Source organism: Schistocerca americana, chromosome 6 (genome assembly GCF_021461395.2).
Source record: "Schistocerca americana isolate TAMUIC-IGC-003095 chromosome 6, iqSchAmer2.1, whole genome shotgun sequence".
NCBI lineage: Eukaryota > Metazoa > Arthropoda > Insecta > Orthoptera > Acrididae > Schistocerca > Schistocerca americana.
Window position 1 is genome coordinate 17,840,822 of NC_060124.1, and position 144,179 is coordinate 17,985,000.

Sequence of the window (144,179 nt, forward strand, 5' to 3'; positions counted from 1 at the left end):
AAAGTTTTAAGAGAGTGGAAAACACAGGAAGAAAAAATGTTAATAATTGTCTGAAGCTGGATGGACTGAAAGAAGGAATAAATTGTCTGGCTTTTGCAGACGATCTCGTAATTAAAGACGGAACTTTGGAAAATGCAAAGAAAAGACTTGAATTTCTGAATAAGACAGCTGAAAAGGCAGGTCAAAAAGCCTTTTGCAAAATCAAAATACAGGAAACATAAAAATTACTCACCAGAAATTTTAGAAATCAGGTATGTCAACATCAAGAAAACAAACAGATTTGAATATTTGGGAGAAAATATAAAAGCATGCAAAATCTCCAGGAGACTGACTGAAGAAGGAAGCGACACTTTCAACAGCTCGAGCCTTTATTTGGCCCAAGCAATTTATGGAGGGTCGTGAGCAACGTGAGAATGAAGGCCACTGTCACCGACCCCGTAGCAGCCCGTGCCGCGCGGGATTAGCCGAGCGGTCTTAGGCGCTGCAGTCGTGGCCTGTGCGGCTGGTCCCGGCGGAGGTTTGAGTCCTCCCTCGGGCATGGCTGTGTGTGTTTGTCCTTAGGATAATTTAGGTTAAGTAGTGTGTAAGCTTAGGGACTCATGACCTTAGCAGTTAAGTCCAATAAGATTTTAAAAAAAAAACATTCACCGTGTTCAACAACCTCCTTAGGGCGACAGGCGCTTCACGTTGCCAAAACATTAGCCATTTTCATAGCCGTGCTAGTGTTTGGGAAAGACTGCACCAGGTGGGTTTCTCGCGTTTCGATAACTGATCAAAAATCGAGTAGTTAGTGGTGTGTGAGTTTGGAGGAAGACTCGTTTCTCACTGACATTACCATCCGTAATGAACCATTGGTGCATCATTAACTCCTGACTCAAGAGAAGCAAACAGATAGTGGAGAAAAAAGGGGGAGCCCGGCCCTGTGGAAGCCAAGTCACGGTTGTCAGTTAGCAAAGCCATAGCAGCTGTTTTCTTCGGCGTGCATATATGCGCGTTCTTTTCGCACGAACACTGGACAATGAACACTGCTTGCTACTGCGAGGTTTTGAGAGACATTAGAGAGACATGTGGCGGGAAACGACGGGAGCTATTGATGATAGAAGTGATTTTTCCAGAAGACAACCGACGTCTCAGTACAGCAGCTTGACAAAACAAAAATTGGAGCAACTCGGATGGGAAGCACTTGAATAGACTCCCTAAAGCCCAGCCCAGGTCTCCCTGCGACTGCCATGTCTTTGGTCCAGTCAGATATGTTTCGAGAGGACAAAGGCTCAACAATGACTCTGGGGTTGAGGCCTCCAATGTCTCTTCAAAAGTATGGGTGGGGATGGATTTGGTGGAGGAGACCATACAGCTGGGTCATCGGTCTCATCGGAGTAGGGAAGGACTGGGAAGGAAGTCGGCCGTGCCCTTTCAAAGGAACCATTCCGGCATTTGCCTGAACTGATTTAGGGAAATCACGAAAAACCTAAAGCAGGATGGCCGGGCGCGGGATTGAACCGTCGTCCTCCCGAATGCGAGTCCAGTGTGCTCCACCTCGCTCGAACCTATATAATGCGGAATTGACCACTAGCGCCGGCCGAAGTGGCCGTTGGTTCTAGGCGCTACAGTCTGGAACCGTGCGGCCGCTACGGTCGCAGGTTCGAATCCTGCCTCGGGCATGGATGTGTGCGATGTCCTTAGGTTAGTTAATTCAAGTAGTTCTAAGTTCTAGGGGACTGATGACGTCAGCAGTTGAGTCCCATAGAGCCATTTGATGACCACTAGCTAGCCCTAGGTATAAAAGGAGGCGGGAGCTGTCAATAGAGAAGGAGTGATAGCACAATGGGTCGGTCAGGATGACTGGATGTCAACTGTGTAACAAATCTATCAAGAACATTTCCACCTTTCTAAAGCTGCCCAAATCGACTTTTTTGGTGGGATTGTAAGGTGGAAACGCGAAGGAATAACAACAGCTAAGCCAAGTACGTCCAGAATTGTGGGGTGTGGTTGTGAAAAAATCTCATAATATCAGCGGAAGATATCGCTCATGAATTGCAAAGTGCTATCAGTAGTCCAGTTAGCACAATAACTGTGCGTAGGGAGTTAAAACGAATTGGGTACGATGATCGAGTAGCCCTTCTTAAGTCACACATTTCTGTAGTCGATGCTAAGTGACCCCTTGGGTTGTACAAAAAGTGACGCTACTGGTCAGTACCCCCCCCCCCCCCCCCCCCCATGAACCATGGACCTTGCCGTTGGTGGGGAGGCTTGCGTGCCTCAGCGATACAGATAGCCGTACCGTAGGTACAACCACAACGGAGGGGTATCTGTTGAGAGGCCAGACAAACGTGTGGTTCCTGAAGAGGGGCAGCAGCCTTTTCAGTAGTTTCAAGGGCAACAGTCTGGATGATTGACTGATCTGGCCTTGTAACAATAACCAAAACGGCCTTGCTGTGCTGGTACTGCGAACGGCTGAAAGCAAGGGGAAACTACGGCCGTAATTTTTCCCGAGGGCATGCAGCTTTACTGTATGATTAAATGATGATGGCGTCCTCTTGGGTAAAATATTCCGGAGGTAAAATAGTCCCCCATTCGGATCTCCGGGCGGGGACTACTCAAGAGGATGTCGTAATCAGGAGAAAGAAAACTGGCGTCCTACGGATCGGAGCGTGGAATGTCAGATCCCTTAATCGGGCAGGTAGGTTAGAAAATTTAAAAAGGGAAATGGATAGGTTAAAGTTAGATATAGTGGGAATTAGTGAAGTTCGGTGGCAGGAGGAACAAGACTTTTGGTCAGGTGATTACAGGGTTATAAATACAAAATCAAATAGGGGTAATGCAGGAGTAGGTTTAATAATGAATAGGAAAATAGGAATGCGGGTAAGCTACTACAAACAGCATAGTGAACGCATTATTGTGGCCAAGATAGATACGAAGCCCACACCTACAACAGTAGTACAAGTTTATATGCCAACTAGCTCTGCAGATGACAAACAAAATTGAAGAAATGTATGATGAAATAAAAGAAATTATTCAGATAGCGAAGGGAGACGAAAATTTAATAGTCATGGGTGACTGGAATTCGAGTGTAGGAAAAGGGAGAGAAGGAAACGTAGTAGGTGAATATGGATTGGGGCTAAGAAATGAAAGAGGAAGCCGCCTCATAGAATTTTGCACAGAGCACAATTTAATCATAGCTAACACTTGGTTTAAGAATCATGATAGAAGGTTGTATACATGGAAGAACCCTGGAGATACTAAAAGGTATCAGATAGATTATATAATGGTAAGACAGAGATTTAGGAACCAGGTTTTAAATTGTAAGACATTTCCAGGGGCAGATGTGGACTCTGACCACAATCTATTGCTTATGACCTGTAGATTAAAACTGAAGAAACTGCAAAAAGGTGGGAATTTAAGGAGATGGGACCTGATAAACTGAAAGAACCAGAGGTTGTACAGAGTTTCGGGGAGAGCAGAAGGGAACAATTGAAAGGAATGGGGGAAAGAAATACAGTAGAAGAAGAATGGGTAGCTCTGAGGGATGAAGTAGTGAAGGCAGCAGACGATCAAGTAGGTAAAAAGAAGAGGGTTAGTAGAAATCCTTGGGTAACAGAAGAAATATTGAATTTAATTGATGACAGGAGAAAATATAAAAATGCAGTAAATGAAGCAGGCAAAAACGAATACAAACGTCTCAAAAATGAGATCGACAGGAAGTGCAAAATGGCTAAGCAGGGATGGCTAGAGAACAAACGTAAGGATGTAGAGGCTTATCTCACTAGGGGTAAGATAGATACTGCCTACAGGAAAATTAAAGAGACCTTTGGAGATAAGAGAACCACATGTATGAACATCAAGAGCTCAGATGGAAACCCAGTTCTAAGCAAAGAAGGGAAAGCAGAAAGGCGGAAGGAGTATATAGAGGGTCTATACAAGGGCGATGAACTTGAGGACAATATTATGGAAATGGAAGAGGATGTAGACGAAGATGAAATGGGAGATACGATACTGCGTGGAGAGTTTGACAGAGCACTGAAGGACCTGAGTCGAAACAAGGCCCCCGGAGTAGACAAAATTCCATTGGAACTACTGACGGCCTTGGGAGAGCCAGTCCTGACAAAACTCTACCATCTGGTGAGCAAGATGTATGAAACAGGCGAAATACCCTCAGACTTCAAGAAGAATATAATAATTCCAATCCCAAAGAAAGCAGGTGTTGACAGATGTGAAAATTACCGAACAATCAGTTTAATAAGCCACAGCTGCAAAGTACTAACACGAATTCTTTACAGACGAATGGAAAAACTAGTAGAAGCTGACCTCGGGGAAGATCAGTTTGGATTCCGTAGAAATACTGGAACACGTGAGGCAATACTGACCTTACGACTTATCTTAGAAGAAAGATTAAGGAAAGGCAAACCTAACGTTTCTAGCATTTGTAGACTTAGAGAAAGCTTTTGACAATGTTGACTGGAATACTCTCTTTCAAATTCTAAAGGTGGCAGGGGTAAAATACAGGGAGCGAAAGGCTATTTACAACTTGTACAGAAACCAGATGGCAGTTATAAGAGTTGAGGGACATGAAAGGGAAGCAGTGGTTGGGAAAGGAGTAAGACAGGGCTGTAGCCTCTCTCCGATGTTATTCAATCTCTATGTTGAGCAAGCAGTAAAGGAAACAAAAGAAAAATTCGGAGTAGGTATTAAAATCCATGGAGAAGAAATAAAAACTTTGAGGTTCGCCGATGACATTGTAATTCTGTCAGAGACAGCAAAGGACTTGGAAGAGCAGTTGAACGGAATGGATGGTGTCTTGAAGGGAGGATATAAGATGAACATCAACAAAAGCAAAACGAGGATAATGGAATGTAGTCGAGTTAAGTCGGGTGATGCTGAGGGTAATTAGATTAGGAAATGAGACACTTAAAGTAGTAAAGGAGATTTGCTATTTGGGGAGCAAAATAACTGATGATGGACGAAGTAGAGAGGATATAAAATGTAGACTGGCAATGGCAAGGAAGCGTTTCTGAAGAAGAGAAATTTGTTAACATCGAGTATAGATTTAAGTGTCAAGAAGTTATTTCTGAAAGTATTTGTATGGAGTGTAGCCATGTATGGAAGTGAAACATGGACGGTAAATAGTTTGGACAAGAAGAGAATAGAAGCATTTGAAATGTGGTGCTACAGAAGAATGCTGAAGATTAGATGGGTAGATCACATAACTAATGAGGAAGTATTGAATAGGATTGGGGAGAAGAGAAGTTTGTGGCACAACTTGACCAGAAGAAGGAATCGGTTGGTAGGACATGTTCAGAGGCATCAAGGGATCACCAATTTAGTATTGGAGGGCAGCGTGGAGGGTAAAAATCATAGGGGGAGACCAAGAGATGAATACACTAAGCAGATTCAGAAGGATGTAGGTTGCAGTAGGTACTGGGAGATGAAGAAGCTTGCACAGGATAGAGTAGCATGGAGAGCTGCATCAGACCAGTCTCAGGACTGAAGACCACCACAACAACAACAACAACTGGTCAGTAGATTGGAAACGAATGATTTGGAGTGATGAATCAAGCTATAACCTGTGGTAATCCGAGGGAAGGATTTTGATTTGGCAAATGCCTGCAGAACATTACCTGCCGTCATGTGTAATGCCTACAGTGAAGAGCAGAAGAAGCTGGAGTTACGGTGTAATCCCTTTCTTGCGTTTAAGAAAACATTAAATGCGGAAGGATATGCATACATTTTGTAAGATGGTGTCTCGGTCCGGCACACACTTTTAATCTGCCAGGTAGTTTCTTATCAGCGCACACTCCTGTGCAGAGTGAAAGTCTCATTCTGGCAATAATTGAATTTTAGAAGATCCAACGGAGAGCAGCGCGCTTCGTTGCAGGATCATTTAGTAACCGCGAAAGCGTTACGGATTTGATAAATAAACTACAGTGGAAAGCTCTGCAGGAGAAACGCTCAATAGCTCGGTACGGCATTTTGCTGAAGTTTCGAGAACATACCTTCACCGAGGAGTCAAGTAGTATATTGCTCTCTCCTACGTATATCTCGCGAAGAGACCGCGAGGATAAAATCACAGAGATTAGAGCCCACACAGAGGCATACCGACAATCTTTCTTTCCTCGAACAATACGAGACTGGAATAGAAGGGAGAACCGATAGAGGTGCTCAAGGTACCCTCCGCCATATACCGTCAGGTGGCTTGCGGAATATGGATGTAGATGTAAATCGTGTACTGCATAATGTAGAGGAACAATTCGTAGACAATGACTGAATCAGCGATACAGTTATAGAGCAGCATCCGTGAGGCAATGGTTTGTGAACATTCCTGAAATTGTTTAGTTTGCGTGGATTCCCTGCCTGAAGCCAATGGAACACCTTTGAGATAAGTTAGATCCTCGTCTCCGCTCCAGCGTCCCTGATCACTAGTTTCTCTAGTTTCGGCTCTTGAGGAGGAATGGGCTGCCACTTCTAACAACCCTACCACAACAAAGGTCAAAATTTAATGATTGTGGTGTTGCTCACGCTGCTAAATACTGCATTTTCGGGCAACAACAGTCATATTACGTGGCAGGTGTCATTAGAGCACAGTTAATTAAGTCATTTCATGTAATAATGAATAAACTGGGCACTCATCTTTTTGTGTTTCCCACGCTGGTCTCGTCGTAAATCATGGCTCCGTTGAAAATCTAGGTGGTTATGATTCCAAGCTCGGATGCAAAGAGGCCTAGGTTTTATTCTGCTATATTCAAAAGTTTTGTAGATGCGCTTCTGAAACCATTCTTGGAGATTAAACCTTTCAAAGTTAGCACAATGGTCATGTAAAAAAATAATCAGCACTCCGAATTTAAGTTACACTTCCTTTTAACTGCTTTTATTGCAATATCACGTGACACACAAACATCACTTCACAATACAAAACATACTTGAAAACATCTTCCTCACATTTTATAAGCCAACTACAATATGCATCTTTCCAACATGACATCCAAGACTTGACTTTCTCAAGGTCCGATTCTCTAACAAGTTCACAACTAACTAACAATCGCTTACGCGCCCAAAAATCAGAGTTACAACTACGTCAAAGATCATAGTGACAAAAGAAATAATACACATAAGAATAATATCATTGCAATATAAACATATCGATGTATCACAAATGAAATCAAATCTGAATGTTGTTTCAGAAATATGCTAAGTAGTTAACAGAAACACAGTAGGATATTACTGGTATCGAGAGGTTCAGATGAGGTGCCGTAATGGTTGCGTAATTCAAGTACCATTACACACTCCTCCGCAGACCTGCAGACACCTCGTTGAAATGTCCTCAGTAGTGTTCACCATAAAGGCTCTGTGTCATACACAACTAATATCGGTTAGCGCTGACAGATGTGCGCACACTTTTGATCAGATAACGTGTTTGCGCAACAGGCAACTTCATTCTACGAGAACGAGATATGGAAGTTACCAATTCGCTCGGGAAAATGTGTTTCGAAAGCAGGAAGCTATGTAGAGAAACGACCTGCACTTCCCGTGCTTTTTATTGGAAAATAAAAAAATCAGAAGAACGATGCTCGTTTATATTGCGGTACCCACCTTACAGTCTCTAGTGGCAGGAGGTGTGCTATTAATTCGCCACGTCGGCCGGCGAGCGGCGAGCCCTGTGCGTTCGCACGTGCAGCGGTGCGGGGCCGGAGCCCGTGGTGGAGCCCTCAGCCGTGGCCGAGCCGGCGGCGTCGTTGCGAGTCGCGTGTGGGACCCGCGGCGTGATGGACTGCGGCGGACCGCGGGGGTCCCCGGCGGCGGCCGCCACATCCTTCTTTCTGTCGCCGCGCTCCCTAAGCGCCGGCCAGCTCTTGCTCCTTTTCTGCCGGAGCCGCCGCGGCCCGTTCGATTACAAGATAACACGGAAAGGAGCACTGCTTTAAAAACAACACGCGGAACCGTGCCGCGTCCCAACAAGTCGTTTCCTAATTTGGATGTGGCAGCGAACGGAGAAAATACGAGTAATAAGCTCGGCGAACAAAATACTACCCGTACCCTTGAAAGAGCAAACTGGTCGCTTTTGAGAGCTGGAGATGCTGCAGAACTGGTCATGTGAGCGTCCACCCCGGCCGTCAGAAATGGGGTAATGTGGTCCGTATTTGCCAAGCGTTTTATGGAATCATCAGCACAGCAAGATGAGTCAGCGTGGAGACGTTACAGAATGGCAAAAATGATGTGTCGAGTTTGTAGACTGCCCGACAAAAAAAATGCAACGCCCTCAAGCGCAAGATCATTTCGTTGACAAGTGAGGTGACAGGTAGCTCAGCTTGATAAATTCAGACCAAACGAAAAACCATTTAGGCTTTCGTAAACATCGCAACACAGCATCGGCTTTAAAAAATGTAACAGATGACCTGAACCTTGCCACAGATGCACAAGAGAAAGCGTTTCGCTGTAGACTTCGACATTTTGCTTGCCAAACTTAGCAGTCTAAATTTCGCGCCAAGTGCAGTGCAATGATTTCGCCTAAACTTGACGTCTTTCCAGCAATGCGTCACGTCCAGCGTCATAAAGTCACAATAAAGGTAGATAAAATGACACTTCCCCCAGGGTTCAGTATTAGGTCCTGTACTTTCACTGTACGTAAACCATGTCTCACCAGTTTAGTCCCACGGCAAATATCACATTTACGTTGATGACCTCCAGTTGTATCTAGTTGCAAAAACAATAAACCTGAAGACAGCTATCGAGAATCTCAATACCGACCTGTGTGCACTATCACTGTGAGAGCAGGTTGGGTTGGGCTGTTTGGGGCGAGGAGACCAGACAGCGAGGTCATCGGTCTCATCGGATTAGGGAAGGACAGAGAAGGAAGTCGGCCATGCCGTTTCAAAGGAACCATCCCGGCATTTGCCTGGAGCGATTTAGGGAAATCACGGAAAACCTAAATCAGGATGGACGGACGCGGGATTGAACCGTCGTCCTCCCGAATGCGAGTCCAGTGTGCTAGCCACTGCGCCAACTCGCTCGGTGTGAGAGCAGAAATAGGGCTAAAACTCAACCCGTCCAAAACGCAAGCGGTACTGGTTGGTCACTCTAGGCTCATCAGCCCGAAATATCGAAATCCCGACCGTCTTTAACTCTTAAGTGGGACCAGCATCAACTTCAGAAAATAGTCTAGGATTGATAATAGATGAAAATCTAAATTGGAGTGAGCACCTTACTGCAGTGTTCAAGAAGGCATCAGCATCTCTCCATGCCTTACAAAAACATAAAAAGCTCTTCCCTCTTGACCTAAAAAGAAGAAGCTCGTACAAACACTAATACTTCTAATTATTGATTACAGCGATGTTATCCTGCAAAGTTTTTCTCAGGAAAACCCACGGTTCCTGTAACTGGTTATGAATGCCTGTGTTCGTCATACCTGTGCTGTTCGACTCTTTGATCACATTTCATCATATGCACACGCATCTTGGCTGCATGCGGACAAGCGCAGAGATTTCAATACCCTCTGTTCTCTTTACTGTCTTATTAATGAACACTGTTCCTCATAAATCTCCCTGACCTTAACTATCTTTCCTCAACAACACGGCAGAAATACCCGTTCGCATCAGAGCAAAATCCTTTCTGTCTCACTTCATCGTTCAGGCACTTTCTTAAATCCTTCTCAGTAGGAAGAACACGACTCTGGAATAACCTCCTGCATTGTATTAGAGCACTGAATTAATCTCCAGCTTCAGAATAGAGTTAAATAAAATTTCGTGTGACTAGGGCCTCCCGTCGGATAGACCGTTCGCCGAGTGCAAGTCTTTCGATTTGACGCCACTTTGCCGACTTTCGCGTCGATGGGCATGAAATGATGATTATTAGGACAACACTACACTCTATCCCTGAGCGGAGAACATCTTCCACCCAGCCGGGAATCGAACCCGGGCTCTTAGGATTGACATTCTGTCGCGCTGACCACTCAGCTACCGAGGGCGGACAGAATAGAATTAGTAATATATCTACTAAAGCAACAATAATGGTTACCATTGTCTCTGTACGCACTCGTTGGCATTGTACATCCCTCTTTCCAACCCTTCTTTCCAACTTCTCTTCCTCATTTTCCAGCATTCTTAGCCGATGCGGTCTCTTCATCTTTCTTTTCCCCAGGACTCGTTACATCCAATATTACAAGTACTGCCAGTATTATCTTTAATATCACAGACACTTATAATTTACTCACACTGCCACTTCAGACAATGAAATCACTTAAATAGTGTAATCTCTGAATTAACTATGATACAGACTGACTTGACGTTTGTCTGTACTAGGCCCACTTGCGGAACCTGGTCTACGTATGTGGAAATGTTTCACTGATCACTGTTGAAAGTAGCACCATACCGCCGATACTTTGTGCCCAACATGTGCAGCAGTCTGTCGATACGTACAGGCCTACAACGTTCAGATCGATGAAGCTGACCAGCTGGAGTACATACTCGTTGGTGGGGCGTGGTTGTACCCTAGAATGAATGTGGCAAACACAGTTCACTTCTGCAATCAGCATTGTTACTGCCTGAAGGGTCAAGTCTGAGTGTGCAAAGACAGGCCTGAGTGCCGATGACCGTGACAAATGACTCATCGACATTGCAGCCCCTCAGTATGAGCATATTATACAATGGTGCTGGTGAACACAGCTCTTGAAGGTATAGCATTGTTTTGTCGGCAGTGTCTGTGCCCATGATTACACAGTAAATGAAGTTGCTTTATTTGATGGGGTTAGCATCGCGGACTGTATGTCTACAAGTGTAACGTATTTCCCGGTCACCCGTATGGGCTAGCCCCATTCCGCCTAGTCGCCACGGCTAACTCCGCTTGCTGGGGAACGGGCTTTTTGTTCCGCTGAAGATGATGAGCTGGGCTTTCTCCAACTCTCCTGAATGGCTAATGGTCGTGTACGACTAAGTTCGTTTCAAAGAAGAGCGTTACCCTCGACCATCGTTGCAGAAAATTTTGATAAAGTTCTACCAGGATGCAGCACCTTACTGCAGCGCTTTCAGAAGGAGCATGAAATGGCGAATAAAAATGTCTACATTCTGCTCTTGATTCTAACTGGCTGAAAGGCCTATAACAGGGTGATTCCGAGGTGGTGCTGCAAACTTTCATGGGTGATGGGGAAGGGTAAAGGTATCAATCTGAGGTAAGGGACCCTGATCCGGCAACGATTGAGTCGAAATCTGTAGGCTAAAATCGTTCTGATACGTCTGACAGTTGCATACACGTACCGGTATTATTGTTGCTACGACTGTAGGGTAGGCAACTTCCAGAGGTGATAGTATGGACCAAAACAAGAAAAAAAGAATAGGTAGCTAACATGGGCTCTAAAATGCATACATTAAGAGCTGTGAGCACTTATTCACCTTCAATAATATGAAACACATGTCGTCTACTGCAACCTCTTTGGTTTCCGTATTTGGAGGCGGTATTGTGAGCCAAAACAAGAAACATCCAGTAAGCATGGGCTCTAAAATGCATGCCTTGAGAGCTATAGGCACTTGCTCAGTACTGGAGATGTTTCACAGTAGCGAAGATGAATAAGTACTCATAGCTTCTAAGGTATGCAGTATAGAGCCCACACTTTCTCGACATTTTATTCTTATGTTGGTCCATATAACCTCCTCAAAAAATGTGGGCCCGCATCTCGTGGTCGTGCGGTAGCGTTCTCGCTTCCCACGCCCGGGTTCCCGGGTTCGATTCCCGGCGCGGTCAGGGATTTTCTCTGCCTCGTGATGGCTGGGTGTTGTGTGCTGTCCTTAGGTTAGTTAGGTTTAAGTAGTTCTAAGTTCTAGGGGACTTATGACCACAGCAGTTGAGTCCCATAGTGCTCGGAGCCATTTGAACCATTTGAAAAAATGTGGAATCCAAAGAACGTACAGTAGAGGACATGTGTTTCACAGTATCGAAGATGGACAAGTGCTCATAGCTCTTAATGTATGCACATTTTCTTCTTGTTTTGGTCCATACCACCTCCTCAGAAATGTGGAAACCATAGAACTTGCAGTAGAAGACATGTGTTTCACAATATGGAAGGTGAATAAGTGCTCATGCCTCTTAATGTGTGCATTTCACAACCCATGTGTACTGGAAACTTTTTTCTTGTTTTGGTCGATACTACCACCTCAGAAAGGTGCCTGCCCTAGCAACAACGGTACTGGAAAACGTATTTCACTGTCAGATGTTGTAGAACGATTTCGGCTTATAACTATCGACTCGGTTGTTTCCTGTCCAAAGTCCCTGACCTCAAACTGAAACACTTACCTTCTTCATCATCGCTGAAAGTTAGTAACATCAGCATGGAACCATCCTGTATGAAGAACTTAACGCCTTCCTAACGGAAACAGTCAGAGAAAGGTGAGCTAACTGACCTAAATCAAGGAATCTTGTGTAATCCCAGCTTATTTCACTTTCTTTCGTCTGTGTTTCTTCATCATTATATTGCGTGCCTGGCAGATACACAACTTACAGGTTTAAATGACAGAAAACTGCATAAACTAATACCGCTAGATAAATCTGTTTTGTTATAGTGTGTCTATGCCAGTCTTACTTATCAGAGCGACTGATTGTATGGAATGTGCTAAAGGGCCAATAAAAAAAACCCATCGGGTGTTATGATACCTGTTTCACAGAGACTTCCCACCAGGATAAAAATGTCGCTTAATTGGTGCATTTGTGAGAAGGCGCACATCTGCTGAGACTGTCTATACTCTGTTCACCATAAGAATAAACCTGATGTAAACAAACACAAGCGCGATGGTTGGTCAGAAGCCGTAGCACACATACACTAGTGTTGTTACGCTCTTGGAAGTAGGTCCTACTTATGTATTAGATATATCGTACTACTAAGTTACATTAAATGAAACTTTAAGATATTCTAATGCAGTAACAGCCATCAATGTTTTTCTCAATCACGCTTTAGTTATGTAGTTCTTATTTCAAAAATCGTGTACAGTCGCAGTCTCTGTACTATTGTGGTCTAATTGTCGCGCTGATAATTTGCAGTATGCAAATGGCTGGGCTGCTTCCTGCCCCGTAGTGAAACATGCGTGTGGAATACGGTTAAAATGTGCCGAGAAATATGTTGTTCTTGATGACTTTCGTAAATCTACAGATCAACATCGGCTGTGAAGTTTCCCGAGGCACTATATTTACTACAGTTGACACGTAAATACAAATCGGATATATAGCGTAATCGATAGCAGCCGGCACGGTAGCTCAGCGTGTTCGGAAAAATTTGAGTGAAAGGTTCAATAGCTAACTTCAACGGATGTCATATGACGTTCGCTAAAAAAAAAAAAAAAAAAAAAAAAAAAAAAAAAAAAAAAAAAAAAAAAAAAAAAAAGCGTAGTAAACTGATAAGTTCAATTTGAAATACCTTCATCTCGTAATTGTAAAACTCATTATAATCTTTTATGAATAATGCAAGTCTTCTTGTTTTTAATTGCAAGGTGATCAGAAAGTCAGTATAAATTTGAAAACTTAATAAACCACGGAATAGATAGAGAGGTAAAAATTGACACACATGCTTGGAATGACATGGGGTTTTATTAGAACCAAAAAACAAAAACAAAGTTCACAAAATGTCCGATAGATGGCGCGTGAAAGATCTCTTGCGCGTCGCAGGTTCGAATCCTGCCTCGGGCATGGATGTTTGTGATGTCCTTAGGTTAGTTCGGTTTAACTAGTTCTAAGTTCTAGGGGACTAATGACCTCAGCAGTTGAGTCCCATAGTGCTCAGAGCCATTTGAACCATCTCTTGCGCGCGTCGTTTGGTGATGATCGTGTGCTCAGCTGCCACTTTCGTCATGCTTGGCCTCCCAGGTCCCCAAACCTCAGTCCGTGCGATTATTGGCTTTGGGGTTACCTGAAGTCGCAAGTGTGTAGTGGTCAACCGACATCTCTAGGGATGCTGAAAGACAACATCCGACGCCAATACTTCACCATAACTCAGGACATGCTTTACAGTGCTGTTCACAACATTATTCCTCGACTACAGCTATTGTTGAGGAATGATGGTGGACATATTGAGCATTTCCTGTAAAGAACATCATCTTTGCTTTGCCTTACTTTGTTAAGCTAATTATTGCTATTCTGATCAGATGAAGCGCCATCTGTCGGACATTTTTTGAACTTTTATATTTTTTCGGTTCTAATAAAACCCCATGTCATTCCAAGCATGTGTGTCAATTTGTACCTCTCTATCTACATTATTCCGTGATTTATTCAGTTTTCAAATTTATACTGACTTTTTGATCACCCAGTACATATTGCACGCGGAATTCCCTTTTTGATTTCCAATATAAATTCTTGATTATCGATATGTTATGAAAGATTGTTAATAAAGATTCCTTAAATTAAAAAAAAAACATAACAATTCAGTTTTTTGGACAAAAATAGAAAACCAAATACTCTTTATTTGGACTATGTGCATTGTTTTATGCCACAGATGTAATCTGGTCGTAGGAACATGAAAAACAATAATTTTCACGCAATCGAGAACAAACCTGGATTTTTATATTTGTCGCTGAACCATTACAATATGAACCCAACAGAAGTGTGCCAGACGCACTGCAACCAACGCACGCAGCCTTTCCACATTCCACTGCCGAACGAAGGCGGGATGCAGAAGAGGAGAAAATGCGGCGCCTGGTTAGCTTCGTGGATTCTGTTGTTGATCGACTCGTTATCAATGTAGCCAGACGAAAGTTCAAGAAATGAAATGTATTTATCGGATTCGGATAGGGAAGGATTAAGAGATTACCAGTCAGTGGCTTCAGTATTCAACAACACGGTGAATTGCCTGCTGTATGCTCAGAAAAATTACCTTGTGTTTAGGAATTTTCATCTCTCTTGTTTGTAATTAGAATAGTTCGGTGAGAACGAGAGCATTTTACGCTTTCCGTCTGGTCACCTAAGAAGTGCTGGAGTTTTGCCGAATATTATTTCACTCTCTTTAAAAATTAAATGACATTAGAAGCTGTATTGTTGCTCTGCTCGTCTCTTTTTACGCCTGAACTACAGCTCCATACATCACTACTGGTTAGTTGGACCAGCTGGCTGGCCCGTGTAGTCCATGTTATAGGCCCCGGCAAATCTGTCATCCCGCACTATCGCTCCGTCTACGTGCGTGTAACACAGCGTAAAACTTATCCTTATTACTGTACTTGACTGTACTGAACACAGCTTGCCTTCCGCTCCAAGTGAAACGAATTCCAATGAGATTCAAGCATATGGGGAAGAATACATGATGTAATGTTTGCATATGGTTTATTCCTATGATGAACAGAGTATAGTACTAACTTTCGTCTTCTTGATGTATTGTAAAAAATGGAATAATAATGTGGCATTACTGGGTGGGAGCCTCCGTCTGGGATTTTCCGCCACCCTGGTGCAAGTCTGTCAACTTGACGCCACATCGGCATTTGTGCATCGACGAGGATGAGATGAAACGATGAGGACAGCATAGGCGAAGACATTATCCGGCCCTCCTGGAATCGAACCCCGAATCCGGCGGTCTAGTGACAGCGATGCTAACAACTAGACCACCGCCTGCGGACAGAGGAGTGTTATTTCGCCTCATTAAGTATTTGAACATTTTTTTTAAATGTAGTGCGCCTGGAACGTATTGCGAATTAAGACATTGTTGCCGGAGCTAGTCCGTGTTGCCAGCGCGACCGGGAGCCACTAACCTACTGAGAGTCTGGTAGTGTTAGGGAGACACCGGCGGATAAAAATGTGAAACGCTTTAAGCGGAATAATTACAAAGTATGGCCATCTGCTATGACAATGTGTGTCCTGATCAAAAACCGTTATCCAGCATTATTGATAAACTTCATCAAAATTAACAAACCGAATTTAGCCTCCGATGGAGAGACATGTTAACTGATAGTACGTCTGCCGTATTTCTGAACTGTATTTCGGTACTGGATGGATAAACATTTAGAATTTACTTGTTCAATAATGAATGATAAGCAATCCGCCCTCAGAATATAAATTACTGGATTTCAGGCCCATCTGCTATGCAAATAACTGTTATTTATCAAACCCCAAACATGTTTCGGTATCTTTGTGCCATCTTCAGTGGGTACTTTTGTTTACTTCTGTAGAACGTAAACATGTTTTAAGTAATAATTGTTGTAACGAAATTAGGCATAGAACAGTTTGCCTGTCGTAGTTATTACTTTATTTTTCTACAATATTGGATGCAGTAGGACTCTCTTTACTTTTCTTTACATTGGTAGCTTGCAACCGCAAATAAACGATGTTACTATGAGTTTGGTTGGCGAGTTTGCAAATCGCTTTAGCTATGAAACGTGACTATTGTGTGAATATGTTTCGTGATTGTATTTTGCGATTACTTACAGTCAGTATTGAAGTTAAATTCTTCGTTTGTTTGCCCATAGTGTCCGTAGTTGCTTTATTATTCGTGAGGGTATTTTTGTTCTGTCGTTGCAAGTACAAAAATGCGTGATTTTTTTCATCAGACGCGTTTTACTTTATACAAGTAAAGCATCATCAGTGGTCTGTAATTAAGTTATTTACATTTTGATTTGCGTTTTTTGATCGAAAACAGTTCGTTAAGAATTAATAAGATGGTTTCAACTGTTTTATACAAATTAACATGAATCTTCGAAAACTGGTAATAGAGGCTAACTGGAAATGCTTCAGAAGGCGACATTAAATTCTTCCTTTGTTTGGCCATAGTGTCCGTAGTTGCTTTATAATTCTTGAGGATATAACTGTTTTTCGATCTAAAAATCAAATCAAAATGTAAATAATTTAATTACAGACGCTTTTCCTCAATTAAGCGAAACGCGTCTGGTGAAAAAAAAAATCACGTATTTTTGTAGTTGCAACTATAGAACAAAAATACCCTCAAGAAGTATCGAAATTACTTACAGTCAGTATTGGAATATCCGCTCCCAATTACATTTCAATTGTTGCGGAAATGCACCCCCGCCCCCACACACATGACACATGCTTTTGCGGAACTCCATTTATTAATTATATTTTTTGACTTCATCAAACACAGTACTTATATCTCTGCTCAGTCTCTAGTTGTTGCTGTGTGTCCAGTCCCTGTTGACTTTCACTTCTTATCGTTTGAGTTTGGTGCCAAATTTGAACTTTGTCTTCCTTCTTTCTCCTGTGTGTGTGTGTGTGTGTGTGTGTGTGTGTGTGTGTGTGTGTGTGTGTGTGTGTGTTTGTATTTGCGTGTTTGCACTCCAGCGCCTCTACGTGTTTTCTCTGCTACACTTCACAGATGAAGCTATTTGCTAGCTCACCAACCGAAGTCACTGTAACATCATTTAGTTGCAGATGATAGGTTATCAATATACGGTAATACATACATCAAAAAAAGTTTTGCATCACCCCCGCTCCCAGAACTCCTGAAGACAGACGTTCACAGTGAATATTGTATCACAGACACACTCCCTTTGAGTGTTCAGAGATGTCACTAAACTCGCTCAAAGATGTAAACCGTGCATGAGCAGCGCCTATTAGACGGAGGGGGTCCGACAGCCGATCATTTCCAATCATTCTACCAGGAAGAAGGTACACACACAGCTCGTGTTGTCTGTAGTTCAACCATGCCTAGACTGTCAATACGGCGATTCGATCGCGTCCCCATTGTTACTTTGTGCCAGCAAAATCTCTCAACAAGGGAAGTGTCCAGTCGTCTGGGAGTGACCCAAAGCGATGTTGTTCGGACATGGAGGAGATACAGAAAGACAGGAACTGTCGATGACATACATCCCTCAGGCCGCCCAAGGGCTACTACTGCAGTGGATGACCGCTACCTATGGATTATGGCAATGCAATGTGTGGTTTTCATGAGCAATAAAAAGAGCGGAAATGATGTTTATGTTGATCTCTATTCCAATCTCCTGTACAGGTTCCGGAACTCTCGGCACCGAGGTGATGCAAAACTTTTTCTGGTGTGAGTATAAAGAGGGTCCCACAGAACACAACAATAGAAACATAAGGTAATAACCAAAACAGACATAAACTGTTATCAAGTATAATGTCGTTAGAATAAACATTAATTAAAACATGCTTACATTTTACAGAGCTGAACAAAAGCACACACTGACTATGGTGCACAGGTGCTGAAGGCGTTTGGGCATATATAAATACAACAGTGGTTTGTATAATAGGTGGACTTGAATTCGCATAGTTGTACATACACAGCTACTGATAGAGCTTCAAAACAAAATGATGCACAATGTTGAAATATACTCGAGTACCTTTATGAACTTGTGGAACATTATTGGAAAGATTGCCATACTGAATGTACGTTTCTGGCAATTAAAACTTCAACATCTGGAAGGGTTGCAAATGAATTTATTTATTGCTCGTATGTAGTATAACGAATAAATTATTGAGTTTGTAGGTGATTAGGGCGTTATATAGCTTGAGTCTTTTCAGCCAAGTCCTAGCAAACTGGATGTGAGGCTGAAGGGTCCCAAATTGGGAATACTTTGGAGGTGATTACATGTACTGGGAATGCTCCAAAAAACCATGGGCGGAATTGGAACTATAGCTGGTTATGTTTGTCCTAGACAAAAATATGATGGATAAGTGTTCGTACGTGCATTTGTTAGTGAGTATTACAGTGTGAAGTTGCTGTCCCGTTCGTCACTTAACGAGACAGACTTCCCATTACAGTATTGATCGGCATATAATTTGATCTTGACTTTTAGTTCATTTATAGTTGTTATGACCTGAGTGAGTATCTTTAATGTTTTCAGCTTGATATCTCATTGCTCCCCACCTGAACCATGGACCTTGCCGTTGGTGGGGAGGTTTGCGTCTCTTAGCGGTACAGATAGCCGTGCTGCAGGTGCAACCAAAACAGAGGGGTATCTGTTGAGAGGACAGGCAAACGTGTGGTTCCTGAAGAGGGGCAGCAGCCTTTTCAGTAGTTGCAGAGGCAACAGTCTGGATGATTGACTGATCTGGCCTTGTAACATTAACCAAAACGGCCTTGCTGTGATGGTACAGCGGACGGCTGAAAGCAAGGGGATACCGCAGCCGTAATTTTTCCCGAAGGGGTGCAGCTTTACTGTATGGTTAAATGATGATGGCGTCCTTATGGTTAAAATATTCCGGAGGTAAAATAGTCCCCCATTCGGATCTCCGGGCGGGGACTACTCAGGAGGACGTTGTTATCAGGAGAAACAAAACTGGCGTCCTACGGATCGGAGTGTGGAATGGCAGATCCATTAATCGAGTAGGTAGGTTAGAAATTTTAAAAGGGGAATGGATTCAAATGGTTCAAATGGCTCTGAGCACTATGGGACTTAACATCTGAGGTCATCAGTTCCCTAGAACTTAGAACTACTTAAACCTAACTAACCAACTAACCTCAGGACATCACACACATCCATGCCCGAGGCAGGATTCGAACCAGCGACCGTAGCGGTCGCGCGGTTCCAGACTGAAGCGCGGGAAATGGATTGGTTAAAGTTAGATATAGCGGGAATTAGTGAAGTTCGGTTGCAGGAGGAACACGACTTCTGGCCAAGTGAATACAGGGTTATCAACACAAAATCAAAGAGGGGTAATGCAGGAGCAGGTTTAATAATGAAATTAAAAAAATAGGAGCGCAGGTTAGCTACTAAGAACAGCGTAGTGAAGGCATTATTGTAGCCAAGATAGACCAGGAGAAATTTGCAGAGAGTTTCATAGAGAGCTTTAAGGAACGATTGACAAGAACTGGGGAAAGAAATACATTAGAAGAAGAATGGATAGCTTTGAGAGATGAAATAGTGAAGGTAGCAGAGGATCGATTTGGTAAAAAGAAGGAGGCTATCAGAAATCCTTGGATAACAGAAGAGATACTGAATTTAACAGATGAAAGGAGAGCCAGCCCTGACAAAACTCTACCATCTGGTGAAAAAGATGTATGCGACAGGTGAAATACCATCAGACTTCAAGAAGACTATGCTAATTCCATTCCCAAAGAAGGCAGGTGTTGACAGTTGAGAAACCATCAGTTTAATAAGTCACAGCTGCAAAATACTAACACGAATTCTTTACAGACGAATGGAAAAACTGGTAGAAGCCGACCTCGGGGAAGATCAGTTTCTATTCCGTAGAAATCTCGGGACACGTGAGGCAATACTGACCCTACGATTTATCTTAGAATATAGAGTAAGGAAAGACAAACCTACGTTTCTAGCATTTGTAGACTTAGAGAAAGCTTTTGGGGCCAACAGCCTTGCGGCAGTGGTAACACCGCTTCCCATCAGATCTCCGAAGTTAAGCGCTGTCGTGCTGGGCCAGCACTTGGATGGGTGACTATCCGGTCTCCCGAGCGCTTTTGGCAAGCGGGGTGCACTCAGCCCTTGTGAGGCAAACTGAGGAGCTCCTTGATTGAGAAGTAGCGGCTCCAGTCTCGTAAACTGACATACGGTCGGGAGAGCGGTGTGCTGCCCACATGCCCCTCCGTATCCGCATCCAGTGAAGCCTGTGGGGTGAGGGTGACACGGCGGCCGGTCGATACCGTTGGGCCTTCAAATGCCTCGTCAGACAGAGAGAGAAAGAAAGCTTTTAACAATGATGACTGGAATACTCTCTTTCAAATTCTGAAGCTGGCAGGGGTAAAACACAGGGAGCTAAAGGCTACTTACAACTTGTACTGAAACAAAATGGAACGGGCATGAAACTAAAGCAGTGGTTGGGGAGTGAATGTCTTTCAATGTTTAAACTGAGCAAGCAGTAAAGGAAACAAAAGAAAAATTTGGAGTAGCAATTAAAATCCATGAAGAAGAAATAAAAACTCTGCGTTTACCGATGACACTGTTATTCAGTCAGATACAGCAAAGGACCTGGAAGAGCAGTTGAATGGAATTGATAGTGTCTTGAATGGAGGATATAAGGTGAACACCATCAAAAGCAAAATGAGGATAATGGAATGTAGTCGAATTCAAACAGGTGATGCTGAGGGAATTAGATTAGGAAATGAGACACTTAAAGTAGTAGATGAGCTTCGCTATTTGGGGAGCAAAATAACTGGTGAAGATCGAAGTAGAGAGGATATAAAATGTAGACTGCCTATGACAAGGAAAGCGTTTCTGAAGAAGAGAATTTTGTTAATATCGAGTATAGATTTAAGTATCAGGAAGTCTTTTTTGGAAGTATTTGTATGGAGTGTAGCCATGTATGGAAGTGAAACATGGACGATAAATAGTTTAGACAAGAAGAGAATAGAGGCTTTCGAAATGTGGTGCTACAGAAGAATGCTGAAGATTAGATGGGTAGAGCACGTAACGAATGAGGATGTACTGAACAGAATTGGACAGAAGAGCAATTTTTTGGCACAACTTGACTAGAAGAAGGGATTGGTTGGTAGGACATGTTCTGAGGCATCAAGGGATCACCAATTTAGTATTGGAGGACAGCGTGGAGGGTCAAAATCGTAGAGGGAGACCAAGAGATGAAAACACTAAGCAAATTCAGAAGGATGTAGGTTGCAGTAGGTACTAGGAGTTGAAGAAGCTTGCACGGGATAGAGTAGCAGTAGGTACTGGGAGATGATGAAGCTTGCACAGGATAGAGTAGAGCAGCTTCCCATTTTCAATAATTTTGCTTTTACCTCATTTTAGTACGTTCCAAAGAACGAAATAGGTAATGATTACATGGGAAACTAGCTGTCTTTTGCCGCGCTTTTCATATTCTGAATGCAACAAGGCACCGGTTACTGATGTATGTCCCACAGAATCATTGAAGACGGTATGAGTAATTGTGAATACAGACCACCGTGACGTGACGTGGGAATACGCGGACTAACGTCATAAAGCACGTGATATAAAAATGCAATCAGGGTTTTGTGCGCACATGTTTATATTGAGATGACGTGACGTGAGAATGCGTAGGAAGAATATCAAGATATCTAGACTTTTCGTCAGTAGTGGGAAGGCGTCAAAAAAGTCAAGTGGTTTCTCCTGTATCATTTCCAGTTATTATTTGAAGATGGATGAAATGTTGATTGGGTACGTTCGGTCAAGTCCGGTTTGTATGATCCTACAATCCGGGAAAATCGTAACCAACATTCACGGAAAGAGGTTTAGAACGAAATAGGAGAAGAACTCAGCATTGAAGGTTAGTGAAAACAGTTATTTTTTCCATATATTTTATTAGTTTGTTCTTTTTTTGCTATTTATAATATCTCAATAGACTTTATATTTGATAGTGATAGGAAAAAAAAGTATCAATCAATATAAAATAAAACCAGATATGAATATAACAGATATTTATTGTATAAATTAGGCGCTACAGTCTGGAACCGAGCGACCGCTACGTCGCAGGTTCAAATCCTGCCTCGGGCATGGATGTGTGTGATGTCCTTAGGTTAGTTAGGTTTAATTAGTTGTAAGTTCTAGGCGACTGATAACCTCAGAAGTTGAGTCCCATTGTGCTCAGATACATATAAATTAGGTTATATGAATTTATAACTAAAAATAACACCCAAAATTGAAACTGAAACTAGGTTACATTGAACTTAAAACGATCAGTTATAACGAATGCGCCTATTAAATAAATAACACTGGATGTATCACGGAGCAAATCTACCCTTTCGAATGGAGTGCCATTGCCAAGGACAACTGGTTGAACCATAATGAGAAACGAAGTACTTTTTGAACTTATCTCTGGTAAAGACCGCTTGTCTTACGAAATTTCTACGAATAGGTTCGAGGTTGGCTAGGTTGGCTACACCATGAATGTGTTCACTTCCCATCCGAATTTTTTCTCGAAAGAGGAAATATTGGTTGTTGTATTCCGAAGCATGTTGTGTAGACAGGTAGAAGGTAAACTATTACATCGGCAGTTTCTGGTTTAGTTTCAATAGGCTTTAGAAATAGTCTCCAGCGCCCAGCTAGAATTCCGAATGCATTTCCTACAGTCCGTCTAGCTCTTGAATGGCTGTAGTTGTTTACCTTCTCTTCGTCACTTTTAATGGCTGCTTTACTGTATGGACACATCTAATAGGTTTAAAGAGGGAAGGCTTCATCTGCAAAAATTACATAAAGAAACTTCTCCATTGTTGGTAGTAGCTCTTTGTCTTGTGGAAGGGGTATTTGTTGCTTTCAGATGTTTTCCCCATCTCAGATCGCTCAAAAGTTCCTCCATTGCTACTTTTGCCGTAAGCTCCAACGTCAACAGCGTGAATTTATAATTTGCATCTACGAAAGCCAATAAAACAATGGAATATGTGCCTCTGTAGTTATAGTACAACGAATCAGCACCAGCTGGACATTGGATTTAAACGTGCTTGCCGACCACAGTTTCCATGCAGCGTGGATAATTCCACTTCTCATCATAACCGTTGGCGATCTGTTTCCATTCGTCTTTCTTTGGTTCTGATCTGTAAATCGGCTTAGAGTTTTCCAAATTACTTCGCAACGGTCTTTAACTATTTCTCAAATAGTTGAAAATCCAATGCGAAATTAAAAACCTACTGTTCTGTAAAAATTTCCAAGTATCAAGTACCCGTGAACAGCGAAAAAATGCCCAATTATTGAAGTACAGGGTGAGTACAAAGTATTGCCCTGATTTTAAAACTTTATTACAGAATAACCGTTTGACATAATAAGTTACATTTGATGCCGTTACATACGTTAGTATGTAATGTCTGGAGAGGGGAGTAATGTCCGATTCGGTGGATTCGAAGGAACGGTCCAAGCTGTCCACCCCAATCTCTAGACATTACGCCCCTTGACTGTTTTTTCGGGGGCTATATCAAGGACAGAGTCTTCGTCATACCAGTTGTTGACGTCGACGAACTGAGGACTACGATACAAGCTACTGTGGTTACTGTGACAGAACACATGTTACGAAACACCTGGCGGGAACTGGAATACCGCCTCGACATTCTCCGAGCTACCAAGGGAGCACACGTTGATGTTTACTAACGTAAGTGGCCTTAAGAAAAACTAGTAACACCAGCCTATGTAACGGCACCAAATGTAACTTATTATGTCAAACGGTTATCCTGTTATAAATTTTTATAACCAGGGTAAGACTTTGCGCTCACCCTGTATTACTCTTTACCTTGTTCTTCGGGATTTAGGCATCTTTTACTGTATTTGGGCGCCAACGGAGAATAAATGAATAACTAATAGATAACTAAAGACTAACCTAGAATTCTAAACTAATTTCACTGTTCTAAGTAATGAATGTAAAGACAATTGAAATAAACTACGGAAAGTGTACATCCAGGCTAAACACCGTAGATCCACAAAATCAGGTCAGGCAGCAAAGAGGTTGAGCAAATGGAAATTTGAAGATGAATTGGCTTTTTTGAATCCAACTTTCGTAACAAGAAAAACCCGTAAGGCCTTATGTTGGGAAAAAAAACGTTTGCTGTCATCCGTACAAGAAATGGCTAGAATTATGAAAGACAATCAAAGCTTCTTCAAAGTGCACCCAGTGAGTCAAGTAGCATCGTAGACGACGAATGCGAATTTTTTTTCCTCAGCATGGTGAAAAATGTGAAAACATTGCATCCTGGTGAGCAAATCAGAGTGAAGATGGAAGTGAGCAACATTGTTTTGGGGGCAGCGTCGTAAGCTGCATGTGGGAGCTCATTTCAGGTGAACCCTGGTTACCACAATACTCTTAATGCAAATCCATCATCATTCCATCAACCCTTCTCAACACCATCTCCTCAGCAATCTGAACACAGCTTGGATTGCTCAACGGACTCAACGTTCTCCTACACTTGGCAAGAGAAACAGCGAGAAAACTTTACTAATTTGTAATTACCTGTCTGATGTATAACAAAAACGCACTCTGTGAAAAGGAATTCAATAAAAATTCCAAAATGCCACTGAGATAATTTTTTTCCCTCCCAGATAAATAACTAAATAATGGGTTAGCACTTACCTGAAGCAAATTGCAAGTCGTATCTCTATTATCTGACCAACCCACCTCAGGAGATGATAGAATTTTGTCATTCTGTAATAGCACTTAAACCGCTCTTCATCTGCTATTAGTTGAGGCTTTAAATTTTGGAACTCCCCGAATTCATCTCGCTCTATATTGATAGAATGCATCCATTCCCTAGACGAGCAAATGGATGCAATACCAGAGCAGTTATTTCTTCTTCTTCTTGTTCTACCAGCACGTGAAAAACACGGAGTACATTCATTGTTGCAGGTTCTAAACTAACTGTCGGGAAACGCAATGCACACGAAGTAGTTGTTTCATATTGCTACACGTCAGGCCGACGTGAACACCGCTTCATGTCTGACGTGGTCCCACGGTGCCTGACGTGACGTGGGAACACGTCACGTAAGAGTAGTCTGTATTTACTCTAAGGTACTGTCATCACTTTACAGAGTGGATGCATGTTCCATAAAATCGCACAACATACCACCCCTGATTACGAATTTTAACCTTTCTCATACAGTCATCCGAACACTATCAGCTCTGAGGGAAAAGTTTTATTGTGAATAAAGCAGATACCTCAACAGTCTCTTGGACAACGTTTGAAAGAATAAACACAGCTTTATTTTTCACCGCTGAATGTCAAGCAAATTTGAAAGATTTTTAAATTCATAATTAAATATAGGAGATCGACATAGAGTAGGTGAGAGATGATCGTTTGGAGCAAAGTACGTAAGTGACGAGGGAGAACTACCAGCGAATTTTCGAGAATTAAGTCTGGACAACTTTTATGAAGGTGCTCCGTAATTTCCAGAATGAAAATGTTTAATCTGAATTTTTTACTTTTTAATTTGTTTATAGCCTCTATCCACACATGGAGATACCCAAATATTGATATCAGTATACTGTGTTCATTATCACAAGAGGCTGGCGCAAAAGATGTAATTATCAGACACTCAAAACTTGTTACTGTCCATCTGTTGCTACGCCCAATATATAAGTCTTGAGGGGGTAGTGTCAGGCAGAAACTGAGGCAGACGACAGCGGGTCAATATTCCGAAGGAGCTGTCAACGAAGACCCCCCAAGCAGCACGGGAGTCAGTACGGGAAAAAACTGTCCTGCAATGAAAGCACAAGGTCCCAGATGCATCGCTTGAATATCTCCTCAGCACACTGGTGTTTCTTTTTTAACAGTTTAAGAAAGCGTTTCCGGCTACGGTGGAAGTAACTGATTACATAGTCTTCATGCATTTCGTGTAGTACATAACATTAACAGAGTCACTGCTTGTGATAAATACTGCGAATCTTAATTTTCTGTCTCTGTCCAGAGACTTATTTGCAAATTTTATGAAACTGGCGATATTAGCACTTCATCAAGCTAGAATTGTTCTGTCTTACGTATTTATACTACGACTCGTTTTACGACCCTCAGTACCAGGGTCTAGAGAAGTCAGTGACTATATTAACAGACGATAGCCTCGCCTGAACTTTATGTTTTGTCATTGTGTGGACGCGGAGCTTAGCCAATAAGTCAGTCACCACGTTACTTTATTGCCGGTGTTAAAGCTCTCGGTGAAAAGTTATTGCCTGGAATCCCACACAGGTTCCAACTTAGGAGTGTGTCGAATGCACGATGATGTTTCGTTTTCTTCTTGGTTGTGTTTTGAAGTCCTAATGACCCTACATACACTACGTCTCCCTAGAGATATAAAATGAGATACGGGAAAAAAATATTTACGAAGGAATTCCGTGTCCTGTGCAGGAGGCCGCAGCTGGGGCTGGGGACATGTGTAAAGGCAGAGCACGTCGTTTCGCTTGTCTGCGAAGGAACCACAGGCGACAAGACGTAAACAAGGAGAAAGGGAAGCTGAAGACGAAGAGGAGCTCAGGAAAGAACAGGTGGTACGGCATTTACACGTGCTGTTAACAGGCGCTCTCCATGCGCAACTACGATGTCTAGGAACGCTTGTTGATGACCAGCTACGGATGTCAAGTCTGCAACCCTAACTGGTTAAGTGATGTTCACAGACGAAGTAGGTGTATCAGGAGACTGACAGATCGCCTTTGCGCGTATCACATATTGCTGAGAACAATTACTGACGTCTGGCTGCAAAGAAGGCCCTCCCCAACCGTTACCCTCTATACAGATGTACCGCTTTCACACACGCACACAGAACACAGACACACATAAGCACACAGACACTCTGATGGTTGGGTGTTAAAGGGTCACTTTCAATCCATCGACATTATTAAAATATGTGTATGTTCCACATGTACACCTAAACTACTTGATCGGTTTGAACCGAACTTGGTAGACATATCACTTACTATCTGCAAAGAAACGATGTGGGGATAACAAAAACCTACCTGGCAAAGGAGTGCCGATAGGGATGAAAAAAGAAATGTAACTCACGACGCCCACACACCCGGACTATATTGATCCAGTTTTTGAAAATGACAGCACTCAGTCACTTGCAACAAACTTTACACATGATTTCAAGCCTTTAAGAAACTTTTTCTCGCTGACATTCCTCATAAAATACTGAAAGGAAAAAGTTTAAAGATGACTAAATTTTCGCTGTTTATGCAGAAATACTGTCGCATCAGACACAACGTTTTAATTCCCTACTTCTTTACTAGTAAGTCTATCCGAGACACCTTTTACACACAGTATTCGCATATATCATTGAAAGTATCTGCAAAATTATATCATTTTACGACACGTGGTTCAGGAGATATGACGTCTTTAGCATTGAGCTCGCTGAAGTTTATGAGACTAGTCGCAAAGAACCACTGCGCAAAGAAGTGAGATATGACAGTAATAAGGAATGAGGTGATACGCTTGAATTTTCTGCGGTTGTAGACACTGCGATAATGCATAGCTCAGTAGGCACCTCATATGAAGAGGAGTGGACAGCAACCACAGAAGTTGGAAAGAAAAACGTAGTTACAAGGAAGGTAACTACGAAGAAACCATGGAAAACAGAAGAGATACTTCGGTTGATTGACGAAATAAGGAAGAAAAAAACGTGCAGGGAAATTCAGAAATAAAGAAATATGTCACTTACGGACGAACAAAATTGGAAGTGCAGAGAAGCTAAGACGAAATGCCTGCATGAAAACTGTTAAGAAATCGAAAAAGAAATGATTATTGGTAAGACTGACTCAGCATATAGAAAAGTCAAAAGCAATTCTTCTTCTCACATCCTTACAAATTTCTCTTCAACATTTGGATCACATATTCTCAATATTTCCATTTCTCTTCTTTTTCTTGATTTAGATGGAAACTGCTCCATTTTCCCACCTGTACAATATAATACAAAAAATGCTAGGACTTGTAACTTAACAGAACGTCTCAAAGAAAAAGAAATTAGCGCCACGTAGTTCTACTCACCGAAAGTAAAAGCATAAATTTTGGAAATACGTGTCTAATAAACACGCAACAGAACTTGCATTACTGGAAATACGTGTCTCGCAAACACTGTGGTATTTGGGAAAACAACAATTACTTCACTTACGAACGTCACCATCAACAATCGATCACACCACAAGGCTGACAAAGAAGTTGTGTGAAGCAACAGAGGCATTCCCATTGTTGCCAATCTAACAAAATATTCCTTTTAAGGGTTAAAGAGTTGTTACCTAATATTTTAAAACAGGTTGTACATTTCATAGGTTTGTTCGTGTAATAAGAAAATCTTTGCGCATTATGAGAACAAATTGTTCTCAGAAAAGGTAAAACACGTTATTAATAATGTGTTACAGATAAAATTAGCAAAATATAAGCGCAAATTAGTTACCAGAAAAGGGGTCTTAAGTAAAAAATTTTGTTATTTTGAAGAGAATAAAATTAAGGTGGCAGAGAGCAGATAATATGGTTGCCCACCACCGTCAATGATGGGAAAGGAAATTTTGGAATTACATCAAGCTATCCTATCGACTTGACACTGCAAATTTTATAACTACATAATTTGACTTTATGTTAAAGGCTAGTCACCTAAATTAGTTACACGTTTCAGTTTACCCTCCTTCAACAATAGCGGATCAATGCTTACAGGCTATTATGAAATACAATTGAAAGACACTTATATGGTAGTTATTACTGTAAACACTTCATGGCGCTTCTCAGAAAGGCAGATAACGGAAGGTTATCAAGTACGCATTTCTGAACGGAATTTATTTTGTCTGTAAGGTCCTATGCAGCTGCGTTTGTATGTATTTATATCTCTAATATTATTTTAAGTGTTAATGTGGTCTTGTAGCTACGCTTGTATTATATCTTATCTTGTCTTTTAGAGTATTAAATACTGTACAGCTAGTGTTTTAAAGTTAAAAGAGAAAAAAAGATCCAGATGAACCGGAGAATCAGTTTAAGGAGGTTTCATTGTACTATCATTACTACTACTGCTACTACTGGCTGTGGCAGAAAAGCGGGTTCCTTTAATTAGTGCCTAAAAGCGGAGTGCTACTATTGGCAACGCGGAATGTTTGTAATATGTTTCAGATATGTGCGCCATTAGCTGAGATGGTGTGTGGAACATACCTGAACGCGCTGTTACTGTAAAGGACTTGTACAAAACGGTGTTGCCGCTGCTAGACGGGAATACCGTCGTCATTTCGACCTCAGACAGAATGATCTTGTACCATCGACACATGCAATCAGGTTACGGGTGAAAATTTTGAAGCAACAGGAAAGCTTAAGCTGAAATCGCCCGGACGACTCAGAAGTCGTCGCTCACAGAAACGACACTCTAGAGTTCTTTGAGTCAAACGGCGGCAGTACTGGTGAGCTCCAACCGTAGTGAAAACAGAATTTTATGGAATTATTTAAAGTTGCAAGCGTACGAGATACTGTTGTGCGACAGTTAAATGTAAGTGCTATTAAAAGCGAATGACTGACTGTGTTGGACTGTTGAAAAAAATTAGGGACAATGAAGGTTACTTAAATTAAATTTGCTATGGATGAGTGAAGAGCACATTTTTATCTCAGTGGTCATGTCAACAAACAGAACAACTGTTACTGTTCAGCAACTTCGACAACGTGCTTCTCTGTTTTCTGACTGTTTTGATGCGGCCCGCCACGAGTTCCTCTCCTGCGGCAACCTCTTCAACCTCTTCATCTCAGAGTAGCACTTCCAAAGTACGTCCTCAATTATCAGCTGGATATACTACAGTCGCTGTCTTCACTTGCAGTTTTTACCCTCTACAGCCCCCTCTACTACTATGGAAGTTATTCTCTTATGTCTTAGCGGATGTTCTACTATCTTGTCCCTTCTTCTTGTCAATGTTTTTCATACATTCCTATACTCACCGATCATGCGGAGAATCGCTTCTTTCCTTACCTGATCTGTCCACCTAATTTTCGACATTCGTTTGTAGCGCCAATCTCGAACACTTCGGTTCACTTCTGTTCGCGTTTTCCCACAGTTTACGTCTCACTACCATACATACATACCATTTCTCAGAAATTTCTTCTTCAAATTAAAAATTATGTTTGATACCAGTATACATCTCTTGACTAGGAATGCACATTTTTCTAGTGCTAGTCTGCTTTTGATGTCCTCCTTGCTCCGTCCGTCATTGGTTATTTTGTTGACTAGGTAGGAGTATTTCTTATCTCATCTACTTCGTGATCACCAATTCTGATCTTAAGTTTCTCACTATTCTCGTTTCTGCTACTTCTCATTCCTTTTGCCTTCCTTCCATTTGCCGTGAGTCCATATTCTGTACTCGTTGGCTGTCATTCCATTCAGCAACACATGTTATTTTTCTTCACTTTCACTGAGGATAGCAACGCCGTCAGCGAATCTTATCAATGATATCCTTTCACGTTGAATTTTTCGTGTAGAAATCAGAAATATTCCTACACAGATACTTGAGCGTGTCATGAATGATTTACATTACAGACAGTCCGACTGTCAACGTACCAGTGGTGGACACCTACAAGACATCGTTTTCAAATACTCATTTTTTGAATTTGCAGCTCTTGTATTTTTTTCTTTGTTGTTGTTGTTTGCAGTTACAGTTACTGGATATAGGCTCCGCCTTTTATGCGAAACACAGTTTTTCCTGTTACCCAAACATATTTCGGCACATCTGTGTCATCATCAGTGGGTTTCGTTTATTGAACAACTTGAAAAGTGAACACATATTACGTTGTAACTGATTTAACAAAATTATTCCTAAAGAATGTTTTGTTTGTTTTTGTTCTAAACCTGACTTTACATTACATGGTTTCGCAGGACCATCTGTACGGTGTCCTGCACTGATAGCGTATCACCTCCAAACCAAACGACGCAAATGTGAATTTCATACGTGAATTATCACATCCCTTGATTTTTAAAATCGTGATTTTGATGTGCACAGTGTTTTGCATATATATTTTGTTATTACTCCCGTTTTGTTGAAACTGGTCCTTCTTCCGAGTTCTGAGGGCACTGCACACACGTATTAAACGTACTTTGTGCAATTTCGGTTTCACAAACGCCTTTTCACTTCACAAAACACGATGTGCGCGATATTGTCCTGTGCCCTAACCCCGTCGGCGCTTATTTGTTCGCGAGTGAGTTTGGCGCTTTATTTGAATTTTGTTTACTTTGATCTCTCTTTTCCTATTTTGTATTTGTGTATGTGTGGTGTGTGTGTGTAAGCTCCTTTAGCTACTGTAAAGTTCCTTGTGTTAAATAATGTGCCTTTACAGATTGTAGTGTATTCATTTAAAACTTGTTTTCCTTCTGCTATTGCCTTCTGTATGTGGAAGTTTTCTTCTATTTTTAGTTTGTGGTATAGCCTGTGGCTGGAGTTCTGTATTTTTAAATCTGTTGCTGATGTAGCTGGATGGTGGTTATGGGCTATTGGGTGGTCAGCAAATGTGCCATGGGTGCTGCTAATTTTTTAGGGCTCTGTTCTGAGTATCTTGTTTTAATTTTCCTGCATGTTTGTCCAATGTATACTGACTGGTAAGTGTTGCATGTGAGTCCATATATTCCTGATCTGTTGAATTTATCTGTGGGCGTCTCTTGTGTTCTGAGTGTTTTGTGTTTTGTTGTCTGTCCTGTATCTTATTTGAAGTCCCTGTTTCTGTAATATGTTGCCTATTCTGTGAACAGTTTTGTTATTGTAGGCGAATATTTGCCATTTTGTTTTGCGTGTGTCTTGTTGCATTGTTGTGTCTTGTAGGTGATTTATTGTTTGTGTGTTGTGTTGTTCTGTGAGTAAGGTTTTGTGTTTGTGTGGTGCATTAATTCTTTTTCCAATTACAAATTCGTTGGTTTAATTTCTCCGACATATGGGGCTCATAACCATTTTCTTCTGCTATATGTTTTGTTGTGTTTAGCTCCTGTGTGTAATTCTGTTTGCTTATGGATGTTCTGTTCAATCTGGGGGGGCATGAATCGAAGGCTGCTGGTTTGTGTGCCATCGGGTGGTTCGATAGATTGTGAATGGTGGTGCTCGTTGTTAGTTTCCTGAATATCACCAAGTCATGGATGTTAATTGTTTTTCGTCTGATGAGATCGAGAAAATTTAGTGTGCTGCCTGTTTCTAATATGAAGTGAATTTCTGTGTGTTAAGTTGTTTATTTCATTGTGTAGATGTTTGTGTTTGTGTGTGTGTGTGTGTGTGTGTGTGTGTGTGTGGCTAAAATGGCTCTGAGCACTATGGGACTTAACTGCTGTGGTCATAAGTCCCCTAGAACTTAGAACTACTTAAACCTAACTAACGTAAGAACATCACACACATCCATGTCCGAGGCAGGATTCGAACCTGCGACCGTAGCGGTCACGCGGTTCCAGACTGTAGCGCCTAGAACCGCACGGCCACTCCGACCGGCTGTGTGTGTGTGTGTGTGTGTGTGTGTGTGTGTGTGTGTGTGTGTGTGTGTGTGGGTGGGTGGGTGGGTGTGGTTCATCAATTAGACATATTATGTCATAGAAGTAACGATACCAGTAAATAATTTCGTTTTTTTTTTTTTTTTTTGTTTTATTACGTGTGTGAAGATCTTGTTCTCTATGTTGTTCATGAGTGTGTTAACTAGAAGGTCACTAATTTGTTATCCTATTTGATCCCATTGGTAGTCCTCTATGTTGGGAATAAAATTCTTTGTTGAACATAAATTAATTTTGTGCCCTTATGATCTTGAGTATGGTTGGTATTTCTTTAATGCGTGTATGTGGTGTGTTTCTTGGTTGATTAGTCTTTGTATGATGATGTTGATTGTTTCATTTATTGGAAGGCAAATGTGCACTGATGTGACACCAAATGACATGAGACTTGCTGTGTCTGTTATGTCTGTGCTCTTGATGCTCTCTTCTAGTTCCACTGAGTTTTGTAAGTTCCTGTTGTCTTCAAAACTGTATACTGTATTTAGTACTGTGTGTGTCTCTTGGGCTCGATGGTACAATGGAGCATTTCTGAAGCTGATGGCTGATCTTAAAAGGGTATGTTGTTTGTGCATCTTTGGTAGGGATTTTAGAATGGGTGCCTTGAGATTTTTTATGTCATTCTTTTTATCTGGCGTTTCGAGAATGTGCAGTTTTTTCAGATAGTAGTTCAGCATACATAACGGTATCATCTGCAAAAAGTCTGACGTAACTATGAATAATGTGTGCCAGATCACTAGTATGCAGAATGAATAGCAAGAGTCCACATAATTAATACATAAGATGAACAGCTAGGATCCCAAGACAGTTCTCCGGGCACACCTAAGTTCTACTGCATGTTCCAAGATCCGATCCCTGTCCATCCTAGCCCTAAATCGAGAGTCCAGTGCCAAATTCCGTTTTACATTTGCATGGCAGTATTTTCGTTAAAAGGTGTTTGTGTGGTACTGAGTCAAAAGCTTTTCGGAAGTCGCGTTATACTGCAGCTGCTTGACTGACTTGATCCATGATTTTCAGTATATGTGACAAACGCGCAAGTTGCGTTTCACATGCCTTATGTTTTCGGAAACCGTACTGGTTGGCATGTAGTACCTCGTTTGATTCTTCTGCCACGCGTGATTGCAGTGCAGTCTTTTTGGTCGAAATACGTGCGTCTCGAGAACTGAACGCTAGGATAGGATAAAATGAAAGTGGGAAAAAGAAGGCCGGGGAGAATCCCGTCCCAGTTATTAACGTCCGCTTAACGCTGGACAGCCTTAGAACAGCCAGTAATCCGAGAGCGGCACGTCTGGGGATCAACAGCTCCTGCCTGCCTCCCTCCCCTACCTGAGCCTTCAGCCGTCCCGCAGGATTGAGCGGCGCAATAAATACGCGTTGTTTAAGGCGCTGGCAGCGGCGACGGCGTTAACTCTCGCCACCAATTGGTCGCGTGAAGCTTTTAATACAATTTATTGCGCGCGAGGCGGCCGCCGGCTCCTTCAAAAGCCCACACCGGACCCGGGGGGAATTTTTATTTCTTAATCACGACTGGATATTAGGGAGGACATGGCAGCCGGCAACAACATCCCGCGCTCGTAACGAATGGAGGCCGCGGAGTACACAGAGGGGCAGGAGGGGGGCCGCGTGGAGGCAAAAAGCCGATGGCCCGTCCATGAATCCCAGCGTCGAAAGCGAGCGCACGCCCGATAGCGCGTGTGAAAGCCCGTGCTCTCCTTCTACGTTCTCCCACTTCTTCTGTTCGTCCTAGTCCTGCCTCCTCTTAGTTCGTCTTTCCACTCTTTAAAAGTCCTTTGTTTTACTTAGTTTGGCGTGGACAAACCAACCAGCAAACCACGCTACTTAAACATGCAGCTTATAGATTGGCGACTCCACGGAGTGCTGTGTGCACAACGACCATATAAATTAAATGTAGCTTATATCAACATGGCATGACCTCCGGTTCAGATCGTGTACCAGTCAGGTTCCTTTCAGAGGATGCTGATACAATATCTCCATACTTGGCAACCATATACAACTACTCGCTAATCGACAGATCCGTACCTAAAGACTGGAAAGTTACTCAAGTCAGAACAATACCCAAGAAAGGAAATAGGAGTAATCCACTGAATTGTGGACCCATTTTACTAATATCGATTTTTAATAGGATTTTGGAACATACACTGTGTTCGAACATTATGACTTACCTCGAAGAAAACGACTTATTGACAAATAGCAACCACGGATTCATAAAATATGTAAGTAGGCTGTTTAGTTTTTTTTTATTGGTAACGCCACGTAGCGCTCTGTATGAAAATCACTGGCTGTGCTGTGTGCCGTCTGTGGCTGGTTTCCATTATTGTTTGCTATTGTAGTGTTGGGCAGCTGGATGTAAACGGCGCGTAGCGTTGCGCAGTTGGAGGTGAGCCGCCAGCAGTGGTGGATGTGGGGAGAGAGATGGCGGAGTTTTGAGAGCGGATGACCTGGACAGAGACAGTAAATTTGTAAGACTGGATGTCATGAACTGATATATATAATGACTTTTGAACACTATTGAGGTAAATACATTGTTTGGTCTCTATCAAAATCTTTCATTTGCTAACTATGCCTATGAGTAGTTAGTGCCTTCAATAGTTAGAATCTTTTATTTAGCTGACAGTATTGGCGCTCGCTGTATTGCAGTAGTTCGAGTAACGAAGATTTTTGTGAGGTAAGAATTCATGAAAGGTATAGGTTATTGTTAGTCAGTGCCATTCTTTTGTAGGGATTACTGAAAGTCAGATTGCGCTGCGCTAAAAATATTGTGTGTCACTTTAGTGAATGTCTGAGTACGTTCAGTTTTGCTCAGCTGTTTGAAAATCAAATAACATAAGATGTTTATCAGCACAGTAATTCATTAATTTTTCTAAGGGGACGTTACAAGTATCGTTCCTGTGAAACACCACTACCTCTTTATTCTCATGCAGTAATGAATGCTAAAGACAGGGAAACCAAAAGGCTTTTGACCCCGTGCTTCACAAGTTACTTCTAATCCAACTGCGGGCCTATAGAATATCGCCTCAGTTGTGCGACTGGAATCGTGAGTTCCTGTCAGAAAGGTCAAACTTCGTAGTAACTGACGGAAAGTCATCGAATAAAACAAGCAAAATCTGGCGTTCCCGAAGGTAGTGGTGTACGCCCTCTGCTGTTCCTGACCTACATAAACGACACACATTGAGTTGTGGGATACCTCCTAATATCGTATCGGACCTCCTTTCCCAGCAACTCGACGTGGCGTGGACTCAACAAGTCGTTGGAAGTCCCTGCAAAAATACTGATCGACGCTGCTTCTATGGGCATCCATAACGGCGAGTGCTACCGCTGCAGGATGATCCGCACGAACTGACCTCTCTTTTATGCCCCATAAATGTTCGACAGGATTCATGTCGGGCTTTCTGGGTGGACATTTCATTCGGTTTAATTGTCCAGAAGGTTCTTCAAACCAATCGCGAGCAACTGATACGACGGCCTTGTTTAGGAACATGAAATTCATGAATGGCTCCAAATTCTCCCTAAGTGGCCAAACATGAACGTTTCTATTCGATGATCGGCTCAGCTGGACTACGGGGGCCAGCTCACTTCGTGTAAACACAGCCCAGGCCCCACCATTATGGAGCCACCGCCAGCCTGCAAACACAGTACCTTGTTAACAACTTGGGTACATGGCTTCGTAAGGTCTGTGCCACACAAGAACCCTACCATCAGTTCTAACCAATTGAAATCTGAACTCATGTGACCACGCGACGCTTTTCAAGTCGTCTAGACTCCAACCGATGTGGTCCAGGAGAGGCCCTTGTGGCGATGTCGTGATGTTTCGAAGGCACTCGCGTCGGTCGCATGCTGCCATAACCCATTAACACCAAATTTCGCTGCACTGTCCTAACGGATACCTTCGTCGTAGTCCCATACTGATTTCTGCTGTTACGTCACGCAGAGTTGCTTGTCTGTTAGCACTGGCAACTCTACGCAAACGCCGCTACTCTCGGTCGTTAAGACCGTCGGCCTCTGTGTTGCCCGTGGTGAGAAGTAATGCCTGAAATTTGATATTCTCATCACTCTCTTGACACTGATCTCGGAATATTGAATTCCCTAACGATTTCGAAAATGGAATGTCCCATACTTCTAGCTCTAGCTACAATTCCTCGTTGAAAGTCTGGCAATGCTTGTTATGCGGCCATAATCACGGCGAAAACCTGTCCAAATGAATTTCCTGAGTGCTAATGACAGCTCCGCCAATGCACTGTTCTTTTATATATTGTATACATTTATATCTCGTATACTCTCTTTCAATTTCTGAAAGTGGCAAGGGTAAATTATAGGGAGGGAACGAAAGGGAAGCAGTGGTTGAGAAGAGAGTGAGAAAAGGATGCAGCCTATCCTCAATGTCATTCAATCTGTAAATTGAGCAAACAGTGAAGGAAGTAAAACAAAAATATGGAGTCTGAATTAAATTCAAGGGAGAAAAAATAAAAACTTTGAAGGTAGCCGATGATTAATTCTGTGAGAGACAGCAAAGGAATTGGAAGAGCAGTTGAACGGAATGCACAGTGTCTTGAAAGGAGGATATGAGATGAACATCCTTTCTGAAAGTGTTTGTATAGAGTGTAGCCATGTATGGAAGTGAAACATGGACGATAAACAGTTTAGACAACAAGAGAATAGAAGCATTTGAAATGCGGTGCTACAGAAGAATGCTGAAGATTAGATGGGTAGATCACGCCTATGAGGAGCTACTGAATAGAATTGGCGAGAAGAGAAATTTGTGGTACAACCTGACTAGAAGAAGGGATCGGTTGGTAGGACACATTCTGAGTACTACAAAGAGAACTGGGCTGGATGGGTGACCATTCGGTCTGCCGAGCGCTGTTGGCAAACAGGATGCACTCAGCCCTTCAGAGACAAACTGAGGAGGTCCTTCATTGAGAAGTAGTGACTCTGGCCTCGTAAACTGACATACGGCTGGGAGAGCGGTGTGCTGACCACATGCCCCTCCATATCCGCATCCAGTGATGCCTGGTGGCTGAGGATGACACGGCGGCCGGTCGGTACCGTTGGCTCTTCATAGCCTGTTTGGACGAAGCTATATTGCAAGTTAAGTTTGGCTTTTCAGAAACATTTGACAAGTGAAGTTACATTGGGCAAAAAAAGAATAGATCATATTTACTAGTTGATACACAAACAATGAGATTTTTACAGCAAATGTTATCTAACCTATTAATCCAACATTAATGCAGATCATCAAATTACATTTAGCTCTGGTAACAAATCTTAGAAGCATTACAAAAGTGAAATATGTAACTAGCGTTTTTATCAATTGGTTTACGTACATTCTGGGGTTACTCAACAATTACAAATAATCAGCCAACTCATCTATACTAACACGCTGGCAAAACCAAAATCAGAATTATTTAACATCTTTACCTTGTTTCCATGATGACTTAAGCTTCCATGTTCTCCTAATTCCTTCATTAAACTAACACTTGGTGGCTTCACAGAGCACACCACAAAAACTGCCTACACCATTCTCTTTCTCTCACAGACAGATAACTATGCGCCCAGCGCTCTCTTACTCCAAAAATACTAAGACTCAGACCAGAAGCAGTCGTGAACAGTCAGCGATCCGCTTTATAAAGCCTATCAGTGACATACATCGTTTATAGTTTCATAGTTTCATTTTAGTTTGCATTAATATTACTATCACATTCGGCTGTCACATACAAGTGTACCCCAGTAGACTCCCATCAATCTGGAGATCAGTACGTCGATGCAACATTAGGCCTCCCAAGAGCATAACGCTAAAGCGAACATGTTCAACAATGTTCCTCGGTGCACTACGTGTTCCCACGTCTCGCCATATAGTGTACATAAAGCAAAAAATGGTTCAAATGGCTCTAAGCACTATGGCACTTAACATCTGAGGTCATCAGTCCCCTAGACTTGGAACTGCTTAAACCTAACTAACCTAAGGACATCACACACATCCATGCCCGAGGCAGGATTCGAACCTGCGACCGTAGCAGCGGCGGGGTTCCGGACTGAAGCGCCTAGAACCGCTCGGCCACCGCAGCCGGCACATAAAGCAAATATGGAAGATTATCGACCATGATCCAGATGTTATGGTGTGGACACGTATAATGTTGCACGGGCAGGCTGACCTCTAAATCTTTGGACACAGTGTACCCATTGGTCATTGTTATTGTGACAATGTAGTCCTTCCCAACGTGCGCTTTTCCAGGGCTACGTTCGGGGGTGACTTCATTTTTATGGGCAACAACGTGCGACTGTGCCGAATAGCGTAGGGCAGGAGTTCTTGAACGAGTGAATTTTCTGCAAAGGGAACTTGCCTGCTGGGAACTGGAATTTAAATCGGGCGAATCCCCCATTTAAATTCTTTCGAGTACGTGCGGGATGCGTTGACAAGACGTATTACAGAATGTCCGCCATACACCAATCACTATCCAACAGTTGTCAACCTCTCTCGTGGAGTAATGGAACACCCTACTGTAACAAATCCTTACCAACCTCGTAGCACGTTGCAGGGCGTGCATTGCATTCCTTGGTGGTCACACACACTGTTAAGACCCATGGCCAACCTTTTGTAATGCTCACGGGACATCATAAATTGCTAGGACTTACATGAAATTATTGTCTTTGATTAAAAGTGTTATTTCTGTTCGTCTCGTTGCGTATTTCTTTCAGTTACCCTCTTCCAATTACAAAAAAACGCTGATGACAGGCGTGAATGTTTACAGAAAATTGGAGAAACAGGTAGATGTCGACCTTAGGGAAGATCAGTTGGGATTCAGGAGAAATGCAGGAACAGGGCAGGCGACACTGCTCCTACGATTTCTCTTAGAAGTCTGGTCAAGGAAAGGCAAACCTACGTTTATAGCATTTGTAGAATTAGAGAAAGCTTTTGACACCTTTGACTGGAATACTCTCTCTAAAATTCTGAAGGTTAGCAGGGGTAAAATACAGGGATCGAGAGGCTCTTTACATCTTGTAAAGAAACCAGATGGCAGTTATAAGAGTCGATGGACAAAAAGGGGAAGCAAAGGACTTGGAAAAGCAACTGGACGGAATGGACAGGGTGTTGAAAGTAGGATCAAAGATGAACACAAACAAAACAAAACAATGGTAATGATATGTAGTCGAATTAAATGAGGTGATGCCGAGGGAACAAGATTAGGAAACAAGACACTAAAAGTAGTAGATGAGTTTTGCTCTTTGGGCAGCAAAATAACTGATGATCACTGCAGTAGATTTAGTCTTTCCTTGAAGGTACTTGTCTATAGTGTAACCATTTAAGAAAGTGATACAAGGGCGATAAACAGCTAAGCGAAGAAAAGAACAGAGGCTTTTGAAATGTGTTGCTACAGAGGACAGCTGAAGGTAAGGTAGGTAGATCGCGTAACTAATCAGACGGTACTGTATAGAACTGAGGAGACTAGAAATTTGTGGCGTAACTTGACTAAAAGAAGGGATCGGTAGATAGCACGCATTCTGAAACATCAATGGACCACAGATTTAGTACTGGAGGGAAGTGTGGGGCGTGAAAAAAGTGTGACTCCCTATTGTGCGTAAAAAAAAGTTTGATTCGCTATTATACTGCCTGTCAGACAAAAAGAATTTGTGGTGATTTCAACGTAAACTTTCTAAGCAATTCTGATAGGAAAAGTGAACTAGATGTGTTATTTATGACATATAACTTAGAATCAGTGATCAGTTTCCCTACACGTATAGCTTAAGACAGTAGCACTCTAATAGATAATGTATTTGTGCAAAAAGGGAATGTAAAACTAACTTTCCCTGTGGTAAATGGATTATCAGACCATGATGCACAACTGATTAACTTACGAAGCTTAACAGGATATACAGTTCAGAAACAATTAAGTAAAACTGTAAGGCTGGTCAAACGAGTATTTACAGAGCACTTCAAATAAAGTTTAAGAAATGTTAATTGGGGAGAGGTATATAATGAGAAATATATATTAGAGATGAAATTAACAACTCGGGCAATGAAATCAAATCAGTATGGAATGTTGTTAGAAGGGAGACAGGAAAAGAAACCACTGGGGTAGGTAGTGTTACTAGTATCATTAAAGAGAATGAGACCATCTTATCCAACAGTACACAAGCAGCTAATGTGAAATAAGGAAAAGCATTAAATCTTTGAAAAATAAATGTTCTGTTGGAGTACATGACGTCTCTAGCAAGATATTAAAACAATGTGGAGCAGTTACAGCTGATGTTCTGAGTCACATCTGTAATGCATCACTAACGCAAGGTATTTTCCCAGACAGGTTAAAATATGCCATTGTCAGGCCTCTCTACAAAAAGGGGGACACCACAAATGTCAATAATTATCCGCCAGTATCCTTGCTTACAGCATTTTCAAAAATCTTCGTGAAAGTAATGTACTTAATAGTGGTTGACCATCTCAGCAGTAGTGGGATACTTAGTAAATCATAGTTTGGATTTCAAAAATGCTGTTCCACTGCGACAGCAATACACAGTTTCACTGCCCACATAATAGAGTCTTTAAATAGTAAAATGTCACCAATAGGAATTTTCTGTGACTTATCCAAAGCATTTGCTTGTGTGAACCATGACATTATGTTATAGAAATTACAATTCTTTGATATAAATGGAACAGCATATTAGTGGTTTAAGTCTTAACCTACAGAACAAGAAGCAAAATGGTTTAAGTGATTTAACGAAGTTTCCCACTTCATCTAATTGGGTGAAATTACATTAAGTGTTCCACAGTGTTCGATCAAGAGTCCCCTTCTGTTCTTGATGTATGTGGATGACCTTCCTTCTTATCTGAAACAAGAAGCTAAACTGACACTGTTTGCTGATGATACAAGCATCATTATTAATCCAGTAAAAGAAACTCCAAAAGTAAATGACACAAACAGTTTCTTTGGAAAAGTTATTGATTGGTTTTCTGCAAATGGGCTTGCTCCGAACTTTGAAAAAAAACGCAGTACATCCAATTTTCTACTGCCAGGAGTACAGTTCCTTCAATAAATATAGCACAATGTAAGTCTGTAGCCATGGTAGAGCATACTACGTTTTTGGGTGTGCATATAGACGAGAATTTTAAATAGAAAATTCGTATTTTGGATCTCCTAAGACGACTAGGTTCAGCAACGTTTGCAATCACAATAACTGCTAATTTTGAGGCTATAGAAATTATCAAGCTAACATACTTTGCATACTTTCACTCTCTGATGTCATACAAAATAATATTTTCGGGAAACTCAACACTTAGGCAAAAAGTATACACTGCTCAAAAGAAAGTGGTTAGAATAACGTGTGGGACTCATGGTCGCACATCTTGTAGGCATCTCTTTAAAAGGTTAGGAATTCTTACAACAGCCTCACAGTACATTTACTCAGTTATGAAATTTGTCCTCAACAACACGGACCAGTTTAAAAACAGAAGTGACATTCATGATTATAATTCCAGAAGAAAGAGAGACTTACACTGTCCTCTACTTAACCTATCTCTGGCACAGAATTGTAACAGTTTTAAAAATAAATTGAAATCATATATCATTGACAACTTCTATACCATAGATGAATTTTTGAATAGGAATAAATATGCAGTTTGTGCCATTTAACGGAATGGGGTAGGTACTAAAAATTATAAGCTTTCCAAAACAAAAAAATCATGTGTGCATTTCTTATGCACTTGACACGTTCCACATCATAACGGTTACCGTGAGATAGATCAAAGGAACACGTAACTATCTAACTAACTAGAGGCAGACTAAGAAATGAATACAGTTAGCAGGTGCAGATGGATGAGTGTTGGAGTAGTTAGTCTGAAGAGCATTGTATAGAATGGAGTAGCTTGGAGAGCTGCATCAAACCAGTCTTTGGATTGAAGGCCTCATCAACAATAACAACACCTTCTGTTCTATACCTTAGCAGTTCTTTCTATGTATGGTCCAATTTAAATCGAGCTATGTTCCTTGGCAGTGACACATAAAGAGAAAGATATTTCGTCCTTAAATTTTACGCACCCGTCCGTTACAACTCCGTGTATGTCGTTCTCTTAGAGACCGCGAAGACAAGATTAGTAAACTAGAGCGTGCACAGCGGCGTTTGCCGAACCTATCAACAACAGAATCCACGAAGCCAACCAGGCACCGTATTTTCTCTTCTTCTTTTATGACGAGCCGTTCTACATCCCGCTAGCGTACGGTAGTGACGTCAAAAAGCAGCGTGCGTTAGTTCAAGTACGTCTGGGAGCTTAACTGTCTTACTACTTCTCGGGCCAAATGGTTCAAATGGTTCTGAGCACTATGTGACTTAACATCTGTGGTCATCAGTCCCCTAGAACTTAGAACTACTTAAACCTAACTAACCTAAGGACACCACACACATCAATGCCCGAGGCAGGATTCGAACCTGCGACGTAGCGGTCGCGCGGTTCCAGACTGCAGCGCTTAGAACCGCTCGGCCACACCAGCCGGCTCGGGCCAAATCCCGCAACTTGGCTCCAGATCAGTTCTGTTGGGTTCATACTGTAATGGTACAGTAGCAAATGTAAAAATGTAGCATCTGTATGATGTGCTCGAGGCTGTGAAAATGATTGTTTTTCATATTTCTACGATACTTATCTACCTCTGTGGTATAAAACGATGGACATACGCCAAATAAAGGGGATTTGATTTATCATTTTTGCCTTAAAAAATTGAATTATATCTTTCCTTAATTTCAGCATCTTTTATGAACAATCTTACATAAAACATCGATAATTAACAATTTGTATTTGAAATGAAAACAGGAACTTCGCGTCCAATATGTAATTAGAAACAAAAATACTTACATTATTCATAAAAAATGACGATGAGTTTTATAATCTGACCGACAAAGAAAAAAATTATACTTCTGGGGGTGATACGAACGAAGCATTAATCTGCGACTGATTAACATTCCATTACGCTTCCGACTGCGCTATTCATACGATGTATGTGTATTTTTTAACTGTAGTAAATACAGTGGCTGGGAATCTTTAAAGCCGATTATCCCCGTAAATTTGTGAAAAACATTAAGAACAGCCTATTTCTCGGCTCTTTTTAACCGCATCCCATACGCGTGTTTCATTACGGAACAGAAAGCAGCCTCAACCATTTTCGTACTGCGCATTAACAGCGCGACAATCAGAGCACAACAGTACGGAGACTGTGAATGTACACGATTTTTAAATAAAAACTACGTAGCTAAAGCGTGATTTAGAAAAACGTTGATGGCTGTTAATACATTTGAATATCTTAAAGTTTTATTTAACGTAACTTAGTAATAACGTATCTGATGAACAAGTAGGACCTACTTTCAAAAGCGTAGCAACACCAGTGTACGTGTGCTACGGCTTCTGACCAATCATCGCGATTGTGTTTGTTTACATCAGGTTTATTCTTATGATGAAAGGATTATGAGACCTGGGGCATTAACTGAGTGACGTGGTTGCGGTGGTAAGCCAACCACTGAACTTGCATTTGGGAGGAAGGCGATCAGGTCCCACTATCTACATACAGGTTTTCTAAGGTTTCCCTAAATCTTTTGACGGAAATGCCTGGTATTCATCATCTGAATAGGACATTCACTTTTCTTTCCCATTCTTCCCCGGTTCGGGCTTGTACTCCGTCTCCAATGACATCGTCGTGGACAGGACGTTATACCCTAATCTCACTTCCTCCCTTTCAGAAGTGTCAGATGTATAGAATAAAATCCCTGTTTTTCATATCACATTAAGCTGCAGCCCACTGCTGAATTTTAGTAAATGCTCGTAGGTACTTAACTTTTATTAATTGTAAGTTATAGTGGCATATCATTCGTCTTTAAAATTAGGTCTCTCCTCATTTCCTCTAAATTTGTAATGAGACTTTCGTATGTATCACTCCCCTTAGTTTTTCTCTATCGTGCAAGTTTTAGTATGCCTAATAGCGTTTATCTTCTGTGACGTGCATGGCAGAGGGTGACAGAGTTTTAACCGGTTACTTTCACGTGTGGAGTGCTGGAAGAATGACTGCTTGAAAGGTAGCTGTCTTATTTGCCATTACGATTTTCAGGAAATTTTGACCATAAATGTAAAGGAAGTTGTGAATTTAATAACCGTATTCAACCGCTGTAGTACTGTTATAACCATAATCTTTGTAAGTCTGTTCTTGAAACGGCTGTTGGTCAGAGGGGTTACTTCTTTTGAAGGAACTATTTGTGTGTTGCACAGTCTGGCAATGTACGTGGTCTGAAAACGATGAAGCTGACCTGTCATTTAGTGGAGGCAACATTATTTAAAAAGGGATTGTTTTAACATCATATTTTGAGGAAACGAGATGACAAGATGCAAGAATGACAAAAGGCAATATTTAAGGTAATCCAGTATTTTAAATTTGTAACTGTATAGTTTCTTGTTGTTATAACATTGTGTATGGCTAAAGTTTGCCGCTGAAATTTAGTAATGAAGCACATGGACATATCTGATAGTTGCAATAAGTGTCAAGGAAGGCAATTTACACAAGAAAGTTATTAAAAAATATTTTGCTACTTGTCTGGGTGTATTGTTGTCATGGTTTAATGGTTCAAATGGCTCTGAGCACTATGGGACTTAACAGCAGTCTCCTAGAACTTAGAACTACTTAAACCTAACTAACCTAAGGATCACACACATCCATGCCCGAGGCAGGATTCGAACCTGCGACCGTTGCGGTCGCGCGGTTCCAGACTGAAGCGCCTAGAACCGGTCGGCCACATCGGCCGGCCATGGCTTAATGAAGAAAACTTGGAGTCCTTGTCTTCATTTATCAGTCGTTAAGATGAATTCCCCATTTCAATTTACTTTCATGACTGTGTTTGCCTACTCGCATTACACTAGGCGAGTTTTGTACTCAAAAACATTTTTATGAAAATTTGTATGATACCCTCTTGCAGTGCACAAGTATGGCAAATGAAATTTGGTTTTGGATAATCAAATCAGTTCTCCTGATAGTGCCAGGTTGCAGAGCAGTCGAGCGTTCCTCGCGTGTAGATAGGCCAAAAAGTTTAACTGCCATTAAAGTTTATGTACATTATGAGGCACAGTGGTTGTCAGAGTGTTTTGTGAGAAAATCGGTATCAGTTCGGATGCTTAATAGCGGCAATAGATTTCAGTAAAGTGCTCTCTTGTGAATTTTCAAGCAGTTTTATCAGAAAATGAGTTAATTTTTATGTTAATTTGCTCTGTAATTGCAATTAACAACTTCGATTCAGTGATAGTTTGCAAGACAAAAGATAAAAATCAGCCATATTCAGGGGCAACATTTCTAATCTGAATCGTTTTTTCTTCGGTCAGACAGATTATGTAAATTTCATTGGAAACGGGTTGCCTTCTCGCAGGCGAAGTGTTTGATGTACCGACTAGCCTGGATTTCACATCGCGTAGCGTGAGCTCCAAATATTTCCGTTCAAAATTAAATTTTCACATGATTCTGTTGCCCTGCACTGAGCTTTGCATGTTTCCATGTCAAAGTAAGTTTTAAAAAATTTTCAGATACCAACTTGACACTTACAAACATAGTTTAGGAATAGAACAATAAAGTTTCATGCTTAAACGCCTCTGTGCCAATCTTGTCCTCATGAACCCTAAGGGAGCAATATGTGGGAGGTTGTATTATATTCCAAGAGTCGTCGTTTAAAGGAAAGTCGGAGATTATTTACTAACGACGTTCAATAAGTAATGCAACAATTTTTTTTCTGAAAGCAGGTTGCTTTACTCAAGATTCCAATTAACCATATTATTCTCCACTCTTTTGCGTGCAAAACTCTGTTTAACAACAAATCAGTGTTCAACACGACGGCATTTCGCCACATCACAGGGAGAGCCTGTTTGCCCGATGGTACCACTCTGTTGGTCGGCGTCGGAGCTAACGTCTTACTGCATCAATAAACTTACCATCGCCCACGTAATGCTTCTCGCAGAGTGCAACCTCCATTGGACGAAACAGACAGAAGTCGGAAAGTGCGAGGTCCGGGCTGTGGCGTGGACGAGGAAGAACTGTCCAATGAAGTTTTGTGAGCTTCAAAAATGGCTCTGAGCACTATGGGACTTAACATCTGTGGTCATCAGTCCCCTAGAACTTAGAACTAATTAAACCTAACTAGCCTAAGGACATCACACACATCCATGCCCGAGGCAGGATTCGAACCGGCAACCGTAGCGGTCGCGCGGTTCCAGACTGAAGTGCCTAGAACCGCTCGGCCACTCCGGCCGGCTTTGTGAGCTTCCCTCGGGTGCGCAGACTTATGAGGGGCCTAGCGTTGTCAAGGAGAAGAAGTTTATTTGCATTTTTGTGGTGACGAACAAGCTTAACCCATTTCTTCAGTTTCCGGAGTGTAGCACAATACACTTCAGAGCTGATCGTTGCACCATGCGGGAGGACAATCCCTTTAGAGCCAAGAAGACGGTTGCCATGACTTGACCGGCTGAGTGTGTGACTTTGAAATTTGTCTTTGGAGGATAGATGGTGTGGCGCCACTCCATGGAGTGCTGTTTTGTGTCCTGTTCGAAGTGGTTAAGCTATTTTTCATCGCCTGTGACGATGTTCGACAATTATTGTCACGATCAATCTCTTTAAAGCGAGCCATTCCGCGCTGATAGTCATTCATTGTTATGTATAGTCTTTTGTTAGGAAGCGAGGAACCCAGTGGGCACACACCTTTGGGTACCCCAGTTGTTGGACGAGTGTGTCAGCACTAACAACAGAGACGTCCAGTTGTGCAGCGAGGTGTTCCATTGTGATCTGTCGATCACTTCGAATAAGTGTCCGCATGTTCCAAGGTTGCACGAGACACCGCTGTATGTGGTCGACAAGCAGGGGATCGGACAGGTTGATGCGGCGATGACAGAGGCTCCGCCCAATTACTAATCGTGCTTTTGTTCACTGCTAGGCCTCCGTAGACATTCCGCAAGCCTCTAAGAATACCTGGGATACTCCGGTTTTCCGCCAAAAGAAACTCAGTGACAGCTCTCTGCTCTGTTACAAACGTCATTTTGAAGATTGCATTTGCGCCGCCACCTATCGGAACTTCATGAAACTACAGGTGCTGAAGCGGGAATATTCTACAACGTCCCATAACAAATTCTGCATATTTTAAACCGCAGCTGGCCGAGGAATATGTGTTGCACTACGTTTTGAACGCCCCTCGTATTTTACGGGGGTCACTCCAAAAGAAATGCATACTATTTTTTTTTTTAAATTCGTCTTTTATTCTACATGTTTGAAAGTTTTACAGTGTGTAGATACATCCTTTAGGAACAATATTTTCATTTCTCCACATAATTTCCATCCCTCTCAACTGCCTTACGCCATCTTGGAACCAGCGCCTGTATACCCGCACGGTAAAATTCTGGACCAACATGTTGGACCTACTGTTTGGCAGCGTGCACAAGGGAGTCATCATCTTCAAACCTTGTTCCACGAAGAGAGTCTTTCAGTTTCCCAAAGAGATGATAGTCATATGGAGCCAGGTCAGGACTGTAAGGCGGCTGTTTCAGTGCTGTCCATCCGAGTTTTGTGATCGCTTCCATGGTTTTTTGACTGACTGTGGCCGTGCATTGTCGTGCAACAGCAAAACATGCTGCTTTTGCCGATGTGGTTGAACACGACTCAGTCGAGCTTGAAGTTTATGCAGTGTCGTCACATATGCATCAGAATTTATGGTGGTTCCACTTGGCATGATGTCCACAAGCAAGAGTCCTTCGGAATCGAAAAACACCGTAGCCATCACTTTTCCAGCAGAAGGTGTGGTTTTGAATTTTTTTTTCTTGGGTGAATTTACATGATGCCACTCCATTGATTGCCTCTTCGTCTCTGGTGAAAAATGATGGAGTCATGTTTCATCACCTGTCACGATTCTTCCAAGAAATTCATCTCCACCATTCTCGTACTGTTCCTAAAGTTCGCTGCATGCCGTCTTTCTTGTTCCTTGTGAGCCACTGTCAACATCCCGGGAACCCACCTGGCACAAACCTTTTTTAACGCCAACACTTCCAGTATTCTGCAAACACTTCCTTCCCCTATCCCAACGTAGCGTGACAATTCTTCCACTGTGATGCGTCTGTCAGCACACACCAATTCGTTAACTCTCTGCCGCTGTGAGTACAATCCTCAATATTGCCGTGCCCGCTTTCATCACGTAACCTGCTTGCCCACCGACTAACTGTGCTGCGATCGACAGCAGCATCTCCATAGGCCTTTTTCAACCTCTTGTGGATGTTTCCCACTGTCTCGTTTTCACAGCACAGGAATTCTATGACAGCACGTTGCTTCTGACGAACGTCAAGTGTAGCAGCCATCTTGAAGACATGCTGTGACGGCGCCACTGACGGGAACAGGTAAAACTAAGTTTGAAAAAAGCGGGAAAGATCTATCTCCACACTGTAAAACGTTCACACGTACAGAATGAAAACTGTATTTTTACAAAAATAGTGTGCATTTCTTTTGGAGTGACCCTCGTATTTTATCCATAGTGCCTGAAGATTTCCACAGCTACTTAGAGGCACAAAGGGAGATAGAGAGAGACAAAGAGAGAGAGAGAGAGAGAAGAAATCTTTATAGTCAGTTCTCACAAGAAAATTCGGAGTACAGAAAGCGCTTTGAGTAATTTCAGAAAACGCTTCGCATCCCAGCACCCTTTTACCACGCAACAGAGCATTTTTTTCTTAACGTACCTGAAATACATGTTGTTGTTTGAAGATGATCTTCTGTCTGTAAAGAATTTAACTTTTTTAACTTTGCACGTTTCTCCCCTGTCTTGCATCCATTTAACAAAGCAGAACGCAAGTATTTAAAAACGACACAGAGGAGATTCGGCAAGTCAGGTATCATCCTTTAAACGAAGGCTAAGTAATTCTATTCAAAAAAAGTAAAATAAAGTGAAATAAATGTAGTCTCACAAGAAATAAGTTTGAAACTGAGTCGTCCTTTTGCAAAATTCAATATGTCCACGTTTTGCGTAAAACGAGATAACACTGCTATCTTGTTCTGATTGTCAAGACCTACATCCCAGCAGTGTCGAAATTCTACAAAATACTCAACTGTATCGAACTGAACGCATAAATCGGACGTAACCGACACGATGAAAGTTTCTGTTTTAGCGGGAATAGTGTTTTGTATACGGTGCAGTCCCCGCTGTTGCCCCTCGATCGATACGAGAACAAAATAATAGAATCTCCCTGAACTGCGACAAACGCGCAGTCGAACATCTAGGTGATTGTTTTATCGTTGCTTGTTTTGAAGCGTACGCCAGCGTAGAAGTCATTGAAGTGGTGTGTACATAGGTGATTCGTCGTGGACAGCGGGCTGGGGGCGGCATTCGAATGATAGCTGCGAAATGTACTGAATGTTACGGTCACATGTCGGAAGAACAGTAATTCTCAAGTGGGCAATGTCGTCCAAGTCTGAAGCGTCCATGAAAGTTGAAGTTTTATTCAAATTTCGTGATTTTTTTACTTGACAGAGGACATAATACACTAATAGTGACAACTCAGTCCATTGTGTTTAATGAACTCCACCCAATCAATCATCAAATAATGCAGAACTATCATAATCGACAAGGAGGGGAGTAATTTTGTCTTCAGTAACATTTTGTAGATGTTTTCTAGTTCTGCAGCTGGCCGAAGTCGGTAATGTGATTCTGACATGATAATTTATTACCGAATACACCATAAAATATTTTAAAGCCTTTCCCCTCCGCTTTGGAGCAATGTCTTCAACATCATAAAGACTAAAGAGAAAAAGAAAGTAAGCCCACGAGAGTAAATTATACAAGAAAGAAATTTAAAAAAACAGAAGACAATCATTCGTACAACATTCCATTCCAGAAACTGTTTCTTTTGGTTTTAATATGTTTTAGATTCATTAACGGAGTTATTCATAGTCTGTTGTGTGACTCACGTCATGTGGCAAAATAGGACACACTTTTCTGTATGTTACAGCCAATAACCACGCTCAGTCCATTATTATACTGTCATCGCAGTCTTTGGGCAATTGAGTTCTAGTTTTGGTGTCGATTAATAGCACATTCTTGTCACAGCCGCGTTAATAGTGGACCCTAAAGGGATAAGCAACCACTACAGTGTTCATGAGTTTCTTTAAGCGCACTAAGTAGTCCATTTAGTGTGTGATTGTATTCTGGCTACTCTCAGGCACACAAAATATGCAAAATGTGTACGTTGATCATCTTGTTCAGCCACATCATTAAATTAAAATGGGGACAAGAAAGACACCACTCACTCTCTAATTACCCTCATATTCGGTATATAAATACTGAACAAAGATGAACCTGATGTTATCACAGGGTCTACGAACATATAAGTTCGTTTAACTAAGTGCAGCTTCAATAACTGGAAATAAAAGATAAAAAGTTGCAACGCGACATTTACTTTCTTTCTCAAGCGGGTGCTGGACTTCTTCCATTTTAGCAGGAATATAATACTGTATATTAAAAAAGTCATTACTTCTGGGACTATCCTTCTTCCGTAATACATTTGCGGATTGTAAACCACGGCATTACAACTAAACGAAAGAAGCAACAAAATTACTTCGACAAAAAAGTTAACTTACCCTATTTTTTCCCCTTGTGGCTTTGAGTAAATTTTGAACGATATTGTAGTAGACCCCGAATTAATAACCCAAAAGCGAGAACACATAAAAGTGACAATACTTTTTGAATTTAATCTAAATCAGAGAATGTGTGCGTGCATTTCGTTACTCTTCTCCGTTTTAATTTATCGAATTCTTATCGAGATTGCTGAATGACAATCAGCTGTCTGCAACCGAAGCAATCTAAATTGTTGTAATATTGCATTGTTACGACAATCTGACGTACAACAGTCATATAGGTAGCCTATAGAAGCATTCTGCTTTCCTTTGCTTGTACATCCCTCTTTTGATGTTTCACTAATTGCTTCACTCCAGTCACTATTTTTCTTTTATTAAAATCTTTAACGTTGAGTTCCTTTCAAACGTGTATCGTGGACACCCGCACTACGACTGCAGTGCCTGAAAACTGTTTCTGTTCTCGTCGTCTTGCTGGACTGTAACACATAGAGGTGCGAATGATGGAGGGAATGCGATGTGGGCACCATTACGCAACATTACAAGCGAAAGCCACAGCGAGTCATCGTACGCTGTAAATTTCTACCTGGTTGCACAGATTTTGATTCAGATTTGATTAACAGGTACGATGCAAAGTACTATTAAATGGAAGAAACGTTTTTATACCATTGTTTGTTTACTTGGGAACTTATTAGAAATAGATCAACCGAGTTTCGACTGCAGCCGAGAAACGCCACTTGTGTGGTTGGATCTCGTATTAACGGTTAACGAAATTATTTTTGTATCACCATCCGCTCTGCTGCTTCAATGACCGTCGCCTTCTTCGTTATGCACTTCATCTTTCACCGAACCGCTACCTAAAAGACGGTGCGAGCTATATTAAGTCCCGCTCCATCGACAAGCAGTCACAGGTTTGCGGTCAAATTAATGCGAAGAGAAGAGAAAATTTGTCAAGTAGCGCCGACGAAGAAGTGAAAATTTATATGTCTCTCTTACTAGTCTTTTATTAGTGTATACGCTGTGCGGTCTACCTATTGCAGATGAATACGTTTTTTGAGTCTCTTCGAATGTCAATATGTAGTTCAACAAGTCTTCGACTTCCGCAGATATCATACTTATGTTTTAGATATTGAACCTCGTTACTCTTCTAGGCGTGGCAGACGCACCATTTCTCTTCGGATGTCGACGTAGGTTTTATAACCATGGCCAACGAGTAAAATAAATGAAATCTTCGTGTAATATGTTTTTTATCACTTCCCAATAAAATATGTGCTAACCAAAGATATTCACTGAAATCTGAAGAAGGTTGAAATCAGTGTTCTCAACACAAAAGACTAGTCACACGATTACGCCAACAGCTACACAAATAACGCACGCAGCACATTTCGTCTCTTCCTGTAACCACTGCGTCCTGCCTACTTTCAGCTGTGGCAGCATTTTTACGTATACGTCATGACAGCACTCGAACTATATATTGTAAAACCGTTTTTTGTTTGATGTATTAGGCTTCGTTTCTGTACCCTTCAGCGATTTGAAACATAAAAAGGGAATCCTTCGCAGAGTGCAGGTTTTATACGCATTCAAATCGTGTTATAAGACTAAACGGAATCTGTTTTACCTTCCTACTTTCACTGTTTCGCATAAAGTGTTAATGGGGTTAGTGGAGCCCACATCGGCCATCATGCAGAGCTGCCGCATTCTGTAGTGTCGGGAGTGAGCGCAGAGCTGGTTCACATCGTTGATTTTGCTGTTTCAAGTCTGTCATATTGCCAGCTAACAGCTATGAACTAGCATTCTTTTAAAATTTGTTAAATATTTCAGCGGAGAATTACATGCATGTAACGTGGGAGAACTCCATGTACAAAGAGTACTAGGAAAGTTTTTCGATACAGCTTTATTTATTTAATTTTTTCGAAGTAATTTCCGCCACATTGACTACATCTCTCCATCCTCTGAAACCACTCCCCAACCCAGTTCTGCTAAGTTTCTGTAGGGAGTAAGGCACACGCGTAGTCCCAAGCCCTCAGGAGGTCCACATCACTTGAAAATTGCACTCGTTTCACCTTCACTTTCACATGCAGAAACAGTGCAAAGTCACAAGGAGCTAGGTCTGGACGGTAAGGAGGGTGCTCAAGATGTTTCAAAGCTGTACCCTCTAATACACGGTGCATTCTTTGGCAAATGGGCTGGAGCGTTGTCGTGATGGAGGAACCAAGTGTCCATTCTTGACTTCGGTCGTAGGTTCTTCAAAGATTGGATGTCTTTGGGCAGGCACTGATCAGTATCACTCATATGTGACTGTCTTCAGTGTGTCCAAAACGACACGCTCCACATTTCCACTTAATCTGAAAATAAAACAGCCATTATTTTCTTCTTTACTGATTGGGATTTTCTGACAGCTAAGGGTGTTCACGGTAAATGATAACAGCCAAACAGTTGCAGGATAAAGATTTATTGAAATCCTTGACCACTGTTTCGGTATATCTAAATATACCTTCATCAGAAGCAAAAATGCACCTGAACAGGAAGACGCCCTCATTAGCAAAAACCTTAGCACCATCACTGAAATGGAAGAAAAAAAAACATTTATAGCTTTAAGTAATCACGAAAATTACCAAAGTATTACAATTACAAAAACTTTTAGCCACTTACTAAAATCACATCCTGCAGTGGAGATACATAAAACAATCGTGCCAAAGGCGTCGTCAGCAGTTAAAATATGACCTCCATCTGTATAGCATAATTATGAAGTGATGGCGGATGCGAACACGGCATATTATCAGTGCTTAGCCTGTGAACTAGCGTGAAGAGGGTGTGGAAGCACTAGGGCAGACAGTTTCACCAAGAGAGGGCACTTTTGGTATGGGCGAGACACTCGCGCACATCAAAACCCAGGAAACATACTCATGCGTGTCAAAATTTTAAAGGTTGTGCTAATTCAAAAGATCTGTCTTAATAAATAAAACATATAAGAAACATTTAAAACACATACATACAATAGAAAATATGAACACCAATTTGCCTGTGTCCTAGTGTCAAGCAGGTGAAGCTTGCGCTAAGGAACACATCTAACGAGAGAGGGCACTAGTGTTATGCGCGAGAATCCTGCGCAAATTAAAGACTAGGATACATTGTAGCGAAAACGAACAAAATGTAGTAGTAAATCGAATCATCTGTCGTCATGAATAAAAAACATGACAGAATCATTTAAACCACACATACACATCGAAAACCGCGAACAACAATCATCAAAAATACGTAAAATCCCAACAAGACAGGAAAGGAGCATCTCACCAGCATCAACAGACAAGAAAACTAGTTTATAGTCAGCCAGACTATATTACGTTAGAGCAAGAAGGGGTTTGAAACTACTCAAAAAATTTTTGTTTCTAAGCTGCACATGTTCGTTAAGAATAGATCCATCTTTTTGAGATACATGTTTGAAAATTTGTAGTTCCTCAAACAGGTCCAGTTTGCAACCCTTACTCATTTCGTGTACCAATTCTACGTCATCCAATTTTCATGGCGTACGCTGTAAGAGCAATAGATGTTCAGCAAACGTGGAATTGTACACGTTTTCCCTATTATATTTAAATATACCGAAACCGTGGTCAACGATTTCAATAAATCTTTATCCTGCAACTGTTTGACTGTTATCATTTACCGTGAAGATTTTCAACAGTTTCTGCTTCAGCCATGTTTAAAATTTTGAGCTAAGGGTGTGTCATCATCTTCAGAGTGTCAGACTTTATTTTGAGTCTTCGTCGGCACCTCATAATAGTACAATCAGGTCTAATCAGCTGTCACGATGTTATTCTCATACTTTGATCGTCCCTTAGAAAACTTCTTTAACACCTCCAGGCACCAAGTCACACGTCTTGTCGCCTGCTCTTCCGCCAGTCTATGCGGCACCTCAGAGGCAACAAAGTTTCCTTATGTGGTGTCACCGCCAGACACCACACTTGCTAGGTGGTAGGCTTTAAATCGGCCGCGGTCCGTTAGTATACGTCGAACCCGCGTGTCGCCACTATCAGTGATTGCAGACCGAGCGCCGTCACACGGCAGGTCTAGAGAGACTTCCTAGCACACGCCCCAGTTGTACAGCCGACTTTGCTAGCGATGGTTCACTGACAAATTACGCTCTCATTTGCCGAGACGATAGTTAGCATAGCCTTCAGCTACGTCATTTGCTACGACCTAGCAAGGCGCCATTATCATTTGTTATTTATCTTGTGATGCATGTACCGTCAGACCGATGTTCACCAATTATGGATTAAAGTTAAGTATTCCAGAAGCTACGTACCTTTTTTGCTAGTATAATTACTTTACCTGTTCCAGACCTCACGCCAGCCTGCGTGAGCTTAAACGCGTGCCTTTCGGCTACCCGTCACAGTGGATTGGCTGTCTTGCCAGTCCACAACACCTTATTTGCAAATCATCCTGCGGAATAGAACGGATTGCTGTTACATCCAGCCCTAAGGTATCCGCTATCAGCTTATAGGTTATTCGCCTGTCTTCGTCCAGCATTTTTCTCACAGCATCAATGTTTTCCTCCGTAGCTGATGATCGTGGCCGTCCCACCCTCTCAGCATCCTCCCCAGAATGAAATTTCCTCTTTGGAATTCTCTGTGCCACCTGAATATTGTTAGTTGTACGATGTGGACACCATCACCGAGTGCAAAAGTCATTTCTTCAAAGCACTGGTCTATGTATAAACACGCACGAAGTTGAACCACAAAACTACCCGAATCTCACTTCGTGACTACGATGCCATAGTAAGCACTTCAAACTAACGGTGCTAGTGAACGGCTGTGCCGACAGATTTGGCACAGCGGCTACAATGCAAGTACGAAGTATTCTCAGAACACAGCAACAATCATCCTCCAGCGACTTACTGTTGCTTCGTATTGCGAAACTTTCCTAGTACCCTTTGTATATCGAAACTACCGTGTTTAAGGACTCTTGCTTAGAAAGTCGCATCACTCATGTCGAAGCAGAATAGGAGCCATATTGAAACAGCACATGCGCTTCACACCAATGCTTATATTTTCTTTCTTGCTGGCACTTTATTCCTTCCAATTGTTTGGTCTCGTGACCTGGAATCCGGGTGTGCAGGCCCTCTGTAAGTTGGACTTTTCACTCACTAGGTTATTTGTAACATTAACGTGCTTAGTTCTATGTTCGTCTCTTTGAATGCTTCGATCTGGATGTCTTTCCTTGCGTAATTTCCATGTGTGTTGTCTTTGATTATGTTGCACGCACATAGGTTTCATCGTTGGTTTTTTAAATAGCAAACGTAAATGTTTAAATTGAATGTTTGGCATATATATATATATATATATATATATATATATATATTGGCGTGCAAATATTTAGGAAATAAGTCATTTTCACATGATGTGTCATTGCTGAGTGACTGAGTGACAGTTCGACGAAACATGAACCTTACATAGAACGAAATGCTATGGTATAGTATAGAACGTACCTAAAAGAAGTACGGAGTTAGACGAAAAGAAATGACACCTTTATTCAAAGACAATAATTACTCTGAAGTCACCGAGATTTATGGTGGTCCGCTGGAATTATAAAAGGCATGACATGGCTCTTACTAGGGTTTTTGTTCATCACGGATGGCAGTGCTTATTCCGCAAAGTGCTTCTATGCTGGCTAGAACGCTGGTAAGGTGTTTTTGTGGTAGCGCCCTCCATTCCTCCACCAGCGCTTTTAATGACTGCTGGATGGTCGTTGAAGCATATGGATGAGCTGCGTTTCCCCAACACTTCCCACATGTGCTGGATGAGATGTAAGTCTGGGAACACGGACGCCAGTCCATTCGCCGAGTATACTCTCGTTCCAAGACCTCCTCCATCTGCACACTTTGATGCAGTCGCGCGTTGTCATTCATAAAAGTGAAAGGGGGAAAGGAAGATTAGAGCTTAATGTCCCGTCAACAGAGCGGTCATTAGAGACGGAGCACAAGCTCTGGTTGCTCCAAGGGCGGGGGAGAGGAAATCAGCCGTACTCTTCCAAAGGAACCATTCCGGAATTTGCTTGGAGCGATTTAGCGAAATCACGGACAACCTACTAAATCTGAATGACCAGACGGTAATTTGAACCGTCGTCCACTCGAAAGCGAGTCTGGTATGTTAACCACTACTCCACCTCGCTCTGTTATAAAAATGAGGTTCATGGCCGAGTAGACCCCTAAAAAGAAGGGAGTACAGTGTAGCGTTGACCGGTGAGTGTAACAGTTTCAAAGATTTGGACGTCAGTATATGCATGCAACATTATGCTTCCCCACATCTATAAAACCAGAGTACCAAAACGATCGTGTTCGACAAGATGATCCTTGGTGCATTACATGTTACCACCTCCCGCTATATGATGGTACGTCCAGAATCATCAGAGTAAATCTGCAACTAGGGAAATATGTTATACCGAAGTCAGCCACAAAGTCGCAGTTATGAAGCAAACGGCTTGTTTGCGGACGCACGTTTGCTAGAACGACTTTGCTGCTGTTATCGTATTCTTTCACAGTTGCAATTTTTAATGTTGTGATCCACCCTGTATAAATAAGGACGTCTTTTTCGCTGAAAGATAACAATGATCTCAGGAATTGCCTCAGATGGAAGTGATTTGTTTCTTCTCTTGATATTTAGAACTGGAATAACATTTAGGAATATATTTCTGTTGAGAGGAATTTCTGTATAGCACTTCTTTTAAAAGAGAAAACAACCCACTGCCACCATCACTAGATTTAGATTTACTTTTAAAGTTTGACAATACTACAATGTGCAGGAAGGGAGACTTAAGTCTGAGGAAGGCATTAAGTGTGCATGCGTATGTGTGTGTGTGTGGGGGGGGGGGGGGGGGGGAGGAGGGGGCGGCGTATGATTTGTCGCTTGTGGAGCAAAACATTTCTTTAGCCGACCGTGGAGACTGGACAAGGGTTTACTGTGTGAAGTGTGACCGGTAGCTGCTGTACCGATAAATTGGTGGGCATCAGATCTTTGTGCGCTGGAGTACCATACGTTTGTGTGTTGTTGTGCTACGGGAATACTTTAGTAAAAGGTATTTTTTGCATTGATAATGTTTCCTTCACATTGCGGTGACGTTCAAAAGCATGATGATATATTTTAGTCTTCAGAATGAGATTTTCACTCTGCAGCGGAGTGTGCGCTGATATGAAACTTCCTGGAAGATTAAAACTGTGTGCCCGACCGAGACTCGAATTCGGGACCTTTGCTTTTCGCGGGCAAGTGCTCTACCAACTGAGCTACCGAAGCACGACTCACGCCCGGTACTCACAGCTTTACTTCTGCCAGTACCTCGTCTCCCACCTTCCAAACTTTACAGAAGCTCTCCTGCGAACCTTGCAGAACTAGCACTCCTGAAAGAAAGGATATTGCGGAGACATGGCTTAGCCACAGCCTGGGGGATGTTTCCAGAATGAGATTTTCACTCTGCAGCGGAGTGTGCGCGAATATGAAACTTCCTGGCAGATTAAAACTGTGTGCCCGACCGAGACTCGAACTCGGGACCTTTGCCTTTCGCGGGCAAGTGCTCTACCAACTGAGCTACCGAAGCCGCGAAAGGCAAAGGTCCCGAGTTCGAGTCTCGGTCGGGCACACAGTTTTATTTTAGTCTTATTTGTTTCTTTTATTTGCAGACAGCCTCATAACACACTGCAGAGGTTTCTTGCCGCTGCTACTAAAATTTGCAGGCTCGTTTCCAGTTCACCATTTGATACATACGAATCTTCGAAACACTGATGCTTTTCCTAGTTATCATACCCGCTTTAACGCAGCCGTATACTTCACTTCACTTTTCGCTCGTTCGAAACAGCTGTCGGAAGACTTCCCCACTTCTTTTACAAAACTTGTGTCAGAATATGATATGGTATTGTTAATCAAAGAGCCATAACGATTGAATTTCGGCTGCGGTTTTGTACTTTATTAACAAGCTTTGTATTGTACAATAAAAGAGACAACTTTTATAATTGCTGTCAGTTGTATTACAAAAATGGCTCTGAGCACTATGGGACTTAACTTCTGAGGTCATCAGTCCCCTAGAACTTAGAACTACTCAAACCTAACTAACCGTAGGACATCACACACATCCATGCCCGAGGCAGGATTCGAACCTGCGACCGTAGCGGTCACGTGGTTCCAGACTGAAGCGCCTACTAGAAGTTCATGAAAGCTAACTACTCTTTTCTGCAAATGAATTTAATTTTGTCCTCTGCGATTTCAGTTATGTTATTGTTAGTGTGTACGTATTAATTCACATAGATAACACTCAGAACCGACTACTGTTAATACGAGTAAATACAGCTATGTGTACGCTCGTGGAAACGGAAGGCAGTAATAGAAAAAAAAATTGTATGTGTGTATGTTTGTGTGTGTGTGTGTGTGTGTGTGAGTGAGTGAGTGAGTGAGTAAGTGAGGGAGAGAGAGAGAGAGAGAGAGAGAGAGAGAGACCTGCGGCCATCCTTTTGATGTCATTTATTATGTAGCTATCAGTTTCGGTGTTTCAGTGCACCATCTTCAGGCCTTAACTCCAGCATATATCTCGTGAAATACTGTACAACGATTTCAGTTGGATGTGCAGGTTTGCAGCTTGGCGGGAGTCGGAGGGTGGAGGGAGAGGGCTGGGGAGGGACGGGGGGAGGGCAGAATAGCCTGGGATGCAGAGAAAGCGGAGAGAAACTGTACCTTATCCACCCCCGCAGCGAAGGGTCGTGTCCATGAGCACCACAATCCACAAAATTCCCCAGGAGGTCCTAACTGCCCACACACATCCAAGGTGACTGATACTGCAGGACACCAAGGAGACCGTGAGAACTTCGTGAACTCCATACAATTAAATCTTCGATTTTCTCCTCCTCCTCCTTCTTCTTCTTCTTCTTCTCCGTCTCCTGCGTCGTCTTCTATTTCGTCTTCGTCAGGGAATTAAGCACTACAGCCAGATGCTTTACTGATCACTACATGTATTACTTCCATCACTAAGCTCCATCATGTTCCAAATGAAATGCACTCCATCCATTCAGAACCTTAAATCCCTTCTCTGCTTCAAGTTAACGGATAATGTCTTCATAATCTACACCATTTGTGTTTCCTCCAGAATCTCCACGCCTACTCCCAGTACTGCTTAAGCTAGTCCCTCTTGATCTCAAAGATTTACCTCTTTAGATCCGGAATTCACTGATGGCCACCTAAAGTATCTCACACTACTGCAGACACCAATCAACAAAGCTTCTGCTTGGTATCTGTCAGACATTCAAAATTAAGAAGTGCCTCCATTGTAAGCTAGGCAGCTGTGTGAAAAGCACAATTTATGTAAACGAATAAGATTATAAAAAGCCTTTACAGACAGACAACGTACTGTTTAGATACTGCAGAACCAGATTTCCTCCATATTTTCTTACTGAGATGTCTAAAATATCATCACCACTGGGAATCAGTCACTGAACGTCCTTCCATTTACCACCAAGATAGCAAAAAAAATCATCACATCCTTTGCAAGGATATAGACTGTCAATCTCAATGGCCTGGGATGAGGAATCTCTTACCAAAACTTTGCCCTGGTACCTCAAAGTTGTAGAGGACTTGCCCACGAAAGGTAAAGGTCCCGAGTTCGAGTCTAGGTCCGGCACACAGTTTTAATCTGCCAGGAAGTTTCATATCAGCGCACACTCCGCTGCAGATTGAAAACTTCATTCTGGATCAAGCTTAAAGTGTGCATGACACTAACATTTCATTCCAGTCAGGTTGTATCGTATGAACAGATATAAAAATCCGTTGCACAGACAAATCGCTTACAAGTTCCCAAACAGTAAAACCACAAGAGAAGTAACACTGGCACCTTGATCCAAGGTTTTGATCGAATGAAGACGTATAAACCGTTACAACGAAATGTTGCTGTTGTTGTGGTCTTCAGTCCTGTGACTGGTTTGATGCAGCTCTCCATGATACTCTATCCTGTGCAAGCTTCTTCATCTCCCAGTACCTACTGCAACCTACATCCTTGTGAATCTGTTTAGTGTATTCATCTCCTGGTCTCCTTCTACGGTTTTTGCCCTCCACGCTGCCCCCCAATACTAAATTGGTGATCCCTTGATGCTTCAGAATATGCCCTACCAACCTAGCCCTTCTTCTAGTCAAGTTGTGCAACAAATTTCTCTTCTCTCCAATTCTATTCAATACCTCCTCGTTAGTTAGCACATAATAATTCTTTTTAAAGACACCAGTTGCCTGCTGCAACACAGCAGAAGTTGTGAATGATACGTAGCAGCGCGTAATCGATCCAGGATCCGTTGCTGAAATACGAGTGCTCGCTATACCACGCAGTGGCTCTGCAAGTACGGCAGAACTCTGAGGCTGTAACGTGGTTTCAAGACAGTTTGACGGCACTAGGCAGATCCTCACTGCAACAATACCTGCTCGGACGTGTACAAAAACTGTCCATCCACAAATGGCCTTTCCTCCTTCACGGCACCGCTTGATGACGTTTCTGCTGCTGCATCCTGCTCTCAGGCATGAACGGTAGGGCACCCAGCTTTCTGCCGTTACCTACCGAAGAAGTCGCCGCTTGCCTCCTTGCGCCCACAGTAAAGCCGCCTCCAATGTCCCGGCGCCGCCACCGTGCCAATGCATTCTCACCGAGCAGAGATACAGTGTTTATAAATTAACAATGTAGGAAAAGACAGATTGCTACTTACCGTAAACATAATACGCTAAGATGCAGACAGGCACAATTAATAGACGCACGTAAGCTTCTGACCACAGCTTTCGTCGGAAGAGGAAAAACACAAACGATTCATTTACACAAGCAAGCACACCTCACGCACACATGACCTCCAACTCTAATAGCTCGGGCCAACTTAATGTTTGTCTGCGGTTCTCACAATATGACTCCCGCCTCCCAAGCCATCAAATTAAAACACAACGCTCAGTGACAACTAGAAGGATGGCCCTTCCTTCATCCTGCAGCGATCATTGTGCCCCCCGACCCACTACAGACAATAAAATAATGATGGCTGCAAGAGCAAGATATCTTACACAAGGCACAGCGAGTTTGCTAAGTGAGCAGAACTTGCAGGGGTCTGTTATGTGGCGCCCGACTGCTGGCAGACCGCATAGCCTCAGTTGTCGCAACCTTATGTAAACTGCCAGTTGGCTCCTTTTGAAAGTACAGTGTGTAAACTTTTAGATGGCAGACCTCTCCCTAGTCCTGAATCGGTAGAAGTCGGTACACGTCGGTAGGCTTCGGTAGGCACGCAGTTTCGACTGCTGCCAACATCACGTAGCAGACTGTGTTGTACAAGGTAGCCATTGTAGTCTGCTTCGTTATTGTTTGCGCTGTACTGTTCTGCGTGTTTTTATTGTGCAGTTGTGCTAAACATTATCAAAATGAGTGAAGAGGCAGTTGCTGGCCCATCTCGGGAGTCGCCAACAACCCCAACCGGTAGGCCTACGGTTAGAAGGAAAGCAGTATTACGTAGCGATGCTCGCAAAATTATATTACCACATCAGATGTGAGTGAGGAAGACTCAGACACACAAACGGAAGACAGTGACAGTGAAAGCGACTGATCATATCGCGTGAAATGTTTTTACAAAATATCACAGCTTGAATAAATAACAAAAACAATCTCCTATTATTTTGTTGTAAATTGTGTTTCTGTTCTATTTTAATCAAACACAGAAACGGAACATAGTGGCAGTGAAAGCGGTGGACCACATGGCTTTAAATTTTTTCAAAAGTATGACATCTCGAATAAATACGAAAAACAATCTGCCATTCTTTGCGTCGTAAATTTTATTTCTATTTCAGACTGTTTCCTTTCCTTGCGATAAGCGTACTTCATTCCTGCAGTTAAGATATTTATTACACACTAGCTGTACGCCCGTGCTTCGCAATGGAAGAAATCTCGGAAAGTTGTTGACCGATTGATTTAAAATTTTAGCACAACGTTTTTTAGGAATACGCCCGTGGTTTTATATACTTTTTTAACACGTTTGCGAAACGTGTTGCGAATAGTGTTAGTAGTGAAGAAATAATAGAACAATACGTCATGCCTGACGCGGCACTTTTTCACGAATCTCGACGTTTACCACGTCATATCTCCTGAATTATATGTCGTAAAGAAACATAAATGTGCCGACCCATTTACTGATATATGTGGATACTGTATGCAAAATATGTTGCGATTAGAGCTAATAGTAACGAAATAATACATTAAAACGTCATGCCTATTGCGGCAGATTTACGGTATGTACTGAGAAAATGTAGTAAGCGACAACCTTTTTTCCTTTCATTGCAATCGGATGAATGGTTTGTGAGCACATAGTAGACAAACATACATACATTCATTTTTATATATATAGATTTTAATGTACATGACGATTTCAGTTTCGTTTACGAACAACAGTTAAAGCGAGTTTTACTTCCAAGCCTTTCGTCTGCTTTCGTGTAAGCATGACGCGCAATTTGTAGTGCCAGCACTGCAACTGGTAGCCGAGCCTTGTCCCCCCCCAACGGCTCCTCTCCCCTCGCCGGCCAATGCTTGCTTCCTCCTCTCCCCGCACTCCCCTCACAACTCGGCCTTCTTATAGTTAACACACTGTAAGCAGTACTCATTATAGGTATAAAATTGGCTCAACGGTTTCTGCAGTAATATTTGCCCACCAGCCGTCTTGAGCGAAATGTGGTCATGTCTGAGTTTTGTAATGAATTACTTGTGTACAACGTTACTAGCGCCAGTTCACGAGTGTCTCCAGCTCGTCTTCATCGTATCAAGGCAAAGTCTGTGACTTCAGTAAAACTGTATTAAGACATGGACTAGTGAAAATAGTAACTGTGTTAACACATACTGGCCTCCAAAATTAAAGCAACAAACAGATATTCTGCAAGGTTGCATTTATTTTGCCACAAAATAGTAGACACAGGTGACAGTAAAGGAGAAACAATGTAAATAGCACAAAAAGTAAACAGCTGCAAGATGCATAACGGTAGACAAAAATGTTCTTCCTTTTTTCTAACGTAATGGATTTGCACACACATTCCGACCACTGGTTAATGTGCTCAGTGTGGGTATGACTACCTCTGTCAACAATACAGGCCTGACGAAGAAGGGGCATGCTGTGCATCATTTGTTGAGGAAATAACACCCATTCTTGCATTTGAGCTAGTCACTGTTCTTGGAGAGTGGTTGGTGGATGCAACCCGTCTCCTTAATGCGTCCCAGACATGCTCTATGGGATTGAAATCGGGAGAGCGAGTGGGCCACGTCATAGGTGTAATGCCTTCCTTTTCGAAGGAAACATCAACCACCTGTGCTCTAATGGCGTCGACAGTTATCGTCCATCACTACGAAGCCTAGCAGCACAGCACCTTGATGTCCCAAGATCTTACCACGATAACTGACAGCAGCTAAACCTTGCCGAGTCACCCTCTAGAATTACGTGAAGAGGTGTTCGAGTCGTCAACGTAATCCCTGCCGCACTTCCTCGATATCAGTCTCTTACCACAATGTTTGGACTCCGACATCGTGTTCCACTTTCCCTCCAGAGGCGAATCCGTCGAGAATCACTCTCCAGACCAAATAGAGACTCATTTGTGAAAAGAATATCGGCCTACTGTTCGATCGTCCAGGTGGGGGATGTTGACGACTCCACTTTACAGGGAGACGTGGCTTAGGCACAGCCTGGGGGATGTTTCCAGAATGAGATTTTCACTCTGCAGCGGAGTGTGCGCTGATATGAAACTTCCTGGCAGATTAAGCCAGGCTAAGCCATGTCTCCGCAGTATCCTTTCTTTCAGGAGTGCTGGTTCTGCAAGGTTCGCAGGAGAGCTTCTGTAAAGTTTGGAAGGTAGGAGACGAGATACTGGCAGAAGTAAAGCTGTGAGACCGGGCGTGAGTCGTGCTTCGGTAGCTCAGATGGTAGAGCACTTGTCCGCGAAAGGCAAAGGTCCCGAGTTCGAGTCTCGGTCGGGCACACAGTTTTAATCTGCCAAGAAGTTTCATATCAGCGCACACTCCGCTGCAGAGTGAAAATCTCATCCTCGATGGTGAGTATTCATAGGAGGTGAGGGTATCGTCTGGAGTGCCCCAGGGAATCGTGGTTCAAATGGTTCAAATGGCTCTGAGCACTATGGGACTCAACATCTTAGGTCATAAGTCCCCTAGAACTTAGAACTACTTAAACCTAACTAACCTAAGGACATCACACACACCCATGCCCGAGGCAGGATTCGAACCTGCGACCGTAGCAGCCTTGCGGCTCCGGACTGCAGCGCCAGAACCGCACGGCCACCGCGGTCGGCGGGAATCGTGGTAGGTCCGCTGTTTTCCATCTACATAAATGATCTTTTGGATAGGGTGGATAGCAATGTGCGGCTGTTTGCTGATGATGCTGTGGTGTACGGAAGGTGTCGTCGTTGAGTGACTGTAGGAGGATACAAGATGACTTGGACAGGCTTTGTGATTGGTGTAAAGAATGGTAGCTAACCCTAAATATAGATAAATATAAATTAATGCAGATGAATAGGAAAAAGAAATCCGTAATGTTCGAATACTCCATTAATAGTGTAGCGCTTGACACAGTCACGTCGATTAAATATTTGGGCGTAACATTGCAGAGCGATATGAAGTGGGACAAGCATGTAATGGCAGCTGTGGGGAAGGAGGATAGTCGTCTTCTGTTCATTGGTAGAATTTTGGGAAGAAGTTGTTCTTCTGTAAAGGAGACCGCTTATAAAACACTAATACGGCCTATTCTTGAGTACTGCTCGAGCGTTTGGGATCCCTATCAGGTCGGATTGAGGGAGGACATAGTAGCAATTCAGAGGCGGGCTGCTAGATTTGTTACTGGTGGGTTTGATCATCACGCGAGTGTTACGGAAATGCTTCAGGAACTCGGGTGGGAGTCTCTGGAGGAAAGGAGGCGTTCTCTTCGTGAATCGCTACTGAAGAAATTTAATGAACCAGCATTTGAGGCTGACTGCAGTACAATTTTACTGCCGCCAACTTATATTTCGCGGAAAGTCTACATTGATAAGATAAGAGAGATTAGGGCCCGTTCAGAGGCATATAGGCAGTCATTTTCCCCTCGTTCTGTTTGGGAGTGGAACAGGGAGAGAAGATGCTAGATGTGGTACGAGGTACCCTCCGCCACGCACCGTATGGTGGACTGCGGAGTATGTATGTAGATGTAGATGTAGATGTAGAAGTCCAGTGGATGCTGCGAGGTCAGATGCCAGTTGCCGTGCTGTACTAAGGCGGTACAGTCATGCTCGTACAGCCAAACAACGGTCCTCTCTTTCCTATGTGACACGGGGTCGTCCCTGTCCTGGTCTTCGGGATACAGTTTCGGTCTCTATAAACTGTCGCCATATCCGAAAAACAACAGAACGATTCACATTACGTCACCAGGCCACTTCAGTTTGCGATTGTTCTGCTTCCACTCTTCCTATGGGCCTTCACCGCAGAGTCTGGTAGGCGTCCTCTCTGTGCCATGCCGTCCGCAGCTCGTGGTCGCATTCGCGCTTCCCGAGCACAAGGTCCCGGGTTCGAGATGACTGGATGTTTGTGTTATCCTCATCATTTCATCATCATTCATGCACGTGGTGAGATTGGTCTGAGACAAGGTTGGGAATTTGCTCAGGCGCTGATAACCGCGCAGTCTAGCGCCCCACAAACCAAACGTCATCATCATCTGTGCCATACTGCACCGTATGTGACTGTTTACACAGTGATTGTGGATGTAGGACTATCCAGAAAACATCACCCCGTTTGATAGGTTCAAAATGGTTCAAATGGCTCGAAGCACTATGGGACTTAACATCTGAGGTCATCAGTCCCCTGGGCTTAGAACTACTTAAACCTAACTAACCTAAGGACATCACACACATCCATGCCCGTAGCGGTCGCGCAGTTCCAGACTGAAGCGCCTAGAACCGCTCGGCCACAGCGGCCGGCTTCATAGGTTCATGATGTCATAGCTGGCAGGGATGTCCATCGGCGAGAATGCCATCTGCCGTGCAGAACACGATCGTACGGACATCTGTTGATAGTCTGCATGATTATATTGTGAATTAGACAGAAAACGCGGAAATAGTGGTTTGTTGCTTTACTTTTGGACGCCAGTGTCTGTTCAAAAGTGACTTCTGTGACAATTTATTTACCTAGAAACTCTAGACCGTTATTTAGATCATGTAAAAGGCCTGTAAATTACTAATGCTAATTAACATACCAAATTTCAGTTCAAAGCATTCGACAGTTCTCATTAGTACAATTTGTAAAATACTATTTTTCTTTGTTAACTTTTAGTACTTTATTTAATTTCATGTAGCTGGATATTCGCTGTTCTGTTGTAATGTGTTGCTGTGTTTGCTAGCATTTGTGTTAAATTTGTGTTCTTTTCATTGATGTGTCGTTGTAAATCCGTTGTAGCACCTTTGTGTTTGTTATTGTCTGAGAATCGTCACTGTTGAAGTTTTTATGAACAAATATAATGTAAAAGGCTTGCGTGAAGAGGTAATTGCACTAAATGCGCAATGGGCATCACCTAAATTGCATATGATTAATGTTTGATCATTAACTATCTATTTCTACATAAAGATATCAGTGATTTTAATGATCAATACTGAGTGAACAGCTTTTGAAATGCCAAAGTAGTTGGCTAGTCGTTCCCTGTATGGTGTAACTAATGTTCCATAAATTTATGCATATACATTTATGGGAATTGATATTCATAGAATTTGCCAGTAAACTGTTAACATTAATACACAAATAAATACTTTTGAGTAGAAGACGGTTTGCATCTGCTCAATACCTAAGCCTTTTCTTAAAATCACCCAATGATTCAATGACTTGATATCTTGCAAAATGAAATTTTACTTCTTTTCCTAAATTTTCCCCTTCAATCAAATACTTTACAAGACTTCAGCGTTATAATCAAATAATCTTGGCTGAAGACACTACAGTACAGAAAATATAATATTTATTCCAAAGACACCTGGAGCCGCTATCGAACAATCAGCTAATCGAGATGTTGGTTTCCATTTAATAAGGTCGTGCAGTGTCTGTCACATCGACAGCCTATGTTCCAGAACAAACATTAGCGAAACTCGTTAATGTTCGGATGCCATCATCTCACTATAGCCTCCGTGCAGTTAGTATTCAGCTCTTTCGAGTAGTTGAGCAACGAATATGTTGACTGTATGCGCAGTTACCGTCGGTAAATAAAACAACTACCCCAGCAGCGTCCGAGGACGTCTGCAGCGGTAGAAGTCTCAGAACAATACCGCACTTTTTGTATCTTCGAAAAAGGAAAGGAAGAAAAAAGAACACCTATAACCCTCACTAAGAAAGTAAGAAGGTTTTTAACAGTTGAAATGGGCCGAGAACCATAGAGTAGAAATGTCTCTGCAGTGGCCATGCAGATGCGCAGAATTGGTTTTGTGTTGTCAACATACGTTGCCACCGTTGTCACACAATCGAGGGACGGCGTCCGTTTGTCCGTATATACCTATAGAATTCGAATATCATCATATCTCCAGTACAGACAGATTCTCTTCGTAAGAGTTGTGGATTTGGCACAGTCGTTTTGTAGACTCCATAACAATTTGCATTTGATACCTGGAATAAACTTAGCTCTTTGCTGTGAAGAGCAAAATGAACGTATATGACGTCACAGCACCGTCACATCGGGGTGTATTCAGACTGTCTGTCAGGTCACTTCACGTGAATTCGTTCAGCCCCGTACCGAACGGCGAAGGTGAGCTTATCAGTCACCATCCGAGATACAAAATGGTATAGCATCGGAACGGACAACGACAAAATTTATTAATGGCCGAAGCAAACTTCATAACATGAGTTATTCATGATATTTTACTCTCGATATGTTAGCGAAAATTCATTTTTAATGCCGGTGGTACGCATAAAATATCATCCGAAATTGTGCTAAACGCATTCTCTGAAAATTATTTCGTGCAGTTTGTTCATGAGCCCACGCGAATAGAAATGGGTTATGAAAACACACGTGACCTCTTAGCAACAAATAATCCCGAGTCAATAACGAGCATCAAAACCGATACAGGGATTAGTGAACACATGGTTGTCGTAGTGAGGCTGAACATTGTTATCCCCAAATCCTCCAAAAATAAACGAAAGATATACCTATTCAGAAAAGCAGATAAAAATTCACTTGACGCCTTCCTGAAAGACAATCTCCACTCATCCCAAATTAATAATACAAGTGCAGACCAGATGTGGCTTGAATTCAAGGAAATAGCGTCGGCAACAATTAAGAGATTTATGCCAAATAAATTAAAAAACGACGGAGCTGATTCTCCTTGGTACATAAAACGGGGTAGAACACTGTTACAGAAACAACGAAACAAACATGCCAAATTTAAACAGACGGAAAATCCCCAAGATTGGCGATCTCTTACAGAAGCTCTAAATTTAGCGCGGACTTCAATGCGAGATGCTTGTAACAGTTTCCACAACGAAACTTTGTCTCGAGACCTGGCAGATCATCCAGAGATATTCTGGTCGTATGTTAAGTATGTTAGCGGCAAGAAACAATCAATGCCTTCTCTGAGCGATAGCAATGGACATGCTATCGAAGACAGTGCTGCCGAAGCAGAGTTACTAAACACAGCCTTTCGAACTGCCTTCACAAAAGAAGACGAAGTAAATATTCCAGAATTCGAATCAAGAACAGCTGCCAGCTTGAGTGACGTAGAAGTAAATATCCTCGGAGTAGTGAATCAATTTATATCACTTAATAAATGCAAGTCTTCTGTTCCACTCTGTACACCAATTAGGTTCCTTTCGGAGTATGCTGATGCATTAGCTCCATACGTAACAACCATATACAACCGTTCACTCGGCGAAAGAGCCGTATCCAAAGACTGGAAAGTTGCACAGGTCACACCAATATTCAAGAAAGATAGTGGACGTAATCCACTTAATTACAGGCCCATATGGTTAACGCTGATATGCAACAGGATTTTGGAACATATATTGTGTTCAAACATTATAATTACCTCAAGAAAATTGTCTGTCGACACACAGTCAACCTGGGTTTAGAAAACATCGTTCCTGTGAATCACAAGTAGGGATATCAGACCGATTGCGTATGTCTGGATTTCAACAAGGCTTTCGGTACTGTACCACACAAGCGGCTTGTAGTGAAATTGCGTGTTTATGGAATATCGTCTCAATTATGTGACTGGATTTGTGATTTCCTGTCAGAGAGGTCACAGTTCGTAGTAACTGTCGGAAAGTCATCGAGTAAAACAGAAGTGATTTCTGGCGTTCCCCAAGGTAGAGTTATAGGCCCTTTGCTGTTCCTTATCTATATAAACGATTTTGGAGACAATTTGAGCAGCTGTCTTCGATTGTTTGCAGATGACGCTGTCGTTTATCGACTAATAAAGTCATCAGGAGACGAAAACAAACTGCAAAACGATTTAGAAAAGATATCTGAATGGTGCGAAAATTGGCAGTTGAACGTAAATAACGAAAAGTGTGAGGTCATCCACCTGAGTGCTAAAAGGGATTCGTTAATCTTCGGTTACACGATAAATGAGTCTACACTAAAAGCTGTAAATTTAACTAAGTACCTAGGTATTACAATTACGAACAACTTACATAGGAAGGAACACACAGAAAATGTTGTGGGAAAGGATAACCAAAGACTGCGTTTTATTGGCAGGATACTTAGAAAATGTAACGATCTATTAGGGAGACTCCCTACACTACGCTTGTCCGTCCTCTTTTAAATACTGCTGCGCGGTGTGGGATCCTTACCAGATAGGTCAGGACGGAGTACATCGAAAAAGTTCAAAGAACGACAGCACGTTTTGTAATATCGCGAAATATGGGAGAGAGTGTCACAGAAATGATACAGGATTTGGGCTGGACATCATTAAAAGAAAGGCGTTTTTCGTTGCGACGGAATCTTCTCAAGAAATTCCAATCACCAACTTTCTCTTCCGAATGCGAAAATATTTTTTTCACACCGACCTAAATAGGGAGAAACGATCACTACGCTAAAATAAGGGAAATCGTGCTATACGAGATTGGAATAATAGAGAATTGTGAACCCTCTGCCAGGCACTTACCTGCTAGAGAAATGTATACATGCAGACACAAGAAGCAATAACTAAAACGATAGATGGAACCTGTTTATACTGACTATTATGTTTTTTCTATATAACTGATGATACAAACAGCTCTGTTTTTCTCCTTCATTGAAGCTGACCTTTTCGTTCTTAAATATATATATTGTGAGCGGCAGTTCTGTTATTCTAAAACCTCAATAATTTATCGCTTTCAGATATCTGACATCGCTTTTATAAGAACACCCAATGAAAAAGACAAATAAATCATCACTGAACGTTTGCAATTTATCACAAAACAATGTATAATAACAAAATAAGTATTATGAAGATACAGAAGCATGAAATCCACTACTATAACATGATTGAGTGCTTCAAAAGTCCGTTGACTTAACGATATTAGCAGACGACGATACCGTCAAAACTTTCCTTCCGAGAAACCTTGACGGGACGTGACGCGCCGTGCCATGACGTCACGCAACGTGACGGACCGTCGTCCTCTGCTAATGCCGCCATTTGAAATGGGTTATGGAATGTTTTGACGTGACGATCAGTGTGAACTAGCCTTAAAGAAACAGCTTCGTCCTGAGATCAGGTGACAATTCCAGCTTAATGTTAACAACATGCGTAGAAAGCAATGCTCACTCTAGAGATACTTCTTCTCTATGCCGAGAACCAGAGGTGTTCTACGAAATCGATACAGGGTACGTGTCATGTACTAAACACGGTACGGCGACTGATTGGAGCGACCGTAAAGGCATTTCCCATTTACAGCCGCTCCCATCAGCCATGGCGCCGAGTGTCAACTTTGTTTGCGCGAATATTACGTATTCCTCAAACAACCATGACAAAACAACAATGATAGTAACTTGCTAATTGTAGTTATAGTTGATCGACCCGATTTTTCTGCACATTTAAGACACATCTAGAAGAAACAGCAATATATTGTAATATCTTTTCTTTTGATATGTTTATTTGTTCGCTGTTTAAATTCCATGTTCAACAGCATCACAACAAGACAGCAATATTTTGTAGTAGGCTAGTAGAATTTTAATATTTGAATGTAATTTGCTACTAACATAAGAACGCTAAATTTTACTCGTGGAAGAGGGGAGGGGTATTATGTGTACATTTTTTGATGTTTTAAAATAGATCGTTATCTACAATGTATGAGAAGCCATAATGTATGCAGATGATTAAATAAGGTACAGATAGGTTGTTAACAATTTGGCATTCAGTTATGTATCACCGAAATGTAAGTATTAATAATGTTTCTCATCCATTTTTCATCCCTTATACTAGTAACGGATTCCATTCAACTTAAATAAATTTCACCATAATCGCATCATGCTTGATATTCATTGCGATGTAATCATATATAGATATCATCTAATTATCATGACCTCTTCCCTGAGAATTAGCTACCGCGTAAATAAGCATTTCAACAAAGAAAAGGCTGTTTTCCCTAAGATAGGCCTCCATAAAGGAATATTTTATTCAAACGGTTCGTTTCCAAACAGATACTATTGCCTTTCCGGTGTAATCATGTGCCAACATACCACGACAAATGCAACTTTAAGAGCTTGCAGCCGAATAAAAAATAGTTCACGAAAATAGTGGGACGTCAAGCTGCTATTTCTTGTGATATCGTTCTCAGTAAAATGTAGATCACCACTAACGACTATTTTTTAAGCCGGCGCAACAAGAATTCAAAAAAACACGACCAAGACCCACTCTTCTTTTCACTTCGACACACTTGAGACGGGATGTTACATACACGTAAAACAGTACGAAAAGGTAGTTACAAAGACAACGTTATTCAAACTTAGCACATCATATTTCAACTCAGTGTGCCAGACAGCAAGTAAACTTAGTTAGTGCAGAGCTTTTACTATGTGGAAAGTTCCTCCGTAGGTGGAGGGGTTTTATGCTTTACCACCTTTTTCGTTAACAACTCGTAGTTGGCTCCAATGAGGGAGTCCAACTTCTCGCCAGCCTTTATGAACACGAACGTTGGGATGCTACTTATCCCGTACCTCTTGACGATTTCGTCGCACTCGTCGACGTTAACCTTGATGAAGATGACGTCATCGTGGGCATTAGCGAGGTCCGTGACACGTGGGGATATGATCTTGCAGGGGCCACACCAGTCGGCGAAGAAGTCGACCACCACCAGCTTATCGCCTGCCTCTTCCAGCAGTGTCGCTAGCTCCTCCGGGGTGGATATCTCTTTTACTTCAATACGTGGTTTCTTCTCTTTTGTTTTCACCTCCTCAGTCATGACTGCATATGAGGTATCACGAGTTTGGCTGTATGTTTCTTTACGAAAATGTACCAGCTCTACGAATTTTAATTGAGATAACGACTTCGGAACAACGTCTTTGACCAGAGACTATTTACGTTACTCACGGAATATTTTATCAGAGTAAAGATTACTTTAAAGAAAAGAGAGTCCGACAGTGCGTCAGAATACTAATATCGATGGAAAAAATCTTGGGCCTAGTGCAGCAGGGGATACAACCCGTCGGCTTTGAACAATGACGTCATTCCTTAGTCATAGATCGTAATGTCTTCACTTCGAGGCATAGATAATAAAGCAGTTCTGTGTTCTAATAAGCACTATCATTAAAATAATTGAATGTTAATCTAAAAGCGATCGCTTGATATTCGGTACATCATTAAACGTGTGATTTAATTAACTTAATTGTTTGTTTTTTATTCGGCCGGTACTTAATAATAACCTGATCCTAAGATACAGATGCTTCAGTAGCTGATAAGTGGTTTTTGGCTTTTTTTTAAAAAAAAAATCTCACAGTAGCTGATAAGTGTTTTTTGGCTTTTTTTTAAAAAAAAATCTCACGAGATAGAATAAACTGATCCTACTTTATTAAGCAATCAATAAAAAAACTAAACTAAAACATAACAGCTTTTGATGTTATGTTTTAGCAGTAGCTGATAAGTGGTTTTTGTTTTTTTTTAAATCTCACAGTAGCTGATAAGTGTTTTTTGGCTTTTTTTAAAAAAAATCTCACAGTAGCTGATAAGTGTTTTTTGGCTTTTTTTTTTTTAAAAAATCCTCACGAGATAGAATAAACTGATCCTACTTTATTGCTTAATAAAGTAGGATCAGTTTATTCTATCTCGTGAGATTTTTTTTTTAAAGCAAAAAAACACTTATCAGCTACTGAAGGGAGCTACAACACTAAGAAGAATCGCTTCTCGGCTTTTGACAAGATCAATGTTTATCTCTCTCGCATTCCTTTGTTTCTCAACATTCTCCTCAGCTCTTTCATCTTTGTAATACATGGTCTCTGGCGACTTGTGACGTCATTGTTCAAAGCCGACGGGTTGTATCCCCTGCTGCACTAGGCCCAAAATCTTTCACGTCTCGACTCAAAAAGTCACGTGATTACAGTGACGCTGCCAATCTGAAATGTCATACATTGTCAGTACAGAGATATTAACTTCAAAAGTATCGCATATTTTGTAGACTCGGTACGTCGAAGACTTAATAATCTGTGTTCGATACCTGGAATTATCCTTAAGCCTTTGAAGAGATAAACGTAAAGGTGTTTTCCCTGTTAACGAAAAGCGTCCCAGCTCATGTCGTATTTTGTTCATATGATCGGAATGGATAGCAACCGCTGTCCTTAGGTTTTGTACTGCATTTCATTGTTCTGCCGAGTCTCGGCTCTCCTAATCATGCTGCAGCTGCATTGCAAGATGACAAATGACTTCCTAGCGCGTCAAAGTGAAAGCGTTCCATAAAACAACGAAGTTACAGCCGTGTCATGCAGCTAATTGATATATTTTTACGGATTTAATACTTCCGCTTTTATTTACTGTTAGTGCTTGTACCACAATTTCCTATTGTGACTGCTTTAAAATGAAGCATAAAAATTTGGAAATCTGTATAATACTGAGGTAACAAACAATCTGCCGTATTTAAATCACAGCTGCAGGCGAAAACGACATCAGATCTTGTGTGTTTGCAAGAGATTTCCTGGTTTCTAAAAAAATCCACTGCTCTACTGCTAAAAAGCAAATCATAGGACAAATCTCTTGTTTTTATCACGTTTGTGTCTATTCCTCCAAAGTAATTTTTATTTCCGCGAGTGTTGGTACACTACTTGCTTAACTCTACTGCTCGGGAAAAGTTTTGGAAGTCCTTTCTGTGAATTCCTCAGTTTTCCGAGTACTGACTCAGGTTGCTTAAGTTTATTCTTCGCATGGACGTTATTTAAAAGCCTTCGTTTATCTCTTTATAAAATGAGCCAGAGGAACGATAATTAACCCTATACCTGACTACAAGAGTATGGTGTGCGAAAGTGAAATAAATATTTCTTCGGGAAGGAAAATTGTTCTTGACAGTATAGTGTAACGACTCACAACAGTCTAAGTTGAAAGTAAAATACCTGTCATTTATTTTCCTATAATGTTCTCAAAATAAGTCTGCAGTAGCCTCTTCGTTATTCGTTGCAAGAAAGTAAAGTTGTTGTTCTGTATTCTTGCAGCTAAAATTATGCGAAAAACGTGGGTAACAATGATTAACGTGCTTGCAAAGCTATGGCGTCGAAGCATAATAATGGTGATGGTAAGATGTGTCGCTTGGTACCAACTGTATGGAATTATTGGAAAGTTATGAGTAAATGGTTTGAAAACGTAAATAATGTAGTAAAGTAAAGTACATTCAAAACTACATAAGCGAGTGAGAAAGTAAAGCTATATATAAGTGTTAACTACAACGTAGTAAAAAGTGCGATAATTTTGCGCACTGTAAGGGATGTGAAAGTGAAATAAATATTTCTTCGGGAGGGAAAACTACTATTGACAGATATGTAGAAACGCAGAAGCATGTGCAATGTGTTGCAAGACTGGTAGGGCAGAAAACGTTTAACTTCATTTTCATTCCGGGACTCAATGTGAGCGACAAAGTTAAGGAGGCGCAAATAAGTCTCTGTGCATTTATAGCTGAATATAAAGTGTCTTTCAACATTATAGAACATCTGCCTGCATTGTTGAAGTCAGCATGTTCGCATTCAGAAATCGCCGAAAAAGTTACATCGCCACTGCTATTGTGAAACAAGGTGATGAAAGTAAGTGAACCTAATTTGCTTCTCAAAAGTAAGTTTTTAGTAATTGTTGCTGAATCAACTGATCTCAGTAGCACGAAGCATCTTAGTGGTGTCGCTAGAGTGGACCTAGGACATGGAAGGATAGGGGATGAGATTTTAGAACTCATTGCAGTGGCTGAGGGCAATGCTGTTAATCTTTACAGCGGTCTGATTGAATGCTGCCAATGGAATTAGTGTCATGATTGACAAGCACAATTCCCTGTCTGCCCTTTTGAAAAGAGATATCCTTTGTTTTTTCCATAATGAACTCTGTGGTCTTCCAATTACTTTCATACCAGCGCTAAGTGAATAGCTGCATTACAGGAGTTCCAAGAGTGTCAAGCTGCACAAAATGCTACAGCCAAGCCAAACGAAGGTGGATCTCTTGATGAGGTAGTTTCTCGAGTAGTAGAGCGATATGATATGACTCTTTCTTTCGTTCTTTCCTTTAAGCATGCTGCTTCAGAAGATCGGTTACTTACTTGTGACATCATTCTTCAGACACTTTATAATAAACTATATTTAGCGTTCTTAGAATTCGTTCTACCGATTTTCAATCAACTGAATAAGCATATTCAAACCGAAGATTCTCAGGTGCATACATTACGGGACAATATTTCTTAAAAAACTAAAAACCCGCCTCGATTGCGAAAAAAACACCTAGTGTTAAGTGTTAACCCAGATTTCGGCGTAGATAACTTGAAAAATATACCAAATACGGAAAACATATTTAGGCATTTTTAGTTTTTTAATATATTAACCAACGATTGCTGACGCGCTGCGATATTGAAGGTTCTACGATATTTCTTCTTTATCGCTCACATTACTTGAGTGCTACGTCAAGCCTGAACATCTGCAAACCTCAGAGTTGGAGAAAATTAAGTGCAGAGATACTCATACCCTTCTTCCTCCTGAAGAGATGTATTTCGGTGTGATGGTGCAGATACCTCTGGAAAAAGATGAAAGTTTCGAATCAGGACATCAAGGCGGTCAAAGGTCGTTGCTCAGATTTATAAACTGAGGCAGTCCAGCAAATCTTGTCCCGTTTCTTTTTTGAGGATACTGCAATTAAGTCACTGGGAGTAGCTTCCAGTTACTGGCTCCGGTTCCAGCGTTTTTCCAAGTATTGTGGCTAATAACGAACTTCAGCAATTAGCTACTGAATAGCGTCTGCTTCGGAACACACAAGCTTCAAACAGCCCTACTGAAGGCGTCAAGGGCGCCCATACTATAGTTTGTAGGGGGCGGCCTAGACCTGGCTTATGAAACATTGCTCCAGGGCGCTTTGTCACGGTCCGTGCGACTCCCCCCGTCAGAGGTTCGAGTCCTCCCTCGGGCATGGGTGTGTGTGTTGTCCATAGCGTAAGTTAGTTTAAGGTAGATCAAGTCGTGTGTAAGCTTAGGGACCGATGACCTCACCACAAATTTCCAAAAAAATTTATGAAATATTTGTAATATGTTGGAAGACGGTTGGTGATTTAAGTATCCATTAAAAAGATATTGTTCCGACTCTGTTAAAACCTGCGTAATGCTGACTTTTAAATCATTTTCTTGAACAAAAACCACCGGACTACACTGTATTTCTTCCTTTCCCTGAGAGCCTGGGGGAAAGGGTGTGGCCCCCATTGCCCTAAGGTATCGGTGTCCTTGGTTGAGATACAGGAATTTTGGAAGAACTCTGACTCAAAGCCTGAATTTCCTGTACTCACCAAATTAGTTTGGTGCTTGCTAAGTCTTTCCCACTCCAGTACTGCGGCAAGAATAGTATTTTCTGCAATTGGGCTAACAGAGACCAAAAGTAGAAGTATGTTATCTTCCAAATTATTATGGGGATTATTGCAACTACAAATATTGCTGAAAGATTCCGAGTGTTTTTGCTCTGAAACTACAAATTCAGTGACAAAGAGACACAGGGGCCTAACAGTACTACGTAAGCCGACAGTGAGGAACAATAAGCACACATTTCAGTCTTCGATGGGAAAATTTCATGACACATGTAAATGGTGAGCGATTTTTATCTGTTTTCTTACATTGTTGCTTCTGAGGGTAGTAAGTATTACTACGGACTTAAGTTTTAATACTGTTGTTTAATCATATAAAGATGTAAATTGTCGGTATCAAAAGTGTTTCGATAAGTTATATCTCAAACGTCGCAAAAGTGTGACAATGAAAATCGTGCACATTGTCATCTACGGACGTTTAATGCCTAGTCATTACATCGAATCACTTTTGTGTGTACTTTTATTTTACTGTGCGGATAATAACAACAACAGTAATAGTAATAATTAGTAAAAGAGATATATTTTTATGAAATCACTATAATAGTAATTTTATAAGTTAGTGCGACGATTATATATATTAGCATGGAGAATAGAAAGTCTAATATCTACTTCTGTCTCCCGCTCATTCGAGTTTCTATTTCCTAGTAGAAGCCGACCTCGGGAAAGATCAGTTCGGATTCCGTAGAAATATTGGAACACGTGAGGCAATACTGACCTTACGACTTATCTTAGAAGAAAGATTAAGGAAAGGCAAACCTACGTTTCTAGCATTTGTAGACTGAGAGAAAGCTTTTGACAATGTTGACTGGAATACTCTGTTTCAAATTCTAAAGGTGGCAGAGGTAAAATACAAGGAGCGAAAGGCTATTTCTTCTACTCTTGTGAAGGAAACAAAAGAAAAATTCGGAGTAGGTATTAAAATCCATGGAGAAGAAATAAAAACTTTGAGGTTCGCCGATGACGTAATTCTGTCACAGACAGCAAAGGACTTGGAAGAGCAGTTGAACGGAATGGACAGTGTCTTGAAAGGAGGATATAAGATGAACATCAACAAAAGCAAAACGAGGATAATGGAATGTAGACGAATGAAGTCGGGTGATGCTGAGGGAATTAGATTAGGAAATGAGACACTTAAAGTAGTAAAGAAGTTTTGCTATATGGGGAGCAAAATAACTGATGATGGTCGAAGTAGAGAGGATATAAAATGTAGACTGGCAATGGCAAGAAAAGCGTTTCTGAAGAAGTGAAATTTGTTAACATCGAGTATAGATTTAAGTGCCAGGAAGTCGTTTCTGAAACTAATTGTATGGAGTGTGGCAATGTATGGAAGTGAAACATAGACGATAAATAGTTTGGACAAGGAGAGAATAGAAGCTTTCGAAATGTGGTGCTACAAAAGAATGCTGAAGATTAGATGGGTAGATCACGTAACTAATGAGGAGGTATTGAACAGAATTGAGGAGCAGAGGAGTTTGTGGCACAACTTGGCAAGAAGAAGGTGCCAGTTGGTAGGATATATTCTGAGGCATCAAGGTATCACAAATTTAGCATTGGAGGGCAGCGTGGAGGGTAAAAATCGTAGAGGAAGACCAAGAGATGAATACACTAAGCAGATTCAGAAGGATGTAGGTTGCAGTAAGTACTGGTAGATGAAGAAGCTTGCACAGGATAGAGTATCATGGAGAGCTGCATCAAACCAGTCTCAGGACTGAAGATTACAACAACAATAACATCTCCTGATTTCGAAATTTCCCCTGTAATTTTATGTTTTCATTAAAAGTCTCTTGAAATGATAATTTTAATTAGACGTTTGTGGTACTTACCTATGTGAGGCAGCAACAGTTCATTGTCTTTCTTGTTGCTAATGAGTATCACTGTGGAACTGGGTAAATACGGGATGTAATGACGTTTCGGTTATAGCCCAAGATAAAAACACGTGACAGTTTTAAGTTCATGTTGTGGAATGTATGTGGATAAAACTGGCTCAGTGCATATAGTAGCAATATTTGTCCACAAGCAAGCTTGAGTGTAATATGGTCATGTGTGATTGTAGTATGAAATTATATGTGGACTATTAGCGCCAGTTTACGATTGCCTCCAGCTCGTCTTCATCATATCAAGGGAATGTATGTACTTCAAGTAGAACTGTATTAGAACATGGACCAGTGAAAATATTGTGTTAGTATATGTTCAGGTAAGATAGATACTGCCTACAGGAAAATTAAAGAGACCTTTGGAGAGAAGAGAACCACTTGTATGAATATCAAGAGCTAAGATGACAACCCAGTTCTAAGCAAAGAAGGGAAGGCAGAAAGGTGGAAGGAGTATATAGAGGGTTTATACAAGGGCGATGTACTTGAGGACAATATTATGGAAATGGAAGAGGATGTAGATGAAGACGAAATGGGAGATAAGATAGTGCGTGAAGATTTTGACAGAGCACTGAAAGACCTGAGTCGAAACAAGGCCCCAGGAATAGACAACATTCCATTAGAACTACTGATGGCCTTGGGAGAGCCAGTCCTGACAAAACTCTACCATCTAGGGAGCAAGATGTATGAGACATGCGAAATACCCTCAGACTTCAAGAAGAATGTAATAATTCCAATCCCAAAGAAAGCAGGTGTTGACAGATATGAAAATTACCGAACTATCAGTTTAATAAGTCACAGCTGCAAAATACTAACGCGAATTCTTTACAGACGAATGGAAAAACTGGTAGAAGCGGACCTCAGAGAAGATCAGTTTGGATTCCGTAGAAATGTTGGAACACGTGAGGCAATACTAACCTTACGACTTATCTTAGAAGAAAGATTAAGAAAAGGTAAACCTACGTTTCTAGCATTTGTAGACTTAGAGAAAGCTTTTGACAATGTTAACTGGAATATAAAATTCTTCAGGGTATCAGACCGCATCGTCATAATGAAGAATTTTATTGAAGAAGACAACGGCCGCGGAAGCCTACGCTTACATTTAACTGGAATACTCTCTTTCAAATTCTGAAGGTGTCAGGGGTAAAATACAGGGAGCGAAAGGCTATTTACAGTTTGTACAGAAACCAGATGGCAGTTATAAGAGTCGAGGGGCATGAAAGGGAAGCAGTGGTTGGGAAAGGAGTGAGACAGGGTTGTAGCCTCTCCCCGATGTTATTCAATCTGTATATTGAGCAAGCAGTAAAGGAAACAAAAGAAAAATTCGGAGTAGGTATTAAAATTCATGGAGAAGAAGTAAAAACTTTGAGGTTCGCCGATGACATTGTAATTCTGTCAGAGACAGCAAAGGACTTGGAAGAGCAGTTGAACGGAATGGACAGTGTCTTGAAAGGAGGATATAAGATGAACATCAACAAAAGCAAAGCGAGGAGCCGGCCGAAGTGGCCGTGCGGTTAAAGGCGGTGCAGTCTGGAACCGCAAGACCGCTACGGTCGCAGGTTCGAATCCTGCCTCGGGCATGGATGTTTGTGATGTCCTTAGGTTAGTTAGGTTTAACTAGTTCTAAGTTCTAGGGGACTAATGACCTCAGCAGTTGAGTCCCATAGTGCTCAGAGCCATTTGAACCATTTTTGAACCAAAGCGAGGATAATGGAATGTAGTCAAATTAAATCGGGTGATCCTGAGGGAATTAGATTAGGAAATGAGACACTTAAAGTAGTAAAGGAGTTTTGCTATTTAGGGAGTAAAATAACTGATGATGGTCGAAGTAGAGAGGATATAAAATGTAGACTGGCAATGGCAAGGAAATCGTTTCTGAAGAAGAGAAATTTGTTAACATCGAGTATAGATTTAAGTGTCAAAAGTCGTTTCTGAAAGTATTTGTATGGAGTGTAGCCATGTATGGAAGTGAACCATGGACGATAACTAGTTTGGGCAAGAAGAGAATAGAAGCTTTCGAAATGTGGTGCTACAGAAGAATGCTGAAGATAAGGTGGGTAGATCACGTAACTAATGAGGAGGTATTGAATAGGATTGGGGAGAAGAGAAGCTTGTGGCACACCTTGACTAGAAGAAGGGATCGGTTGGTAGGACATGTTTTGAGGCATCAAGGGATCACAAATTTAGCATTGGAGGGCAGCGTGGAGGGTAAAAATCGTAGAGGGAGACCAAGAGATGAATACACTAAGCACATTCAGAAGGATGTAGGTTGCAGTAAGTACTGGGAGATGAAGAAGCTTGCACAGGATAGAGTAGCATGGAGAGCTGCATCAAACCAGTCTCAGGACCGAAGACCACAACAACAACAACATGTTCAGAAGTGGCTTATGTGGCAACCCATTTGCCTGGAATTTCTAAACCGTAATTTAAATCCTTTACATGTTCTATAAAGTACCAAAGTTGCATTGCTAAATTAACTTAAGTATCAAATTTCAGTTCAAAGTTTGCAACAGTTCTCATTAATACAATTTCAAAACTATGATTTCATTTTGGAACTATTAAGTAATTTATTTAATTTCATATTTGCTGTTCAGTTGTGATATGTTCCTATGTTTCTGCAAGTTCGTGCTATTTTCTTTGAGATGTGGTTACAAAGGTGTTGTAGCAGCTTTATTGTGTTTGTTATTACCTAAGAATCATAAATACTTAAGTTAATAATACAAACTTGCATGGTTTTGAGTAATTGATACTGAAATGGATGTTGAAGTATACGTTAAGCTCGTCTAGCACACTCCAAGCCATCCCACCTAAATGACATAGGTTTGATTTCAGTTCATTAACTACCTATTTTTAGATAAAGGTCTCAGTGTTTTTAAGGCTTATTACTGCAGTGAACAATTACTGAAAATTCTACGTAGATTGTGAGTTGTTCTCTGTATTTTGATCACTATCTTTCTTATATTCAAGTGCACAAAATTTACACTTATACGTAGTTCAAAACAGTATTTGTCTTTACTGAATGACGCCTGTTTTGGTGCCTCGTTATTTAAAATAACACAGAGAAAGAATTTTGACAATATCTCATTTTAATGAACTGCTACCTATCCCTGTAAATTTAATAATACTGCAGAAACCTTATACACATGATTATGTAAAACGCAATCGGCTATTTCCAACTGAAACAGACGTGGTGCTACGTTAGTTGTTGCCTGTCGTATAGGTAAAAACCTTGTAATGGGACGATAATTGGTTGCCCGCTAACGTTTGAACTTAACCATTGTCTCCATACTTGGGCATAACACCGGATTTGGTGGCTTCTTATTTCATTGATTTTTTTGTTTTGTAACTGGAAGATCATTTAGGTTTTACAATATCAGGACAAAGAAAAATTCTACACGGCACAAAAATAAAATGAATCGACGTCCTGAAAAAATCTTTGTATGGAAATTGCTTAATATTAAAAGTCAGCTCGACCGAATAAGAAAAAGCTATTTTTTTGACGTTATTTGTAAATTGGAAAGAAGTGTAGAAGCAAAGAAAACAACGGGCAAAAGTATGATATGTTCTGCATTTTGAAAAGTTGATTTATTTGTTGATCTCAATGTTTGCTGCGTAGTGTGAGATGCCATTCCGTCTGACGTGAATACACCATCAGTCACCGTCTTGCCACAAGACATTCGTTTGACGTGTAATGTAAATCCGCCTTCACTGGTAACCGGGAGTTGGTCAGATAACATCTTCCGTACGTTACCAAAGATCACTGTGTCGTTCGAAGACCTCACACACACACATCCACACCCAACCACCCACTCATCTGATCGTGACTGGGCAAAATATCTCACGAAATAAGCGTCAAACGAAAAATCTACATAGAACGAAACTTGTGTAGCTTGTAGGGGGGAACCAGATAGCGCTATGGTTGGCCCGCTAGATGGCGCTGCCATAGGTCAAACGTATATCGACTGCGTTTTTTTTTAAATAGGGACCCCCATTTTTTATTTCATATTCGTTGGTACGTAAAGAAATATGAATGTTTTAATTGGACCACTTTTTTCGCTTTGTGATAGATGGCGCTGTAATAGTCACAAACCTGTAAGTACGTGGTATCACGTAACATTCCACCAGTGCAGACAGTATTTGCTTCGTGATACATAACCCGTGTTAAAATGAACCATGGGTGAAGGTTCACGAGCCTGAGTAATCTTGGTTCGATTCCGGCGCAAAGCAAAGGGCCTGGAATGGTTTTTAGTGTCCGATCTGAGCTTTTTCTGGCAAACACTCTGAACATGTCCTTTTTTATTACAGAAAAAGCAAATAGCTTGGGGTGATGGGCAATTCTCACACGAATGTCTAGTCGCACACTGCGGGCATGATTTCCCTGCATTTGCCTGCTACCGCGGGACACGTGGTTGATAGCTTGGCGGCAGCTGCGCGGACGAGCGCGAGGGCTGTTTACCGTTCTGTGCAGCTCGCCCGGCGGGCCGGTTAACGTGACACACAGCTGGCGAAGTTGCAAATGATTCCTGAGCAAAGTCAAGTGTGTCCTGCCTATCAAATATGTCTATCACTTGTTGAAGCGAGGGATTGACTAGTTTCAAAATTTGCTCCCGTATACGAACATCAGAAACGTTCTGTGCAATTGCATCACGTATCATAGTATCTGAATAAGGGAGTCCACATTCACACTCAAAAGCACAATCCCTAGTAAGGTCTTGCAAAGTTGCAGCCCACTCCCTATTGGTCTGACTGGCCGTACGTTTGGTACGAAAGAACGTATACCTTTTTGCAACGACATTGACTGATTCCGTGAAATATGCATCTAATGTAGACAAAATTTCTTCGTAGGACAGAGTTGCTACGACGCGGCGGGGAAATAATTTCACTATCACACGGTACGTCTGCACCCCTACACACACCAATAAGTGAGGCTGCCGCTCATTACCTTGAATTCCGTAGGCGGTGAGATGGAATCCAAATTGGCGTGATCACTCCGTCCAGCTTTCCAGTGCCGCATCGAAATGACGAAAAGGTGGTGCAACTGCATGGTGTGGCTGCGGTAGCGGTGGACCGGCTGCTGCCGCATCGTTCTGCATTGCACGTTGACCCTGGACGAGCTGTCCAAGCGCATCCAATACCGCCTGCGTCTGCTGATTCTGCAAGCGATAAAATTCGGACAGTACATCTGTAGATTGTTGCGAAGCCATGACACAAGTAAATTAGTTATATATAAAGGAGACCGCTTGTATCCGAGTCGCCACTTTGTAATGTTGGCAGAAGAGCCAACACTGTTTTTCTAGATGAGGCCGAAGTGCACGCGTTTAATTACACGCTGACTGGCGTGAGGTCTGGAACAGGTCAGAGAAATAAGACTAGCAAACAGGAGGTAACTGGTAGAATACTTAACTTTAATCCACAATTGTAGAACATCTCTAGTTACGGTACATGCTTCATAATATTAATTATCAATTGAATACGGCGCCTTGCTAGGTTGTAGCAAATGTAGCTGAAGGCTATGCTAACTATCGTCTCGGCAAATGAGAGCGTATTGGTCAGTGAACCATTGCTATGAACGTCGGCCGTACAACTGCGGCGAGTGCCAGGACGTCTCTCTAGACCTGCCGTGTGGTGGCGCTCGGTCTGCAATTACTGACAGTGGCGACACGCGGGTCCGGCGTATACTAATGGACCGCGGCCGATTTAAAGGCTACTACCTAGCAAGTGTGGTGTCTGGCGGTGACACCACAATTTGATCCACTGGTTCTTTTTCTGAAGGCCTGCGGAATAACATCTTTCATAGGAACCAATCCTAATTTGGCAATATCCATATTTGATGATGCTGTGGAGAACAATGCCACGGATTGAGAAAAATACGTATCTCCAGCTTCAATATGACATTATTGTCCTAGTTGGAGACTGTGTTAACGACTTCCACATAGTGTACGTTAAGAAAAGCTATAATCAGACAGACCCTCGTTTATAATTTTTTCTTGGTGTTGACAGTGTGGAAGGTTGACTTGTATACCAGTCCACTTTTGTGAGTTCTTATTGTTCCAGTAGTCGTATTTCAGAACAGTATTGAACACAACACGCCAACTGTTCTGTAATCTATCTGACAGCCCACACAGAGGACAGCAGATCACATTGAAAATATTATTTGTTGGCATTTAATACACTTCCGCAGAGTCAAATACACCATCCATTCTGTAGTTTTCGATGATGCTGAGCCACAGTCGTACAGTGTATTTTGAAAGAATGCGCCGCCATTTGGCTGTATATTGCCGCATAATTCTTCTGTACAATCTAGATTTCGGCTTTTACGCCTTTATCGACTACATCAGATATGACGTCTTATTGGTCTAAGAACTTTTAGCATGTAATTGATAATGGTGTAAAAGCCGAAATCTAGATTGTACAGAAGAAAAACACCATAAAATACAATCAAATGGTGGTGTATGCTAAAAAAAAGTGTACTTTATCCCAAGAAAGATGTAAAGCTTTCTTGTAGGCACGTATCACGGCACTTCTTACAATCAATAAAATTGTTACTGATATCGTTGTTCACTCCTCTGCTTGTGATCTGACAGATACTCTTGTTCCACATTTTTATTGTGCGAGTAATGCTCGTCCACATTAAACTGCCTATTCTGACTTCTTATCGTTGTTCGCAATAATACTGCCGTTTCCTGAAAATCTTATTGTACACAGAAAATCCAAGTAAAATATGGCATTATATCCATGTCCATACAGTAATAGTCATCTACACAGAGTTGCTGCAATTTGCTTAGCAGCTCGTCATGATGAGCACGTCACACGTTACCTTTTTTAGCAAAACAGGTCGTCCCCTTCTCTACTTGTTCTTGTCTGTCCACCAATACAGAACTGCATCCCCCCCCCCTTCTCTAGCAGCAATGTGATACATGAGCAGCCCGTATCTCTGTAATCTGAGAAATAAGACATGTGCAAGAACGAACACGTCAATAACACTCAAATTCTTTGAGATATTATTGACTAGCCATAAATATACACCTTAGCACTGTTCTCTTCATACGAAACACATCCTGTAAGGACGGAGGGAGGGGGCTGTATGAATGTGACATCAAGGGGACTATGCTAAAATCTGTACGTATTGTCACAGGGGAAGAATATAAACTGCTACTGGAAAAAGAACAAGCCATTGCACATGTGTAAGCAAGACTTAAAAAATATGTTAAACAGAGTATATGGAAAATTTACATAAGACTGGAAAATAAACGATTATCAGCATGTATGTACGTAAATAGCATGGTAACTAGCCATAAGCAAGATTGCCCGTAGAATGCGATAAATCTAAGGATGTTCGCTATATTAGAGGATACACAAAAAAAATCTGTTCATAAACCTCCTTTACAGTTTCCACCGGCTGAAAAGGCTGGTTACACTGTATCTGTATTTTGTGGGCTGAAAATTGTGCATCTAGAAACACAAAAGAAATCTGCAGAATTTGAAACTGGTAAAATAACTCATCTATCTGCAATTCATTGGCTAATGTGGTAAACTTAATGCTCTGTTCGCAAATTCTACTAAAATACGGGGGAGAGCTGCCATCTTACATCCAAGAAGACATGGCTTGCTTTAACGATAGTGCAAAGCAGGGAATAAAAGAAAAAATTAAAATCATCGAATGCTTTTGGCTGGAAAAATTTCAAGAAGTAACTTAGCTAATTATTAAGGCGAGAAACAGCTTACAAGGAAAAAAAGTCAGATATTAGAATTCGAGAACATTGTTGTTGTTGTTGTCTTCAGTCCTGAGACTGGTTTGATGCAGCTCTCCATGCTACTCTATCCTGTGCAAGCTTCTTCATCTACCAGTACTTACTGCAACCTACATCCTTCTGAATCTACTTAGTGTATTCATCTCTTGGTCTCCCTCTACGATTTTTACCCTCCACGCTGCCCTCCAATGCTAAATTTGTGATCCCTTGATGCCTCAGAATATGTCCTACCAACCGGTCCCTTCTTCTTGTCAGGTTGTGCCACAAACTTCTCCCCAATCCTATTCAATACCTCCTCATTAGTTATGTGATCTACCCATCTAATCTTCAGCATTCTTCTGTAGCACCACATTTCTAAAGCTTCTAATCTCTTCTTGTTCAAACTACTTATCGTCCATGTTTCACTTCCATACATGGCTACGCTCCATACAAATACTTTCAGAAACGACTTCCTGACACTTAAATCTATACTCGATGTTAACAAATTTCTTTTCTTCAGAAACGCATTCCTTGCTATTGCCAGTCTACATTTTATATCCTCTCTACTTCGACCACCGTCAGTTATTTTTCTCCCCAAATAGCAAAACTCCTTTAATACTTTACGTGTCTCATTTCCTAATCTAATTCCCTCAGCATCACCCGACTTAATTCGAATACATTCCATTATCCTCGTTTTGCTTTTGTTGATGTTCATCTTATATCCTCCTTTCAAGACACTGTCCATTCCGTTCAACTGCTCTTCCAAGTCCTTTGCTGTTTCTGACAGAATTACAATGTCATCGGCGAACCTCAACGTTTTTATTTCTTCTCCATGGAGTTTAATACCTACTCCGAATTTTTCTTTGGTTCCTTTACTGCTTGCTCAATATACAGATTGAATAACATCGGGGAGAATCTACAACCCTGTTTCACTCCCTTCCCAACCACTGCTTCCCTTTCATGTCCCTCGACTCTTATAACTGCCATCTGGTTTCTGTACAAATTGTAAATAGCCTTTCGCTCCCTGTATTTTACCCCTGCCACCTTTAGAATTTGAAAGAGAGTATTCCAGTCAACATTGTCGAAAGCTTTCTCTAAGTCTACAAATGCTAGAAATGTAGGTTTGCCTTTCCTTAATCTATTTTCTAAGATAAGTCGTAGGGTCAGTATTGCCTCACGTCTTCCAACATTTCTGCGGAATCCTAACTGATCTTCGCCGAGGTCGGCTTCTACCAGTTTTTCCATTCGTCTGTAAAGAATTCGCGTTAGTATTTTGCTGCTGTGACTTATTAAACTGATAGTTCGGTAATTACCTTCCATGTATTGAATTACAGGCTGGAAAGAAATTAATTATTCACTTGTAGATTTAAATTGTAAGTCAAGAATTAAGCGGGGTGTTATTACAAATACACCAAACAAAACTGAAGAAACTGTTGTTTTCTCTGTGTAATGAATATGTAAAAATTAATAAGGATTTTGCACAAGAATAATAGTTTTCTGATTTACTACCAAGCCACAATCCCAAAAAAGAGTCTCCTATTTACAATAACTTGGACGTGTCTTTTGGTGGTGACACTGAAACATAGTTGAAAGTAGGTAGTTTGGTGACCTCGAAATGCAGTTGACATTGGGTAGTTCTGTCATGTGAGCCATTTCTTACATACATTAGGTGAAGCATTTCCATGTTAGCAGTAATAGCTGTGTATTATGGAAATACGTGTTTAAAAGATACACCACACGAAAGATCTGTCCAGTCATGGATATTGTGATTAAAGAAGCATTTGTGTGTGTTTGTGTGTGTGTGAGAGAGAGAGAGAGAGAGAGAGAGAGAGAGAGAGAGAGATTTAATCTGAGAGTCCATTGCCTTCCACCACGAGGGGTGAGAAGGTCGAACCACAGTCATTGCAAACTAGCATTAACCTGTATGTTACACCACAATGTGCATAAGCTAAACCAAATGCTTTTTTTATCGTTATAGGACAATATTATATACATTTTAAACGTGGAAATAACAATTCGACACTTAATTCGAAGGCCCAGTGCACTTTGAACTAAGCAGGATGCATAGATCGAATTACACTTGTCGCCAAGTGTACCTTATACTGTAAGTCTCAACTGTAGTGTCAATAAAGTGAGCCCTGTATGTTTTGTAGAGTTATAAAATAGTAATACAAACAATTTAGACGTAAAAACAACCTGGTAGCACTAAATTTGTGAGTCTGCAGCAGTGCTTCAGGCGCCAAGTGTATCTTAACTTGGAAGTTACACCAGTAGTGTCAATAAAATGAGCTAATTTCCTTTTTAACTGTTGCAGGACAAAATACAGAAAATTTAGACATGGAAATAAAATTGTAGGATTTAATCTGCGGTCCATTGTCTCAGAACCAACGTGGGTGCAAGGATCGAACTGCAATCGAATTTGGGCGCCAGATAATAAAATAGCCGGCTCTATAGGTACATTGGTAGACTGATTCGATTTTAATGGCTGGTAAAATGCTGGGCTGTGACTGGGCGAATTAGACCCTGCAGGATCACGCAAAGCTTCTTAATTCTTTTTCCTTTTTTTCCACATCGCTCTCATATTTTTTGCATGGGCTCTCTTCCCTTCCTCTGCCTATTTTGTTCCTGTTTTCTTCAGAGCTTCGTTCTCTGACTTAACTTCCACATCCGTCAACTTTCCTGCTTAAATACTTTTCTGTCCAAAATACCTGAATAACTTATCTGAGATTTTGGTAGGCTCTTATTGACCTCTTGTATCCAAGGTATAGTTTTAAGTCCTTCTATCTATTTAAGAATTTTGAGCTTTAAGTTTTATTTTGGCGAGCCTAGAGACGTGCCCATCAAAAAGTGGTTGTCTGTCAACTGAGTCGTAAGCCTTTTTAAAATCAACAAACGTGCAAATTATTGGGCCGTTTCTGACTGCTTTGTATTTTAGCACGGTCTTTATTGAAAATATGTTCTGTGCGGGATCTACTGAGACGAAAGCCAACTTGGTATTCACCAGTTTTGTTTTTCAGTTGCTGTTGTGCTCTTTGTAGAAGACAGGCCGATAGAACTTTGTATGCCACCTGAAGCAGGGATATGCCTCGATAATTATTTACATCATGTGTGTATGTGTGTGTGTGTGTGTGTATGTGTGTGTTTGTGTGTGTGTATTTGCTTCGGACAAAGCTGTGGGGATTCTGCAAATGCTTATGAGGCTGTGTGTATTCTCTGAATGTTAACGAAGTGGTGTTGGTTTTGCTAATGAAGCAGCCCACCACACCCCTTCTTGCAACAGCCCTGCCCCTGGATGTATGCAAGGCGATGTTTCAAGGTCACTATGTGTGCAAGTAGTTTATTGTTTTTCACCTTATGGTATACTTACCGTTTATCTGTGGATTCCCCTATTTTGCTACACTGTGCATCATCAGTTGAACATTCACACAGGACTGGGAGACAACATGTTCATTTGATAGAAACTACTTCATCTTCAGAAAAGTATTCAAATATAAGTGTAAACAGCGTAAAAAGTACATGCACTGAAACGATGCTTAGAAGTAGACTTCATTAGGAAACGTTGATTAGAAAACTGTAGTAATAAGACAAAAATAGCGCTAAAACTTTGTCGCCCCAAAATCTTTGTCATCATCGTGTCAACGCAAAATCCAGCTTTCAACTCACATAATGCATGACAATATTTGTTCAGATAACCTGGAACAGGATCATTTTCGTAATAAGAGCCTTTCGTCAGTTCGTCTAACATGTAAGGGTAGTCAAAAGATATCTTGTAGTATACACGCGTTTCATTACAAAATCACAAAATTTCGTGTCTCAACACTGACCCATTCACATGGATAGCAACATGTTTTTGTACATCCTGAATACCGTCCTAGTAATGTCTGAATGACCTTGAAATCACTGCAGTATTATTCCGTTTTCGTCATACTTGTTGCTTGTTATTGATATCTTATTGTTCTAGTGTGCTTCTTCTTGTAAATCTGAGATGGGCACAGGGATACACCCATACATGTTCCCTCTATACAACAACTTAACCCTGGTGCTCACTTTGGGAAAAAGGTAGCAACACATTTCCCACCGGGTAGAATTATGTTCAGTTCAATAGAAGTGCATTAAGTTCTTGAAGATCTGCCAAAGGCTTCCGAATATGTGTTATAGGAAAAGATCAGTTTTCTTACGCGTTCAGGTATCAGAAATATTAAATTCTGAGCCAAGAGCAAAGAAGTCTAGTTGATTCATAATGCTAGCAGATGTGCCGACTCGAATGTCACAGTTATTTCCCCCGGCATTAGTGATAGTGTTCTTGGGTATGTGGTGCTGGTGACACTGGAGTGCGCTTGCTGAGGGATATGTGACCACTAATGCAGAGTGAGGAGAGTGCATGGATGACGGTGGTCAACCTGCAGTACACCGAGGAACTGACAACATATCATCTTCTGGTCGGCAGCGCTGGTGCTGCTATTGAAAGGGTACAGTACCGCCCGACATTGAAAATAGGTACGACATACTTCATTATTTTTGTCAGAACAACACATTTTTTTTTGTAAAATAACTCAATTTCAATTAATACAGCGAAGCCGGATACCAGTGTGGGAAAGAATGACAATTTATTTATTTAATTGATCACATGTGCACTCCCACAAAATAAATCCCTACATCCAGTTTGGTGAGATCTGTGAAATGAATGAATGTATGGTCGTCTGCTAACCGCAGATAGTGAATGTGAATATATGATCATCTTTGAGACGATCCTTTGGCCACCTTTGGTGGCACCAAAGAGATGAAACTTACCTGAGCTTTGAGCGCCTGAAATGTGGCTGACCAATACGGTAGCAAGGTGCTCCCCCACTTCAGCAGAGGTAGGAGAGGACCTAAAGAACGGCTATGTTTCAGCACTGTGCCGCTGGATCTTGTGCTGTTAAGACCTTTTTTAGTTGTGCTCCGTAATGACAAAAGAGTGGAGACATGGTATGCATGTGGAATATTTGAGAGCAGTTTGAAATAATAATTTCTCTATTTCAGGAACTTTTGTGGGGAGAATTAAGTGTCAGGCAGGTAATATTAATGGGATTGTAGTAATTTTCGGAAGTGACCAACGGTCACAATGAAACCACGTGTAGCAATAAGTTGAAATACTTCTGTGTGCTTAAGTTAAGCTGAATTACTAGCGTGTGTACAATAAGTTGAAATATTTAAGAAATAGCGTGTGTGCCATAAGTTGAAATATTTAAGAAATGGCGTGTGGAGGACTTGAAATTAGAGACGAGTACTTCCACGTGGTGAGTACTGTGTGAGTCTCAATCTGTGTATGAGACAAAGGATAAAGAGAAGTACTCGTCCATGGTATCAGTTGAGGACTCGCGTGTGTGATGAATATGTTCTTAATATTACTTTGCGTGATATGATTCCGTGTGACGCTAGATTCAAACTCTGAGAGAGAAGCAAGGTGAGCCGGCCGTCTATCCAACAACGCCACTTGGCTTGCATTGCACAGGAAGACGTGCAAATATCTCCAGAGTTCATAGTAGGAAAGTAGAATTACAAAGTGGGGCAGTGTCGTGTGAAACTGGGATAAATACTAATTGAAGTGGGAAAGCTGAAAGTGATAATATAGTGACTATTTAGTGTTTTGTATTCCATGTCGTAGTGTGGTGTATGTCATGTAATTTGGGTATGTGTGGTTTGCATGGGAGAGTAGCAAGGTAGTTTCAAAAGATTAGCGGGTTATGCTTGTTCCTTCTGTACTGCTCGGTCTGGAGGATAGTTTCGTGATGATGATTGTGAGAGTCGAAGTGTGAGAAATAATAAAAGATCCACCATCCTATCCAGAAAGTGCACTGTAGCGTTAAATAATTTCGAGACCATAAGGTAGAGAATCACCAATGTTAAGCCATGCCCACTGGGCGGAATTTCTCCTGTGTTATTGTTGTAGGTTATAGAATTTGTGTGTTTAGGTTATAGAATTTATCGGAATAAATAAGTTAGTGAAAAGAAAAAGATTGGTGGACTTTTCCTTCGAATTGTATGTTGTCATGATGTCCCGAATTTATAATGTGTGCGCCATTCATATTCAGTGCGGTGGCCACGTGTTGATAAAAGCCGTTAAATAAAAGACAAAAAGAAAATGTGGTATTGCCAGTGCAGTGAACAGTCAGAGTTCTGTAAATTACTGATAGTCAGATGCATGTTTCCGTTGCGTATTATTCATACAGGAGGATAATTTGTAACTAAATTGTGAGTATGAGAGTTCATGTTACTCGATAAATAAGAATGAATCCACTCGCTTGCAGGCCTGGCTGCTTGATGCCACAGTATGAGCAAGGCATGTGGGTGCCTCTCACTATGGAAGCAGCTGCGAACCATGTGGCGCGTCGCCAGAGGCCAGGCATTGGCGCGACGGCCGAGACTGTGTGATTGGCTGCCTGTACCTGGAGATGTTGCAGTCAAGAGGCCAGTCTACTGTACCAAGAGGAAGCGACTACTTCAACTTTAACCAGCGCCGGAGACCGCTGTTGGGTAATGGCTGACAAGTTTTGGGCAGGAGCTGGGGCATTGTACACTAAGATAACAAAAATCCTGGGGTACTTCCGAGTATCGTGTAAGACTTCCTACTGCACGGCGTAGTGCTATAGCTCGACGTGGTACGGATTCAACAAGTCGCTGGAAGTCTCCTGCAGAGATATTGAGCCATACTGCCTCTAAAGCCGTCCATAGCTGTGGAAGGGTTGTCAGTGCAGGATTTTGTTCACAAACTAACCTCCCAAGTATGCCTCATAAATATTCGATGGGATTCATGTCGGCCATTCTGGCTGGCCGGATCATTCGCTCAAAATGTCCGGAATCTTCTTGAAAGCAATCTCGAACAATTATGGACCACTAACATGGCGCATTGTCATCCATAAAAATTTCATCGTAGTTTGGGAACATGAGATCCATGAATGGCTGCAAATGGCCTCCAGGTTTTTTTTGGTCATCAGTGTACTGACTGGTTTGATGCGGCCCACCATGAATACCTTTCCTGTGCTAACCTCTTCATCTCAGAGTAGCAATTGCAACCTACGTCCTCAATTATTTGCTTGACGTACTCCAATCTCTGTCTTCCTCTGCAGTTTTTGCCCTCTGCAGCTCCCTGTAGTACCATGGAAGTCATTCCCTCATGTCTTAGCAGATGTCCTATCGTCCTGTCCCTTCTCCTTATCAGTGTTTTCCACATATTCCTTTCCTCTCCGATTCTGCGTAGAACCTCCTCATTCCTTACCTTATCAGTCCACCTAATTTTCAACATTCGCCTATAGCACCACATCTCAAATGCTTCGATTCTCTTCTGTTCCGGTTTTCCCACAGTCCATGTTTCACTACCATACAATGCGGTACTCCAGACGTACATCCTCAGAAATTTCTTCCTCAAATTAAGGCCGGTATTTGATATTAGTAGACTTCTCTTGGCCAGAAATGCCTTTTTTGCCATAGCGAGTCTGCTTTTGATGTCCTCCTTGCTCCGTCCGTCATTGGTTATTTCACTGCCTAGGTAACAGAATTCCTTAACTTCATTGACTTCGTGACCATCAATTCTGATGTTAAGTTTCTCGCTGTTCTCATTTCTACTACTTCTCATTACCTTCGTCTTTCTCCGATTTACTCTCAAACCATATTGTGTACTCATTAGGCTGTTCATTCCGTTCAGCAGATCATTTAATTCTTCTTCACTTTCACTCAGGATAGCAATGTCATCAGCGAATCGTAGCCGAACATAACTATTTCCAGTCAACGATCGGTTCACATGGACCAGAGGACCCAGTCCATTCCTTGTAAACACAGCCCACACCATTATTCAGCCACCACCAGCTCGTACAGTGTCTTTTTGACTACTTGGGTCCATGGCTTCGTGGGGTCTACGCCACATTCGAACTCTACCATCAGCTCTCACCAAATGAAATCGGGACTCATCTGGCCAGTCCACGGTTTTACAGTTGTCTAGGATCCAACCGATGTTGGTCCAGGAGAGGTGCAGCAGGCGATATCACGCTGTTAGCAATGGCACTCGGTCGTTTGCTACCGTAGCCCATTAACGCCAGATTTCGCCGCAGTGTCCTAACAGATACGTCCATCATACGTCCCACAATGACTTCTATAGTTATTGCACGCAGCGTTGATTGTCTCTTAGCACTGACAACTCTACACAAACGCCGCTGCTCTCGGTGGTTAACTGAAGGCCGTCCACCACTGCGCTGTCTGTGGTGAAATGTAATACGTGGAATTTGGTATTCTCGGCACACTCTTGACACTGTGCATCTCGGAATATTGAATTCCCTAAAGGTTTCTGCGTTCAAAGCCCAGTCGTGCGCTCATAATCACGCTGGAAACCTTTTCACACGTGTCACCTCAGTGCAAACGACAGTTCCGTCAACGCGTTGCCGAATACCTCATGTAAGCGATACTACCGCCGTCTGTACACATGCATAACGCTGTCCCATGACTGTCATCCCAGTGTATGAAGTTCGACCAATATTTGTTTGGCCTCGTCTTGGTCGACGCAGAGGTTCGCCACGGAGCAGTCAGCTCCTGGAGAGACACGAACAAGCCTGGTCTGCAAGGGGCTCAATAAAGGGAGCCTCACGGAGATGGTGCAGAACAGTACCGGATGCACAGTGGTCAGTATCGACGGTGGTCTTCTGGACATCAACCTGAATGTGTTGGTGCTATCTTCCAACTTTACACGAACAACACTCCTGTGAAGGTGAGGAATGGTTTCAGCAGATTACTAGGAGCACAAGCAGAATGCTTTCCGAGTTAATATTATATTTTGATGATGTTGGGTTTAAGTCGAGGTACAATGTTGTGAAAGTGCATTAACTGCTGTCGATAGGGCTAGTGAATATTGTGTCATTAGGCATGCCTGGACGTGCGACTATACTAGTTAAATGAGAATCTAAGAGTGTTTCTATTGAAACAGCGGTTCTGTTCCGTAAACAGTGATTTTGAATTGTACTTTGATTTTGTTGCTGTCAAACCAGTGGTTCTCTTAAGTCTAGTGAAAACTGTTGTGTTGCCTTAAGCGACTGATACATCATATGTGTAACTGGATTACTTATCATTTGGTCACAGGGCTGATTAGATGGACAGTGTTGTTACTAGAATGAGATTTTCACTCTGCAGCGGAGTGTGCGCTGATATGAAACTTCCTGGAAGATTAAAACTGTGTGCCGGACCGAGACTCGAACTCGGGACCTTTGCCTTTCGCGGGCAAGTGCTCTACCAACTGAGCTACCCAAGCACGACTCACGCACCGTCCCCACAGCTTTACTTCTGCCAGTACCTCGTCTCCTACCTTCCAAACTTAACAGAAGCTCTCCTGCGAAACTTGCAGAACTAGCACTCCTGAAAGAAAGGATATTACGGGGACATGGCTTAGCCACAGCCTAGGGGATGTTTCCAGAATGAGATTTTCACTCTGCAGCGGAGTGTGCGCTGATATGAAACTCCCTGGCAGATTAAAACTGTGTGCCGGACCGAGACTCGAACTCGGGACCTTTGCCTTTCGCGGGCAAGTGCTCCGGCACACAGTTTTAATCTGCCAGGAAGTTTCAGTGTTGTTACTAGTTGATGTCTTGGTGATTGGCTTTAATTAGTAGTTATAGAGCAGGGAGTAGCAGTTAGTTGCTATATTACTTAGTCTCTATCCTACATAAGTTGAGTATGTACTAGTATAAGGACCTGCTAGTGTCACGACTCGGGCCAATGTTCATATACTATGTTACGTTGTTTTTGGTTGCCCATTGTGAGGCCTGGTTATTTATTCTATGTCAGATGTTTTTCAAAGAGGGTATTTTGTGTTATTACTTGAAACCTGCTAAGGTTTATTTGGGCTATGAAGTGTCAATTGTTTTGCCAGAGTGATTTATGTTTTGTATATAGTACTGATATTCTGTATGTTAAATAAATTTTTATTGAAACTGAGCTCACATCTTCACAACTGCCCGCCCTAACCCCACTGCACATAAACCCCATGCACCACAACAATTAATACAACTGCAAAAATTAACAAGGAACTGTTGTGGTTATATAAATAAGCGCTTCCTACATCCATGATGGTGATACAAAAAAATAACATTTACCTATGTCAAGTAAAAAAAGTTACATGCCACAGTCGTGGGAATTCCATACCATATTATCACTAAGTCGAAAATATGGCTAATAGTGCATTAGTTTCAGTTCAGGCAAATCATGCAAGCTGATATATAAATCAAATACTTAAAGTGAAATTGAGCCTTACATCCCTAGATAGGAAATATAGAAGACACAGAGAAAGTTCAAAGAATGATGTTTCACTTTGTTTATTTACTAACGCTTGTCAATCACACACAACACGTAAGAGCATTTAACTAAAAACGTGATTTGCAAACATCAACACGTTTAAATGAAAGACAATTTATATGCAGATATGTTCTTCTGTTTTAGTTATTCCTTGGAACCTAATCTGGGGAAAACCGAAAAAAGGGAGCTCGTTTCATAGACACAAAGACGAAAGACAGTATAACTGATGTATCACAAATTTGTGTACATACGTATATGAAAAAGATGTTTGTAGTACTTACCATTAAATTTGTAACATTAACACGCAAATAAGTACTCTTAAACAGAAGACAGTTTGCACCTGCTCAATAACTATGTCATTCATTAAATTCAGTTAATAATTCAACGACTTGATTTCGAATGTGCTAACAAAACTATAACATATTTTACTGTGATCCATCAATTTTCCCGTTCAGTCAAACGTTGCACGATAATTAATCATTATAATGGAAAGCTCTTTACCGAAGACACTACCGAACAGAAAATCTAATATTAATTCCAAAAGCCGCCCGCAGTCAGTATCCACAAATCAGATTACCGACTTATTAGATTCCGCGTAAGGATGTCGAGCGATGTCTATCTCATCTATAGCCTAAGCTCCAGAAAATACAGCGTCGGTACTCGATAATGTTCGGATGACGTTACGTTACGATGGTCTCTGTGTAGTCATGATCTCGGCAGTTGCGAGTAGCTGAGTTTGTAATTTGAGGATTTCATGTGCATTTAACGTCGGAGAACAAACCAGTCATGCCGTTTTGGACCATCGTAGAAAAAAAGATGAAACTATATCCCAGAATATAAGTTTCACGATTATTATCGATGGTAATGGCCAGAGAGCCGGAAATGATCTACGAAATCTATAGAGGATCTGTGTATCTCATCAACCATAAGAAAACAATAATGATAGTAGATTTGCATTGTCCAATGTACTTACATTTAATTGGCACAAGTTTTCTGTATGTGTAGGACACTTCTAGACGAAACAGCGATCAATTACAATTTCACAGTAGAATTAAAGACAAATACAGTAACAGAGGTGGCTCTATGTCTACATCAGGCAGCACTGTGGCAGGAATAGCTCCTCCAAACTCTGTGAAATATGTCAGCATACCATTGATAGGTGAAGTGTAATGTCAGATGGGCAACTTACCCCGCGCTAAAAATATCAAAATTAGTTTTCCACAAACAATAAAGTGAAAGGCAACGTTGTTCATAACTTAAATTTAGTGAATGAAGTACACCACAAGTCTGAATTTTCATATAAACTAAATGGTTCTGTAGTGCCCAAAATTTTACGTTGAACGAACTGGGAGGAGTTTCAACGTACAATACTGAGAATACATGAATGCTCTCAGGCCCAACGATCTAAATAAATCAACTGTCACTGCTCACTTCGTCCGACAGGGAAACAGAGAGACAAACGTCGAATAAAACTTGGCGATATTACATTTTGTAGAAATGAAATGATCATGTGGCATTGTTGGCCGGGAGGCCTCATTCGGGGGAGAAAAATGCCGCAGTATTGCGAGTCCTTTTTAGGTGACGCCACATCGGCGACTTGCGAGTCAATTATGATGAAAGTGATGAAGGAGACACAACACCCAGACCCCTGCCGGGAATCGAACCCGGGCCCCCAAGAACTGCAAATAAACATGTTGGAAGAATTAGAAATACAAAACAATATTCAAAACAAACATGAGTGCGTCCTGAATGATTAACTAAATGTAAGAAACCATTTGTACCTTCGAAATTTCATACAATTCTTATAATCTGAAATGATACAAATAATACTTAACAGAGAGGATATTCTTCATCGACCATTACCAGCAGCTTTCAAATCTAAATAATTAAGTGCACAAATTTAAAATGATGTATACGTCGCAGAAGTATGCCATACCAGTTCACATATCATATTCTTTAACACATCACATCAGCAGTTGACATAAACAGATGTATCCCCATCTTCTATTTAGTTTAGCTCATGCATCAGCGTGGATCAAAAACGAGAATCAATAGCTCTCTCTGACAATATACAGGGTGTTACAAAAAGGTACGGCCAAACTTTCAGGAAACATTCCTCACACACGAAGAAAGAAAATTTGTTATGCGGTCATGTTTCCGGAAACGCTTACTTTCCATGTTAGAGCTCATTTTATCAGTTCTCTTCAAATCACATTAATCATGGAATGGAAACACACAGCAACAGAACGTACCAGCGTGACTTCAAACACTTTGTTACAGGAAATGTTCAAAATGTCCTCCGTTAGCGAGAATACATGTATCCACCCTCCGTCGCATGGAATCCCTGATGCGCTGATGCAGCCCTGGAGAATGGTGTATTGTATCACAGCCGTCCACAATAGGAGCACGAAGAGTCTCTACATTTGGTACCGGGGTTGCGTAGACAAGAGCTTTCAAATGCCCCCATAAATGAAAGTTAAGAGGGTTGAGGTCAGGAGAGCGTGGAGGCCATGGAATTGGTCCGCCTCTACCAATCCATCGGTCACCGAATCTGTTGTCGAGAAGCGTACGAACACTTCGACTCAAATGCGCAGGAGCTCCATCGTACACGAACCACATGTTGTGTCATTCTTGTAAAGGCACATGTTCTAGCAGCACAGGTAGAGTATCCCGTATAAAATCATGGCGGTGAATCGAGGAAGTACAGTACATACTGACAAAACTAAAATGAGCTCTAACACGGAAATTAAGCGTTTCCGGACACATGGCCACATAACATCTTTTCTTTATTTGTGTATGAGGAATGTTTCCTGGAAGTTTGGCCGTACTTTTTTGTAACACCCTGTATACAACATATTAGCACAATGGTTGAACGATGAATTACGTAGCTATCAAGACGAATTTGGTGAAAACTCAACACCTGCGCGTAATTCTCTTCCGACCACAATTTCAGGTAATGCATTTTAAGAAAAAAACGAAGCTTTTATGATAAAGAGTGAACATGACTCAAACTCTGGATTGTTAGACAGCGAAGAGATTCCTCAACATGAAGTTGAATTGAATGAAGAGACTGTTTACCAGAAATATTTAACCGGAAAATCAGGTGCACATGGGCTGAAACACCAGTTGCAACAAATACTCGTCTCACGAGTCACAGTATAATCACACTGCATTGTACCACCTCTCGATCAAGACGTATTTGGTCCAAATGAAACATTCGAGATAACATTTGATGCGGTTATCAAGAATAAACTGGATGAGAAATTTGGAAGTGTGGATGTCTTCATTGCAGTTTCATATACTTATATTATACCTTCGCTTCGATAAACCAGAAGACAGAGAAGAACGGAAGGAACTGACGCAAATTGCATAAATACAGAAATTGAAAATACCTACAGTAAGAATTCCCAAGCGAATAACACCGTCTGTGCTAATGTAACTATTGATTAGATATTGCTCGCTTTGACGGGTCACTGTTCCTTCAAAATGTAGATTCCTAGTGAATCCAATAAATATTGTCTAAGAATATTGTATTTTAAACATTAAGAAACGTACTATCTATTCAGTACGCATTTGTAATGTGGAAAAAATACCTAGAGCTTCTCTTTGACAAAAGAAGAGAGAAAATGTTCGATACCAGTGAAAGTACGTCTGCGATTATATGTCAGTTTTCAACTACAGTAGTAACATCATAAGGGATACCTGTCACACATCGATAGAACTTACTAGTGTTGTGAAGTCTAACTGCTGTCGGTACCATAAAGAAAACCAAGTAAGAAATTCCAAATGATTCTTTGCCTACAAGGGTAGACCAATCAGCTCATGACTACGGGTTTACAGTTATGAGTTAAGTACAGAACAACAAGTCAGTCATTCATATGTCGCCCATGCTTTACGATAACGCCGTAGTGAGTCGACTAACAAACCAGAAATAATTCTTCATTGTAATAGTACATGATGATGTGTAGATTCTGCCGACCAAATGTGTTCAACATATTCAAGCAGTCGCAGAAGGCGTGTCCAATGATTGTCTTTTACACTCCGTCTTCAGGCCACACGTAGCCCACCGGGACCATCCGACCGCCGTGTCATCCTCAATTGAGGATGCGGATAGGAGGGGCGTGTGGTCAGCACACCGCTCTCCCGGTCGTTACGATGGTTTTCTTTGGCCGGAGCCGCTACTATTCGGTCGAGCAGCTCCTCAATTGGCATCACGAGGCTGAGTGCACCCCGAAAAATGGCAACAGCGCATGGGGGCTGGATGGTTACCCATCCAAGTGCCGGCCACGCCCGACAGCGCTTAACTTCGGTGATGTCACGGGAACCAGTGTATCCACTGCGGCAAGGCCGTTGCCATTGTCTCATACAGAGTGCTCAAAATTCCCTTTACAAACTTCTAGCACATGTAGAGGGGACCGAGTGGACAATATTATGAACCGTAACCCATGCACGGTAACGTACCGTTACCATACTACAGCCGTTTGGAAGTATGTTTGCTAGTTACCTACGTAACAGGGTAGTTTCGGTGCGAGATACGTCGGAGCGTCTGGTATTTGACGTCTAAACTACCTCTCTGATCTGGTTCGAGACTCATTCACGTGTCTGTATGTGTTATAGCAACATGACTGAGTGCACATTTGCAGAAAACACTGACGTGATCCTTCTGTTTGGCAAAGCTCACGATAATGGAAGAGCTGCTCGTCGCCTTCCTCAAGAACGTTGTCCACAATTTCCAACTCCATCGCAAGGTCACGCTACGGCTTCGAGAAAAGAGTGCCTTCACCGTCAGCAGGCGCGACTGCAAGGAGACGTTCTTCACCCGAATTGGAAGAGACTGTACTGAACTACTGATCGTATGGCGTTTATTGGCCGGGATATCCCCTTCGTGGTTCGGCCGCCGTATTGCAAGTCTTTACGCAGACGCCACTTCGGTAACTTGCGCGTCAGTGATAATGAAAATGATGATGGACACACAACACCCAGTCCCCCTGCCGGTAATCGAACCCGGGCCCCCTTACGTTGTAGGCGGCAACGCTACCGTTGCGCTACGGGGGCGGACAAAGACTGTACTGCATCTCGTTGAAGAGACCTCGTCAACGAGGACACGTGCATTTGCGCTTGCAATGGATGTAATTCACAGAACCGTCTGGTATGTACTGGGTTACGAGTAATAAATTACTTGTAAAAGTGGTTGCGTTGCGAACATGTCTTCAAATGGTTGTAGCACGAAAACGGTACGTTTCCAAACATAGATTCCAATTCAAAATATTATCTACTCAGTTCTCTCTATAGCCCCTAGAAGTTTGTGAGGCGAATTTTAGAGCAAGCTGAATGCATCTATTAGTCAACTGGGGCACGAAAGAATGGAGAGATAGAAAAGGATGAAGTTTTTGAAAGTGCTTGCAAACATTTTGTGTGAACCTTACTTGAAACAGATATGCTAAAACTTCAGTTGGTAGTATAGGAAAATGATCAAGGCCCCATAAATAGGAGAGAAATAAGAGAAAGAGATGGTCATTCAGTCCACCTAAGAAAAGAACGCAGACTGTACACTTGTGTGCTATGTGCTGGCTACCTATTTTCTGTACTTGCTCTAAACTAATGTACAAGTCGTGCAGGTAAACTGAGTCGTTTGGATCACCGTCAGAATTTTTATAAATGGAGATTTTAAATTTTTTGGTACTTTTAAAAAGCACATTTTAAAACTTGCGACAGAAGTTTAATTAGTTTTTTACCTTTGTTTAGTATTTCTATGCCATGTTCCTACTTTAGGCTGAAATTAGAGAAAATCAGGGGAAAAAAAAGGTTCCTATCGTTGGTTACGCTAAGTGCTACATTTTGGTCAAGTATTAGTTCAAAGCTTAGTAATTTTTTTAGAAGTAAAACATTTTTATTTTTAATAGAATATCAAATTAGCTGAGTCCTGCGCACCAACGACTACAGAAGCATTACTACTTTTCACAACTACAGTTAAGGGTTAAAAATGTGCAGTTCACCAAAGTGCTAGTAGAAATATAAGCCTAAAAAAATAAAGTAGAATCCGCTGCTAAATTCAGAACGACAAATCTGGATCAATACTGTTATTACTACTCTTGTAATTGAGAGGGATGTGTACAGCTTTTGACGTTTTAAAACAAATCATACATTACAATGAATGAGAAAATATTATGTTAGCAAATGATTAATTGAAGTACCGGTGGGTCGTCAACAATTTGACATACGATTCCGTATCACCGAAATGTAAGTATTAATAATGCTTCTGGCCCACCTTTTATCGCTTTTATTAATAACAGATAGCATTCAAATTAAATTACTCTCACCATAACTACATCTTAATTGATAATATTCGTTGAGATATAATCATCTTTTGAACACCATCTAACAGTCATGAGCTGTACCTTGAGAATAAGCTAACGCGCAAATAAACATATCTAGGAAGAAAGACCGGCTTATTGTTGTTTTCTTCTGCGATCGTCCTCAGTAAAGGAAGATTCTGCTCAAATGATTACTTTCCAAACACATGCTAACATCTCTCCGGTTTAATCACGTGTAAACGCCACCATTTTATGACAAACTCTGCTTTTAGATCATGTAATCTATTAAAAAAATATTCCACTATAAAAACAGGCAGGTCCAGCTATTATTTCTTGTGGTATCGTTTTCAGTAAACTAAAAATCATCACAAGCTGCTAACTTTCAAACCGAAGCGACAACTACTCAATAAACACATGGGCAAAATTCTGTCTTCTTTTCAGACCCGCACATTTCACACGGGATGTACACATGCATCAAACAGTAAGAAACGGTAATTATAAAGACAAAGTCATTCAAGCTTAGCGCATCGTATTTCAACTCAGTATGTCGGACAACGAGTAAAATTAATTAAAAGCAGAGGTTTTACAATATGGAAATTTCCTCCGTCACTGCCTGTATTTTGTGCTGGGCCACCTTTTTCGTTAACAAATCGTAATTGGCTCCAGTGATGGAGTCCAGCTTCCGGCCAGACTTTATGAATACGAACGCTGGGATGCTGCGTATCTCATACCTCTCGACGATTTCGTCGCTCTCGTCGATGTCAACCTTGACGAAAATGACATCTGTGTGGGTCCTGGCGAGATCCAGGACGAATGGGGATATCAGTTTGCAAGGAAAACACCAGTCGGCAAAGAAGTCGATCACCACCAGCTTATCGCCTGCATCCTCCAGCACCGTCGCTAGCTCCTCCTCGTTGGATATCTCTGTCACCTGAACATGAGATCTCTTGCTGTCTGATTTTCCAGCCTCGGACATGACTGCAACCGAGATACTATGTGGTTTGGCTGTATGTTTATTTGTAGATAAGTACCAACACTTGGAATTTTGACTGAAATAACAACTTGAGAACAACACCTTTGACCAGAGACTATATATGTCATCTTACAGTGCACTTGAAAAAAAAAAAGAACTGCTCGTGAGCGCATGGAGGAGAAATATCTCTGGAGTGAGTATTGCGTTTGCGCATGTTGCCATTAAGCTGGAATCGTCACGTGATCTCGGGATAACGCTGTTTAATTAAGGCCACCTCACACTGACATCGTAATTTCCAAGAATGATTGCCTCTCGATGTCTCGGGGTCCAAACGATGCATATCGAGCGGTCGATCCTAAATCGATCACGCTACTCTGGTGGCGGGCGTTATGTGTATGTTTACGGTGGTCACTGCAGCAACGACAAAAGAAGAGCGTTACAAAAATACTTGTAATTACAAAGGAGACGACTTACCTTACTCGTTGTCGGTATGTCGTCATGTGAAAGTCCATGTGATGTGTACGTTACGGGAACAATTCCCTTTTTACCATTAATTAGCGGAGGTGTGTAACTTACAGCAACTAAGGGAACTACGGAAAACAGATAAAAATGACGATCACAAATAATTGATCATAACGCTCGTGTCTAGTTTAGCAGGGGATACAACCCGTCGGCTTTGGCAAATGACGTCAGAACTGGCCAGAGAGCATGTATTACAAAGGTGAAAGAGCTGAGAAGAATGTTCAGAAACAAAGAAATGCAAGAGAGAAAAACTGTACTTCACATATATAATGGCCTGTAGTATTTTCACGTTAACGATATCGCGTGTTTGTATCTTAGTATTTCTCCGCAAAAAAAATGGAAAGAAATGAATGAAATATATTACTAGCAAAGAATGCACCACGTTACATGTGTGTCAGTTGTATCTCGAAACTCTTTCGAACTGTATTGCTTAAGTGCAGTACGGGATACAAGTTCAGCGTACGTCGATTTCTTCGTTTTCACTAGCATTACTGTCCTGTTCTTCACTCGAACGATGTATCAAACCCTAAGTGGAAAACGGGATACAAATTGTAGATGTGGTGTTTATTTCGTCTCCGCTATTATTAACAGTCTTTTGTTACGTACATATCAGTACTACTGATGACAGAAGGACCTACGTATGTTCAAATGGCTCTGAGCACTATGGGACTTAACATCTATGGTCATCAGTCCCCTAGAACTTAGAACTACTTAAACCTAACTAACCTAAGGACACCACACAACACCCAGCCATCACGAGGCAGAGAAAATCCCTGACCCCGCCGGGAATCGAACCCGGGCGTGGGAAGCGAGAACGCTACCGCACACCTACGTATGTAATATATGTATACCAGACTTCCGTTGACCTCTATATATGTACACTGGAGACGAAAAGATGGAAATAGACGTACGTTACATTTGAAACCTGTACCTAAATTGAAGTACACGGAGACAAGAAGACGACATATGTACAATTTGTATCCCGTACTTCGCTATGGGGTACAGTTTTCTTGTTGCCTTGGACGCTAATAGTATCCGATTCGTTACATTTGTTATCTCGCTCGCCAATTGACATATATAGTGTCAGTGTAAAGGCGAAGTGAATGACGGGATACAAATTTTAGTTGTGTCGTCAGTGTAAAAGCGAAGTGAAGGACGGTATACATATTTTAGTTGTGTCGGGGGTTTCGCCTGTAATATAGCAAGTACACGTTCGAAAATGTGTCACTGATACTAGTGCTGGAAACGAAAGAAGATCGACAGCTGAGAAATTTCTATTACGTACTTCACAACACGAAAATACACATATTGGTGGGATAAAACAGTGAAATATGTCAAAATAGTGAAATACAATGAAAGAATCAAATGGAAAAGTGAACTTACCACACGGAAATATCGAGGAATAACCGAAGCTCGCGTAGACAGACAGTAACGAAAATTACATACCCACAAACAGACAAATCCATTTCTATAATGAAAATAAGACACTAAATATTGTTCTACAATAACAAACTAATACTCTAAATTACCTCAATATCATTACGAATAATTATTTTAATGTACAATGATAGCGCTTATCCGGAGCACAGCACTGTTTTATTATCTATGCCTCGAAGTGAAGACATTACTATGACCAATGTATGACGTCATTGGTCAAAGCCGATGGGTTGTCTCCCCTGCTTCACTAGACCCTAACACCGGCCACCAGAGTCACGTGATCGATTTAGGATCGCACGTTCGATATGTAATGTTTGGACCCCGGGACTTCGAGAGGCAATCATTCTTGGAAATTACCTATGTCACGTCGAAACATTCCACAACGCATTTCAAATGTCGGCACTCACTCAGGTCGTCAATGGACTGTCACACCTCGTCACGGGATGGCACATCAACGTTTTTCGGGAAGAAAATTTTGACGGTATCGTCGTCAGTTACGTAAGTTAACCTACCTTCGCCGTGCTCACTCATGATATAGTACTAGATTTTGAGTTCTGTGTGTTCGTGGTCTTTATTCCCCGCAAATTGCAAATGTTCAGTGATGACTTGGATGTCTTTTCCATTGAGTGTTTTTATGAAAACCAGGTCATATATCTGCAATAACAGAACAGGGCTCACGCTCACAGTGTAGATAAATAATAACGTAAGTTGTCGAAATACTTTCCGTTATATAACCTATAAAGTCAAAAGGTTAGCTTTCATAACAGAGGGAAATGCAGTTGTTAATGGCGTAAGAAAAAAAAAACATAATGGATAAGGTAAACAGGCTGTATTTATTCCTTTGCAACTATTGTTTGACGTGTTTGTATGAATATATTTTCGCTATCAAGTAAATGTCGGTGATCTGATACGTTGTTTCGCATCTCATCACTTTACCAAACAAAACTGATCACGAACATCCGTTATGAAGTTTTTTGGCCATTATTCAACTTTTCCGCGGTTTGTTCCTCAATTCCGGTGCTATAAATTGACTTTTTTTTTATAATGAGTGGTGACTCATACCTCCCTTTTGCCGTTCGGAACTGGACAAAGCGAACCGATGTGACGTGACGTGACGAAAAGTGTTAATTCACCGAGTCGTGACGCTGCCGTGACGTGATACCCTTCATTTTTTCTCTTTAAAGCTAAGAGCCCAGTTTATTCGAGGCTCCAAATGTAAATTGTTATGATGTCTACAAAACGCCTATACCAAGTGCACGGCACATACGTAGCGAATATAATGACATTGAAATTTATAGGACGCTTTACGGACAAATCTACGCCGTCCCGAGACCATGTGACCACGGTGGCAACATTGTTGTCAACACAAAATTAGTTCTGCGCATCTGAATGCTCATTCGAGAGATATTTCTACTCGATCGGTGAGCGGAGGGTAACACTCTTTTCGCAACACTTCCCGCAAAAGTGATGTCCTCTTGACATCGTAGGAACCGCTGTCGATTTTATGACACGGAAGAATATGAATATTTGGGTACACTCGCATCAATTAAAGCTGTTCTCTTAGGCTCCCGCCTAACCACACCCTCAGAAATTGCCACACATTCGGAAATAAACAGCGAAATATTTGTGACAAGGAAAAATATGAATTTCGTTTCACTCGCAGAGGTTTAAGCCGTGCTCTCAGGTTCCTGCCTAATCACGCAATCTACAATAGCCACATATTCGGAAATAAAGTGCCAAATATTTTTCAGAAGGAAGAATACGAGCTTTTTTTACAGCTTGTTTTAGTCACAGCTTTTAAAGCTGTACTCTTAGGTTCCCTACTGTACACTCGGAAATCCCCACGTGTTCGGAAACAAACAGCGAAATATTTGTGACAAGAAAGAATATGAATGTTATCGTTCCTCGTTTCACTCGCAACAATTTAAGCTGTCCCCTTAGTTTCCTGCCTATCCACGTACTCTAAAGTCGCCATGTTTTCGGAAATACGGAGCCAAATGTTTGTGAGAAAAAAGAATATGAATGTCATTGCCTCTCTTTTCTGTCGCAGCAGTTTATGCTGTCCTCTTAGGTTCGTGCCTAACCACACAATTTGCGGAAACTAAATACTTATTTCATCCTTAGTTTTCTAATCAGACAGAAACGTAAATAACATCGAATATTGCAGAACGTACTTGTACTACATTCATAAGAAAGTATCAGAATGGGTTAACAACGCTAACATAAAAAAATGCACATGGCGAGAAGCAAACCTACACATTTCGACTCCAGAAATCACAACGTTATGCATTACGCGAACACTCTGTCATGTGAAATTAGTCGCCGGTCTTAGTTATTTTAGTATCTCTTGAAGACTTATTTATGGTTGATGTGTTATTAAGCGACATTTAATTAAAATGGTGGCACGTTTGTGATGAATTTTCGATGCTCTGTTACCTTGAACCCATGTACTGAAAATTATAACAAAAACCTGTCTGACGCTTAATTTGTAAATTATTGACGATAAAAACTAAGTCCTGAGAGAACACTCTTATGTGAAGGCGTTAACCATCGATAAATTATTATGTGACATCCAGCTATAACAATGATTGTAATAAATCAGTCCAAGAATGGCGTGTTTTATACAGGGTGGACCATTGATAGTGACCGGGCCAAATATCTCACGAAATAAGCACCAAACGAAAAAACTACAAAGGACGAGACTCGTCTAGCTTGAAGGGGGAAACAAGATGGCGCTATGGTTAGCCTGCTAGATGGCGCTGCCGTAGGTCAAACGGATATCAACTGCGTTTTTGTAAAATAGGAACCCCCATTTTTATTACATATTCGTGTAGTACGTAAAGAAATATGAATATTTTAGTTGGACCACTTTTTTCGCTGTGATAGATGGCGCTGTAATAGTTACAAACATATCGCTCATAATTTTAGACGAACAGTTGGTAACATAGGTTTTTTAAATTAAAATGCGGAACGTAGGTACATTTGAACATTTTATTTCGGTTGTTCCAATGTGATAAATATACCTTTGTGAACTTATCATTTCTGAAAAGGCATGCTGTTGCAGCGTGATTACCTGTAAATACCACATTAATGCAATAATTGCTCAAAATGATGTCCGTCAACCTCAATGCATTTGGCAATACGTGTGCGGATATTCCTCTCAACAGTGAGTAGTTTGCCTTCCGTAATGTTCGCACATGCATTGACAATGCGCTGACGCATGTTGTCAGGCGTTGTCGGTGGATCACGAATATCCTTCATGAAATCTTGTGAGAGGCCCGTATCGAACGCTAACGGAAGTCGATAGCAGTTTTTCAAGTCGTTGATATTGCGTGTCACTCAAAATGACGTCACACATGCAGTAAGTGTTGTGAAACGAGTGAAGTGAGCGGCGACTACAACAGTCTGTTTCAAACAGTCGCGAAACCATGGAGGTAAAAAGAGAAGGGAGATGGCGCGTTGTTTTGTAGCCAGAGTGAGCAGAGCCCAGAACATTAGCAGACTACAGTCTACAATTGATACTTGTTCATTATTTCTGTCGAAAGTACGCAACAGCCCTTTAAAATACTAAAAATTACGGTGCTTACACGAATAACAGTGTCAGGAAGGAAATTTCAAACTTCTTTCTGTTCTTGAATGCTTGTTTGCTCTAGTAAATGGCACATTTGACCTCGTTAATGTAACCTGTTTGTTGGTATATTTCGAATAACCAAGAAGAGAAGGTTATGATGTGAAAAGAATGTTTTCGTAATCAATTTAATTCCAGTTTTACTCTACAGCAAATGAAGCTGAAACTCTGAGAGCAGTGTTTGTTTGCTTACTGATACTGCTTCTTGTTCGTTACATTTTCAGCTTTCAGCTAGTACGCACAACATTCTTAATGATCACGTTTGCAAAAAGGTACCTTTATTAGCCCATAAAAGCATGCAATGAAGAAAGAAGCAAGGCATGCTATCGTATCTTTTGCATGTCAACAAAGTGAAAGATTATTGAAAAGTCAATTTCTTGTGGAACAACGACGTCTCCGCACAATCAGATTGCCAGGTGTTATATAGGATACTACCACGAAAGTCGATAGTTATTCCCAACGATCGAAACTGGGCATGGATACGTCAGAGTGACGTCACGGGAAAGTATCACCGCGGTGATCTCATGTCAGCATACAAAATCTCAGTGCTATGTAATATACACGGTTCACAGTACCAGAGTCGCAAACGTATCATCCAAAATCTTTTAGTACGAGAAGTGACTTGTAACCTGTTGTGTTCAAGTTCAAAAGGAACTGCTTACGAGTATATACACGTACCTAGCACAGACATTCACCTAATTTACATCACTTCACGATTTACAAAACTTCGCGTTCGTTTGATGTTATTGTAGGCTATTTCTACAGTGAAAATGCTTAGTTTCGCCGATGACTTGTATTCGAGTCGGAGGATTTCAGAGTCTGAAGTGTGTTAAAGAAAAATCTTTCACAGTACCATTTGATAATGGCCCAAAGGCAGAAACTGCAGTTGTGAAATAAATAATTTCTACACTCAACGATAGCAGACTTTTCCAGAGTTCCTTTGTGAATTTCAGACTCATTTTGATACGCTGAAAACCATGCAAGATTTTTACATTGTTTAAGATCAGCAGCTACTTCTTATAAACGCCCTTCTGGATTTTTCCTTGCTTCTGTGTATTTCGTATACCAATTATTTTTGTCTATTGTGTTTTCCAGATATCAAAATGTGTGTGTATTTTCAGGCTTCTCTTTCCCGCCTGTGACATTTAATCCTTAAGCATGTCCACCTGTGTCGCCTTCTTAATTATTTGTGCAGCTTAAATTACAACCAACACTTATTCAGTTACAATTAGCACTAACTGCATTTCTGTTCACTTACGACCAAAAGGTGTCAGAAAGTTAAACATAAAACACATATAATAACTGACTATAATACTCACTTCCCTGATCATTTGTCAGGAGATTGTTAAGGTATGAGAATACATTACAGTAATGTGGAACTGCTAATATTTACAGAATTAATACACTGTCGGAATGAAACATAGCTATGCACTTTTAATAAATTTTTTATACGTAAAATACCTAATCTTGATTATTGTGACCAAGTGCTGTCAAAACTGAAATTTAACAGACGTTTTTACTTAAGCTCGTAGAAGAGTCCCTGTAAGATATTCATTTATAGAGTAGAAGGAGTTGCCTACCAAAAAGTCTTCCAAACTATGTGTTAACTGTGCTTTATCAGAAACCAAGTTTTTAATGGTTGGTGGTAATTTATTGAAACCGTATGTTCCTGAAAATTGGACCCCTTTTTGGTCCATGGTAAGGGATTTTATGTCTTTATATAGATTGTTCTTATTCGTAGTATTGATACTGTGTATCGAACTATTGGTTATTTGCAACAAATTTCATTAAGGAATAAATATATTGAGAAGCAGTGGTTAGAATATCCAGCCCCTTGAACAGGTTTCTGCATGATGTTCTTGAATTTACACCCGAATGAGTCTTATCACACACTTTTGAACTCTAAATACTTTTGCTCGGTGTGATGAGTCATCCCAAAGTATGAGGTTGGCAGTGTCAAATTTCTAGAATTACAAGTCGATAATAAATAATAAATTCAGAATTACTGAAGCACCTAAACAAGTTGTATGTGCAATGCGAATGATATCATATATATATATATATATATATATATATATATATATATATATATATATATATATAATATTCTGAATTTATTATCGACTTGTAATCGCAGAGATTCAACACTGTCAACCTCTTATATCCGCACTGAAGTTGCTACAACTCATAGTGCCCCAATAAACTCCGAAATACGACCTCATTTACCTCATCTGCAATTTTAACGTTCTACCCCACTCCGCATACGCAATACACAGCCGTTTTGCAGTATATCGACACATGCCTGCCACTTGACGCTGCTGCAGTAGCGAAGTTGCAAAAAACTTTTCGAGTATCGAGACGCGTTATCTTAGGTTCTGACCATACAGTAGGAATATCTATAAAGTGAACATTCAGATGTGCAGAATAGAATTTTTCTCGCCAGCATCCTGTGTGTTAACTGTAAGTTGGCTGATTGCCAGAGAGGGTGGCAGGGAGTAAGAGAAAGAACCCCGGCTCCCACCTGGACCGCATTATGGTGTTAGCAGCTGCATACGTACGTTAACCTACGCTTCATGTTTCCACGAAACCAGAAGCCTCGAATAGCTGTAAGAATCGTATAACTGTTCATAATTGAAAACGAAATAGCCTTATGCTCTGACATGTAGGTTAAAGTTTGTAAGTGTATCAGTTACGTACACTTATCCAGGACCGGTTCGAAAATATTTTTCCACACAAGCGACTTTTCATTTGGCGTCCACCGCGCTGCCCCCTTATCACTCGTACACTTTCCCTTGTGATACGCACTGTATACACATCTTAACGCTAGGGCGTTCCTGATGTCCTTCTCAGCTTGGTCCCACAAGCGGCAGCTACCGATTACGATACGTCTTGTATAGAAATCTTACAGTTGTGATACCAGTGCATTCCTCTTACTTGGCCCCCCAAGCGACGGCCTATGTCGCTTGAGCCTTAAATTGGTCGTACACTTAACAAGGTAGGGAAACGGTACTAAACGGAGTGAAGTATAACACAGTAACACAACAGACAACAATGACTACCACTATGGTGTGAGTACTGTAAGACCTTCAGTACACACACCATCAGATTATTTGACTTGTCGCTCTAACGAAGTAGGCGAGTGTCAGCAATATGTCTCGTGGTCTTATCGTGGCGTGTTTATCTTTTGCCGTTAGGTCAGACGATAGAAATGCCACTTGTGCGCTTAGAGTAGCAGATTGATGGTGACCAACTTTAAACAGAACTTGATTAATTTTCACACACATTTATTAAAATAATAACAAGCATAACAATTACTTAACTTGGTTCTGGATGCTATTTACAATTGACAATCTGAAGTTCCTTTGGTATTGGTACGTTAATCTTAATCTCGCATATATCTCTGATACTTGACAAAAGTGTCTATACATTTATCTTCATGGCTATGCACAGGAATATGGTAATCTTATTAGGCGCAGACTGAAATTTGACTATAGACTGGTACAGACAAATGTAGAACTCGTACAGACTGGTACAGACTAATGCAGACTGGTACAGACTGGTGCAGACAAATGCACACTGACTAATCGGAGGTCTGTACACTCGTTATAATACCTCGCGCGTTCAAGTATCACTGCGCGAGTGTGATCCGCGACGAGAAAACGTTCTACATTAGCAGCAATCTCATTGGCTGCGTTACATATTAATACGCGGATCGGCGGAAGCACAATTTGGTCCGTCTCTATGGCAGCGCCATCTCGTAGTGCGGAGACGGACGAGCGCTGCACCTGCGCTGTTGTGCTTAGCGGGGCGCGCTCTAGTGGGAAAGTTGTGTAGGCGCTGACTACACAGAACTATGTACACAACAACCACACACGGTACTGTCAGTTAAATAACGTTGGCTACAACCAAAAATATATGACTATCGGGCAAATCCTTCCGTCTTTCACCGACTTGTATCGATTAGGTGATTATAGTGGTGTGTAAGGTTTTCCGTAAATGATATTTAGATCTGCAATGTCAAACATTGTTGGGACTAAGATACAAGGGGAAGTCCAATCAAAACAGGTTAGATGGAAAAATTAAAATGAACCGTTCATTAATTCAAAAGTAATTGCCATAACCGTTAATGCATTTAACCCACTGTGAGACATGACAGTCAGTGCAGTCATGGAAAAATGTTTGCTGTTGCCTACGGAACCATGTCTGTACCCATGTCTCTTCGTCCGAAGGAAATCGACGGCTGCGTATATCCTTTTTTTAGGGCTCCAGAAGTATGAAAATTTCATGGGAAGAAATCGGGACTGTATGGGGTACGTGTAATGGCCTCCCAACAAAACTTCTGTAGCATAGTCGAAACACGTGGCTGGCCCGACCTGTTGCCAAGACCAATATAACTGAAACCTGTCGTTTCAGCGATAACCGCCACCCCTTTAATGTTTTGAGCAAGTTTATAGGGACATGCTGCTCTGAACATGGGAAGAAATTTATTATCGACTTGATATCTGCAGAATCACTAGGGGTCACATATGGAGCATTTATAACATGTCAAAAGAACTTTTTTGAGTTTTGTTGTTTTTCCAAAGCTCTTTGATATGGTGGAAAATAATATAGCTACAGAAAACGTGTGAAACCAGTTCAATCATTTATAATAATCATGTATGAGCACACGGGATTACTGCTGTACGTAGTGTTATATAATCTAATAAGCCGGTGTCAAGACATAGATGAGAGTTAGGGATGTCGTTTCTTTAGATATACCACAACGCCACTTGAAAATGCACGAGGTTCCACATGCATTTCACGTTGTCTGAAGGCGTGCTTTGATGGATGTTTGGCAGATGATAGTGATTTTGGGTTCTTACCGAGTCAAAATCATGTATGCTGTCACTTTTTAGCTAATTTGAGACGCATCCGTAAAAACAACAGTCTAGTTTATACGGACTAGTTTATATTGTAATAGGGATAGTGTGAGGGTCGAAGAGTTTCCAGATTTTGAAGTTTGGAAATAAATAATTTCGTTGAGTGGAAATCTCGTACTAATTCTGAACATAAATAAACAAGCTTTAATAGTAGAATTATACGCATTTTTTGCTGTCCAGGATAACCATTCAGAATATAAAGTTTTAATTATAATGTAAGAAGATTGACGAAGGAAAATGTCTTGCTTTGTGTGCTTTATTATTTGCGTGAGGTATTCCGTCTGGTCTCCGTGCTGTTCCAAGAGAGTTGAAGATGTACTTGGAGTCTTGACGGGCAAAGCAGTCAAGGTGGACAATGAGTCTTCTGCGTCAGCCACGATGTCAAGGAATACCAAGGACAAGACATTTCAGTCGATAATGTGTATATGTATGTATTGAAAAAATGCTTGTTATTCGTTACCCAGAAGGTCTCCTGTAACAATATATATAACATCTAATATGTGTTGTTTTTAAAGGCGCAATAAAAGCATCAAAAGACTGGAGTTACCAAGTCCTGGTTTTTAGTAATATGAAGTTATTCTACAGATATTAAGAATATTTAACGGGTCGGAGGTTCGCAGATTACTCTGAGCTGAAGATCATAACGAGTTTACTTAAGCATAAATGAACGTCGCAAGAGTTTGAGTGGACACATCATGAGGCCGCATGCAGTAATTAATGTGATAATCGACGAAAGTTTAGTTGGTGTGGGGGAGGAGTAGAACCTGTGATGTCGAGGGGAACCGACGTATGAGCACTGTAATATGGTTCACTTGGCTGTATGGTGCTGCATAGAGTGTAAGGTTTCAGAAACCGTTTCCATCAATCCCAATAATCTTCGGTGGAAAAAAACCTCTTTTCAACTGCTTGCTTCAGAGACAAGCCCGCTCAGGACGAACACCAACACGACTGGCCACGTGTGTGGAGGGTGCAGCGTCTGTCTAACGTTCACAGGAAAAGTACGTTCATAAGCGGTCGCAGAGGAACTGGGAGTTCCATACTCGCCGTTTCCAAAACCAGGGGAAATGATTTGAATGTAAAGGCATTTAAACTTTCGTTTGTAAACGTATGGAGTGATAATGACATACAAAAACGACAGGCTAGTGGGGAAATGCTCGATGTCTTTACAACTCTTCCTTCAAGGAGAAAGAATTCTTCTCGGGCAGTTTGCAAAATATATGCGACAAACATTTATTTCTAGAGTAAACCAATTCGCCCATTGTCCTCGGAGGATGCCTTCCCCACTCGAAGGCGAAACGTCAGGGGAGAGTTTTATGTATGGACAACTGCATCTCAGCCCGGAAGTGTTAAGTGATGACAACATCTGCCGTGAAAGCCTTCATTCTATGATCAAACCAATTCTAAATTTTTATGAAGAACATGAACGCAACCCACCACATGTCACGATCTGTTCTGCAATGTCAGAAACGCACTTGGTTCGTCCACAATTCTTTGACAATGCTGTGAATCACGTTACGTATCTCACCATATTAAGTGACTGGTTTATTCCATATCTGCAAGATTAGGGACTACTGGGTCGTCCGTGATTCCAACAGAATGGAGCACCACCCCAGTATGTTACTACCGTTAGAGAATATCTCAGTGAGGTATACACAGATAAATAGATTGGACGTGGTTCTGTGCATTTGCTTGCACCTTTAGAGTGGCCACCCTGAATTCCTGATCTGTTATCTTGCGATAATGCGTTATGGGGGTTGATTAAACCGATGGTTGCTGCCACGTATTGCGAGCCGGTGACGAACGTAAGGATGCTGTTCGACGGAAATGTACTGCCATCGCACTAGCAATGTTGCGGAGAACATAATTTCGTACAGGGACAAAAATTATGCTGTGTTTTAAAACGATGATTTGCACGCAGTCACTCTGGAATAAATAATAAAAACAGCAACTCAAAGTTGTCCTTTGCCATGATCCCACAATAACACAATGCAATTATCTATGAATATGTGGCCGGCTGGAGTGGCCGTGCGGTTCTAGGCGCTACAGTCTGGAGCCGAGCGACCGCTCCTGTCGCAGGTTCGAATCCTGCCTCGGGCATGGATGTGTGTGATGTCCATAGGTTAGTTAAGTTTAATTAGTTCTAAGTTCTAGGCGACTGATGACCTCAGAAGTTAAGTCGCCTAGTGCTCAGAGCCATTTTATGAATATGTGGACACGCGATAACGGGTAATGGCTTTTTATGATCACTCTGTAGCAACACAGAGCTGCTTGTATTATGTTTGGCTGGTGCATAAGATCGTAGCGTTTCGATTTTGCCGGTTGGCGTTCCGCTTCCTACAGATTTATTTATCGATTGTCTTTTTTATTTGTAGTTCACTGTCACTATTTTAAGTCGACATATTTCCATTCTGTCGCTAGGAGATAGTGAGTCGAGCTGTGGACACTAGAAAATGGACTGCCAAGTGGAGAAATCAGAACATTTCCGACGTATTCTTTTGTTTGAGTTCAATACAGGGGCGACAGCAGCGGAGGCAACCAGAAACTTTTGCTCCTTGTATGGGTATAATGCCACTGGACAGAGCACAAAAAGAAAAAGGTTTTCTTGCTTTAGGAACATTAGTGACTCTCCATGTTCAGAAAGACCTTCGAGGTTTGATGAAGATCGTTTAATCGCATTATCCACAAAGATCCACGTCAGTGTATTCGAAAACTGGTAGATGCGAGGAGTTGTGATCATTCTACCATCGTGAACATTTGCATGCAATGGGGAAGGTTCAAAAGTCGGGCATAGGGGTACGGCATGCTCTAAGTAAAAATGACAAAAAACAGATGGTGGCGATATGCACATCACTGCTTGCTCGTCATCAGCTGGGTCATGATCACCATTGACCATTCCTATCATGTATCGTTACAGGTGACAAAAAGTGGTGTCTTTATGATGACACAATGGAAAGAAAGAAATGAGTGAGCCCACAAAAAGCAGCAACTCTCAGTAGAAAGACCTGAGCCCATCCACAAAAGATAATGTTATGCATCTGGTGGAACAGTGACGGTGTGGTGTAGTACGAATTGCTTCCCCGAGGTATAACCATAACTGCTGGCATTTGTTGTCAAAAATTGAGACCTCTTGCAGACACAATCCAAGAACAACGACCAGGGAGACTGCGCGAGGTGATGCTACTCCACCATAACGCCCTACCGCATTCTTCTAGACTGACATAAAACGCTATACAGGAGTTGGGTTGGCAAGTCATTCCGCACCCACCTGTTTCACTTGATCTTGCTCCCTCAGATTTCCACCTTCGTCGCTCTCTATCGAATAACCTTCAAGGAACTTCCTTTCCGCGTAAAAAAGCGCTCCAAATATGGCTTGACGGGTTCTTCAACTCAATACCAGGTGATTGCTATAGTCGCGGAATGGAGAAGTTACCACAGCATTGGCAGACTGTTGAAAATGGTTAAGCAGATTATATCATTGATGACTGAAGTCTCTGCTATGTGTATCTGTTACGTTTATTAAACTCATAGAACCACCCTACTAACTTATGCAACAACCGATTACTTGCGTCGAGAGCTACACTATGTGATTAAAAGTATCCGGACACCTCTAAAACCATACGTTTCTCATATTAAGTGCATTGCGCTGCCACCTACTGCCACGTACTTCATATCAGCGACCTCAGTAGTCATTAGACATCGTGAGAGAGCAGAATGGGGCGCTCCGCGGAACTCACGGACTTCGAACGTGGTCAGGTGATTGGGTGTCACTTATGTCATACGTCTGTACGCGAGATTTCCACACTCCTAAACATCCCTAGGTCCACAGTTTCCGACTTGATAGTGGGTTGAAAACGTGAAGGGATACGTGCAGCAACAGTAGGAGAGGGTCGTACTGTGTAATAGGCAGACATTGCATGGGGGCTTAATTAAATATATTTGAAAATAATTTTTATTTTTCGTTCGTAGCTGTACGTCCGATTACGCTGTGTCTCGTAAACGGTTGGCCCTGACTGGTATTTGTACGCAATCTGACTGCATAGAATAACAACAAAGAATGAAATGAAAATTTTCGTTAATACAATTAATTAATTAAGTCCCCAGCAACTATAAAACCTACGAAGCCAACAAAGCACAAGTGTAGCTGTTCTGTGTGTGGAAGTGTGATTCAACGTACACATCTGGCACGGTTCTTCTTCACTAAGACAAGAAATTTTAAATATCATTTATACTGAAGTAATTAAAAAATAGAAATACTATAATTGCGTAAGGAAAGCAGAATTACACTCTAATACAAGAACACAAGCCAGATGCTTTGTTGACTGAACCTGTAATGCTGCATTATTTAAGACATTGAGATAATAAAAAGAAAAGGAAAATTTTTTTTTCTTTTACCTTCATATATTGACCAAAATCACTCTAATCATTACAATATATCTCCACACCGACTCTCTACTACCACATCTCAACAAGAACTCTCCACCACGACCTCTCGACAAGCACACACACCGCTACTTCTCAACAAACACTTTTCACTAGCACATCTCAACAAGCACTGACTACTACGAGTTCTCCCCAAGCACTGCCAGTGGAGGCGGCTGAATAATACTCTTTGGCGCAATCTCTGGCGCTGTGGCTCAGTGTAGCCACCTTTCATATGCCCCTCCTCCACGGGCCAGAATTTGATGGTATTTTTGCCAGCATTGGTGGTGAAAATACCACCAAATTCGTCCACAAAAGTACAGACAAAAATAAAAGATAATATTAATACCTAAATATCACATAATTAGTTAAAATTTTGGCTTTGCACTGACCTTTCAATAACCTAATATATAAAATACAGTAAGCAATACAAATTCTTTCATACATGTGACTTTACATAATAGTTTACACAAGACACAAAAAATCAGTTTATACAAATCTTCACATAAAATACTTTTAATTATTCAAACAAGTAGTTGATAGTTCCAGCAGTAGCACCCAGCAATGGTCAACAGGTGCAAATACCAACAAGTGACATCATTTCAGTAGAAGTAGTCCACCAGTGGCACCCAGTAATGTTGAGCAGGTGCAGATAGCAACAAGTGACTTCATTTCAGTAGAAGCAGTTTATCAGTTGCACCCAGCAATGTTGAACAGGTGCAGACACCAACAAGTGACATCATTTCAATAGAAGCAGTCCATCAGTGGCACCCAGCAATGTTGAACAGGTGCAGACACCAACAAGTGACATCATTTCAATAGAAGCAGTTCATCAGTTGCACCCAGCAATGTTGAACAGGTGCAGACACCAACAAGTGACATTATGTCAGTAGAAGCAGTTCCATCTGTGGTACCCAATAATGTTGACAGGTGCAGACACCAACAAGCGACATTATTTCAGTAAAAACAGTCCATCAGTGGCACCCAGTAATGTTGAGCAGGTGCAGAGAGCAGTCCATAATATTCACTATCACTGATCACACTGTTCATCAGAGTTTATAAGCAGAAATTAAACATGTCCTAGTGGCACCAATCATGTAGAAAAAGTACAAGTAACAGTCCATAATATTCACTATCACTGATCACACAGTTCATCAGCAGAAATTAAACATTTCTAAGTGGCATCCATTATGTTGAAAAAGTGCAGGTAACAGTCCATAATATTCACTATCACTAATCACACAGTTCATCAGCAGAAATTAAACATTTCTAAGTGTCACACATCAATGTTGAAACAGTGCAGGTAACAGTCCATAATATTCACTATCACTAATCAGACAGTTCAGCAGCAGAAATTAAACATTTCTAAGTGTCACACATCAATGTTGAACAAGTGCAGGTAACAGTCCATAATATTCACCATCACTAATCACACAGTTCATCAGCAGAAATTAAACATTTCTAAGTGTCACACATCAATGTTGAACAAGTGCAGGTAACAGTTCATAATATTCACCATCACTAATCAGACAGTTCAGGCATGAACAATAGTTTGAATCCACATACAAATGCTAATAAACACACAAATGATATCAGATAATTGTCATATTAACTCTTACAAATACTCAAATATCAGTAAACCTATAATATTTATGGGTGTCAGTGCAAGCCACTACATACAAATAAAATAATATTTAGGAGATAGGTTGGGACTAATTATTTGGGATTAGGAAAGGAAAACACACAAAACACACTCACTCATCTTTCATCCACATTAAGTACTACTGTGTAATTGAATAGTGTTAACTGTGTAAATGCAATTCTGTCAAAATTTGATGTTCATCTTGTGTATCAAGTAGTAGTGGCAGCAATGTATAACAGTCAATAATAGTTAAGTCAACGTCATAGTCATCATGTCAGGACCAATGTTTGCCAAGCCAAATCAAATGTACTGTTGCTGAACAACTGTCAGTGTGCTAAGATATGCAAATACTTCCTCTCTCCAAAAAAAGTATGTACTGCTTATTGATTTAACAAAGTGTATGTAGACAATCTTCCTTCCACTTTAGTGTTCTAGTCTGCTATCTTCATCCTCCTTGTTCCATATAGACCAACAAAAAAAAAAAAAAAAAAAAAAAATGCTCCTCACTTACTTTACCTCTTATACACCAAAACTCCAATAATCATCACATTATCTCAATACTTCAATAATACCTCTTACGTCGATACATATAAATCTTATCATCAATATCATTTACCTTACCTCTTGTCCACAAAAACTCCAATAATCATCAACTTCATATAATCTCAATACCTCAATAATACCTCTTCAATACGTCGATACGTATAAACCTTATCGCCAATATCATTTCACTTCCATAACAACTCTTTCCTCTAATCAGTCTCCTCGAACAAGTACAGATAAAATCCTAATGCAAACCTCATCATCCCATACAATCCGAAGACACATTGTCAACACACAACCTCTGTGTAATCCATCTGACCCAAATCTTCTACTCATTATGAATTATAAACAAAAGAAATGCATACATGACCTCTAACAGACTTAGTTCGAATAACTCTCAGTAATTAAGTACGATTACGGAGTGTGAATGATCATAATATTTCATAGTGTGTACACCACTTCAAGAATTACGGCAGAAGCAAACATGTGGAGTATTTCTTGTGTCAAGTGTCACTTCCTATTTCAATTGCTCACGAAAAATGCAGTGTAATAACTGTCAATGGTCTAAACCTAGTTTTGGTATGTCATGTTGCTAGCTTCCTTCCTATTAGCATAAATTTCTACAGCTTCCATAAAACCTCCAGCTTATGTGACTTCTATGAAGTTTCTTGTACTAATGTCGTTTATGTCGAATTATAGCAGTTCATTTTCCTATCTTAAAAATATAAGGCACTGAGCGTAAGCAAAACATGCAATAGCGAGTAAATATACCAGTAGAGAACAGAATGTCAACAAGTGGATGCAGCACAATTCTTACAACGAGGCTCTGCCAAGCGAACAATCTATAATTAATACAATAGTGTGACCTAAACTCTCTGTTCGTACAAAGTACATCAGCATTTCTATATACCAAATTAAAGAGTAGTTGTGACGACCAACAGAAATGTGTAAATATGCAATCCATAAGCAAAGCAGCAAATATGTTATCTAACATAATAAACGGGTCATTAGCATCATATCAGCATAAGCAAATAAATGTTCATATGTAATCTTAATAAGTAAACATGAAGGCGCAAGCAGATAAATCACAAAGTATAACTTACATACATAATCACAGTCAGCACAATTAATCAGGTTACAATTATAATTTAAATAAATAAGCACAGCAGGCACATAATTAAAAAAAAATGACATCAGTGAAAAAGCAGTGCAGCCAAGCGATGCATAATATATACAAATAACAACCCTGTTCATTAATAAAACATTGACAAAAATCAGCAAATGTACGCAAGCACGTCGCTTCACAAGTAAATTCATAGAACATGAAATTAGCACAAAGTATGAATCACGTAATTGCGAGCAGCAAATTACGTCCAAAGGACATACCTAAGTGGAAATTTGTTACCTGAAAAATGAACTCAATTAATAGTTACCTTTTTAGTTTATTACTTTTTTCTTCGAAATTACATCCTTTCTGAAATTTTCTCGATAGCAAGTCGTCTTAACGTCGGACACGCACAGAATTTACCTGAAGTTCTTAAATATTTTATAGAACCGTATCCTGAAAAATACTGAATGTTAATAACATAATTCATCAAGTCACTATAGCTTTATACTGAATTTAGTCGGAGAAATTAGACTGTGTATTTGTTTACGGCTGTCAGTGCATTCGCACTGAGCGCTCGATCAGCTGTAGGCGCGTGACGTAGGAAGCAATTGTTTGCGGTCAACGACTGCCTTGTGCGGCGCGCAGACTTGACTGTTGCTTTGAGTATGTGCCGCCGCCAAAACACAGCGCGGTATCCTTGTATTCTCTGCATGTTTACGTGTAGCTGTTAGTTTCTCTAAAGTATGTCATTCCACAAAAATTTTAACGTTTGATATATGATGTATTCCCTTAGAGCGTCGTGATTTAAGAGTTTCGACTTCAACAGTGTTATCATGTATAATTTTGCGAATTCTATATGGACCGTTATAAAGCAGAAAAAATTTGCGACACAAGCCTTTTCCTTTGTGAGACAAACGATGAGACTTAATTAACACCTTCTGACCAACTGACAAGATTTTTTAAATGACCGGGATGTTTAGCTGATTTCTCTCTTCTAGCAGCCGCAGATGCAATATTTTGCAGAGCCATGTTCACAACTTCAGAATGCCGCAGTTTCCGTGAAGGCGTAAAAGGAACGATTTCAGATATGCGATTTGTCGGTGCTTTGTTTTTTAATATCAGTACTGGCGGTAAAGAAGTTGAATCATTAGGGAGTTCATTCAGAATGTTGTGAAAAATATGAAGATACTGATCCCACGTTCTGTGATTCTGATGACAATAAAGACGACACAATTTATTGATTTCCTTCATCCATCTCTCTGAAGCGTTAGATTGAGGGTGAAAAAGTGAAATGAAAATTGGTTTAATTTTACGACGCCGTAGAGTACGAAGCCAAATTTTAGAACGAAACTGTGATTCATTATCTGATATAACCTTATCAACATGACCAACTTCTTTAAGAAAATGGTTAATGAAAGCATTAGATACTGAACGAGCTGTTGCTTTACGTAACGGTGTAAAACACACATATTTTGATGTCAACTCCACTGCTACGAAAATGTACGCAAAACCATTAGTAGAACGAACCACTGGACCGAACAAATCGACTGCAGCCATGTCCTTTAATTTCGCTGGAATGATAGGAAACAACGGTGCTCTGTGAGAAATTGTTGGCGGCTTAGCCTTTTGACATAATTTGCATTTGGCAAGAACAGATCGAATACGTTTTTCCATATTACTGAAGTAGCAGTTTTCCCGTAATTTATGGAAGCATTTTCTGGGACCAAAGTGTGCATAACTGAAATGCGTATACCAAATCAGCTTATTAACCCACTCATCAGGAATACAAACTAACCAAACAGAGTTGTCGACCGATTTTCGTTTAAAAAGAATGTCATTGCGAACTAAATAATGCTGTCTAATCGCTACGCTTTCCTTTCTCCTCCACTTCTCCTTAATGTCTTTCCAGATTGGATCCTTATTTTGCTCCTTAGCGATGTCCTGGAGCGAAGACGAAATAAAGTTCTCAAACGCAACACCTTGAATATACATCAAACAACAATTGTTTTCTATGCAGTCCTCTTCAGCACTTTGTTTCAAACCCATAGGTGCACATGATAAAGCATCAGCAACAATATTTGAAGAACCCTGTATGTAAACAATAGTAAAGTCAAATTCCTGTAGATACAACGCCCATCGTGACAATCTGCCATGAGTTAATTTTGTCGACATAAGAAATTCCAGAGCTCGATGATCAGTATAAACCTTAGTATGTCTGCCAAACAAAAATGTGCGAAATTTTGTGAAAGCCCAAACAACCGCCAAAGCTTCAAGTTCCGTAATCGAATAATTCTTTTCTGATTTAGAGATAACACGACTTCCAAATGCAATAGTCTTTTGTGCTACAACGCCGTTTTCTTCTGTCTCTTGAATTAAATGTGCACCTAGGCCTTGTATGATGAGTCCGTCGCCAAACAAAAATCTTTAGATAAATCCGGATGTGAAAGAAGTGGAGCAGCAACTAAAGCATCACGAAGTTGTTCAAATTCTGACTGAGCTTCCTCATCCCAACACCAATTAGAATTCTTTCCGGATAGTTCACATAAACGAGGTGTGGCCAAATTGTCCAATCTAACAAAGCGTGTAAGAAAATTACAGACACCAAGGAAACTACGAACATCACGTTTTGTGGTAGGAACAGCATAATTACGAATAACGTCTAATTTCTCTGGATCAGGAAGAATACCTTCTGTAGAAATAATGTGACCAAGAAATTTCACCTGAGAACGACCAAATTCAGACTTTTCCAAGTTCACAGTAATGCCAACTCTTGCAAAGATACGTAATAATGAATCCAAAATTTTGTTGTGCTCACTCCAAGAACGTTTAGCAATAAGAATGTCGTCAACATATGAAGTAATATTGTCACGAAGATAAACAGGAAAAATTTCGTTTAAGCTGCGAATGAATGCTGCTGAAGATACAGTAAGTCCAAACGGTAATTTCCGAAACTGGTAACAGTTACCAAAGGCTAAAAAGGCAGTGTATTTTCTACAATCAGGGTGGAGTTCTATTTGCCAAAAACTTGCGCGCATATCAATCGTGGATAAAACTTTAATTCCATGGAAATGTTGAAGAAGTTCATCTAAATTTTGTGGGCGGTCAGTTTCAGGAATGATGATATTATTTATCTGTCTGGAATCCAGAACCAAACGAATTGACCCATCCTTTTTAAGAACAACGTGTAATGGGCTGGTATAAGGACTGACTGCAGGCTCAATAATGCCGTGATCTAACATGTACTGAAGTTCATTCTTAACCTTGTCTCTGTAAGCCAAAGGAATAGCGTACGTTTTCCCGCGAAATGGTGTGTGTTCTTTTACTTTAAATAAATATTGTAAGCCTTGTATAGTTCCTGTGTGATGACTAAACACTGTAGCATGTGTAGTCAAAATGTGGTGCAGCTCTTTTCTTGCAACGTCATCTGGCACTTCAGCTCTCTTAACCTTTTCATTAATTAATTCTTCGCTATTAATTATATCATCCATCGCGTCTCTGTATCTATTGTCATTGTCATGAATAAACACATTGTCGTCATAATGCTCAACGAAAACATCAGAAGTAAGAAACCTTAAACATTTTGTATCTGATTTAGATCTTGCTAAACACTCGAAAAATTTCAAACATATCGGCATTCCGGCAACAGTCAAATTCACACCTCCTTCTTTAAAGTTCAAAATTGCCTTATGTGCGTTAAGAAACTCCATACCTAATATAATCTGTGTATTGAGTAATGGAACAATAATAAAATTAGCAGAAAATTCGTATCCTTGACAAATGAAATTTAGGTTGGTCTGTTGTTTAACTTCCACACTTTTTCCAGAAATAGCGCCTCGAATTGTAGTTTTAGAAACAGGTAACACAGGACAAGCAATAGTTCTTACACATATACGAAAAACTGATTCACTAATGACATTCAATGGGCTCCCAGAATCTAAAACTGCAGTGAACTTATTCTTACCCACACATACTTCAATAACAGGATGTAAACATGCGTCTACATTATTTTCCTTTTCGTCTAACAAAATGTCTCTCATGTCTTCCAGGCGTACGTAGTGTAAAGTCGTAGTGTCATTACTTTCTGAACCGTCTATATTGCTGCCAGAAGCCGAAGCTGCAAGTCATTGTCGATTGTTTGCGTCACGTCTTTGATTATTCGCGTCATTTCGCGGATCAATTTCTACTATTTGCACTTGTCTCTCTGAAGTTCTGTCACGTGGAGGATGCCAATTAGGTCCTTCCTGTCTGTTAGATGCAAATTCTTGGTTGTGTCTGTTATTAAAATTTCTATTTTCCTGTCTGTCTGCATGACTACTCCTTGTATAATTTCTACTGTCACTTCTGAAATTATTGTTGTATCTACTACCCTGGTTATTTCTGTAGAAATAATTTCTATTACTGTATGAATAATTTCTGTCTTGATGATACCGATTACTGTTTCCATATGATTGATCATTCCGGTACGAATTACCGTTGTTATAATTGTCTGTGTAATTTCTGTTAGAACGTCTGTTATTGTCATAAGGCTGGTATCTATTGTCCTGTCTGTTACGTCTGTCATTCTCAAAATTACCCATATAACGCCCGTTCCGATCACTATCCCTTTTCTGTGAAAATCTATTGTAATTACTGTTACTGAAAAAGTTACAAGAAGTCCCGTCGTCGTTGTCATACTCAAGTTCTTGCAACAAAGTCTTAAAAGTCTCAATGTCGTCTTTACATCTTCCGGCTAAAGCAATTTGTCTTATGGATTGTGGCAGGTTAGTTAAACAAATGCGAATTAGTTCAGTCGGGCTATAAGGGTTGGACAGGAACTGATTCTTTCGAATCATGTCTTCAAAGTATTCTGCCGGCGTGCGGAACTCAGACTGTTTAAAATTACGCTGCATAATCAGACTATGCTTGACTCTGTCTTGTGTGTTTGCGGACCAATATGCCGATAGAAATGCATGATAAAAATCATTCAGATTATTACAATCTCTAATGAGTGCGCGCATCCGCGTCGCCGGTTCGTTTTCTAAATATCCACACATAAATTCCAGTTTGTGACTTAGTGGCCAATTTGGTGGAAGTGCGTACATAAATTGATCTAACCATGCACATGGATGTATGTCATTCTTAGAATTGCGAAATATCTTAATCTTCCGAACAGTCAAAAAGTGTTTATAGTCAAAGTTTTCGCCTCGTGGCGACAAAGACCTACCGCGTCTGTCCCAGTCACAATGACGATTATTGTTAAATTCACGCGCCTGGCGCTCTCTTGTTGCATCCCGTACATGAAACAAATTACTTTCTTCAAACCCCTCTGCTATCTGTGATTACATATTTCTTTTGCTGTCTTTTCCTACGATTTCGCCTTCAATTTGTTTGACTTGCTTTCGTAATGCCTCAACTTCCCTTTTAACGCGTTCATTAAATTTTCCCTGATTTTCAACATGTCTATTTATGTTCTGGTACTCTTCGGTTTCTGCAAATGGTAATGGAGCTGTATCATCCGAATCTCTGTCCCCATTTAAACTAAGACTTGTCAATTTATCTGAAATCTCCTCAACTCTTTCCGATAAGTCACCTATTTTTTCTTTCTGTTTATTTACGTCTTCCGTAAGTGTCGCGACTCGGGTTTCAGTATTGACACATTTGGTAGTTAACTGTTCATATTGTTGTGTTAGATTATTTATTCTGTCATTTGGTACGGATTCCTCGATTCTCTTAAATATTTCTTCCTTATCGTGTGCGCGTTGTAAATTTAACTCTGAAAATTTCTGTACTATCACGCGATCTCTTTCCTCCTGTTCTCTATCCTGTTCCTTTTGTCTAATCTCTACTGCAATTAATCTATTATTGTGAGAATTCAAAATCGGTTGTACTTCTTCTCTGATTTCTTTCTTTAATTCATCTTTCATGTTTTGAAACATGTCCCTATTCGTGAGTCTAACCGTGTTTCCATTGTTTCCATCTCTGTTTCTAAACGTGTTGCCACTGTTTTTAATTCAGATCCTAACCGTGTTTCCATTGTCCCCATCTGTGTTTTTAATTCAGATCTAAACTGTGTTTGCATTGTTCCCATATCATTTTTTAATTCAGATCCCAAAGTTCCCATCTCTGTTTTAATTGTTCCTATCTCTGTTTTAATTGTTCCTATCTCTGTTTTAAATTCAGATCGTAACTGTGATCCCATTGTTCCCATCTCAGTTTTAATTGTTCCTATTTGTGAGTCTAACCGTGTTCCCAAATTTAATATTGCACTCATCAACTGCTCCGTATGAACTAGTTCAAAATTCCTTTCGCCCCTAAAATTTCCCACAAAACCAGCTTCCTTCGTCATAGCTGCAAGGCCATCTGTGTTCGATGCTATTACAGAATCTTCTGTCGTTAATCTCGTATTCTGTGAATTTTCTGATTGAGAAAAATTTTGAAATGGTTCCGGACTATTTTCCCGACTTATTAAATTGTTTTCCACTTCATTATTCATCACACTGTTCTCCTGTGTTGGCGAGTTCGCCATGTTAACAATTTCGTCATTCTCACTATTCATCATTTTTGCCTTTTTCATTGATCGCGTAATCATTTACAAAATATACAAAACTCTTCACTATATGAAAATTGCACACAATGACACTTTATCTCCAACAATACCATTCACACGAAATGTTTCCCTCAAACACGATTAATCGAACAATTGAAATAATTGCCCTAAATTGTCAAACGCGTATACAAGACAATAAAATTAAATTCTGAAATACCATTAGAAGAATGACAATTACCAAATCTACACATGCAATATAGACTACAATTACTAAACTACAAATTACTACAACAATACTACTGTCTACTATTTTTACAATCAGAAGAATTCCAAGGGACGATCCTGGCAGGGTCGCCAAGTGCGTGGGGGCTTAATTAAAGATATTTGAAAATAATTTTTATTTTTCGATCGTAGCTGTATGTCCGATTACGCTGTGTCTCGTAAACGGTTGGCCCTGACTGGTATTTGTACGCAATCTGACTGCATAGAATAACAACAAAGAATGAAATGAAAATTTTTGTTAATACAATTAATTAATTAAGTCCCCAGCAACTATAAAACCTACGAAGCCAACAAAGCACAAGTGTAGCTGTTCTGTGTGTGGAAGTGTGATTCAACGTACACATCTGGCACGGTTCTTCTTCACTAAGACAAGAAATTTTAAATATCATTTATACTGAAGTAATTAAAAAATAGAAATACTATAATTGCGTAAGGAAAGCAGAATTACACTCTAATACAAGAACACAAGCCAGATGCTTTGTTGACTGAACCTGTAATGCTGCATTATTTAAGACATTGAGATAATAAAAAGAAAAGGAATAATTTTTTTTCTTTTACCTTCATATATTGACCAAAATCACTCTAATCATTACAATATATCTCCACACCAACTCTCTACTACCACATCTCAACAAGAACTCTCCACCACGACCTCTCGACAAGCACACACACCGCTACTTCTCAACAAACACTTTTCACTAGCACATCTCAACAAGCACTGACTACTACGAGTTCTCCCCAAGCACTGCCAGTGGAGGCGGCTGAATAACACTCTTTGGCGCAATCTCTGGCGCTGTGGCTCAGTGTAGCCACCTTTCAACATCTATTCAGACCATCACACAGGAATTCCAAACTGCATCAGGATCCATTGCAAGTACAATGACAGATAGGTGGGAGGTGAGAAAACTGGGATTTCATCGTCGAGCGGCTCCTCATAAGCCACACGTCACGCCGGTAAACGCCAAACGACGCCTCGCTTGGTGCAAGGAGTGTAAACACTGGACTATTGAACAGTGGGAAAACGTTGTATGGAGTGACGTATCACGGTACACAATGTGGCGATCAGATGGCAAGATGTGGGTACGGCGAATGCCCGGTGAACGTCATCTGCTAGTGTGTGTAGTGCCGACAGTAAAATTCGGATGCAGTGGTGTTTTGGCGTGGTAGTGTCTTTCATGGCCTGCAGCCCTTGTTGTTTTGCATGGCACCATCACAGCACAGGCCCACATTGATGTATTAAGAAACTTCTTGCTTCCCTCTGTTGAAGAGCAATTCGGGGGTCGCGGCTGCATCTTTCAACATGATCGAGCACCTGTTCATTATGTACGGCCTGTGACGGAGTGGTTACACGACAATAACATCCCTGTAATTGACTGGCCTCCACAGAGTCCTGAGCTGAATCTTATAGAACACCTTTGGGATGTTTTGGAGCACCATCTTCGTGCCAGGCCTCACTGACCGACATCTATACCTCTCCTCAGTGTCCAGCAACTCCGTGAAGAATGGGCTACTTTTCCCCTAGAAACCTTCCAGCACCTGATTGGACGTATGCCTGCGAGAGTGGAAGCTTTCATCAAGGCTAAGGGTGGGCCAACGCCATACTGAATTCCGCCATTACCGATGGAGGACGCTACGAACTTGTAAGTTTTTTCAGCCAAGTGTCCGGATACTTTTGATCATATAGTGTATATCAAACCAGTCTTCTGACTGAATACCGCAACAACAACAACAACAACAACACGATATTAGGTATTGAATCGTGTATTTACATGCCAGCACCTCTACCTTGCTACAAGATTCTGCGCTTCCGGCGTGTTTTCAAATTTAAGGGCATTGTCGTTCGGCTCCCAACAATGGGATGATCTGGCAGCTAGCCCACGATATATCGGAAGCTGAGGACAGTTCTGCAGTTACGATAGAATGTACATATCCCTTTAAATAACACTAAGCAATGTAATTATAATTATATATTAATACCTTCAGCTGCTGATGGGCGTTTATATATGTACAACGAGAGTCACCTAACATTACCGCTGGATACGATTCGTAAACCACATCAAACACCGACTAATCGATTCCACAGACCGAACGTGAGGAGAGGGGCTAGTGTAATTGGTTAATACAAACCATAAAAAAATGCACGGAAGTATGTTTTTTAACACAAACCTACGTTTTTTTAAAATGGAACCCCGTTAGTTTTGTTAGCACATCTGAACATACAAACAAATACGTAATCGGTGCCGTATGTTGCATTGTAAAATGTTTATTACATCCGGAGATATTGTAACCTAAAGTTGACGCTTGAGTACCACTCCTCCGCTGTTCGATCGTGTGTATCGGAGAGCACTGGATTACGTAGGGATCCAAAGGGAACGGTGATGGACCTTAGGTAGAGAAGAGACTGGAACAGCACATTACGTCCACATGCTAACACCTTTTTATTGGTCTTTTTCACTGACGCACATGTACATTACTATGAGGGGTGAGGTACACGTACACACGTGGTTTCCGTTTTCAATTACGAAGTGGAATAAAGTGTGTCCCGACATGTCAGGCCAATAGATGTTCAATGTGGTGGCCATCATTTGCTGCACACAATTGCAATCTCTGGCGTAATGAATGTCGTACACGCCACAGTACGTCTGGTGTAATGTCGCCGCAGGCTGCCACAGTACGTTGTTTCATATCCTCTGGGGTTGTAGGCACATCACGGTACACATTCTCCTTTAACGTAGCCCACAGAAAGAAGTCCAGAGGTGTAAGATCAGGAGAACAGGCTGGCCAATTTATGCGTCCTCCACGTCCTATGAAACGCCCGTCGAACATCCTGTCAAGGATCAGCCTAGTGTTAATTGTGGAATGTGCAGGTGCACCATCATGCTGATACCAGATACGTCGGCGCGTTTCCAGTGGGACATTTTCGAGCAACGTTGGAAGATCATTCTGTAGAAACGCGATGTATGTTGCAGCTGTTTGGGCCCCTGCAATGAAGTGAGGACCAATGAGGTGCTCGCCAATGATTCCGCACCATTTATTTACAGTCCACGGTCGCTGTCGCTCTACCTGTCTGAGCCAGCGAGGATTGTCCACGGACCAGTAATGCATGTTCCGTAGATTCACTGCCCCGTCGTTTGTGAAACCCGCTTCATCGGTAAACAGGTAGAACTGCAACGCATTCTCTGTTAATGCCCGTTGACAGAATTACACTCGATGATTAAAGTCATCACCATGTAATTGCTGATGTAGCGACACATGAAACGGGTGAAAGCGGTGACGATGCAGTATGCGCATGACACTTCTTTGACGCAGTCCACCGGCTCTCGCAATGTCCTGTGTACTCATCTGTGGGTTCATGGCAACAGCAGCTAACACACCAACTGCACCCGCTTCTCCTGTGACGGGCCTGTTACGGACTCGTTCGTGTGCTACGACCATGCCTGTTGCATACAGTTAGCGGTAGATGTTTTGCAATGTGCGGCACGTTGGATGCTCTCTGTCCGGGTACCGTTCTGCATACACCCTGCAGGCTTCAGCTACATTTCGTCGACACTCGCCATAGATGAGTATCATCTCCGCCTTTTCAGAGTTCGAATATACCATGGTCACAGTTCCTACAACACTACACTATCACAGACGTCTGGTAACATGGTGTACTACAGTTGGTCTGCGTGCGGAGACGAATGCAGAATAACAATGGCAGGAAGCGCTACATGCGGACACTGCGACAGCTAGACCAAACCACAATAGAGCACTACAGCCACACTCGTAAACACGGTCGTCATCGTAAACATGTCCTTGCAGATGCTGCTCGCCGACCGTGGCCCGTGTTTGTTACAACACGCAACCGAACGTCGGAGGTTTCAAGCGTCAACTTTAGGTTACAATATCTCCGGATGTAATTAACATTTTACAATGCAACAAACGGCACTGATTACGAATTTGTTTATATGTTCAGATGTGCTAACAAAATTAAGGTGGTTCCATTTTAAAAAACGTAGGTTTGTGTTAAAAAACATACTTCCGTGAATTTTTGTATGGTTTGTATTAAACAATTACACTAGCCCCTCTCCTCACGTTCGGTCAGTGGAATCGGTTCGTCAGTATTTGATGTGGTTTACGAAATATATCCAGCGGTAACGTTAGGTGACTCACCCTGTATATAAACGGGGACAGGTGAAACTGTGTGCCCCGACTGGGCTTCGAATCCGGGATCTCCTGCTTACATGGCAGACGCTCTATCCATCTGAGCCACCGAGGGCACGGAGGACTGTGCGACTGCAGGGACTAGTCCGGAACCGCGCGGCTGCTACGGTCGCAGGTTCGAATCCTGCCTCGGGCATGGATGTGTGTGATGTCCTTAGGTTAGGTAGGTTTAAGTAGTTCTAAATTCTAGGGGACTGATGACCACAGTAGTTAAGTCCCATAGTGCTCAGAGCCATTTGAACCATTTTTTGACTGCAGGGACTATCTCGGCACGCCTCCCGCGAGTTCCACATTCTCACCTTATGTGTCCACACACTGCATCCGTAGTGTCCCTACCCAACACACTCATTACTCGTGGAAGACATTCTTACCAAGTCCCGTAAGAGTTCGGGTAATATGTGTACACCCGCACAGAAGAGGAAGGTCATGGCCGGTATTGCCAGAACTATATACCTATATGGATATGTTGTTTGTGCGAAAGAACAGACACCATTGACGATCTGCCGGCCGGAGTGGCCGTGTGGGTCTAGGCGCTACAGTCTGGAGCCGAGAGACCGCTGCGGTCGCAGGTTCGAATCCTGCCTCGGACATGGATTTGTGTGATGTCCTTAGGTTAGTTAGGTTTCATTAGTTCTAAGTTCTAGGCGACTGATGACCTCAGGAGTTAAGTCACATAGTGCTCAGAGCCATTTGAACGATTGATGATCTGCAGCCGTATAGAACGAAATTAGAATTATATATTAATGTACCTTCAGCTGCTGACGGGCGTTGATACGTATCAACGGGGACAGGTGAAAATGTGTGCCCCGACCGGGACTCGAACCCGGGATATATAATTCTAATTCCGTTCTAAACCGCTGCAGGTCTTCAATGGTGTCCGTTCTTTCGGACAGACACCTTATCCACTAAGCAATGCGGTAGGTAAATTTATAGAGTCAGTTTTTGTAAAGGAACCACCCGCCGCCTGTAGGGAAATAAAGGAAAAAAATGTGAAGTGGCACCTTAACAAATTATTATTTTTAGCTCCTGCACAACAACTGGATGTGGAACGTTTCTGAGATTCACTATGTGTTTCTGCATAGTTCGCAGCTCGTGGCCTTGCGGTAGCGTTCTTGCTTCCCGCACAGGGGGTCCCCGGTTCAATTTCCGGCGGGGTCAGGGATTTTCTCTGCCTCGTGATGACTGGGTGTTGTCTGTATTTCATCATCATTGACTCGCAAGTCGTCGAAGTGGCGTCAACTAAAAAGGACTTGCAATACGGCGGCCGAACTTCCCCAACAATGCCTTACGATCATTTTTCTTTCTGCTTAAATAAAACCAAATTGTAAGTGCAAATTATCTTGAAGGAGTAAAACCATAAAATCTGTGTCGAACTTAATAATTATATTTCAAAAAATACTAAAAGTTTAGCAAACAACAGTTGACTACAGTTGTGTGCAGAGTCCTGGAGAGACGTCGAAGTAATTTCGGGTGTGCCCCAGGGAACTGTAAGTGTACCATTGCTGTTCATTTTGTACATTAATGATTTTGCACACAATATTAATACATCAGATTTTTCACAGACGATGCAGCTACCTATAATGAAGTACTGTTTAAAAATAGCTGCGCAAATATTCAGTAAAAATTTGCATTTCATTAAACAAAAAAAACGTAGTCTCCTATCTGTAAAGTGTCAACGACACACGATTGGAATGGCCCAGGTCATACAAATACCCAGATGTAACATTTTTCAGAGATATGAAACAGAACGATCACAGTCTTAGGCGTCTACAGAGGCGATTGCGTACAGCTCGTTTGGGTGACCCCATTCTACGATATTGCTCTAGTGTAAGGTATTTATACCAAATACAACTAATAGAGGATACTTAACCTATACAGAGAAGGGCAGCACGAAATGTCACAGGTTTATCTGCTCCATGGAAGAGTATCACAAGAGATGCTGAAGGAACTAAACTAGCAGACGAAGACAGACGCAAACTATCTCGACAAAACTTACTTATAGAGTTGTAAGTACCGGAATTAAAATATGACTCTAGGGATATGACTCTAAGGATAGTAATACCTCCTACCTCTCGCTCCTGCACAGTTCGTGAGGACAAGATTAGATTAATTACAGCGCTCCGTATATGAAGAAAAAACTCTAATAGCTGATACAATGAGAAGTACCCTCTACCATGCACTTCACAGAGATTTGTAGAGTACGGCTGTAAATGTAGACATCAGTAGTTATGATGCGATTATTAATCTATAAAGATCGCCTGTCTCCCCTGAGCCAGTCATTGTATCCTAAAAGTAATTTCGGCGCGTGAAGGTACTGTGTTGGAGATAGAGATATAATTAAGTATGTAAGATATAAGTCAGTAGGTAAGTAAGTAAGTACCACATGAACTATACATGTGGTTTTGATTCGGGAGTTCTTTGCCTTTCGTTTCCACCTCTTCCTCGCATTTGTAGTACTTTGGTTTCCGTTGTGTTCATTTCCCTCCTTTGATCAAATCGTAGAATGTCACTAGAATAGATGACAGAGATAAACGAAAACCTTCTTCTGAAAGTGTGGTTTGCAAATCATGTTTAACAATAACCATTTATTTTCTTAGGCCTCGAGGAAAATCTCGATGCCCAATTATAACGTTTCCGAAAAATAAATCTTGATGTTTTATTGCTGTAAAGTTCGGTGTTGGAAAATACAACCATAGCCATCTCACTGTATTTCAAAAGTAATTATATGTTCTACACATGTTACCTACAACATCAGCAATGCATTTTGGTTTTCAATGAGCGTGACAGTCTAGAGTTTCATCGTATTTCCTACTTCTCGTCAGTCACTCAATCAAAATGTAATCTGGACACCAAAGTGACATTCTTCTTTGCTCTCTGCACTTAGGGGACGGTGGTTTTCATTTGCGGTGCGAGAAAACGAATATAAAGCATGTTTTTATGTGTATTCTGTACAACCTGTTTTTCTTACATCTCTCAGTGAAAGATAATCTTTGATTTTTACAGCGCGTGTGAATTCAACGAAACAACAACATGTGGAGATCTAAAGATGAAGTGTATCACATAGAGGGTGTTAGGGATGTAAGTGCAGATATTTTTATTGGTGACTAAGGGCAGTCTACTGAACAACGTTACATCATATTTACTTCATCTGCAGACTAATAATTATAGCTGTTAGGAGTAGTAGGTTCGTAGGTTGATTAGTACGTCAAGTCCATGTGGCAACCATTAATGTTTATTTTCCCCTATGCAACAGGTCAGGTGTTGAAATGTGTATGTGTGGATGCAAAACGAATAGTTTATACTGACAAAGGTAGTCCACTTAGTGGTCCACTTGCGGCTATGCAGAAAACATCAAGCAGTGAAGTTCGTGGGAATACCGTTGGACGCAGAGGAAAAACAAGTAGTTCACTGAACTGGGTTCGTATTAAGGTACCAATGATCACAATATCTGCACTAATACCCCTAACACCCTGGATAGTCGCTAGTATCTCACAGATGCATGGACACTTTGAGCAAGAACTATTTGATTTATTAAATAATGCGGTAAGCTGAAGCACGAAATGAAATGCTAATGGACAGTTAGCAGAAAATATATTGTCAAAACTAATAAAACTTACACAGTTAGCCACGCCTTCTGTCATAGGTCCACTTGGGTTCTTGCACCTCTAAGTAATACGCAGCTTGCAACAGCGCCATTACCGAGTGTTGTGTCCAGGTATCCTGCACACTCGGTTCGCTAGACAAACAATCAAACAACTCTTATTAGTGAGTTTTATTATAACAAGACAATTACATAAAGTTAACTTTGATGTGTCGCAAGCAAAGGGCGACATACAAAATAATCAGTCTTCTTCAGAATAGACAAACACAAGTCTGTGCTCCATAGAGATGGCTAATGATAGAGGCTACGATGCGTGGACTAGCGAAGTGGCTATCGTTGAAGCTGTTATTGAAGTGGGCTGCCACCATCCAGGCGTGGCTTTTTTTTTCTTTGTTGAATTTCATCACTGCTCTTCAGTCAAATGGCTGTAACAAAAATACAAGGAGAACTCTTACATTAAAAAATGGGGGACAAAGGAGGACACAAAAATACAGTAAATGGAAATGATGGGATTTAAAATATACACTAATACGGGGACATTGGGAGACAATTAAAAAGTCGACATAAAGTTAAAAGAACACAGCTGGCAATTCGTTGCGCACTTAAAATCACAGGAGTTAAACACAAGTTAAAAGGTGGCTACAGTATAAAAATCACACTGGGCGAGACACTTGAAAAACAAAACCACTGGAAATGACAGAACTCTCACAAAGAATAAAAACTGCTGGCAGGGACCTGCCGAAGGACTGGTGGTCAGAGAGGAGGAAAAAAGAGGGGAGGGGGGATGGGGGCGGGAGGAAGAGGAAGGGGAGCACAGGAGAGGGAGGGGGCGTAGGAGGGGGAAGCCGCTCAGGAGAAGGGAGGGGGAGGAGAGGGAGCCCTGAGGAGGAAGCAGGAGGAAGGTGGGGTTAGGGTTGGTAGGAAGGGTAGATGTCAGGGCGAAGCTCATCATCCGGGAGGGGTAGATGCTGGAAGTTGTGTTGGAAAAGGAGGTGGAGGGTGCGGAGATGGAGAAAGGGTGGGACACAATGATAAAGGCAGGGCAACGGGCTGGGGGTGGAGAGGAAGGGAGACACCTGGGTGTGAGGGGGATCGAGTCGGTGGAGAATATAAGGGGTGCAGATGTGTTCAAGGAAAAGGAGAAGGCTGGGAAAGGGGATGAGGTCGTAGAGGATGCGCGTGGGGGATGGAAGTCAGATGTGGAAAGTGAGGCGGAGTGCATGGTGTTCGAGGATTTGGAGGAGCTGGGCGCGGCGCTAATGTCCTCTTTATGTAGAGGCCGCTGTTGTCGCGTTGTCATCCTGGTGGGAGGTTGGTCAGTGGTTGATTGGCTGACCTCACAGCTGTTTCTTCTCTGTCGTTCCCCACTGGCGTGCTGGCACTGACTGTATGCTGTAACACCGAGGAACCCACTCCGTGTCTCAGGAGCATAGACAGGAGGGAGGCCAGAGGTTCATGCTGTTCTCTAGCTTTCCCAGAAAATACGCTGTCTGGTCAAAAATGTCCGAGCACAACTACGTAACGCACGGTTGATCGCTAGATATCATCAGAGGCAGACCCGCCAGTATAAAGGGTGGTGTGGAGTAGTGTTGTCAGAAGGGAAGCAGTAAGAGCAGAATGGGTAGGTCAGGAGAGCTCAGTGACTTCGAACATGGACTGGTCATTGGATGTCACCTGTGTAACAAATTCGTCAGCGAAATTTCAGTCCTTCTAAAGGTGCCAAAGTCAACTGTTGGAGATGCGATTTTGAAGTAGAAAGGCGAAGGAACAGCCACAGCTCAACCGAGGCCGGGCACACCGCATGTACTGGCGGACAGACACCGTCAGAAACCGCAGAGGGTGGCTGTGAAAAGTAGCACGAAATCAGCGTTAGGATTCAGTCGTGAGTTTTAAAGTGGTGCCAGTAGTCTAGCTGGCACAAGTACTGTGCGTAGGAAGTTAAGAAGATGGGTGTACAGTGCTCAAGCAGGTCATCAGAAGTCGCACACTTTTCCAGTCAAATAAGCAACGTTTCTCATGTTGCACTCGTAAGTAGCGACACCAATGGAAAAAATGGTTCAAATGGCCCTGAGCACTATGGGACTTAACATCTATGGTCATCAGTCCCCTAGAACTTAGAATTACTTAAATCTAACTAACCTAAGGACAGCACACAACACCCAGCCATCACGAGGCAGAGAAAATCCCTGACCCCGCCGGGAATCGAACCCGGGAACCCGGGCGTGGGAAGCGAGAACGCTACCGCACGACCACGAGATGTGGGCACACCAATGGACAGTGAATGACTGGAAACAAATAAGTGCTGAATCGCGCTATAGTTTGTAGCAATCCGATGAAAGCGTTGGAGTTTGGTGAACGCCTAGAGAGCAGTGAAGTACGAAGGAGTTGGTGCTACAGTGTGGCTGATGGAATGGGAGGGCGAGGAGTTATGGTTAGGGGAAGGCCCTCTTATGGTGTTTAAGAAAACGCTAAATGACGAAGGATATAACGATATTTTAGAGGAAACAGTTCGTAGGTGATTATTGTTTCTATTAGCATGTCAGTGCCCTCTGTCATAAACCAGCATGTGTGACGCAAATTTTTTTGTTCAAAATAACATTTCTGAAACGTACTGGCCTGCCTAGAGTCTCGACCTGAACCCAGGCGAACAGCTTTCGGTCGGGACAACTGATCGCCTTCACTCCACATCCCAGCGTCGAACACCATTTTTTCTGTGGTTTCGGCTGTTGGAGAATGGACTGCAATTCCTCGACAGACATTAAAACATCTCACTCAAAGTGTCCCCACCAGTGCAGAAGCTGTCATAGGGGCAGAGGGTGGACACACCCCATATTAATGTCCACTAATAGGTGTCCAGAGTCTTTTGATTAGAAGGTGTATTTTAAGATAAAAGTAAGTTTTAAAGTCTGTCAAAAGACAACGAAACAGCCAAAACTATTCCCTCAACATAAAGGTTGGGCCGGCCGGGGTGGCCGAGCGGTTGTGGCGCTACAGACTGGAACCACGCGACCGCTACTGTCGCAGGTTCGAATCCTGTCTCGGGCATGGATGTGTGTGACGTCCTTAGGTTAGTTAGGTTTAAGTAGTTCTAAGTTCTAGGAGACTGATGACCTCAGCAGTTACGTCCAATAGTGCTCAGGGCCGTAAATGTTGTGGCTGCTCTTTCGTGTCACTGCCTACATAAAAATATATTTTATCAAAGCTGTCGAGGGCAACAAAAGCAAGAACTATCATATTCTCTACAGATGTTTGCGAAATAAAATTATTACTCACTTTGCATCCATTGTGTATATTGTTTTCAATTATACCCAAAGACAATAAAAGGACGCACCATGAAGAAATTATTCGAATGTGACGGAAATCGGCAGATGTGATGCACGTGTAGAGACAATTTTTTAATGATTACGATTTTAGGTAAATTGGATCATTTATTCAAGAGAAAGAGCTTCGCAAATTGAGAAAATAACGCGTCAGTCTACCTCTTGCCATTATGTAAGCAGTTATTTGGTTTGGCATTGATTGATAGAGTTGTTGGATGTCCTCCTGGGGGTTACCGTGCCAAATTCTGCTCAACTGGCGCATTAGCTCGTCAGAATCCCGAGATAGTTGGAAGGCTCTGCCCATAATGCTTCAAACGTTCAAACTGGGGAGAGTTTTGCGAACTTGCTGGCCAGTGTAGGGTTTGACAAGCACGAAGACAAGCAGAAGAAACTCTCGTCGTGTGCGGGCGGGCATTATCTTGCTGAGATGTAAGTCCAGGATGGCTTGCCATAAAGGGCAACAAAACGAGGCGTAGAATATCATCAACGTACCGCTGTGTTGTAAGGGTCCCGCAGATAACAACTAAAGGGCTCTTGCTAAGAAAAAAAATGGCAGCTCGGATTCGAACCTGCAACCATAGGGGTCGCACGGTTCCAGACTGAAGCGCCTAGAACCGCTCGGCCACACCGGCCGGCTCCGAGGAGTCTCCAGAATGTTTTCGACCCGGAATCTTATTGACTGGGGTAGAATTGTCTTCAGTGATGAGCCTCGCTTCGAGTTAAGGGCCGATTCATGGCAAAGACGTGTCTGGAGACGCTGCGGACAGATGTGGGATACAGCTTGAGAATGTAACGCTTCAAGGACAGAAAACCCCAATTAACAATCTTTGTGAAAACTTAAAGTAGGGAAGTGAGTCATCTTGACAGTGACAACTATTGGTGATAAAAAAATTAATTACACTGATAATGTTTTGATTAACAACTATAACACTTAAATACTGAGAGTAACATACGAGGCGTGTTTGTTAATGTGAAATTTAAAAAAAAAATTGCAATTAAAAATTTGAAATTAAAAAGAATCTGAAGTTAAAAATACTTGCAAAGATATCTCAATAATTTTATTTTTACATGAAAGCCTGTACCTTAATCTACTTCTCTACATAATTTCCATCAATATTGAGGCACTTGTCATAACGTTGTACCAGTTTTTGAATACCCTCCTCATAGAAGTCTGCCGCCTGACTTGTTAACCACTGCATCACCACTGTCTGGAAGACGCTGACCGCCCAGGTGTTTCTTCAAGTGCAGGAACAGATGGTACTCACTGGGCGCAAGATCGGGGCTGTAAGGAGGATGATCTAGAGTTCCAGTTTTTGAATACCCTGCTCATAGAAATCTGCCGCCTGACTTGTTAACCACTGCATCACCACTGTCTGGAAGACGCTGACCGCCCAGGTGTTTCTTGAAGTGCAGGAACAGATGGTACTCACTGGGCTCAAGATCGGGGCTGTAAGGAGGATGATCTAGAGTTTCCCATCTAAAAGATGTGATGAGATCTTTGGTCTGATTCGCCACAAGCGGACGGGCATTGTCTTGCAGCAAAACGATGCCCTTGCTCAACTTCCATGGACTGTTGCTTTGATTCTCGTGTGACGTAGACCACCCATGTTTCATCGCCCGTAACAATTTGGCTTAAGAAATCATCACCGTCGTTGTGGTACCGATCAAGGAAAGTCAATGCACTGTCTAAACGTTTGGTTTTGTGCACATCCGTCAATATTTTCGGTACCCAACGTGTGCACACTTTCGGTAATTCAAGTGCTCGGTCACAATGCCATAGAAAGCACTACGAGAAACATTATGAAAGTCATCCCGCAAGGAGGAAATCGTAAAGCGTCTGTTTTCTCTCACCTTACTGTCCACTTCCTGCACCAAACTTTCATTAACGACCGAAGGACGCCCACTCCGTTGTTCATCATGAACATTTGTGCGGCCTTCTTTAAACGCTGTCACCCACTTTCTTACCATTCCATCACTCATAATGTTTTCTCCGTAAACTGCACAGATGAATATCGATCGCTTTTAGGCCTTTAGCACTAAGAAATCTTATAACAGCCCGTACTCCACACTCGGCTGGACTCACGATTATCGGAGGCATCTTAAACACTTAGTACACAACGTAAACAAGGAAGAATCAGACTGTAATGGCGTCAGTGCGTAGATTAAGGTACAGGCTTTCATATAAAAATAAAATTATTGAGATATCTTAGCACGTCTTTTTTTAATTTCAAAACGATACTTACTTAAAAAACAAGCCTCGTAGAAAACAGGAGATAAAAGGAAAGGGTTGTCATGCATTATCATTTAAACATCTATAGAATAAATTTAAATTCATATGAACGAAGGTTAAATCCAAGGAGGTAATTCGGTCATAGATAACATTTA

At 41.4% G+C, this 144,179-nt stretch overlaps 2 protein-coding genes across 2 annotated transcripts; both read right to left on the minus strand.

The window, feature by feature from the left end:
* Window positions 1-7,615: 7,615 nt before the first annotated feature.
* Window positions 7,616-73,828, minus strand: LOC124619676 (thioredoxin-2-like). Its single transcript, XM_047146218.1, has 2 exons — window positions 73,484-73,828; window positions 7,616-7,855 (listed from the first exon to the last, which is right to left on the minus strand). The coding sequence occupies exons 1-2, from the start codon at window positions 73,826-73,828 to the stop codon at window positions 7,616-7,618; spliced, it is 585 nt and encodes a 194-aa protein (XP_047002174.1).
* Window positions 73,829-105,254: 31,426 nt separating this feature from the next.
* On the minus strand, window positions 105,255-105,647 carry LOC124619677 (thioredoxin-like). Its single transcript, XM_047146219.1, has one exon. It carries the CDS (start codon window positions 105,645-105,647, stop codon window positions 105,255-105,257), a length of 393 nt encoding a protein of 130 aa, XP_047002175.1.
* Between the last annotated feature and the right edge of the window lie 38,532 nt (window positions 105,648-144,179).

Excerpts from the sequence above, each read along its gene's own strand:
- LOC124619676 (XM_047146218.1), bottom strand. The coding sequence starts at position 73,828 with ATGACTGAGGAGGTGAAAACAAAAGAGAAGAAACCACGTATTGAAGTA. Across the intron at positions 7,856-73,483 it reads AGTTGTTAACGAAAAAGGTG|AAAAGGAGCAAGAGCTGGCC; the intron begins GTAAAGCATAAA and ends CGGCTCCGGCAG.
- LOC124619677 (XM_047146219.1), bottom strand. The coding sequence starts at position 105,647 with ATGTCCGAGGCTGGAAAATCAGACAGCAAGAGATCTCATGTTCAGGTG.